We start from the raw sequence: 112,605 nt of genomic DNA, 5'->3' as shown, positions 1-112,605 counted from the left end.
GGCTTCTGCATGCTTGATTTTTATTCTTCAGGACAATTTGGCGGCTGCAGGTTGCTCAACAAGGAAACTCAGCTCGGTCCTTCTTGCAGAAAGTGTAGCTATTTTGGAAACCCTCCTCTCTGCTGTGTGAGACAAGGATTAAGGAAGACTTACCATGATTTTTGAGGGACACTCTTTGTGATTGTCTTCTGCTTTTTGATGAAGTCTCAGTTGTCATATGTGATTTTTTGTCTCGAGAATATAGCAGGAAAGCTCTGTTTTTGCTAGGCGTGAGGGTGAGTCTTGTACATGGGCTGCTGACTCACCCAGTTATCAGGACTTGGTTGACCATTTTGTACTCTTATGAGTAGTTCATAATATAATGCTTACTCAAAAGTAAAAACAGTATGTGATGGTATGCAGGAAGCGCACAACCTCTCATGTCAGTCGCATACAGTCATGCGAGCAAGCTTTTGAATGTTATATATATATATATATATATATATATATATATATATATATATATATATATATATATATATATATATATGAATTCTTAAAAAGAAGTGCCTCTCATCTTTAAAATTTCTAATAATTTTTTTCCTAATACCTATAATACCCCTAACAGCCTATCACTTTTCCTCCAATTTTCTTATGGGTCAGTTTGTAAGGTGAATTAATCAAGTTATAATATTTTTATATCATGTTATAGTGTTTTTAGTAATACTAGAATAACAGTAATTAATATAAAAAATATTATATTTTTATAAAATTTATATAGAAATATTATATTTCTATAGTATTATATTTTTATATTATTATTAAAAAAATACTATGATATAATATAAAGATAATATAAATATATCGATCCATAAGAAAAGGAAGAAAACTAATTTATAAAAGAGTGAGTAGGTGACTAATTTATATATTGGACAAGCAGAGAGCATTTCTTGAGAAAAATAAAAAAAGAGTATTTTTCTAAAATTCACTGTTATATATTCGTTCTAACGAATATATCATCTTATATTTAATCTTCTTAGCTTACATGAGCTGATTAATAGCTGAAAAACATTAATTAAAAATAATATTTTGATTTGAAAAATATTAAACAATTGGATGGAAGTAAATTTTTTGATTTTGTAATGATAAATATATTATTGTCAGAAATTTGCTAGAATGTATATATGAAGACTCCGAGGAGAAGACCGCTTCCGGGACTGCACCATGCTGTATCGTCTTCATCCACCCAGGCGCATCAAAGTACGTGTCGACTGTTAAGGTTCGTGCGAGCCGGTTCAGTAGAGTCAGTCCTGTACGCGATCCTACGCATCCCTGTCGATGTTAAGCGGGTTACCGCCCGCCATGGCCACGCTCTCTGCGCTCGCATGTGAAGCAGTCAAAAAGTAAAAGACGAAGGCATCAGTAACTTTAGGAATTTAGAGCGACGCTCTCTCTCTCTCTTCTTTGGAACCTCTCCCCCCCCCCCCCCGTGTTGTCTTAATCAAGTGAGATGGTGTTTGTGGCGTCAGAAACGTCCCCTCCGTTCGCAGCACAACAACATCTCGTTGTTCTCGCCCGCAATCGAGTGCTGCGCCAGCATGAACAGCAGACGTGTGTTAGTGTGCATACAAATAAACGGATTGTTTTCTTCATTTGCAGAGAAGATGGGCACCGATCTGCTATCGACTCTGTAGGTGTAATGGGCGAAAGTGTGGGCTAACATGTCAATCCAAACCTGGAAATGACCGATCATGATACCAAGGAAAGCATTCCCACTCCCTTCTTGACGTTCCTCCTCCTTCCGACATATATAGCTCGAAAGGACACAGATTTCTAGCCCACCAACTCTTCTTCTCCCTTTTGTTTCTTACGAAGGTGTTGGGATCGATGGCCATTCATGTCTGAGAAGCTGTGTAGTGGTTGTGTGTGAAGAACATGAAACATGAGGGTGGAAGAGGGACTCTTAGATCAGGAACAAGGCAACGTTCAAGTTGATTGGTTGGAGATGCCATAGAGAGAGAGAGAGAGAGAGAGAGAGAGAGAGGTGTAAAGTGAATAATAGAAATGGAATATTACGGTCAGACTCCCTTTTATCGTCTTGTCCACATCCACCATCCTTTTCCCCCACAATACCCTAATGCTGCACTCACTCTCTCTCTTTCTATCTCCTGGAACGATGAGGGATTCCATGAAAAGAGAAGGCGATAACATCACCTCCTATTCTCTAAGAAGCCACATGGGGGCGAATCGGTGCACAAGGCTGCGGGAGCAACATCACCTCTTGTTACCGCTGCTGCTCCCCAGTCTGTCACCATTCTTACCTTCGCTGCATCTGCAAGCAAGCATAATCCATCCTCTCTCTTTGGAATAATATATTGCTCGTCAAATCCTCTCCTTCGCTTTCTCCCTCATCACTTCACGCCCTGCGTTTGTTTCCTGGCAGCTGACACGCCTGACGTACCTCCTCAGACCATGGCGTCCAGCTGAGTACATGATCCCACCTGCATGGCACCGGACAGATCAACCAATAAGCGTGCATGGCAGATGGGGCTGATGAGAAACAGCTGGTGGCAACCAGTTAATCCTCCATGTCCTCCCCTTCCCGTATCACGGCCTGGCATGCATACCTTGCCATCGACCGATATTTTTAGGGTCTTACTCTCTGTTTCTATGCCATCCATTCTCTGTATTTGGCCTCGACGATGTCCACCAAGTTCCAAGACGCAATGCCTCCCCCTCAGCGTTATCACTTCAATCCTTCGGCTTTTCCACGACGATAATGCACGCTCTGAGCTAGAAAACAAAGTGAGATACGGCGGTACACTCGGGAGCATGAGGGCATGATAACAAGAGCTTCACTTTCATCATCCTGCTGACTTGGTCACATATACGTCCAACCAACCTAAATAGCGGCACTTCTGACCTCAACTGTGCTCCGTTGCTACAAGATTTCTATACGAGGCGGTCAAAAAAGAGTCGTTACGTCGGTGAGGTGCGCTCAAGTAACACATTTTTTTACCCTCATATAATTTTTTTACCCTATAAAAGGTAGAATTACCGATCACCACACCTTAGCTTCCAATCATTTATGGAATTATGAATACTATAAATGGTAGCCCAATCAATTCAGAATATATAATAGACGGTAGCATTATCTGTACATATATGTAATAGTAGATTTATTGTGGTCTCCTGTTTTAGTTCTTGTCAGGGGGGTCATTTCTTGTGGGCACGACGGTGCGGCTTGTGGGTTCAACGAGGGGTGTGAGTGAAATGGTAAAAGCTATTGGGAGGAATCACTAAGTGGGGAGGGCGGCCTAAGTGAGGGATTGGTGGTGGTGTTTAGGGCTGGGCTTTGGCTGCCGGGATGGATGTGGCCGGCAGCCACCGGAAGCAAGGGAGGGGGCACTTCAATCGGCGGTGACAAGGGAGCTCGTGGAACGAGAGAGAGGGGGGAACAGGGAGAGTCGTCACGAAGCTCTCATGGTCTTAAGCCCGAGTTGAAGAGGAAGAGAGAAGAAGGGGGAGACGAGTAGGCGGAGGAGCCGTTGTGGAGATCTGGCGGCGGAAAAGCCGGTGGACATGGATTTCGACGACCATGATGAGGGGGATGAGGAGATAGGCTTGCCGGTGGGGTCGAGTTACGACACAGTGATGGAGAATTTGGGTGGAGGAGGAGGAGAAGGAGGAGGAGCTAAGATGAGCGAAGGAGGGGAGTCGGTGGCGGCGACGGCCGGTGTGGCGGTGGGAGGTTCAGGACACCGGAAGGCGCACGGTGGCGGAAGCGGAGGAGGAGTGAGGTACAGGGAATGCTTGAAGAACCACGCTGTGGGGATCGGGGGGCATGCGGTGGACGGATGCAGGGAGTTCATGGCGGCGGGGGAGGAGGGGACTCTCGATGCCCTCAGCTGCGCGGCCTGTGGGTGCCACCGCAACTTTCACCGGAAGGACTCGGGGGGAAGCGGCGCCGGGGGAGGAGCCGCCGGTGGTGGTGGTGCAATGGAGGTCACCGGGTACCATCCTCAGTTCTCGCCCTATTACAGGACGCTGACGGGGTATCTGCACCACCCCCCCTACCCGCCGGCCACATTTGCGCAGCAGCATAGGCCGTCGCCGCTGGCGCTGCCCTCGACGTCGGGGGTTGGAGGGCACAGCAGGGAAGACCACGACGACGTGTCGAACCCGACGATGGGAGGCGGCGGAGGAGGCACGCGGGCCTCGGGATCGGGGGTGAGGAAGAGGTTTCGGACCAAGTTCACGCAAGAGCAGAAGGAGAAGATGCTGGCCTTCGCGGAGCGGCTGGGTTGGCGGATCCAGAAGCACGACGAGGCGGCGGTGCAGCAGTTCTGCGAGGAGACCTGCATCAAGCGGCACGTCCTCAAGGTGTGGATGCACAACAACAAGCACACCCTCGGTAAGAAACCCTAGAGCTTCCTTCTTTTCTCCAACCACTCCACACCATGACTTGTCGATCTTATTAGAGAATCGAGTTAGGGACTTCTTCTTTCTTTGGTTTATTCCTTTATGTCCCGCTAGCTAGCAGTTCTTATTTTTATCTTCTTCGTCGATTTATCTGCGTAGTGCTGTTGACTGCTGTTCCAGCTCCTTTGCGATGATTGTTGAATGGGGTGGTGGAGAAGTAAGATTGTTTGGTTTTGATCAATGTAGCTTTACTATGGAGAAGAATGTGAGTTCAGCAATAACACATGCTGGAACAGCAAGGAATAGAGGTGATCAGCTAGGAGAATGAGAGGGAGTGGAAAGAGATGCCCATAGTGTTACTGTTGGATTCATTCTCCAAGCTTATCTTCTTCTCCCTTGTGCTGATCTATTAACAACGACAAAGGGCGGACAGTACCAGTAGTTTTATGATCCCCCTTTAAACTGACTTAACCATGTTTTCCTTTTCCTGCATCCATAATACTGTAATGTAAGAATGAGAAGTTGCTGCAGTGGGGTGTATTCATGGAGAACGAATTGAATGAAGAGCCGCAGGAAATGTATTCCTTTACTCCCCCCTCGTCTTTAGTGGTTTAGCGTTCAGAGGCCGCCTCAGCCTTTCTGGTTTTACTCGCTGCCATTACTGTACAGTTCTACTCTCTCTCTCTCTCTCGCTCTCTCTCTCTCAGAGATGAGGTTCTTTACACCGTCAGGCGTTGGCAGCCACGAGCTGCAGCTCGCTTGCATTTATTACGAGTACAGTATCGCCTTCTGATGCAATGCATGGTCTGATTCCTCGCCATTAACGCACACAGGTGTTTGTTGTTGGGAGGAGGCTCAGCATTTGTCGCCCTCCCACCGATTCCAAACCAAGTCCCACAGTACCACAGCACTGATGCATGTAGAGCTCATGCCGCATCTGCTTCTTCGTCTCTACCAAACAAAACGAAAAGAAAAGATCCAATATTTCTTGTGACCTTCGACAAGGATACTGCTTCGTCTTTTCGATCACTCTTGCCATCTTTTTACCATTTCTTTCTTTTGTTCAAGTTGGTCGAAGACCAAAAGAATTGAGAGAGAGAGAGAGAGAGAGAGAGAGAGAGAGAGAGAGAGAGAGGGGTGTGATCTCTGGGAGATTCGAAGAGTACAGCTTAGTGGGAAGCATGGGGCCGTTGAAGGTGATGCGGCTTCTACCATGGGGATATGATGAGTTATTAATGGAACTGGTGCATGTCGTCGGCGTTGGCACATTCCTGGGCCCATGCCGAACCCATCGCCCAGAGTAGAGCAGGAGAGGATGATGAGCTTATGGATCCGAGGCACTGGACCAGTAGCGATGGACCACACCCGCAGAGACGTAGGACACGGGAAGAAAAGAAGACCTCTGATCTGGCCTTTCATGGATTTGCCTGTGCCCCGCCTCCCAAGATCTGGACGCAGCTCTCCGATGACCTACACCATTAGCTCCGGGCGGAGCTAATGGTGATGCGGTTTCATACAAACACGAAGGCCATGTCGAGGATGCAAAACGCGTTGCGCAACTGCGGGATGTACTTGTGACAGACATGTTGATCCTTATCATATGACCAAGAAGTGATATCAAGTCGAGAATGCAGAATGCATTCTGCAGCTTCTGCAGGCAGTACTTACGACAGACACACTGATGCTTTTCATATGACAAAGGAGATGAAGAATGCAGGATGAGTTCTGCAATACAAGGGTGCAGCGATAGATGGCAGGGTCAATTTGCGGTCCCATGTACATACCTTTCAGATTGAGCATGATGTTCCAACTGACATGAAGCATGCATACTTTTCATTGTTCTTCTCCTCACAACCAAGTCCAACCAGAAGTTAAAAGCTTGATTAGAGGAGCAACACATTATTTTTTCATTTGGCATGATCATTAATGATTGCTTTATACTGCAAACATAATTATATTAAAAAACTTGGACATGAAAATTGAGATCCTCCACCCATGTCACTATCATTAATACCCATTTGCAACACTCAAGTCAATCACTCCTAACATTATTACTTTGTTTGAGTAAAAAATAATTTAAAATATAAATATCTAAATATCCCATTAACTTCTACATTAACAATATTTTCATATATATATACACACACAAATATAAATATCTATATATATATATATATATATATATATATATACATACATGCACACGCGCGCGCACACACACATATATATATTTGATCTGTATAGATCAGATTATTTTCATCAGGGAAAAAAAAAAAATCAATTATGCCTTGGTTCTAATGTCATTTAACACAAAGAGTGAGAGAATTTTTATCCAAATAGAAAAAAGAGGCAGCCCAAATTAAAAATAATTATGAAGGACATCATCTGATAAAAATAAATAATAATTTTGTAGTAAATTATATATAGAAATATAATTTTGCTTTATATTTTTACCCAACTATCAAATATAAATTGAAAAGAAATAATCCTTATAGTTAATTTTTGGCTAAAAATTAACTTATAGTAAGGTATGGTATTTTTGACCTATATCAAAAGAAGGGAAACTGGTTGAGATGTCAAACATGATGGCCTACAACCTATTCCAAACACATTTCTTATGTTAATATCAAATCGTGTCCCTCCTTAGGTCCATTGGTTTATATACAATAATTTAATGAAAAGGTGTGGTTGCCTTTATGCGACGTCAAAAACATAATTTTACCAATCAAATCAAGATAGAATAATATATAACTTGTCACACATCCTTTTTTGTTTCATGTGAAGCCTACAAACTTTGAGACATGTGATAAATGTAATATATCCTAATCGTCCTATTATCGGGGATGTCTCAAACACAGTGCATAGCTAAATCACAAGCATCCTAATTGATGCACACCTCAGGTGACTCCGTTAAATAAAATTAAGGGTATATGACCGATACAGTAAGAGTCAACAAGGGGAAAAAAATATAAGAACACAAGAGACAAAAGAATGGACATATCAAGGTTTTCCGATTTGATTAAAGTAGAGCTCAGATATACTCAGATGCTGCTGATGTAGCAAACAATGTCCTCGTGATTGATGCACTTTGGAGATAAAGAAGAATCATTTAATAAAGGGGCTTTACATGTCTATCCATTTAAGCTCAGAAATATCCTATATATATATATATATATGTATATTTGTCCGATTAATATTCATAAGAAAAACTCAGATTAACCATGCTCTATTATAGTTAATATTAATTAGTTTGAATTAAAAATATTTAAATATATTAAATTATTATATAATATTATTTAGAGTTATATATTAAAATAATTATAAATTATTAAATATTATAAAAATATAACATAAGGATACTTATATGCCATGTCACTATCTTGTCATTATAACATAAGGACACTTATATGTAATGTCATCATCTTACTATCTCAATACATTAGCCAAAATATTTGTGTGATCAATGTGGCATCATAATTATAACAATTCATACGATTTATGTAACGTTCAATATTTATATAAAACTATTTCTCATTAGAGAATCAGTTATAAAGACTTTCAAGTATATTGATTTATGGAAAACTCTTTAAGACTTTTGAATGGCTAATTATATTTCTTACTAATGTAAGAAATCATTATAATTTTTGAGGGATAGGAAACTGATTCAACTATATGTCCATTAAATAAATGATTAACTTCACAACCTAATCAAACTTTTGCTTTAAGACTATGTACATCAAGTTTTTAGGTTTGATCATAAAATATATGCCAAACTTAGATTTAGAGATACAAATATCAACGCTACTTATTTTGAAAGGATATATGTATGCGTGTAATCTTGGCCTCATAATGGCGGTGGCCATTGTCTTATTGTCAGCATAATGCATGTAGGTCAGAGGAGGGGGGCTCAACCCAAAGCAATGCATATGTGGAGGAGTTTGAGGCAACGTGGCATCACCATCATCCACCAGTCTTCTTCACATCCCCCATTCCCTTAACCAAAGGTGGGTTGAGGTTTTTCTTTTATATTAATTTTTTTTTCTTTTTATTCATTGGAATTAATAATACTTAATCTTCAAAAAAAATCACTGATTAAAAGTAGATTAAATCCCCTAAAAAGGATGCCTGTAGTTATTTCATCTATACACTGCTCAATTAAACTTTGCTGTAGAACACATTGTCCAATCAATGTCGAAGGAAAAGTATATAGCATATTTAACATGCATGTATTTATATAATTTCTCAATAATATATATGTGCATTTTAAATATGAAATTTGTCTGGCATTCGAACTGTTTCATACTCTGCCCACCAACAGTACATTGATCGAAAGCTCATTTCATTTCTTGGTGTCATAACTTTTTGCTGCTATATTGTTCACATCACCAGACCTTCATGGATCAGTATAATTGTCCTGACGGCATGAACTTTTACTGCCAAACGTCAATTTTGTTGGAGGGATGCACAACGCAGCAGCTCTGCAAAAGACAGTCAAATTATGATCCTTTGTAGTCAACTTCATCGTGCCATTATGTTGTGGGCCCCACGCTGGTCCCATCTCAATGGGAAGGGCTTGGACCCAAGCATGGTCAACCTGAAAGGAGATCTGGCAAAGCCTCACCCAAGAGAGGGGGAGATAGAGAAGCGTTACGTGGACACTCATCCGTGGTGTGTCAAATCACGAGGGGATCCACAACACTTGCCTCTCAAAAAATGGGCGATGTGAGAGGTTCCTGATTCCCACCATCATAGTAGTTTCCATTAGAACATGGATGTTTCATCTGCATCAACTGTCTCGAACTTACAGAGAGAATGTGCAGGCTGTTTCCACGCATTGAGCCGTGTCGTAAGAGAGTGATAGAACAAATCTACATTCTGCAGACAGAAAAGTTTCCCTGTTACATGGATGAACAGAAAATGAGGGGTATTGGAGGGGTAGATCCACCACTGCAGATGCAAGAAAAGTGACCCGCCATTGGTAGAAACAAACAGGAAAAAAAGCTACAGAAAGACATAGCTGAAAGATTGAGATTGGTGAAGTAAACACAGCCATATATCCTTTGATCAGAAACAAAAATAGTTTACAATCCATGGAAGCAAGCAAAAATACATGAGAGAGTGCCCATGATCCTACAGCCTCGACAAGTCCAGATAACACCAAACATCCCATGTGATATCATTCTCCACTCCTTCATCAGCACCAAGGTATATCTGGCCTCCCTCCCCTTCGCTCTCTCTCTCTCTGGTGAACTCAGCTGTAACTTCTGCTCTGTGGGTAGCCTCTCTTGCGCTTAATCTTCATCTCTGTAAGTCTTCATGAGCTCAGCTGAAGAGTGTTCTCATCCTTTATGAGGTTGAAGCTGGTCTCTCCGCTTCGTGCTTAGCCCCTCACTTCTGAAGGTCTAAACTTTGTTGTGGCTCGGATCTTTGGTATCTTGTTCTTCGGTAAGTTTCATCTCCAATCTTTTTCCCGGCAATTGTTCCAAGGTTATTGGCTAACTCTGGGCCGCCTCCTGCTGGTCTCTCGTTCTCAGCCCGACCATGTGGGAATCCGAGAGCGACGGCCGTGGCGGAGGGAGAGACCTTGAGCCTGACAAGCACGACGGCCTCAAGACCGATGGCTTCGAGCGCAGAGACCAGTCCTGGTACCTCTTGTACTTCGTTTCAGTAGCCTCTCGCGGTTGCTCCTTCAGTAGATCTCGTGAACTCCATGATTCGACCAACGTAATGACAAAAAGCCCATATGAAAATTCTGTACAGGTTTGTTTCCAGTGATATCCCCAGTGATTTGCTGGTTAAAGTGGGAGGTGTCAGCTTCCACCTGCACAAGGTTGTTCCCTTTCCTTTGTTATTTACTTGTAGTCTTGCATGTGTTCTGTATCCTCAACAAGATTCTTGCGGTGTTCGTAAGTATGCAATGACTTGACTAAGAATCTGCTTTGTTCTACTTCGATTCTCAAGTATCCTTTGCTCTCAAGGAGTGGAAGAATGAACAGGATCATATACGAGTCATCCCGGGAATCAGAACCAAGCCTGGTGGAATTGGATGATCTCCCGGGAGGCCCGGAAGCATTCGAACTGGCGGCCAAGTTTTGTTACGGCATAGCGGTGGATCTGACGGCCTCCAACATCTCCGGGCTGCGCTGCGCCGCGGAGTACCTGGAGATGACAGAGGACTTGGAGGAGGGCAACTTGATCTTCAAAACAGAAGCCTTCCTCAGCTACGTCGTCTTGTCCTCTTGGCGAGACTCGATCGTGGTGCTGAAGAGCTGCGAGAGCCTCTCGCCGTGGGCAGAGAACCTCCAGATCGTGCGACGGTGCAGCGAGTCCATCGCCTGGAAGGCCTGCGCCAACCCGAGAGGCATTCGGTGGGCGTACACCGGGAGGCCTGCGCGAGCTTCCAGCCCCAGGTGGAATGGTGACTCCAAGGAATCCAGCCCGAGCCGGAGCCAGCCGGTCCCCCCGGACTGGTGGTTCGAGGACGTGTCGATTCTCCGGATCGATCACTTCGTGCGAGTGGTCACTGCCATCAAGGTGAAGGGGATGAGGTTCGAGCTGATCGGAGCCGCGATCATGCACTACGCATCGAAGTGGTTGCCGGGGCTGACGAAAGAAGGGGCGCAGGGGGGCGAGGAGCCGTGGAGTCACCAAGGAGGACTGCATCTGATCGTCGCAGGAAGTGGCAGCAAGGATGACTTGTCGAGCGGTCAGATCCGAGAGCAGCGCATGGTGATCGAAAGCCTCATAAGCATAATTCCACCGCAGAAGGACTGCGTCACCTGCAGCTTCCTCCTCCGGTTGCTCAGACTAGCGAACATGCTGAAGGTGGCACCTGCGCTGGTGACGGAACTGGAGAAGCGAGTCGGCATGCAGCTGGAGCAGGCGACTCTGCCGGACCTTCTCATCCCTTCCTTCCATAAGAGCGAGACGCTGTACGATGTGGATTTGGTTCAGAGGCTGCTTGAGCACTTCCTGGTTCAAGAGCAAACAGAGTCTTCCAGCCCAGGTAGGGAGCCATACCCAGATAAGCACAGTTATGAGGCCAATCAAAGAGCCAGCGGACCCAATGCCAAGACCCGAGTTGCAAGACTGCTCGATAGCTATCTCACAGAGGTCTCCAGGGACAGGAACCTCTCGCTGACCAAGTTTCAGGTTCTGGCAGAAGCATTGCCGGAGTCCACCAGGACATGCGACGACGGGCTCTATCGAGCAGTCGACTCTTATCTCAAGGTATGAACCCTGAAACTGATATCTAACTCACTGCAATCAACATTTGCAATCTCCTCCATCGATGAGTTCATCTCTTGATTTGTCTGACCATGATATCAATTAGGCACACCCGGCGCTGACCGAGCACGAGAGGAAGAGGCTGTGCCGCGTGATGGACTGCCAGAAGCTGTCCATCGACGCCTGCATGCACGCGGCGCAGAACGAGCGCCTGCCGCTGCGGGTGGTGGTGCAGGTGCTCTTCTCCGAGCAAGTCAAGATAAGCAACGCCATCGCGAGCTCGTCGCTGAAGGAGGCGGTGGAGTCGCACTACCAGCCCGTGATCTCGGCACGGAGACAGCTACTGGAAGGGACGCCCCAGTCGTTCCAGGAAGGATGGGCGGCCGCCAAGAAGGACATCAACACGCTCAAGTTCGAGCTGGAAAGCATGAAGGCCAAGTACCTGGAGCTCCAGAACGACATGGACAACCTGCAGAGGCAGTTCGAGAAGATGTCGTCGACGAAGCCCAGCAAGCAGTCGTCGTCGCCGTGGAGCACCGGGTGGAAGAAACTGAGCAAGCTGACCAAGATGACCAGCGAGGCGAACGAGATCGGGGCTCCCATGCCGGGCACCGCAGCAACGGAGGCGACAAAGAAGGGACCAAGGAGATGGAGGAATTCAATCTCGTGAGTGGCTCCGGCATGACGATGAGCACGCGCAGCAGAGTGCCTTCCTTTCCTCTCTTCTTCCTGTTTGTGCCAGAACAGAGTCCAGAGTAGATGTTGAGGTGGTAGACAAAGCTTGGCTTTGCAGATGTTGTAATGCTGCATGCATGTAATAATGATGTTCATTATTCTGAATTTGTCTTGCAAATCAAAAGGAGAAGTAATGGATGAGTGCAATGAGAAGATGAGAGGTTCTAAGTCAGATTAGTCTGTGCATGAAACATCAGAGAAGGGATACAAGAAATTGACAGATAAATAGGCACTTAATGGTCCAAAATTGTAATGGGAAGAATTAACTTTTCTGAACAGACTACAAATGCGATGGTGCTCAAAATCGTCATGAAGAGGAAGAGAAGAAGAAATTGTTTATACTTTGCTGAAGACTCTGATGCAATAACTCAAAAATATAAATATAGAGAATTAATTAGTAAAACTGGTTCTTATTAACATAGTATTTCGATATATTGATCTCGATATCATGCTCTCTGAATTAATCGGCATAGATCTTTAAGATTTAAGATTTTTTCTTCTGTTCAATTTTTCTCTCTGATTTCTTAAAAGACTCTTTGATATCTCGAAACCCATTGGTTTTCATATGATATTATTAATATCCTCTAATTAATCTAGAAAAAAAAAATGATATTTGTAATCTTATTATTTTATAGTAAAAGATTGATCTAGTTTGTGAGTAATTTTTTTTTCTTTATGATTTGCTTAATATTCAATTACTAATTTGATTAGCCTATATTATTAGATTATTTATAATATATTCAGTATTAAATTATATATTATTTAATTATATAAAAAATTCTAATATTTATCGTTTTTATAGATTCAAAACTTTATATCTAATCTTTCACTAATATTTTATAGAGAGGCAAATTAAGCGCTTACGAGAGAGAGAGAGAGAGAGAGAGAGAGAAGAGGTGATTAGATTGTGTATGACAGGGTAATAAAGGCCCGGGAGACTTTTGAGATTATTGGGTAATTAGAGATTATCTCGTATAGTTAACTATGATTAGTATATTGATCCATATACTTTAAAAAGTAGTATTACAGTTCATATACTTATGAAGATAAAATATTTAATTCTAATTATCCATATATCGTTAACTTCGTCGATGAAAAAAATCGAACATGCAATAAAAATCACAAATAAAAATGATAAAAATATAATTTTATTATTTTTAAAATATAAATTTTATATAAACTTTACTAATTTTCTCTTTTTCTCTTTTCAAACTGCTCGTATACCGTATCTCACCTTCCTACTCGCCTGACACACCCTATCTCACTTTCTTGCTCGCGAGTGTAGCTTGCTACACTCGCTTGCCCATTGCGCTAGCTTTCTAGTCGTTGCAAGCGGATGAGCGAGTGCAACGAGCGAGAGGTGGGTGAGATGGTGTGGCAGGCGAGTAGAAAGGCACGATTGACTACGGGCGAGCAGTTTGGAATTATGATCAAGCAGTTTGGAAAGATAATGAAATTATATTTTTATCCCTTCTATTCATATTTTTTATATGTACGATTTTTTTCCGTTGACGAAGTTAACGTATAAAAAAAATTAGGGTTAAATGTTTCACCTTCGTAAATATAGGAACCTCGATATTATTTTTTAAATATATAAATTAGGATGCTAATCATAACTATAGTGGGTACACATTATCCCTGATGAACAATTGTATTGATGTGACCTTTTGTCTAACAAGATGGTCATCATTATAAATTAAAAAAATTAAATAGTTGTAAGGATTTAGCACGCCGACAATTGAGCATCATAACACTATCAGTTTGACATATGCTTGGAGCGACTTTTTCATGTTCGACAGACGATTTCATATAATTATTTATTAAAAAATAATTTTTATTGACTTTAAATAATTATTAAAGCTTATTATAAATTATTTTTGGCACACTACTTTTTAACTTTCCATTTATGGAATCCTCCCAACTCCTTGTCTTCTTAGTACCAACTTAAGATCAGTGGGGCCCGGCCCATATGTAGTTTTTATTTGAATAGACCAAATTAGCTCCAAATCATTGACATCTCCTATAATTAAAAATAATGATGTCTAACCTAAAATGAGTTTTCCAAAATATGATTTATAATTGAATAAAAGTGATACCAAGAATTGAGTTGATGAGAGTTTCTGTCTCTCTTATCCTCTAACTAAAGATCTAAAAATAGAGTGTGAAATAGTAAAACAAGGTTGAAGAAAATAAATGCCTTATGAATGCAAGTCAATCACAAGCATATTAATTAATGATTTAATCTTCCAAAATTGAATCATAAGGAGCAAATCGGGCTCAATGAGACTTAATTGATGATGTTAGAATGGTTGGTTCACATATTCCTCCAGTAACTTTCAACTTCTCAAGACCTAAGCACAAAGGCAATTCAATTCTATAGAGCTTTAATTTGATGAGAAGATACATGATTTAAATAGAAAAAGGGATAAAGTTGGTAAACATGAGACCATAAATACATGACATAGATATGAAATCATATGTATATAAGCACATCATTAAAACACCTTTAGCATAAAAGATGGTGTTTACTTAATGTGAAGTCATACTTTGAATGAGCTAGACATTAATTTACGAGTAGAAGTTTTATGGTCTACAATAACTTCACATAATTTCTCTTGGTTATCTTATTTAATGATGATGTATGAACAACTAAATTTCTTTTACTTATTGGCATTTCAATCAAGAGCATAAATTAGTGGTGAAGATATATAGAACTCTCCTATTTCATCGATTCTATTAGCAAGAAGTAAATCTATGCCTTGTAAATAGCCAATTCAGAATTCTCAAATGATGTACTAGCAGTGCATCAAAGATGCAGTCATCGATTTTCCCGATAGGCCACAAATTACCGCGAGCAAACATATTAATGACGAGGAACGCATTTTTGCTATGCTGCTAATACTTTGGAGAAATGGAAGGAACATGTATCATACGTGCAAACTCTGATACTTTACACTTCAATTCTTCACCTCATGTAGCGTAATGACCTATGTACTTTTTTTTAATTTTTTTTGATGATGATGATGATGGATTGGTGTATTTCTCACTTTTAATTGTTCATCGTAAACTTATTATCGTAGGTCTAATAAATCGTGCATTGGGTCTCATTGTATATAGGAAAGTTGTTATTGTTTAAATCATATGAGTATAAGAAATCATCCTTAGTATCGAAGTAGATTAATGAAAAAAAGAAGTATCATTCTTTTCTCAAAAAAAAAAGAAAAAGAAAAAAGTCTTAATAATTATAGTATGATTGGCCGATCAATTGGTCACACAAAATATATCTTAAAGATTCTATCAATTAAGTAGTGATCAAGCAACAACACATTTTTTGTATATCATAGAAATGATAATCGTTAAGTTAGATTCAATTCGGATCTTCCTTACATCATAAAATGTAATCATGATAATCTGGCCTCATCATTAGCTAGGATTGTTGCAACTGTTCTATGTAAAATCTTATTAGGAGAGGAGACAATCTGATTAAAAATTATATCATTCCTTGCACGTTAGATCCATGAATGGCTAATAGCAATCAAAGCCTGAAAATTTTGACCACCCAAACTACTATCATCGAGCCATTTATCATCCACCCAATCTACAAAGAAGCAAAAATTCGCTTGGATTCAAAGAGATACCATATGGAAACAATGAAAGAACATTTAAAAAAATAAATGATCAATTGATTCCACAATAAAATCATAAAAGGGATATGAATGAGTACTACAAATATAAATCAAGACAAAAGACTTGAAAAAAAAAGAAGATGAGTTGATAGTGTAAAAGTTTTTTATAAAATATTTTAATTCGAGATAATACTGAGAGCTACCACAAACAATGTCGTCAATCCGTCTTAGTGTCATTCATTCAACCTTAGCAGAAATGAAAAACATATACAGATTTGGTAGAACATATTCCCTTATTATTAATTATTATACGATTATAGAAAAAATTTGATATCTCAAATAGGATCCATAAAGAATCTAATAAATCAACATTTCATCATCGATTTATAAGAAAATTAGAAACTACAAAAGAATCATCCAAAGCTTGCATATTACAAAAAATGGGTTTCAAAGCAATCCAAACCATCTCTCAAATATTCAAGTGTAAGAAGAAATAAGCATCGACTCTAACTTTATTTAGAACAATACTGAATCTCTCATGGGGAAACAAGCTCATATCTAGCCTTGACCACATTAACTCAAATTGCATCACCATTAGGAAGGTATAGAGAAACCTTGAAGAAAAACTTTCATATGATGTAAATTCTTAACCCCAAGACCCCATCAAACTTAGGGAGAGTAATAATGTCCCAAAAAATAAACAAAGACCCCTATAATTACCACTATTAGCCTAAAGAAAATTTCTAGTTTAACGATGCTATTAAGAATGATATTGGACATACAGGTCACATTTAAAGAATGAAGAGGCACAACATTAAGAATTAAATTAATCAAAATAACCCTCCTAGGAAATCATACCAAAGATTGAGTTTGCAAGCACAGGTTCAACTAGGGTATTAATGGACCAGATCAGAATATATCTAACAAGAGTACACAAATACTTAAAAAAGAAAGTTTGTCATCTTTGATATTAAACAAGTTGTAAAATTTTCTTTCTTAAATCCTCCCAAGCATTACGATGGAAGAATATCTTATACTTAGACATAATAATACGTTGATTAGTTAACAAATCATAAGACTTCAAAACCTATATAATAATAAGATAAGATTTTCTTTTAGCCCTAAAACAAAACAAGATGTTAGCGAGTGATAAATTTTAGAAAAATAATAAAATAGAAAGAAATGAATTTTTTTATTATTATAATAATCATGTAGACGAAGGGATAATCGTTGGACTACAAAGGATATATAGGTAGGGCGAGAGGGGATCCCTTAATAAATATTTCTTTGATCATAGAAAGAAAAAAATATGTGTATCATTAATTAATCTAGCATGCAAAAGAAAGAAATATAAGCTTTAATCTAATGAATAAATTTAGGAGAAAAATTAGTCAAATATAATATTTAAAGAATCATCTTTCAAGATAATATGTCATGAGTCTTCTTCAAATCAATCTTAATAAGGATATAAGGATTCTTACTCTTAGAATTATAGAAAGAGTTAACGATCTAACCAAATTGTTATCATAAATAAATCTACTAGAGGGAGTTGATTATTCCTTAGAGATGAGGGAGCATAGAAGACCCTTAAGCATATTAGTTAAAATCTTAATCAAAATTCTATAATTGATATAATACAAAGAATTTGATAAAAAAAAATTAATTTCAATAGGGTGTTTATATTTTAAAATAAATACAAGTCTTTGTCCATTCAGGAAGAAGGAGAGCATCAGATTGAAAAGTATAATAAAATATGATGCTCCATTAAGAGTAATAAAATTCTACAATGAGGTCTTGGGCTTTATGCAGCAAGAGCATCTCAAAATCTCTCATCTACTAAAGGAGCAGATAAGGTCAAGATGCTCTAAGGAGGAAACACCCCCACCAACCGAGATTAGCCAATCAAAAGTGAGTGAGTTCAAAAGATTGAACTCTTCTATTTAGAGCTGATAGTAAAAATCTATAAATTATTTGTTGACATCCTTAATGTCCAAAATAAATATATTGTTAAATTTAAGATAATGAATAAAATTAGCTCTTCTAGTCGAAACAACGGTAAGATAATAATCTTAGCATTAAGATCACCTTTAGATTTAGCTTTAAGCCATAATCTAAGATTAATTTATCTGATAAGAATAGAAAATTTATTATACAAACAAGAAAGTTGGATATACTCATAATCATATAAAATAGGATTTAGCTTCCATTTGGGTAGAGGCAAGATTCTCTTCTAGGCTCCCAAGATAGTATTTATTTCAAAATGACAAAGAACCCCTTAAGTTTTTAGATGTATCATTATTAATCTAAGAATAAGATATAATAGTATGAAGTTGAAGTTAGGAGCATAGTAAGTTTCCAAAGTGCATTTCGAATTGGAAGAGACACTTGCGTAAACACCAATAAACACATAGGGGGAGGGGAGCATGGATGGAAATCACCATAAACAGAGTTGTAGCAAGCAAAACAATTCCTCCCGAAGCTCCAACAATCGATAAAGTACTAGATTACCAATCTCGGTTTGATAGTTATGGAAGCACGATGATGGATACCTAAGACCTCCTCCCCAGTGTCAGCCAAAGCAGGTGAGACAACTTGTCCGAGGATGGAGGAACACCACAATTTAAACCACAACTTGTTCATCACGAAGGCCAACTTGTACATCATTAATGTTGGGCATGCTGTCCAAAACCATATCAAGAGATGTATCATGATTTCAATTTTCTATTCCAATTCGGACGGTTCCCTTTGGGGTTCCGATTTAAATCATTAATTTTTATTTTTATTAATTTAAATTAAATATAATTTAGAAAAGTAAAAATTATCGATTCAATTTGAAATTGATAAACCGATTGGATTTGATTTGAAAATCGATAAACCCTTCGATCGGCTCAGCTTCAATTTTAATCGAATTTAATTTGAACCCCAACTATGATAAGAGCTACGAGGAAGGCTCAACATTAATATCATGAGATTTTTCTAAGGTAGATTGTGCAGGTATCAAAACATTTAAACGATGCTGACTAACTTGCACATATCTTTAGTACTAAGCACGATTTTCGAAAACCGCAAGGAAAGCTCAGTAGCATTAATGGCTTTTTCGGGAAGCGTTGCAGCATTAATGGCTATCCTTACGCTTATAAAAATAAAATATTTAATCTTAAATTTTCATATTGTCACATGCACAAATGAAAAAAAAATAAAAATATATTTTTATTATCTTTTAAATTATTAATTTTATATAAAATTTTCGTCTTGATCGATTTCCTCCTCCTCTCCTCTATCCACCCAGCTCAATCGCGCCAAATAGGTGCCACGAGCAAGTAGAGGAGGAGAGTAGGTATAATTCGTGGAGTTGTTAGAGTACAAAGTGATAGACTTCAAGGTGGGGCTTTACAACGATGATCATGGCAATGGCAAGCCCTTCGACGGGGTGCTAGGATCCTAGTGCATGCATTCTCGCCAGAGAGTGGTCATTTGCACCTGGATGCAATGGAGTGGTAAGCGGTGGACTTTGGGACGGAGGAGTTATAGGTAGCGTGAACCTATCAATGGATGAGCGGGTGCGGCATGCATCCTTATACTTAGTTCTTATACTTTAAAATATATATTTTAAAAAATAGCATTTGAGTCCTTATACATGTGAAAATAAAATATTTAGTCTCAATTCTCCTTACGTCATTAGCTTCGTCGATGAAAAAAAAGCGCACATGTCGTCACGTGTAAAAGGACAAATGAAAAAGGTAAAAATATAATTTTATTATCTTTTAAATTATTAATTTTATATAAACTTTTCGTCTTGATCAATTTCCTCCTCTCCTCCTCTTTCTAACCAGCTCGCTTGCAATGAGCAGGTGCAACGGGCGAGGAGGCATGCAAGCGCGGCGGGCAATGAGCGAGCAGAGGAGGGGAGGAGGTGTAATTCATGGAGTTGATGGAGTACAAAGTGGCGGACTTCAAGGTGGGGTTTTATAGCGGTGACCACGATGATGGCAAGCCCTTCCACAAGGTGTTGAGGATCTTGGTCCACGCATTCTCGTCGGAGAGTGGTAGTCTGCACCTAGACGCGACGGAGTTATGGGCGGTGGGTACTTGACTTCGGGAAGGAGGAGTTACATGTGGCGATGGACCTATCGATGGATGAGCAGGTGCGGCGTGCGAGCAAATGAGGGAAGGAGGTGCAGTTCATGGAGTCGATAGAATATGAAGTTGCAGACGTCAAGATGGGGTTTTACAGTAGTAATCACGATGACGACGAGCCCTTTAGTGGGGTTTTGGGGATCCTGGCCCATGCATTCTCGTCGTAAAGTAATAGTCTACACTTGGACGTAGTAGAGCAGTGGGTGGTGGACTTCGGGAAGGAGGAGTTAAAAGTGGCAATCGACCTATCAATGGATGAGTGGGTGTGGTAAGCGATAGGTAGAGGAGGGGACAAAAAAATCGATTAAAACAAGAAGTTTATATAAAATTAATAATTTAAAAGATAATAAAATTATATTTTAATCTATTTTATTCGTGTCCTTTTTATAAGTGATAACACATGTAATTTTTTTCGTGGATAAAATTAACAACATAAGGAGAATCAAGATTAAATGTATCAGTTTCATAAATATAAGGATCTCAATGCTACTTTTTAAAGTATAGAGACTGTGATATTAATCATAGTTAACTATATAAGATAATTTGTAATTACCCCTGGGTAGGGGTTTCCCTAGCACTTGGGACCTCCGACCTACCATCATCAATGCTTCATCCCTCTACCTATTTTGCGAGGCATTCAGGCAGCTTGTGACCCACTCGACCATAGTGGAAATAGATAGAAAGCAGATTCTCATGTGATTGCCCTAGTTGCCTCCAAAGAACGAGAGAAGCCACCTAGAGTAGACATAGAGATAGGGACTATAGCAATAAGTTGAGTGGAAGCGAGGGACACAACGATCGACCTAGGAGAAAAGAATGATAGAAAGGGCTGAATAGTCATCGCTTGGGGAGAAATGAGACCAGAAGGATTAAAAGAGGGAGCAAAGGCCGCAGGAATGAGTGATAGATTATCTAATTATATTCTAATTATGATAGAATTCTTTATACGATAATCGAACTCTCCTAATTATTCAACCTTTACTCTCATTTATAAATATACATAACTTCTTGGGGATTATATATATAATATATTAAGATGTGAATGAATTACATGATTGAGAATTTATAGATTTTTTTATATCTTTTTATCTTTAAATCTATTATTTATAGTAATCGTAAATTGATAAGAAGAGAGGAGAAAGTAAGTCTAGTTCTCTTTATAGATTAGCATTACTATATATTTCAGATCTGACGATGATGTACTTACATATTAGATAAATATTTTTTGGATAATATTTAAAAGGTATGCATTATAATATTTAAATATATTATTATTTGATTTTAGATTTTGATATTAATTTTTTTTTATAAAATAATAATATATCATAATTTTTATTTTTATAATTGGATCACTGCAGTATAGGGTGACATCCTCTCTTATCGGTCATCTTTATCTCTATTTTTATGAAATATTATATATATATAAATATAAAATCTAATAATCATAGATACTACACTTGCCTTCCAATTGAAACACATCCAACCAAAATTATGATCAAATTGATGACATTGATGGGTGCAATTATTAGAGGAGTGTTACATCCGATCAAAAGGTGGGTAGTTGAGATGGATACATAATGAGAGGAGTGTTACATCCAATCAAAAGGTGGGTAGTTGAGATGGATACATCATGGGTCCAATTATGTCGATTAAATTTGACATGAGAGATGGTATCATATTAGAATTGTCAATTACAGGTAATTTTATTTTGTACGCATGATTAGAAGTTAGTATTACGACATATATATATGCATTGCAATTATTGTTGATCATACAATATATCCCTATTTTTAACCTCCATTAGAAACACTCATATTAAAAGAATAAAATACATTTAATATTCATAATAATATGCAAGATGTAAAAGCTTTTAATGTCAATTTTATTCTCAGCTAAAATAGTCCATGGTATATGCATTGAAATTATTGTCGATCATGGAGCTAATTAAGTTATTTTGTTGGAGCAACCATTTCCGTATTCCTCTAAATTGTTTGGAGTCGAAGCAAAAGAAAATTAATGATGCGGAAATGATATAAAGTTATGGCCTCGTTTTAGGACGATGTTAACGAATTGACTTTAATTGCTACAGTATGTCGATTTGTCATATGAATTCTACATATGTTGCTGGGTCAACACGTTGTGTGTCCCTCATGGCAGAAAGAAGAAGAAGAAGATGATGACGATAAGGAGCAGACGTCGGTAACGAAGACCTTATCATGATTTGTTTTCCTTCACATGGGAAACGAGGTGAGTTTAATTTCTATGATCACGTGAAAGATTGATATCTCCTCGTTTTCTGCGTGCTGATAACTCTATTTTGCTGGTTTCAGATGAGGTTGAAGCCTCCCAAGATGGTGTGAAGCATGTACTTGATCTAAATAATGTCTTCTGCCACACCTCCAAGCCTCCTCCTATATAAAGGCACCAACATGAGAGGGAACTCAGAGATCCAGCAAAGCCAATCACATCCTTCCTTCACTTTGAGTACTTTGTCTGCAACTCCCTTCGCCACGCCTCTTCTTCTTCTTGCTTGAGGTTAATGGCTCAGACCCAACCAAATGGCAGCCAGCACTACCATCACCATCACCACCATCATCACCACCACCTGCAGCCCTGCGAGGGGAAGCTGATCACAGTCCTCAGCATAGATGGAGGAGGTGTTAGAGGCCTCATTCCAGGAACCGTCCTCGCCTTTCTTGAGTCAAAGCTGCAGGTAATCTCGAGTGCACGGTAACCAAAACCAAATCCGATTCTTTTCTTGGACGATGAGCTGATCTGTGAGAGTGCAGGAACTCGATGGACCAGACGCGAGGATCGCAGACTACTTCGACGTGATCACAGGGACGAGCACAGGAGGATTGCTCAGCGCCATGATCACTTCTCCAGATGAGAACAAACGCCCCCTCTTCTCAGCAAACCAAGTCATCGACTTCTATCTTGAGAACAGCCCAAAGATCTTTCCTCAAGGGTGAGTGCGCTCTCTCCATCGATCCATGTAGTCGAGTACTTGAATCTGGAATCCGCTTGCAGGAGTGGAATGTTCAGCTCGTTGACGAAGCTGGTAAGCGCGATCCGGGGGCCGAAGTATGATGGCAAGTTTCTCCACTCCAAAGTCAAGCAGTTGCTCACCGAAACAAAGCTAAGTGAGACCTTAACCAACGTAATAATCCCAACGTTCGACATCAAGCTTCTTCAGCCCGTCATCTTCTCATCCTTTGAGGTGCTTCTCTCTCTCTCTCTCTCTCTCTGTGGAATCAAAGAAGGAACTGCAAGCATAACTTGGTTCTCTTCTCGTACTAATCTTCATGCCCTGTTGTCTTTTAGGCAAGACACTCACCTCTGAAGAACGCTCATCTCGCCGACATCTGCATAAGTACGTCGGCGGCACCAACGTACCTGCCGGCGCACTACTTTGAGACGACGGACTCCGACGGAAAATCTCACAGCTACAACCTCATCGACGGCGGCATCGCCGCGAACAATCCGGTAAACAAGCAAGCCATCGTCATCGTCATCATCATCATACTTGCGTCGTGGCCGTTCTCATGTCGAACGCTATATCGGCATATTTCTGTGTGGTTCAGACATTGGTGGCCATGAGCCAGATCAAGAAGGAGATCGCATTGACGAACAAGAACTTCGCTAATTTCAAGTCGATTGACTACCACAAGTTCATAATCATCTCGATCGGGACCGGCTCAGCTAAGGTGGAGCAGAAGTTTAGCGCACACTTGGCATCCAAATGGGGAGTTCTGCAATGGTTATATCACGGCGGTTCCAACCCTTTGATCGACAGCTTCTTCCAAGGAAGCGCCGATGTGGTGGACATCCACATGTCTTCTCTGTTCCAGTCACTGAACTGCGAGAAGAACTATCTGAGGATACAGGTAACTTTTTGGCTTCTCTAACCTCGCTCCCATGGGCATCACGAACCATACACGCTTCGTGCTTGCAGGATGACACACTGATGGGTGAGAGATCATCGGTGGATGTTTCGACGAAGGAGAACCTGCTTGAGCTGGTACAGATTGGGAAGAATCTGCTGAACAAGAAGGTATCCAGGGTAAACCTGGAGACGGGCATCTTCCAGGAGATCGATGGAGAGGGGACGAACGCAGACGCGCTCACCCAGCTTGCCAAAAGACTCTCTCGAGAACGCCAACTCAGGAAAGCCACCGTGGCTGCCAAATGAGATCCAAGTCTCCACGGTGTCTGTTCCTTCCTGTGTTTTAGAAGCCTTGAATTGTTTGTGCTAAGGAAGAATGTAGTCGTCGTAGCTTCTAATGGTTCGTTGGTAGAAAGTGAGTAGTCCTCTATGTGTGGGTTGATGTGTACTTTTAATAAGAGGATTTATTCGTTCTTAATTGTTCCTTTAATTAGACAAATATTTTTGTGATTGTTATTTTTTATGGTAATTTATCGAAAAAAAAACCCTAGTAATGAGTTTTTTTTTTTTAAGTTTTAAGCCAAATATCTTTAATAAAATTATAAAAAAATGATGATAATTTTTTGATTAAATTTGATTTATTTTTTAACTAAATCAAATTTTTTTTTAGATGAACCGAATTAGATTGGTTCAACTAAGTCCTAACTATTTAATTTAATTTAATTGAACCTAAGATTATCTATTGATTTTTTAAAATTACCATATCCCCTTCAGCTCCACTCCTTCTCATCCTTCCCCACCACCACCACCACCTCCTCCCACTCTACCTTCATAGCTCCTTCTTCCCCTCCTCCCCCTACTTGATCTTCGTTACCGCCTCCCCGTCCCCAATCTCATCCTCTTCCCACTCTATCTCTAATATCAATCTCCTCCTCCTCCCACTTTGTCATCTCCTCTTCCTTTCTCGTTAGCTTATTCTTTCTCCTTCTCATCCTCCTCCCATTCCACCTCCGCCTCCTCATCCTCCCACTCTACCTCCATGGCCACCTCCTACTCCCACTCCTCTCTCTCTCCCTCGTCTGCTTCCCTCCTCCCTCCTCTTTTTCCTTCTACTCCTTCAATTGCTAGCTCCCTCTCCTTCTCCTTTGCCTCCTCATCACAGTTTATATTTTTTTACACAAAAGGGAAATGAAAAATATATGATTTTATTCAAGTTCCTACTTACTAACTATTAACTATCAAAGACTTTACCTCTAAGATAACTGATATTATTAAAAACTTTATAGAGCGTGATTATTAACCCTTGACATATTATCACAAATGCATCTTATATGTTCTCAACCTAAGTGAGTCTAATAAAATATTTATCGGATAAGATTTTAAATCCATTGAAAGGTAAATTTAACTGAGTTCTATCAGACCAATGACTCAATAATTCAAGGCTTTAATTTGCATAACTACACTCCATTTACCAAACTATGTTCATTTTTCGTCGGTGTTGGGAACGGATTAAGACACAACATTCCGGAGCTCCTTTTCTTGTGAAGAGAATCTTAAAATAGTAACTCAAACCAATGTGGATGTGACTTGTCAGAGTTGAAATCTATCATTCACCCTTTTGTTTTGTAGCTTCCACATGGGCGGCTAAAGTTGGGTGGTCCTGACACTAATCCTTGGACAAAACATGATGCAGATTCCTTTAGAAAAGAACTACAATATAATAAAATGTAGGCAATGTGATCATTGGCCCCAATTTGGAACAAAAGGAATCTACCTGATGTCACGAAGTTTGTAGTGATACAAATCCTGTTCACAAGGATGTTTGCTGCAAGCCTGTAAGTTCTACATAACAAAAATAACAATGCATGCTACATTGCTAGGCTTACTTTGTCAATTTCCATATTAATCTATTGATATTTGAAATCAGAAACAAACATAGCTTCAGACTTAAGAATTGAGTTATCAATTCAAGACGGCAGAAAAGATGAAACGCTTAAACAGATTAGCAAAATCAACAGCGGAGATTTCAACAAACAGATGATTACCTCAAAGCTGCTGCAAGACTGCAACTCTAGGACTGTGAATGAGTTTCTAATTCAGCCTAAAACACAAGACAAAGTCTCCACAGTTCATTTTTTAACATACAAAAAGATATATGTTGGAAGATTATGATTTATAAACTCAAGCGAGACACCATAAGTTTATCATACACAATCTTACCTAGTCAGCTCTACACAAAATGTAATGTCATCAATATGGTTTACACACAATTTTTCTCAACGTTCTTCCCTCAAAAAGAATGAAGAGTATAAAAGACAATTTTGGTAGCAAAAGATCAGAATTATTTTGTTGAGTATTGTGTTGCGTGATTCACATGGTATTGACAAAAAGACGAAAAAGATACCAAATTATGAACCATTAAATAAAACTTTATCTCATCCGGTGGGGTCAGGACTTCGTTTGCAACCAACAAACCAACATACATTCAATGAGCTATTTAATCTTAAACCACAACTTCACCATATTAAACTCAAGTTGGCTACTGCAAAACTACATAGTGTCTCATTGAACTATTTTGAATGAATTAAGCAGAATCAGATACAAATTAAGAAAATGAAAATCAGATTGGAGAAAGCAAGCCCGTGAGAAGAATTTGGCATCAAAGTTACGTTAGAGCATAAACAACCACTGATGCTTGTAGATCCCGGTCCACTTTAAAATGGGCATGGAAGAATCTTTTAATCTGCAAGCATCACACAAGTTAGGAAAGGTGTGCCAAATGGAAAAACAAGCTAATCTTGCATTAGAATTATGTGTATATCTACTGTCACTGTGAGCGAGACACATAAGGTACAATTATGAAGTTCCTTTTTCTTTAGTTTCTACAAGTCCATAATATTTTGTATGCTACTATACAATATCCATCTCATAGCTTATATGTTCAATGAATTATTTGCAGAAAGGTAGTATGCCATGATACTACCAGTTCAGATGACACTTTTAACTCCTAATGTTGATGAATTGAATCTAATGGTGACTTTAGTGATCAGAATGATTGGTTGACATAAGCAGAACTTACTGTGAACATTTGTTTATACATGTGCCATATAATATATAAGCTGGTTAAGTAAAGAAAGACATAGGAAAAAACTCAAGTCAATCATGCACTTGGTACGAGTAAGAAAGCATTTACATAAAAAAAATGGCATTTGTAACAAAGAAAACATGTTTCATGAAACAAAAAGATCTCTTTTTTCATATTTGAACCACAATAAAACAATTTCATCATGAAATGATCTAATGCATCAAATCAAGGTCAAAACATCAAAAGTAGCATGATATGATGATAATAAAATGTATCATTATGAAAAGAAGGGATTTAAATATGTCACATTTTAATGGATCATCAATGGTGTAATTCCAAACTGACAGAAGTAATATACACTTTCTGAGAGAAAAAAAGGATGATATTAAATTTTTTGAGAGAAGATAGCTTGAATATTTGAAATTCACCATAAAGTACAGTTAAAAAAATTCATTTGGCTACGCATGGAAGATGGTGTTTCCATCAAATAACTCAAATTTTGAAAAAAAATTGCAGTGAAAATCTTAAACTAGTATTTTGCTCTCAATTAAAGTTTAAGCAGCACATTAGTGTACAAATGTCGAGGATACATGCAAGTTGACTTCATGAAGAAAACTATGAGAACCATAGACGCAATGATGTGAGAACTTAAAGCACAGTAGGCCATGCATTTCTACTAACACCTTAAAATTTAATCTCTAAGAGTGTCATATTAACTGGATACAATTTGATCTAGGAAATAGGTGATTCATAAGAATTAGCAATAACATGTGATAATTGTTTGACATCAGTTCCTGAACACGCAGGTTCCGGTGCTAACAGGATCAAAGTCTTAGAACCCAAAAAAAAGAATATCCACTAATTTCAGCAAATATTAGGTATTTTAATTGTTTATTCTGTTCCAGCACATAATCTCTTCTGATTGATAGACAAACATTGGCAGCAATAGTTTATTTATTTATTATAATTGAACAGGATCCAAAAAGTAAGCCATTATTCAGTTATTATTTTTCTGAAATTTTGTAGCTTTACCTCATCAAAGGAATACGAGATAAGAAGTTCACGGAGTTGTTTTTCTTCAGAACTGAATAATACTATGTGACTGGGTAATGATGAATTCGTGAACATGGACATGACAAAGCCAAGTGGATCTATCATAAAACGATCTGACTCATCCAATATCCCTTTAGTGTCACTGGATAATCAAAATTCAAATATATTGTCAGAGTATGAAAAAGTGACATGGAAGGAAAATATGCCAAGGAAAAAAAATACTAGACAAAATCTTGAAAAGTCACCTTGGCGTGCAGTCCAAAAACCGCATTGGCAGGTCATGGTGTAGAGTGGAGTAATAAGGTGTGGAGTGGCAGGGCATTAGAAATAAAATACTCCTCACTTTTCCTTTATGGGCTTCTTTTGATAGATAAATCATCACATCTTCACTTCCTCTCTGGCTGGGCAAGACGAATTTATAAGAATAATGTAATATAAGTTTAAAACCCAATCCTAACTGATTCAGAAACCACATTCCTAAAAGCATCCTTAAGAAATCAAAATATTTCTTTTTCATTAGCCCTTATTGCAAGATAGAACATAGATAACAACAGGAGTTATTTTAAAAGAATTTAAAAAGCTTGAATACCTGATGAATTGAACTCATATATAATGCCATTGGAACATTAGTTGCAACAAGGAACAACACAGCCAGTTGCACTCTCGATGGACACTTATTGCCAGGTCGGGATTTTCTTCTTTTCATATCCAGAAGATCCGGTTTTGACATCACTGATAATGAATAGCCAGAGAATATCAAAGCTATTGGCAGCACTGGAAGCACAAACCTGTGACACCAAAAATTATCTAACAGACAGATCAGAAAAGCAACTTCTGGATAAAAATACATCTAATTGCTACATAACAAATTATAAGAATAATAAAAGTACCTGAACTCTTTGTGGCCGAGCACACTATAAATCCCTAAGACCCAAGCAATTAGACCTGAAATACTCCACTCTTTTGATTTAAGTATGCCTATTACAGCATATGGTAGAAAGGTTAAAAGCATGGACGGAAATCCTTGGGTGAAATACCAATGCCATGGATGGGTGCCATAGTAGTCCCCTCCAGAAGAAAAAAAATTGAACCTAAGAAAATTAAGAGGCACAATGGTGAAGGATCCATACATCCACCAATCCAACAAGCATGACATGGCAAGCACTAGAATCCTGTAAAACATTGTGATATTAATATCGGAGGAAGGTGACATTAATTTATAAAGAGCTATCCATAATATTGGGATGTGCATATTTGACAAGCCACATTACAGAAAAGAAAGAACTACCAATGACCTTTCAAAAATAGGACATAGTGGACATATCCCTCAAAATCATGACTATATATATATATATACATACATATATATATATATATACATACATACATATATATATATAAATACATATATACATACATACATATATAAATACATATATACATACATACATATACGTACATATACATACATACACATACATATATATACACATATATATATATACACACACACACATATATATATGTATATATATACATATATATATGTATATGTGCATGTGTGTGTGTGTGTGTATCCCTCTGAAATGTGAAATTTAACAAATGTGTCCCTATTGTTTGCCTACAACCATGAAATAGAGCCATACTGACAAGCTCAGTTAAGCAAAATGAGGGAAAATCACAATAAAATAATAAAATTTTTCCTTGATTTAATTTCTTTTGAAGATTATTTCTCAAAAGGTAACAAAATTCTCCATCAATTGGTAGAACCCCAATCATAGTAAACCAATGTTCCAGGGCATAAGTGTAGACTAAAAGATGTGATAACTGACTCATTAATTTGGTGAGTCACTGGCCCAAGATACTTAAAGCCAAAGTAACAATAATAGGTCCATTTATCCCTATGAACCAACTTGATTCTTTTATCATTTTATTGTGGAACTAAACGATAAGTGGATTGAGATTCTCATCAAAACTCAAACATAGTCCACCATTATATTGCACATGAGTTGCAGTATAATCGTGGTTCCATGCTATGATATGTTAACTAGTCTCATTCATGGGTAGTCCTTTCTTACTTGGTTTTCTCATCGTGCTCAGCATTGGATTTGCACTAATATCAATTGTTATGATATAGCTTCATAGAATAACTGACTTACTAACTTGATAAACTTGAAGCACTATCCCAAAATGCTTAAGCTCTAGTAGACCTATCTAGTCATATAAACCAACTCAATTGTCCTCTGATATGAGACTAAATTTAGGATGTCACTGATAAGTCTTTTAAGAGAATGTTACACCAACTATAGCTCTCTAGGGCATCTTTTAAAAATTTCAGGTTTCAAGGGGAATTGAAAAGAACAGCAAGATTTACATATGAAGGATCCTACTTTATAAGAGCTATGTATGTAAATTTCCCCAAGGAAAAAAAGTAAGAGTTATGATTAGCTTGTCATACCTCAGGTAAGGAAGCTACAATACTATGATCATACATCATCTAATATCCACAAGTTACAACCTTTCCAACAATATGGTTTAACCACAAACAAGATTTTTCAACTTGACAGTACACAAGAAAGTTTATTGGTTTGTTACATTCTTTTTTGGTCGAATTCATGCACATATTGAAGTATTTGCCCAAAACAGAGCTCTCTACCTCATCAAAAAGTATAACTTTACGCTTATTGTATTGGCCATAAAAGATTGAGTACAGTATCCTATTATGTTATTTATTTTAAATTGAAAAATAGAAAAGAAGCTAAAGAGGTATAAGGAAAAAAATGCAAAAACCTTCAAGGTGAATAATAAGCAGAGTTAAAGCATGCTTATCAAAGAATTTTCCCTTTCAGCACTTGTCAGTCTGCCTTTCAGGTTCTCTTGGTAAAAACACCATATAAGCAATCATAATAAAAAGCAGGTTTTTAAGATTCTGATGACAATTCTAGTTAGTTGCTATAAAGGTTACATTGTCGATTCTTTACCTTTCAAACTTATCTTTGCACAACACTATAAAGAACTTGTCCATGATTCAGAAATTGCTTTTATTAACAGAAAAATTATTACCTACCCTATGGGAACTACCTCAAAAAAGAGGAAGTGCAATCTGGACTGCGTCCTAATCAGATACAGCACACCGACGTACAACCATGTGATAGCACTAGTAGGCCGAACTGCACATGCCAGTGCTGCTATGAACAAACCCAGCTTTCTTGACGCCACAGAAAGTTGCTTTGAGGAACCACTTGAAGCGAGCCAATAGAATAATCCCACTACAGTTAACACTGTCTCCAAGCTATTTGACAATGTCCGTGTAATACAGAAGAACATAAACCAATTCATCAATTGACAAAAGAGCTATTCAGCGGAGTCAAGGAAATCATTATCACAAGTAGCAGCAGGTTATTTTGTAGTATCATTATGATTCCCATGAAGATGAGTTTCAAGTCATAAAAAATGAGAAGGATACTGCCCATCTTGCTACATGCTCATCAAAGATCAGTTTTGAGAGCTTGTACATGTACACATCTCCAATGGATGCAAACAAGGACTGCAGCAGCCGTGGAGCCTTCGCCTGTCAACAGATTAGAAAAAATGAAACAGAGATTATAGATTTCTTATAGCTCTAAAAGAGAACAAAAATACTGCAATCCCAAGCAAAGTTAAGCAGACGTAAATGAATTATCATAGAAAATCTGCATTTTCCCTTTCATCATTCAAGTAGACATATATGCATTATCATAGAAAATACTGCAACCCCAAACAATTCTTCCAACCACCAACACAATCAAACATGCTTTGAAGGGAGCAACCATAGATAGAATGATCTCGGGGAAGAGGGAGACGACCAGAAGAATTCAGTTAAAAGTGTACGAGTAGTTGATTACCATGAACCAGGGGGTGTCCAAGCGAAGGAAACCCAAGACTTTATAGAGGAGAGCGAAGACCAAAGGATGGAGGTAGCTGCGAATTCCTTTCTTCCACTCCCAGGTGAGATGACCATACCTAATCACCATCACCGAACCAACCTAGGCGAATTAAGGGCAGTGGAAAGAAGATTGAAATCCCTATCAAGAAAGAGATCCAGGGTTTCTGACCCAAAGACGACGCGGTGGGCAACCTCGAGCGACTGCCAGTGCTCGTCCGGGTTGAAGTAGGTCTGGATCAGCAGCGCATTGACGGCTCGGAAGGCAAGCGCAGCCGCCCAGATCCTCTTCTCCGACCACCACGGCGTACCCTTGGCAGCAACAGATTTACCCGAAGAAGAAGAGATCTTGTCCTCCTCCTCCTTTTCCTCCGGCCGTTGCCGGCGTCTTGGTGTTGGTCGCCCATGGTCGCTCATTTCTTGGAGGAAAGCACCGATCGGCGAGGAGGCGTAGGCAAAAAATGTCCAAGGGTTTATAGTGGTACAATATTATAGGATTTGTTGCGTCAAAAAATGATATGACAAAAATGTCCCCTACTCTGCTCCATTGCCGCCGTTCTTCTGCTTCCATCTCCACCCCCGGAACTCTCTTCACCCTCTTCTCCTCCGATCGGAATCCTCGTCACGGAGCTTCCGATCCCTCTACGGCGTCTTCCTCACCATCTTCAAGAACCTCCGTCGCCGCCGCTGCCGCCTCCGCACTCCCTCTTCTCCGCCGTCACTCGCCGCGTCCACCACCGGTACGTCACCCTCCCGGTCGCCCCCGACGGCCTCCTCTCCACCTTCCGGCCTCGGCGGGTGAGGAAAAATCTTGCGATTAGCTACCTGATTTATTTACCTCCATTCTAGCTAAAGATAAATGAAATTGATGACCAAATAAGCTGAAATCGATGTTTTGATTTCTTTGTGTGCGAGCAGCAATGATTGATGCAGAGTTATAAGAGATTCTTGAGTTCTTCTTGATCCAAGTAATGCAATTTAGCTAAGTTTTTAAGTTGAAACATGTCTTGATATCTTGGTTAAATAAGTCATTAGTGAGAAAGTAAGTGTGTAGCGAGATCTTTTGAACAGATAGATGTATTGTGTACTTCGAAGGTGTCCAAATCACAGCTACAGAGATTCTTGAGTTGTTCTTGATCCGATAAATGAAAACTTTATCTGGAATGGTGTCTAGATGCTTGTATTAATATCGAAACTGTGGGGAAAAGTTTTATGATATCTGTTGGAATTCTTCTTTGCTGAGAGTCTCAGAAACAAGTAGATGAAACCAGAATTCATGTCTTTCTCTCATGGAGGTGGGAGACAAATTGCTCTATGGAATCATTATGAGTTGATTCCACTGAGACTGATAATAAGAGAACTAAATGGAATGACAAAAGTGATAAGTATATGAGATTTTGAGGAAATCTCTTTATTCTGTTGAGCGAAATCCTCGTTGAGGAAAATTCTCCCTTTATAAAAGGAAGAGGATATATTAATAACAATCAACTACTTCTATAACTTGTTTATCTATTTATTTTCTAACATGGTATCAGAGCAGTTCCTCCTTGGCGACAGCATCGTGTGTTAGCCAAGCGACCACAGTAACACGTTGCAGAAATCTCATCTACTTATCAAAAAGAACCATGTATTGTTCTCTGAATTCTTCAATGCAAATATCATCCATAAGTATGCAAGCATGATGACTTACTAAGACTTGATCCAGTGAAGGTTCATGGATGCATCTGACATTGACCTCGGAAGCCTAGAGGTGGTGTGCAGGCTCAGCCACTTGGAGATGCTTCATGTATCCATCTGGCCTCATTGCAGTCCAATTGATCATCCTTTGCCACAGTATTGAAGGCACTCGCAGGACCACCCACTTTGAAGAGGGGACCTGACTACCCATTGTGTGTGATCATTATTTCAAAGGTATCTCCAACAGTTGCGACTGATGCCTTTGAAATGTTATTCTCCACTATAATTTTGACTTTTTTACTTTCATCAATCTAATTCAGAATGTGCATCTCCTACATGCAAATGAAAGGGTATGAAACATGGAAAGCTGAGAAAAGCAGAAAGAGTAGTAGTGCAGAACAAGAGGTCATCAGTGCAGAGCCTGAAAAATCTATGCAACTTCATATTCTTTCGTGTCTTTAGAATGACATTCATTCCATGAAAGAGATATGGTTGTCATGGTTTCCCTTCTACACTGGAAAATGTGAGATTTATCATCTCTATGATGCTGGAATACTCCCTTCCATGACAGAGAATTGTGTGCTGCATGTTTCCCATGTATTTGTCCTCCTTGAAATGAACTCCATCATTGCAATCATTTGCCATGGTCCCCGTGAGTGCATCATGGTACATGCTTTACAAGGCAATTCTGAGGATCTCAATCCCTGTTCTTGTCACCAGCCCAACATGTTGCTGACATTTCTTTTTAGGTAGAATAAGCAAACAATGGTCTTTAATGGCCTGAAAGCATCAACAACTGGCCAACCATGCCACCGAATAAGATGGCTCAACGCAATGTTTGCTCAGGGACAGCATCCTTCTCCGAATTGCAACCTTGATAGATCGATGCTGCGATCCAGATTGCCCAATTCTTGGAACTAGCAAACCATAATTCTCCTAATTTAACCTCAACACTCTGTAATATTATGCTGAATACAATCATTACCACAAGACGAAGAAGATCAGAGTCACATTCAACAAATGAGCCACAACACAAAACATGTGCACTCGAAAAAGACACGACTCGTCACTGACAACCATATGCTCGACCCTCTTCTCCCCTTCACACACCTATTCAATGGCCACAGCCCAGCAATGATTGATGCAGAGATTCCTAGAATCCTTCCGGGCTACGTATACAAGTCAGTGAATCGAAGTCAAGCTCTCAGGTCCATCTCCTGCGCCCATGCGCCCTTCTCTTGGACGTGAATGTGCCAGTAGGTCTGTGCCACTGCATCTGGATCCAGGGACGCTGTCTCTTGCCCTCCTTTTGATGATCCATGGATTCTGCAAGGAGTTAGCACAGATGAGCCATGGCTTAAGTAGCTTCTCCTGTGCAGGAACCACTGACCTTGGTGCACCGACCACCCCATCGATGATTACATGCGCGATGTGGATGCCAGATGATTGGAACTCTCTTGCGAGGCACTGCGCCAATCCCCTCAGAGCAAACTTCCCACAACCTGCAGCATCATTATCGGCATCACAGAGGAGTACATACAAAGGATAGAGATGTAGTGGACAAACAGTCTTTACTTAGTTCACAGTAGCCTGCAAAGCCACGAATGGACGCCGAAGAACCAGTGAAGATTATGGTGCCTCGACCCCTCTCCAGCATCCCGGGAATCACCTGCAACACAGATCAAACTTTGCCGTGCATGATGGAGGTAGAAGCATGGATGAGCTGTTGGTGCACGCTCACCTGCTGGGCGCAGTGGAAAGCCCCGACGGCGGACTCCGCGAGGGAGCGCACGAAGGACTCGACGGCGACGTCGGTGAATCTCGTGGGCTGGCACGTCGCGTGGGGCGCCTCGCATGCCGTGTAGGCGAGCACCTCGACGGAGCCGAGCGAGAGCACGCCCTCGAAGGCCTCGCGCACCGACTTGGGGTCCGCGCAGTCGATGCGGATGGCGAACACCTGGGCCTTGGCTTCCCGGGCGATCTCGTCGGCCAACCAAGATAGTTTACCTGCAGAGAGAGATGAAGATGAGGGAGAAGCACAAGGTCGTGCGGAAGAGAGGAGGAAGGCTCGCTTGCCGAGATCCCGGGCGAGAATGGCGACGGAGTAGCCCTCATGAGCAAACTTCCTGGCGACGGAGCGGCCGAGCCTGGGGCCGACGCCGACGATGGCGGCGATGCCTCTTGGGGAAGCTGAGCTTGACATCGGCCGCATATTAGTTGGCTGACATGAGGAGGAAGCTTCACGCTTATGCTTGCGCAGGAGAGATGGGGAGAGGTGACGGATCAGCTGTCTGTGGAGACATGAATATATAGGCAAATTGCACCTATCTATTTATATACATCATTATGATTGATTAACCATTTGATTATCGATTGGAACTTTAAATGAATTAATACCTTTCAAAACATTATATTATAAGAACAATATAAATAACTGTGTTTATTTTTAACTCAAATTAACCAATATTATGAATTAATACCTTTCAAAACATTATATTATAAGAACAATATAAATAACTGTGTTTATTTTTAACTCAAATTAACCAATATTAATCAATACGAAGATATTGAAACCCATCTGTTTATATGAATTGTTCAGAGAAGAGACACGTATGACTCACGTGTGCCGCTCTTGGTGTCGTGGTGGCCCATCGAGTCGGTGTCTACTTTACCTGAGTGTTGGTTGGTCGGAAAGGAAGAGCAATCAGGAATAAAGGATGTGACGCAGCCCAGATGCGATCTAATCGACTAGATTTCGGTCGAATCGAGTCACTCAACCTTATCCCGATCCCACAACCGCGATGAACTTTTGCTACAGTTGATTTAGGGAGAGCTGCATGAGAGTGTGCTCATTGTTCAGCCCCATGCATTTTGGTTTGAGAACAAGTGGTTCAGCTTCCGCAGGCATACGCGGTCTGCTGTGCAAGCATCTCTTCTCTCTTGCATGGGACCAGACTTTGTTTGCATGCATGCAAAAAAATGATGAGAACCCTAATCAGAATTGCCACCAGAATCTAGATTTGACACTTCAGTGTAGAATGATCAGAAAGAAAAATATTGAATCAAGTGGATGGGATACAGCTTAATCTTTAATGACATCTACACACAACTGATTGATTAAATATCATTTAATATAAAAGACTAAAAATCTCAGTTTTGGATACAAAAGCTCATCTTATCTCTCAAGATTATGAAACATGTAAATTGTGGGAAAGAAAAATGAGAGAGAAACACATAGGAAAAGTGGAAGAGCAGAGGAAGAGATGTTCTTTCTTTGCAAGGCAATAGAAGCTAACAGCATTCAAGGACTGTGATCTATACTTAGACGAATCTTCAGTGAACAAGAGCCACAAGGAATGAGAACTGAAGCTGGCTTTGAATCAACAGATAAATGCACACTCTCCATATCCAATAAAATGCCCATCTCTCTGAGCTCCAATGAGGTGATTGAGAAATAGTCACCACATCTACATTCGTAGAAGAGCTCCTGCAGATCACCGACGGTCTTAACAGACATATCCCCCAATTCAACTTCATTGGCCGGAATCTCCAGTTCCAGCCTCGAAGCTTGCAACTCCTTGTTATAGTTTGCCCTAGACTTGGAATCCGAAAGGACTTCCCATGCCTTCTGCACCTCTAGGAAATCTAGCTCATGATGATCCCTAGATGCATCATATTTCTTGTGCAGCTTATCAGGATGAGAATTTAGAAGGGCGGATTTGTAACTTACTTTGATCTCATCATAACTCGCATCTTCTTTGACTGACAAGACCTCATAATATGTCTTTTGGAAGAAGATTTTGCCGGTAAGAGACATGGCTAAAGCTTATTCTACAAACCTAACAGTGCATACAGAAAAAGGATTTATCACAATGAATGACATGAAAACCTAAATACATGATATAAATCAGGATAATAAATGTGAATATAAATCAGCATAATCAATGTGATAGTAAAATAAATTATTTAACAAACTCCCATAGTAAACATCTAGTAAAAAAGTTATAAGTTGGTTTCATGGGGGTTAGCAGTGTTCTTCATCATGTTCACTATAGAATCTTTTGAAAATTCTTGGTTGTCAGGATTAAACAGAGGTCTCATCCAAAATAAAAGAAAACAGATGGTAGAAGGGAAGGAAACAAACAAATACGGAGAAAGAAAAAAATGACATCACCAAAATGGAATGTGGTATGCTTACAATCCAAATGGAAGTAGATTTCAACAATCCATAAACAAATATTATGAGTCAGTTTGTCAACTCCAACTGCTCATAAGTAGCTCATAATCATCTTGAAAATCTTAAAAATGCATAATATAACCTAAGTTCCAGCCATGTCAATCTTGCATACAATATATACATGTTTCATGTCTTCCAACAGAAACTAACCCCAAGTTTGAGCAATGACAATCTTGCTTATTTATATCAAAGTTTCATGCGGCTGAATTGAGGCAAACAAGTGTGATTAGTTTTCAGTCAAAACATTGGACATCTCAAAAAGATCAACAAGCCTAAAGACGAGTTTAAAACCAATCATCAAGCTCAAGTTCAAAAAAATCCTAGCTAGTAAACTAGTCTAAAGCAGACTTCATAATGCAGCACAACATACGAGAACCAAGTGGTGAAGAATGACCATGTTTGGCCAGCCCCACATTCCAAGAATCGTTTACTCATCTATAGGTCCTTAATTTGATCTAACTGGCTATGAAACTACCAAGTTAAAGACTTAACTAAGACAAAGATCTAAATGGCCGCTTCACGTCTGCATCATTTGCTTACACTGGAGCAGTTCATAGGCTAAAGTAGCTTATGTAGGACTGTTGCAACAACAAAGATATTCCACAAAATCAGAATGTAATAAACAAGGTCACAATAAAACAGCTCCATTTCTACGTTCAAACAAGCCTCAAGAAAAATTGGCTATTCTCATCCGAACCACCATATGTTCAAATATTCAAACATGTATGTTTCTAAGTATCAGTATCAATACACAAACATTTCTTTCAAGAGTGACCAAGATTACCGCCTAAGCGCCTGGGCTATCGCCTGGACTGCATTCATACAATTACTATGTCAGTTGTTTGGGGATCCCCAGCTTTACAGCGCAAGGGTTCAGAAACATGATTCATGATCAGCCACCCACTAAGAAAAGATCAAGAAAAAGTTTAGAAAGGCCAATTTTTGGGCAAATTAGCGCACAGAACTGCGGCTCGGTGCATGGACGTGTCGAATATTTAGAACCGTGAAAGGGCTTCTACTCGGCCGCTCCAAATCGCCGGCCAAAACCCATCTTTTTCAACTAATTCCGGCATCCAATATATCAAAGAAAGCCGAAAAAGATAAGATGTAAACCGTAGAATGCAAGACACCCACGGCGGGTTATTGCTCGCTCATGCCAACTACTCACCAACCCGTTCCGCCTCGCCTCCGCCTCCGCCGCCGCCACAGCACGAAAGCCGCCCGGGCGACGGTTGGTTGATTACCGGGAACGGAAAACACTAGGGCAACAACGGCATCAACGGGTGCGTTGGGGCGTACACTAACCGTTTGTTACATGGGTTAACGGGTCCAGACCCGTTAACCCATCATTTAATAAAACCTCAACAGTTGGCTCGCCACAAATCACATGTACGTCCTTACTATTCTGTGTTCTTCATATTTGCCCCTTCAAATTAAAATAAAATACGAATAAATATTACACTTAGGAAACCCAAAAACATGCATCTCTCCCTTCCCATAGATTATTAGATATTACAGCATAGATATTAAAAAACTTTAATCGACAATACTACCTGATAAGACATGTTTTGCCCCCAGGACACGTCACAGCTGATGCCACACGTCACGTCAGAACTCATACCCCCAAGACACTGTTCGACATGCTTGGTTCCAGTAATCTCGGGACGACAACGCCCCGCACGTCGAACCAGCATCCGTATTGATGTCGTACTGTGTCCATCACGTCAATCCGTGTACGACCGATCCTCTCACGATAGTATAAAGACCTTTATCCCGACCTCCAAAAAGAGGAAAAAAAAAGGAGAGACTACTGATTTGCTCGTCGGAAGGGCCAAAGTCGGGGATCACCCGACGAAGGCCATTTTTACAGGAAGGCAGCAACCTCATGAGTCACAGACTGACGCCCCCGTGGTGAGTCATCGACCAACCCACCCCCCGACTCGAGGATCTAGTCGGCTTCAACAACCAGCTCAACTGACAGGAGGCTCCCAACATCGATCCATGAACCAAGCCGTGCTGACTATCAACCACAACACATTCGTTCCCCAACACTACCCTTTAAAATCATTAAAGTACATTTGGACTCAAAGAATATAACCCTATTGGTCAGTAAAATTAATTTCTCATAGATTCACACAAAGTAGGCTGATGAGTGGATAGATGTGAAGGTTGATATATTAAAATATGAGATAAATGGATAGAATAGCATGACCTGTTGAGGATCCTACTGAATCAAGGAAGAGGACATAATGGACCCAACTTGGAACCCTGCACCAGCTTTTAGATGATTGCAGGTCTAGAATTGCCTCCATAACGATCAAATCCACAGCTTACTCCCAGATCAAAATGTGTTACCGTGAAACCAAACAAATCTGTATCAAGCAGGAAGATGGAATACTCAAGAGAGGTTTACAGCTCTCTCAATTGTTGGCCAATATTGTACCTCGATAAAGCTATGACATAAATATTCAATCACAAGTACCTTCTGGAACATTTAAATTAGCTATCATCTATGTTCTTCATTGATAACTCAGTAGTTTGCAACTCGAGAAGAATTTAGTTGAGCTAAAAATCAAGTTCTCTCAAAGCAATTAGATGCCTCTCTCAAATGTAGAAGCGACATAAAGAATACTATAGATAGATAGATAGATAGATTGGTAGATATATTATGTCATAGAAAAATGGTGGCAGCAGGATGAAATTGTCAGACGGTTTAGATGACATGGTGAATGCAGGCAGCCAATGTTGCTATCTTGCCATATAGATCTGAAACATTTCCTTTTCTGGGTATTAGTGCAGCATTAAGGAAGGAGATGGTGCTAGTTATGCACCCACAACACCTGACATCCATGGCACGACTATGGGTGCATTGGGGTGTTTCTTCCTGTAAGATTTGGAATACTTATCTTTGAAGTTCAACCGAGGTTTTTCGGCCTGCATTCAAAGAGACCAAATAAGCAACTTGAGATTAGGAAACAGGAAGATTTGCATGTCGGTAAAGACATAAATCTTAGCAAAAAAAGGAACCAGTAACATGTCAAATTGATTAAGCATTTAGAACCTTCCACCAATATATAGTTTCTTCCTAGCTGCACCTGTAACAAATAGGCAACAACACCTAACTACAAGATTACAGTTGTTTCCATTGAAATGGCAGCAGAGCGTCCATTAGTGAAAGAAAAAAATAGTAGGTTTTCCGAAATTAAACAAGGGACATTTGATATAAGTACAAATTATTTGGCAAAGACAAGGAAAAGTCAGAGCGAAAATTTCAATCAAATTTAGCTAGCGTGGTTATACAGACACCAAAAACCACGGAAAATAATAGAAAACAAAAATGGCAGTAATATCTACAGGCTCTGCATAACAAGGGTTTTTACAACATAACGAGTGAGAATAGTCATTTTGAATATACTGATCAAACATTCTTAAATATTAGGTCTATTCCATTTATGAATAGAAAAAACCTGTAATATCCTCAACTAGTCCAACATAGGATGTGAGCAGCAATTGGACAACATAGATGTATGCATTCCCAAAGAACAACTTATGAGTAGCACTCGGAAACAAAATTTACTTGGTTCAGGCTTTAATCTCAATAAATATGATATTAAAGGTATTAACCATCTATATGGTGTCGACCACAATGGAATTACTGCCTGACCTCACAAATTGAAAGGGAACTATTGGGCAACGCAACTGCTGTGGGTTTGAAGGAGAGGAATGTGTTAAAAGCCAGTTACTTGTGCATGAGATATGGGATGCCATGTGGATGGTGTATAAACCATTAACCACCAGCAAAGGGAAATAATTTTGGAGACACCATATAGTTTTGAGCATAAACCTGTACAAATATCAGATCAACTCTATGGCCCTAGATAGGATGATATGCGTCAACAAAGGGTTCACCTTGTATATAGCAAGATGGGAAATTCCTTGAGATCACAAGAAAAATTAGTCAGTTTTGATTAGGATGTAAAACTTTGGAGTGGAGGAAATTGACATCCTAATAGTCACATTGGAACAAGTTTTGAATGGTTTGGTACAACAGACCCAACTGACTGATTAACCAATAAATTGGATATAAAAGTTTTGAATCATATGGCTAAGGACCATTTTATAAAAGTTATTAGGATAGTAGGAACTAAGATTGCAATGTAAATTCTGCTTTGCTCATCCTCATTAAGCAATTGACATATGCCATTTTATAAAGTAAGCCATAAAAATTTCAGTCACCAGTTTATCGTGTCAAATTTTGACAGGATTCTTGTGTTGGTTTTCTCTCATATTTCCTATTTTGTGATTCTGATTCCTTGTCCTAACAAGAAATGCGAAAAGGTGACACGAATCTGCATTTCACTAGAGGAAGAATCTTAAATTCAGCAGCAAATTAATATGGCTAATATAAAAGGTAATCATGCTAAAATAAATAAAACAGAACCTGCTTCAGCCAGCACTCCTGATGTTTGTGTTCATATATATCTGGTGAATAGCACCCAAACTCTGACGGGCAGTAAACCCATATATTGCACTTCTTTTCCCCTGGCTTTGGATGTTTGGCCTGATCTAAGCAAGCCTGACAACAATCAGCAGCGCTGTCTTTATGGTGGGTAAGCCCCCATCTAACAGCAGCTCCATCATAATCAGTATGAAGCTCAGCATGGCATTCAGGAGGCAGTGGTCGACCAGGAATTATCTCCTCTGCAGAAGGGTGCATTAAGAGGCTTTTAAAAATAAAACAAGGCAGCGGTAAATTGAAAGCAGCAGAAAACAAATATGAGCTCATCAAATTTGTAATATTTATTTACAGAGCAAAAGTAGATGCCTGACAGAGTTGAATCATTGAAGATAATATGGAAAGATAATAAGACTATAGACTCCAGCTGGCCAATATAGTTACCAAGATCCTGCTCATCTTTAGGTTTATCATTGTGTTCAGTGTGAATAACATCAGCTGGAATCCAGAGCCCAATTCCTTCCAAGAGCATAAGCCAATTAGACTCCAACACTCTTTTCAACATCTCTGCAAAACCATGGTCACATTTTGAAAAAAATATAGAACAGTATATTAAAATTCATAATTATCCAACAGAGGCAACATACTTGCTTCCTGGTAAGAGATGCTTGAATCTATATTTGATTTTGAAGTTGTCACCCTTCTAACTTCTTCTAGTTTCTCAATTCGCCATAAGTCCACTGTTTCTGCTCAGAATAGGTGACATATTAAATTACAAATGCATCACAGTTGCAACAAGTAGACAAGCAGATGTAGCACATCAAAATTTCATATTCCCATGTTGTTCAGGCTACAGCAATGTCAACAGTTATCCATTCTTGTCTCGTATTCCTATTCTAATACAACTCTAGAAGAAATGTAATCCATATGCAATATCTTTGCACGCAAAATCAGCCAGCCGGCTAACACATACAATTGACTCCATGATATAATTAAACGTCAAAATACTCAAACATACAACTGGTTAATTTGAAATCTTCTATTGATAGAAAGGATATGGTTTAAGTAATGTGGATACCAAGGAAAAACATTATGTGGATTAAGTTTTAAGTTCCTTGAGAAGCTTGATGTTATGTATTTATATTAGGTTGACAGTAATAACGTGCTTGTTATACTCGGCAAAAGCATAACACTCTAATCTAGCAAATATCTGCTAAGCAGTGGTAGAAGTTAGAATAAAATTGATAGCTAGAGGTGATTCAGATACCTAGTCATTTTCACAAGACCACTATCATCCATCATTGTGATAATAACTGTATCCAAACCTTGGTTTTTGTGAATGCAGTACAAGTAAGAAGTCAAGCAGGATTATCGAGGCTATATCGAGTTATGTAATAATCATAGGAAGAATGTGATGGAGGAACCAGATTGGTCAATACTTCCAAGGGTGAGTACAGAGTCTCAAGCTTCACTTATCTGGCATATCACTTGGAATAAGCAAGGAGATAGCTACATTTATATGCAGTACAGCTTGGTACATTTATATTCAATAAGGCCTCCCCAAACGGTCTAGTGGACTGATATTATAACCCAACAAGTAATATAAGGCTTACATGCTCTATCTTCCATTTAATTTTGATCCCAAAGGGAGGACTATAGATGGACTACCTACAAGCAATAAACTTCAAGATTTTGGGCATATCAAATAGGCTTAAAATTAGTATGGTGATTGTGATGACAAACTAATATATGGTCACAGATTGTCTTGAGCATATTCTGGAGTTGCTACATTACATTAATGTTGTTTAGACTTGGATGCTTAAGCTGCTAGAAGGTTACTCTTAAGAAATCAAGTGCATGGAGACCTAATTGGATTGATCATATAACTAAAGAGATTCTTAGACATATTGTTTATCTCAGGAAGGACTGGTTGCTTTGTGTGGAATTCAGTAATCATATAGCCCAGTTGGATTGGTGGAAAAGGAAAACCTTGTTCTAGGTCTAGAGGGCTCCTGTGATCATTCATTCCTTTGTGTATTCCTAGCTGTTTAGCAATCACACTCAGATTTCAAATGTCACACTTGATCAAATTATAAAATATATAGGATCTATCTTTGGGAAATAAATGGTGAACATGAAGGACCTCCATTTAATTGGATGGAGACAAGTTAAATTTTGCCATATGGTCAACATTTTTATCCACAATTATGATAATTGTAATCATAACCTATCAATTATGGTTGCACAAGCAACTGTGTCATTTATCAATAATTTCATATTCATTTACCAAATAAATTAGTTCTTTCCAGACTTTAAAAAAAAGTATAGATGATTGAATAGCAAAAAGTGAAAATAGTTTAAATTTATAGGAATCTGATATAAAATTCTGAAACCCTAATTGACATGTTGGTGAGTTATCTTGATATCCTAGTGAAGTAGTTGGACAAACAAATTTTTTTTGTACTTCTATTATTCTATCCTTCTCCTTTTTATCTCTCTTTACCATTCTCTTTTTCTAAATAAAAACACTTGACATACTTTATGCTGAAATGGCATCTGCATGGTGTGCATTGGTGTAATAAACTATGAGAGGCTGCCAGCCGTTAGCCGACACAGGTTGTGTTGAAGAGACTCTAAAACTTGTTTAGTTATTGGTACCATCTTTACTGCAGAAATATGTTCACTTGCAAGGTCATCAGAAAGATTCTTAGTAGGCTAGGCAGATGCATTACCCAGGGCAAGGATCCTTGGGTTGTTGATATGCTCTTAACTAAATATTATACTTGGGTTGGTACAAATGAATCAGTTAATTTGTTTGGTACATAGGGTTAGGATATTTTGATCATCCTAACTCATCAGCTATGCATTTAATTATTTTGAGACCAAAGCGGTAAAGAACATGAAAGTTCAAAAATTCTGTTATTGTACAGTGTTCTCATTATTTGAGATTTTATGGAATAAATCTTCTGGACTCCAATATGGACTCTATATTTAGGTTGTGTTCTATGAAAATGAATAAAAGTTATGTGATTGCATTCCCATGGTTTCTTGGGTAGTGTACCAAGAATTGACATAACATGAATAGATATGGAGAACTAAGACCACAGTTACAAGCGCCGCAGGACAGTCCCAGTAAATATGCCAAAAAGCAAAACTGAAGTTATAGCCTATTTGGATGCTGATTAAAACCTTTACATGGACAAAGTAATGCTTGGAAAACTATGAAATATGCCAAAAAGCAAAACTGAAGTTATAGCCTATTTGGATGCTGATTAAAACCTTTCCATGGACAAAGTAATGCTTGGAAAACAATGTGAAAAGCAGACTGCACAAAGCTTTATGTGTGTTCATGCAAAGAAGTATTCATATATGCTGGCTAAGGGAATTCAGATCAACATCTTGTTGTAGCTTAATAAGATGACTTATATTAACTAAAGTAGATGAGATAGTTTTTGGAGTCGTCAACACCTGCGAAAGCCAAATCTTTGATCCTACACACAGTGCAGATATAGAACAGATGAAAGGACTTCGTTGTTTTCGTAAAATCCAATGGAGTTTCACAGTGAGAATTTACAATGAAGGACCTAAACATATAAAGTTAGATCTTGATCAAAATCTAAGACTGAAGTGGAATACGATGCTTCAAAATGCAAACAATCAATTGCTCAAGGTTATGTTTTTTTTTGGTTCACTTGACCATTAAATTCTCTATTTTGATGAACAAATAACCAAATCAAGATGTTCACGAGAAAAAGATTTGACCCAATCAAATGAAAGGATCACCCACCTCGTTGTTTTGTCACATTGGTGTCGACATTGTCACCTTGCAGCCTCTGCAGAATCTCATTCGCCAGCTTCTGCTTCACATTTTGCGGCAAATTCAATCCCCTCTTCTGTTCTCTGGACAACTCCTTACTCAGTTTCCTCACCTATTCTCACCCACAAAACAGGCCAATCAAAGACCCAAACCCAAAAACTGAGACAAAGGCGATAAATTGCACCAACGCGCTTACCGCTCTAACGAGCTCCACAGACTCCGCTTCTCTTCGCACCCTAATCGATTCTTCTATCCTCTCAACCTGATCCACTAGAAAATTTCCATAAAGCAGCAGAAGTAGCGATTAGCCAAATGCAAAGAAGCCCCAAAACAAATCGGCCTCTCGAACTACCAAACGGTTTAAGCGAGAAAGGAGCCATCTTTGTACCGGAAAAAAAATTCCCGTTGAACCCATACGAGGGAAAGAGGAAGAACGAGGTGTCGAAAGATCGGAGCACGACGAGCGCCGCGACGAGGTTGACACAGCAAGCCACGACGGTGATCCGCTTAAAAGAGCAGCAGCCAGACTTGCCGCGGCCCCTCCCCCACCCTCGCCATCCTTCCACCTTCGCCTTCACCGCCCTCATGACATCGTATCTTCGCTGCCCTCCTCGGCAGGTTCCGAGCGTCGGTCGATCAGATCCTATTCCCGCCAATGGAGAGGGATCTGGGAACAATGGGAGGTGCGGAGTAAGGACGGCGGCGGTGACGGGACCGCAGTGGGCCTTATTGTCGTCGTCGGAAGAAGCTCGCGAGCAGTTCGCGCTTTGCTTTTAGACCGTCGAACGGAGGCCCGGCTTTGGACGTGCGACCGACGGAAAATAGAGTTCCTACGCAGCGGTGAGCGTGGTGGCCGAAATGTGCTCCGGGAAATATAAATCAGCTGCTTGGAGTCAGACACGATCTACCTCCATCCCATCCATAGGAGGTCCTTCCTGGCGGGTCCCAGGGTACCGTATTGAGAAACTGTGATTTGTGTTTCACTCGTGTGCAGGAAATCCTGGACCCGACCTGGCCCGATGAGGGGTTTCTTGACACCGCTTCCGATAATGAGGCGGGTAGGATGAGCTGCCCGAGACATGAATCCGTCTCCTTTATTTTGGGACAAAGAATTATACAAAATTACTTATTCATCTAAATTTCAGTTTCATATATATATATATATATAGTCATTATGGTTTATTTATCATGGTATCAGGCTATCGGCCTTGTTAGAGCCATTGTAGATGGGCCCACCAAAAGTTATGTCTTGGATTTGATATTGGACTTGGGGTTGACTTAAACTTCTGTCTCTTGGAATTTGTAGATGGCCCCACCAGTTCAAGCTTTCGCTGCCAATCAATAGCCGCGGCGTGTCTCCAAATGCTGGCACTCGTCCTCCCTTCCCTGTAGAAGATCCCCAGCATATCCATCCCTCCCCGTCCTCTCCCTCCGTCTCTCTGCTTGAGAAGGTAAGGCCGTAACAAAGGACGGACAGAGAAGAAAGAGTGATATCGCCGCATCGATTTATGCGGCAATAACTTACAAGAGGAAGAGGATAAGCGACTCCCCCCATCGCCATGACCTCTATCTCGGCTTCCTCTCCGCCTCCCCCTCATCTCCTCCGCCGTAGCAGTGCCTGTGCCCGCCCCTCCTCCTCGTTCCGGCTTATCCCCTTCCCGCCCCTCCCCGCCCCACTCCCCCTCGCTTGCGTCGCCAGCTCCGAGGGAGGGAAGGTCAAGAGCCATGCCGCCGACAAAGATCCGACCCTACTCAGACGACCCTTGACCTCCTCCCCCTCGCCGGAAAATGGCCGGGACTCCACCTTTGACTCGCCCGCGGAGGCCCGGGGAAGAAACGGGCGGCGAAAGGACGAGGAGTGGGTGGACTGGGAGGATTTGATCTTGCAGGACACCGTGCCCCTGGTCGGATTTGTCAGGATGATCCTCCACTCTGGAAAGTAGGTGAATGGATATTCCGACTTAGATTATTTAGACTGGATTTCAGAAGCCTATCACCTGGTTGAATTAATGTTGACCTTCATTTTACTTAACCAATTCCGTGTTCGCACTAGGATTAGGATTTAGTGAATCAGCAGAATGGATGCGTTTCACGCTTCATTCTTCTGCTAAAATGGTTCTCAAACAGATGCAGCAGAAAATTAGGCTTTTGTGTATCGAGGAATGGAACTAATGAGATGTATATATCCACTGGGATATGTTCTATTTATCTATTCTGACACCGCTCTGTTCTCAACTTCTCAGTTGGTAGACCCGAAAATGTTCTAATCTAGGATTGTGGCATCACACCAAATTTGTGTTTTATTTTACTTGTTTATAGTATGACCAAGCAAAGAATGGTTTTAGGATGATTAGGCCCTGTCGTCGAGTCATGGATCAAATTCTCTTTTGCAAGATGCATATTGAAATTTGAGAAGAAAAAGGATCAATTTGTCAACACCTGAAAATTAAGAAAGGAGATGTGGATGCTAAATCTAGTGAGGTAGACATCAAAGTGGAAACAGATTATGGCACTATGAAAAAATATGAATTCATTAGTTTTGATTAAAAACCTACTTATAGGAATTGGCTATACATTATGAATTTCATAACAAACTTATTTTAGACCTACATACCAGGAACTGGCTGCAACCTGAGTTCGATAACCTCCATGACAGTTTAGAATTGTTAATAATTTACTTGGAGAAATTAGTACACAATTAACCATGAGATTGTATGTCAAGCTATAAACATTAATTTTGACCAAAATTGGTGCCTATTATATGGATACTATGCTGATTCTGTGGATCTGGTAATTTCAGTTCTACCTAACCCACACAAAGCCTGCAAGTTGTGTATTGAGGTTACAATTTTGACATGAGATGGTCATATTATAGGGACAACTTTGAGTTGACATGTTTTATCAAATTGGTCTTTTTTGGATAGTTGAAAATTTTTGGTCAAGCAAATTTATTAAGGAATATGTTTCAACACAAATTAGTACCTAATTTTGTAGTTAAAATTTGTCTTTACCTACCAAATTCAACCATTTCTGTGCCACTAGAATTTCATCAAAGAATTCAAGTCATAGCCATAGATACTTGATCATCTACCAGGTAAGATTGGATCCAAATTGTGTTCTCTTTTTTATTGTGGAAAACAATTTTATCTGTAGCGGTTTTGACCCTTTATTACCCTTATAAAGATGGCCTTATTTTTGAACCCTGGCCTCGTAGTTACAAAAATTAAAATGTAAAGGTGCATTTCCAAGCCAACCTGCTTCTCACTCTCTCTCATGCTACTGAAAAGAGAAAATATCCAACCAAAAATAATCTCAATAAATTGCACCATTGATGCACATTGAATTCCAATTTTTGCTAGGGTTGTTTTGTTTAGAAATAAATATCAATAGTTTGTCATCCCATATTTCTCCCTCTCTTATCTCTTCGGGTTTTGCTTGCTTATCTTAATTGTGTCCCCTGAATCTTGTGAGTTTTTTCATTGGCTTTTATGCTAAAAATCTATGTATATTTTCTTCTTAAAAATACCTTCTGATAATTGAATCAAGGCCTCATGCATGGATGAACAGTTCTGCCACTAGAAATTAGGATTAGAGACTATGGGAATTCATCTTTTATTCATGAGTGTGAAGGAAAAGTCGGTTTCTGGCAATGGAACTAAAATATATTATAGTGTAAATAGACATTAAGTGGTGTTATCCCATGCTTAAAAGAGGGATTATAACAGAAGCATTTGATATTATAGTGCTCCCAAAGATGTCATCCCGAGTTTTGACACTAGTTAACTGATCAGTCTCCACAAATGATAGATCATTAAGATCATCTCTGTGCATCCATTAAATTACTGTATATTTATATCTAGAAGCTGCAAAATTAACGAACTTGGACCTCAGAAAGCATTTCTTTACCTAACTAGCAGAGGAATACTGTATTCTCAGAGATAATAATTTGATGAACTACAAAATTGTAGTATTAATTGAACATTTAGTACAAAAAATATTTAATGTCACATGAAATTTTGTGATCTTAAATGTCCATATTATAATATGAATTATTATAGTGCAATCAAGAGATGGTATTACAGTTGCAGACAAAACTTGTTTAGTTTGAAGTTCTTGATTTACAAATTTTCTTTGCAGATATGAGAGTGGTGACAGACTCAGTCCAGAACATGAGAAGGCGATTCTAGAAAGGTTGCTTCCGTACCATCCAGAGTTTGAAAAGAAGATAGGATGCGGAATTGATTATATCACGGTACGTACCAATGGTTGTCATCTTTCAGTTAAGTCTCATTTATGTATTGTGATATTAATTTTGGTTAGTACATAATTTGTATAAAGGTTGATGCATTTGCTATATTGTCTTCATAATTGTTTCTCCGTTAATGATATGAGGACCTATATTTCATCAAGATATTTGATGCTTTATATTATCTACTTCAAGGATTTCCTTACCACATACTGCTGCTGAGCTGACAGGACAAACTGGTACTGCTGCCTGTCGGTATGCTCTGGAACGTCCTTGTTCTGACACAACCATGATAGGAGGAGGGGAGAAAAAGAAAAAGAGAGGAGGGAGGGAAAACCATAGGAAAGAAAGAAAAGAAACACATGTTCATCAACACATACAATATACCCATCTGTTTACATCTGATGGTATTCCTTGTCATTGGCAGTGGAGCCTTGGTCACTGGTAATGGAAGCACTCAATAACCAGTTGGGTTTCTGTTCATCTGCCTTCACTTGAGCCAAAGCTTAAATCTAGCATTGGAACAATAGGGCCCAACCAGCGTTCCTTTGTCAATCTTGATTGGTACACGATGAACCGGAAACTTACTTTCTCCTGTAAGGTAAACCAGTCTTTAATCCATGACTAGTACATACTAGGTGGTATATATAAAATGTAGTAAAACAGGACTCGAATGGCACTTGTACTTTTTGAACTTAAAATGGAACCCTTAACTGCTGATGCATTATGTGTGTAATACTGTTTATCCCACAATGTTCTAGGAAATTAAATACTTTATGTATTTCATTGATGGGCTATCTTCAGTTTTATCTTGCATGGATCTTAATTATTATTTTTACAATGATGTGCCATAGCACAGAGTGTATCCATTTGATAAATGAAAAACACATTCTCTTGAACCTAGGTTGGTGAGAACCAGTCAGCATTTGTTTAAAGTTCCTATGTTATTACAGACATGGTTTGACCAAAGCTGAAACAATTAATTTCTAATTTTATCTTTGTTCAAGCCTTAGCAATACCAGTTCAAACTGCTTTGCCAAAATTTATACCAAAAGTCATGCTATAGAAAAGGGATAAATAAGAAAGAAATCAATAAAATTTAACTGGTGAGCAATTTGAAGTATTTAGTGTTTCTGGAGATTCCTTTATGCATGCTTGAGAGTTGCTACTGAAACAATCAATTTGCGATAATTGTTTGAAATGTTTAAAGATAAAAAATTTCATGTTATACATCAACATTACTTGTATAATCCTTCTCAAGACTTTTTAGAGAAATTCTTGTGAAAATTCAAAGAACCAAAGAAATGACAAACTTATAGGATAGAGCATGCCAAGCATATAACGGCTCCAAGTTTAGGCAGAACTTTAGAAATTATCCTCTTTTTTTTAATTTGACATATAAAATAATGTGGAGTCTATGCTGAAATTGGGAAATTATCCAATTTCAACTCATTCCCCATTAAAAACTTAAAGCCTCTCTTTACTGTTTCAATAACTGGGTTTGCCCTGAGATGTTTGAAATAATATATGGAGAAAAGAGTTGCTGGAATGTAGAATTTGTAATTGGTTTTCCTGTTACGAACTAACTCTTTTTTTTTTGTATCTATGATACAAGCTGTAATGTTCCAACTATTTGTGATCATCTACATGGAACTTTTTCCTGCCATTGAGCTTGTCTTCCTTGTATCTAATTATTGGATAATGTGGGAAAGGAAACCTTTGATGATTTGTTTAGAAAAAGAACATGTATATGAAGATATATTTAAATCCCATATTTATAGATCTAAAAATTAGCCCAAAAAGTAGCAACTACAAAGAGAATAAATCCACATACCTGATATATATATAATAGAATTAAAAGGCAATTCTCCTCCCTTTTCCCACATAAGAGAGTTAGAAACTAAACTTCACAACTGAACACCTACCATCTTTCATGCAAAAATCCAAAGATACAAAAACAAAACCCTAAATCATCTCATCATAGCCCTAGAAATACCTTCACTGTGGCCACCGACAGCACAACCGCCGCCACCATTTGAATTTGAATGATTTAGCAAGATAATTTCATTCTATCTTTTTGCAAAATTTCACACAGAAATAGTTATAATTGAGATCCAGACGTTGATATGTAGTTCATGATGCACTGAAAGCTTCAACTTGTGCTAACAATGATATACTTTCTTTCATTGCTGCTCTACTTCTTAAATGCCATTATAGAGTGAAATGAGAATATATAAAATTGTTGAAAGTTCAGCCATGTTGTATGGATTGAAAAATTGGATAGTTAAGATGCTACATATTTAAAAAAAATTAGTGTCGTTAAGATGAGGATGATGAGATGGATCTGTGAGGTTCCTGTAAAGTCAAAATTAGCACGTTTACATTTATGAACAATTAGGGGAATCGAAGTTGAGCATGAATTTAGGTGAAATTACTCGGATGCAATGGATAATGAGCATGAAGTTGTGGTAAAGGAAGAAATAAGAAAACTTTATCTTAAATGTCTTTTATTTATTGTCATGTAAAATTGCCTGTGATATACTAATTGTTACTTCTAAACTGCATCTTGTTACCATGCAGTGACATTGTGGTGAAACATCAGGATGTAAGTTTCGAAACTTGTTAAGATATGTTCATAGAGAATCATTTTTTCACACACGTCAAGTCATGAATCTCAATATATTTTATGAATATATGGAGACCCACAAGTGATGCTTTTACTAAGTGTGTTCAAGCATTACATCTTAATCCTATATAAACTAAAAAAGACAGATAGGTTCTGCATAGAGTTCATGAGATCAATCTAAATTGTACATCATCAATATAATGTTCGAAAAGCATAGAATGACTAGCTCTCACATAACCATCAATAATGCATATAGAGCTTCAAGTGCACCAAAATATCTAAATTTTGGTCCTTTTACTATTTCTAAGATAATATAAGTAAGGTCTCAAATCTGAACCGTACTGATCGGTGCAGAAGCGGTTCACCTAGTACCAGTTTGGAAACATATAGCTAGATTTTGGTATAATACCACGCATTTCCATTTTTTATTATTTTATTTAATGATATTGAAAAGTTTAAGTCAGTATATTGCCCAATATACTGTTATTGTACTGGTCCAGCATGTCACTGATATCAGTATTGGACCTAGATATAAATCCATGAACCTAATAATCATAATTATTGTCCACACATTCTTATCTTGGCACCATAGTGTAGCTTAAAGTTGAAAACACTGAGACATTTGACAACAATTTCTGATTAGCTGCCTTGGAATTTCAAAGTTGGGAAACACCATGAAATATTCAACAATGTTTTACAGTTAGCTTTCCTTGTAAGCAAGCACCAAATTCTATGCTGGGAAAATATAGAGAAGAGTTGGTGGCAGGTGGGAGGATTCACATTTTAGATTGTTAAGCTTTTGCATCATAGGAGAAAAATACAAATACATTTTAGATTGCATGAGAGTAGATCTAGAATAAGAAACTTGGCAAGCTTTGGTGTCCAGTAATTTTAGAAGTGTTCAAATTACCTACAGAACCAATTGAATGGGACACTTATGCTCCTTTAAAATATAAGACATTCAACTGAACTTGATGATCTAAAAATGTTTGAAGATGTCAATGGCTTGTAAACTGCATGTTCTTGTTTTCTATTTGTGATGGGGTACATTATTTTCTGTGTCATTTAGATCTTAAGTACTTACTCATGTTGTGAGCTGAAAGCAGTTGAGAATCGCTGTACACTTTATAAACTGACTTTTTTTATCTTAAGTAGTAGTAATCACTAACCATACACCTGGATCTTGTGTTCTGAGATCAGTGTTTGTTGATTAAGCTCTTTATTTCTTTTGATAGATAGGGTTTCATCCAGATTTTGAAAACTCTCGCTGTTTGTTCATCGTACGGAAGGATGGGGAGTTGGAAGATTTCTCATATTGGAAGTGCATAAAAGGTTTTATAAGGAAGAATTATCCGCTGTACGCAGATACCTTCATCCTGAGGCATTTCCGAAAGCGTAAATATAATGAATAAAGTAAAGGAAGCTTTTCCTCTGCATGTCAATCTTAATACGCCTGATGTATTTCAAAGTTCTTTACTGTAGTGATTCGTGTATCTAATTGTCTTCACCGGCAAATATTTTAATTTTTTCTTTTATTCTGGTTGAAATATTGCCCATTTAGTAAGTAGTTAATTTGTGGCATGATAATCCTTAAACTAGCATCACAAGTCTGATTAATGGCATCTGCCAGCAGTGAAATGTTTTCTAGCTTGTACGTGTGTATACGCACGTGCGCATGTGCATAAGAGTGCATGTACGTGTGGTGGGCGTGTGTGCAGGTTTGTGCGTGTGGGTGATAGGGTTGCCATCGGTTGGGATGGCTCCAAAACTCTCCATCTTTGTATGCTATTATGACGATGGCCTCAAAACACGCACGCTCGTGCACGTGCGCGTGTATGTGTATGTGCATGTGTGCGGTCGCCCGTGCACGCGTGCGTACGTTCTACATAAGATAGGGATTAGAGAGAAATGGTTAACACGATTGGCTCCAAACTCTCCTTTCTTCCAATTCATGGCGACTGCAGCAAGGAAGCTCGACGACACATTAAGTATACAGTATATCATTAGAGTAGCAGAATCGAGTTGAATGGCTGGGAGGAGGTAAACAACTGTTGACTGAATCAGTGGTACGAGTCTATCGGTCATGAAATGCATATAAGACACAAAAGAAAAGAAAATATAACAGGCAAATTAAAGTATTCCACCCCAAAATTCCAGCAAACATCATTTGGCAGCATAATTCGTTTGCAAGATCTGAGTTACTGCAATTAAAAGGATGGAATATCACCCACCATAAATAGATCACTCGTTTGCCAAAACTAAGGAATTTGATGTGATCTAATGGAGAAGCATTAACAAGAAATTGGTACTGCCATAAGAATTTTCTTGCATGTGAATGATCTATTATTTTCATAGGTTGAAGAAAGGTTTGCAATATCACTCTCTACAATTTGATATGAATAATAATTTATCAATCCAGGTATATGGATGTTAAACCCGATACAAGACTTATACCGAGTAGTTTGTATTTATTTTTTATTAATTTTAGATTTTTAAAAATTAGTATACATGATATACTGATACGGACTGATACCGTGCCGGTCTGAGTCGAAACCATTATACTTTCGGTACGCGAATTTGCAAACCTAGTTTTGATGAACCAAAATCTGCTTCATCATATTATGAAGCAATATATAGGTACAATGTCTTGAGATTGCATAACACCTCAAGTTGCTGTGAGAAAAAGAAAGATTAAACAAATTGTAGAAATCTCAAGTTCAATTGAGCTCATGGATGCCATTTTTACCATTTAGGCACCATAATTTCATATTGTCGGAATTAACAAATCAATGATGTCAATATTCTGCGAAAAAAAAGTCCCTGAACCAAAATAGAGAACATCCCTTGAAGTACTTTCAATTTCTTAAAAAGAATTGCACAACAGAGTACATCATCAAAGATAACCTAGATGAGTTTCTTCTTCCGAAAATAACTCTTCAGGTGCCACGACTGCAAGATGGAGACTACAATGCAAACACCAAGGGACAGAATACTAAACAATGCAACCCTTGCATTGGTCCTCTCGCTCACTTCCCTCATCAGTGCTTCCCTGAAAGCAGAAGAACATAATTGAAAATTAATCTGTGGTCAGATTGAAGGTTATCACATGGTTGCATGGTGTCTTTTAACAACAAACCACCTCCTTTTGAACTACCTGGACTTGAGATAAAGCAGGTTCACATGAATTGCTTGCACTTCTGCTTCTAGTTTTGTCAGCTCCAGCTCTACGCCCTAAAGTTAGAGAACTCATATCGTAATTGTCACAAGTGGAATGCATCTAATATTGGAACTGGACATCCTACTTTAGGAAGGATGAGGCTGTTTTAAGTTGTCAATGCTCACCTCAATCTTATCCTTTTTGGCAACCGAATCCCAGTCCTTTGCTGCAATTCCTATCTTCCAGTCAAGGCTAACACTTAAACCTACATCACTGTTGCCACTATCTATCCAGAAACATGCCACGTAGCTGCCAGCCTCAGTAGTTGTGAACGCAAATTGACCTGCTGAAACATGCTCTTGGTTGTGAAGTGTGTTCCCATATGGAGATGTAACCTGCAAATACATAACATACAATCAATATAGCAATAATCAATCCTAGAAATTCCATATATGCCTCCCTTAATCTCAAACATCCTGTTTATGTAATTTAGGTACATCAATGGGGGTTGATGAGTTCAGACCTGCAAAAGAGGTGGGATCTAGTGATGTTATTGGTCCTAGTAAAAAGAATATTAAGACATCATTTTTCATGAGTTTGAATACCACTTAACTTCTTGTGACTGAAGATAGGAGCCTAATATTTTATTCATTTTTTTCATGTCACCTTCTTTACTATATCACGATAAAAGTGGGAGTCACAGCTAAACTCAGCCCCAACTCATGTCACCTTCCTCTGGTCAAATCAAGCTTTAACCACATTAAACTCTGAGGTGCAGGTGTCTCACTAGTCGCAGATAAGATGAAGATACATTTGATACTTGACAAGCCATTGGAATGCTCAGAAAATGACAAAATTAACTGATAGCCTGAGGTCACACAACAAGATTCCAGAAGGCTAAAATTTTCAGTTTGTTGTAGATTCTTTCATGGGATTGTATGGGGTTCATAGGGTATATCATGATCTATTAATGGCTCGATGTCATCGCTGGATACATTCTTTGGTGGCACAAGCTGATCAATGCTCTTGCTTGTTGAATTCCTCAGAAATTGTGGCATGGCGGTAGGATTGTGGTGATTTTGATCTTGCCTCCCCATCACTGAATGATTCTTTCTACACAGATATTGGCGATTTTCATGTATATTCAAGTTTAGGCGTGCTCATTGATAATTAAGCCCTAAACAGGGACACCTCTGCCATCCGTATGAAAGGAGGAATGCACTGGCAAACATGGGTTGAATGCTTCTCTTGCTCTTTTGATCTAATTCAAACCATCATTCAGCACTTTTACCATCTGCAACTGCTCGGAAAGGATTGCTGCTACAATAATCTTTCTCCTTATACCCAAGCATCAATACATAGCATAAGAACAACATTTCCTTCTACTGGAAACTTGCCAAACTTTACCCCCCTCAATCATAAGCAGATATGCAATTCCACCCATCCATTCCATAATTACCAATGGCTTGCAGCTTTAACAGATCAACAAAACAATAAACGAGGGCATAAAATCTTGACGCGAACATGAGATCGAAGGATTAAACTTCATCGATCGATCATGTTTCCGATCAAGAACCAAAAGTAAGGGCCGGTCACAGAGATTAAGAAAAGATCTAAAATTTAAGGGTCTGGGGGCGAGCGTAGGCGCACCTTTGCGGCGATGGTTTGGCGGGCGATGTCGTCGCCGTCGGAGGCGACGGCGTAGTTAGCGAGCACCACCACGTTGGGTTGTATCTCCTCCGACACGCACTTGGTGCCCGAGGCGGGCAGGTTCAGCCACACAGCGGCTGCTCCCGGCGCCAACAGCAGAGGCCACAGGAGAAGCGGCACCACGGCGAGCCGCAGGATCACCACCCCGCCCCCACTCATCTCGACGATTCCCCACTTCGGGACCTCTCTAAGTCTTCACAAGTCGCACCCTCGTCTTTCTCCTGCCTTCGAACCCAATAAATGGTCCATAGACAGACTGTTAATTGTTAATAGGTCTCTCTCTCTCTCTCTCTCTCTCTCTCTCTCTCTATATATATATATATATATATATATATATAGTGTATGTATGCTGATTGTATGATGCATGCACCAGATTACTAAATATATGACAATTCCATTTATATTCCTAATAAGATGGTAATTTTGATTAGTTGACTATTATGAAATTGATTTTTCACGACCAACATTAATATTCTTTTACAAAATAATGCACATGCATATTCTCTCTGTATAAAATTTTTTGAGATTTCTAACAAATAAAAACAACACGCTGGCGTGAATTATGATCATCAATTCAACACGATAGAATTAACTCAAGAAATTCGTTTGAAGTGAAGTGTGATCGAAAAGATTGATTTTCGAAAACCTAACAAGCGATGAAACTCATCTAATAATGATCCAAACTCAAAAGTCTTCCATATTCAAGAGAAATTTGATTATTCAATCTTTGATCGGATGATTCTTTCAAAAAAAAAATTATGAATATGTTCAAGAAGACCTTCAATACTTAAGTTAATAAATCAAACGAAAAAAATTTGAGACATTTGAATAAGTTTCGAGAGTTTAAAATTATAATGTACTCAAAAAAATCATTTTCATAGCATTCATGGTGATATAATCATCATGAATTAAAGAAGTTAAATAATGTATGAAAAAAATATTCTCGTTAGAAATTATGGTGATATAACACACATAATTGGCACATCATTATTTTTGAACTGGTTGGGTTACACATGTTGAGTCATAAACAACAATATATAATCTCATCTTAAGCACTTGAAGATTGTTGTATGCAGTAAAAATGATCAAAGATACATTCATATCTGATGGGTGTATCAAACATAGGGGATGCCTAATTTGGTTAAGACATTTTCTCTGGTTAAGATATACTGAACATTTGAAATACTAATGCATTGGACACATATATGGCATCATTTCTCGCTTAGCTAAGAAGAAATATCATATGTTTTAATTCTTATGTCCTTGGCAGATGCATCATATGTGGTGATATCTTTTCGATTAGGATGCATCAAATATACAGTGAATGTTTAGGTGCATAGATCATATGTGGCTTATTGTTTATGTCTTCGATGGACATTTCTCATGTAGGAGGAAGATATTTTATCCGAATAAGACATATTAAACATTTTGATATTTATGTTTTGAATGGATGCATCATGCATGCATAGGAGTAATCTTATACAATTAGAACACATAAAATATTTTGATATTTATATCTTCGATGGATACATCATATGTAGTATGTTATGTTTCAGACCCATCAAAATATTTATATACGAGATTAATTACCGCACTGCTAATCACTGTCCAAGAATCAAACCATTTGCTAAAGAAATTTGAGAGACTTCATATCTCAAGAATTTGGTGGAGCCCCCACCTCACTAACTTTGTAGATTAAGTCCATCTCTATCTAATGCTGAATGAATCAACCATGAGGTATTCTTTGGCATCACGTAACTCTCGAGTAATATATATGACACACCCCATCTTCTCCAAACAAGTCACATTGGATTGGCCATCCGGTGACATGAGACATGGCGAAAGATGACCAGACATGATGAACACATACCAAAGATATAGGGATCTTATCTATTCGAGTGAACTTTATAGATACATTTGACCTATCATATTTTAATGACATTGTGAATAATCAGTGACAGACAATACATACAAACAAACAAACACATTATTTCCTGTAAACAAAGAGTTCAAAGATACAATGTAAAGAAACTTTTCACAGCAGACACGATCACTAGTTTTATGTTGCAGAAGCAGAAGAAGAAGAAGAAGAAGATAAGATGGAAATGGGACGATGATATGCAAGCTTGGAAATTAGACCAGTAATTATCATTGCAAGACTAATCAACCTTCCTATAAGCACTACAAACCTCTGACCGAAGCATCCAAGTCAATCGAAGAGTTTAGGTGGGGAAGCACCACTTCAATATTTCATTGATATCATCATTATCTTTGGTCAATTGTCACTCGACACGTAAAGTGCAATATTTCTTCGATAATTTTTTTTATTTCATGTAGGATATGAAGTTCGAAATCTTTTTCACCTATCTCAGTGATTCAAATGTCACAATAATCGTACCGAGTATGTAACCTATCTTGAGGGAATTGTTTAAAGAGATGTCAAACCTACTCATAGTAACACTAACAATCACAGTATTTGTTCTCTCACTTTCGATATGAAATTATTTAAGACACCATGAATACTTGATGATATGATGCCCTATAAAAATATGAGAGTCTTAAGTACATAGGCATAAAAAAGTTATAATGGATAGCAGTATCTCAATGCAAGCATATTACTTGTCAATTGCACACACTTTAATACATAGCATAGCATAGCATGTAATCTCCTCATGTCCATTTGATGTCATATTAAACTAAGTTTAGTACATAGTGACCAATCTGAGTCAGAATTGCACCATGCACGATCGAGTTAATATTTCAAATAAAGCATGCAATTGCGGCACCTGTTTGTAGTGCCAAATTGATTTTGTACCTTTCTTCGAATAGATGCATGCTTATCATTTTCAAAAGCACTTCCATTGAAATCATCCAACTTCCATATCTGAGTTGATCTTATGGGTTTAATTGACCAAAAGTGAGCAGCCTTATCATAACCAGTCCCCATTAGGAGGACCTCGTAAACAATGGTTTATCCATGTGCATTATCCTCCTTGTAAATTGATCAGAATCTAGTTGATATGATTAATCCAATATATATATATAGAAGAATCGGAGTTGTAGGAGGAGGATTAGGTTAGTGATATGGTCAATTTCGGTCACCACCACCTCTAATGTGACGAAGATGATACAATACAACTTGTTTTATGATTGTGTTTTGAAGATAAAAAGAAGTTTATACGATACGAGAGTTAAAGATTCGAAAAACTTCTCTCGAGAATAGAAAATACTCATATTTTCAATTCTTTTGTGTAAAAACTACATTTCGATCGGCTTAAAATGAAAATATATAGTGATTTAATGAAAAAAATATTTTCTTTACGTATCATCCAAGACTTTATGTATCGAGTCTCGATTAATCAAAAATAATTATCATATCGATCCGATCCATTGCACCTTATACCAAAAATTTAAACTCTTAGGAAATTGGTAAATATGATAATTTGGTGAAAATAATGACAAATTTTATATCATATACAGTTGTAAAAGGTGAGGGAACGCAGAGGAGAGGAGGAGGAGCTCAGTGGGAAAAGACGTGGCCTCACATATTGGAACGTCCAACACTATCACCTCTCCTTCGTCGGCCCTCTCCTCCTATAAAGCTATAAAGCTTTGCCCTCCATGGTTAAGCCTTCTTAACATTTCCAACTCTTGAGAGCTCTCCTCCTCCTTTGTCAAGAGCTAGCAAACCACGAGAAGGGATGCAAGAGAAGGAGGAGAAGAAGAAGAGAAGGAAGGTGAAGAAGGGATGGCTGACTGTGACAGTAGGGACGGAAGTCGAAGCAGGTGGATTCCGGCGGTTTGTCATCCCCATCTCTTACCTCTACCATCCCCTCTTCACCGGGCTTCTCGACTCGGCTCGCGACACTTATGGCTTCCCCTCCTCGGGACCCCTCGCGCTGCCGTGCTCCGTCGACGACTTCCTCCATCTCCGGTGGCTCATCGAGAGAGAGACGCAGCCCTCCGTTTCAGCTCTTACCGGCAGAATGAGAGACAGACTGATTGGCTGTCTCTCACTCTCTCATGGTCTTTGTTTGTAACCACACATTGCAAACATAGTTAAAATTCTTTCTTTTTTTTTGTTGATTTTATATTAGGAGTAAGATTTTCTTTTTCTTTTTACTTTCACAGTTAATGAATTCATAATATTATATTGGTGTTTGATTGTTCCAATTTTGATCTATATAATAATTCTATGAAATAAATATTTGTTATTATTTATTGATGACATTATAAGTTAAACACATTCAAATTCTAATTTTTCCTCATGCATAATTCAAAACAGCATTGCATTTTTGCTAAAACAAAAGTAGTAAATAACATATAATAGCAATAATAAATTTGTAATGTCTCAATTATTTAGGGTTTTTATATATTATCTATCTCTCATTATACCACTAATAATAATTATTCTTCCTTCTATCTCGCATTAAACGATTCCTCCTTATTTTATTATGTATGTAATTTACACCTAATTATTCACAAAAAAATGATAAGTAGTTTAATTGGTAAAGATTTTATCAAAATCACTATATATTATTATGAAATAAGATCCGTCTTCACTACTTACCCTTTGTACAAAAAATTATTCGTGAACGAAAAAAAAATAAATAATACATTTCATTGATTTATGGAAAGAAAATTGTTTCTTTCATGGATATAATTTGTCACCATCTGAAAGCATAGCCCAAGCAATCACATCTGATCAATGTAGAATGTCAACTTGAAGTATGAGATCGACATGAAATGGTGGCAATCTTTGCTTGCAAAAAGCATGGGGGTGGCAACACCTTTTTCCCACATCTCACTTTCCTTACCAATGCCACGAAAGGCGCATTTAACTGAGACAGAGATGCTTAAGCAGTGTAAAGAACAACTTTCCTTTTGATCTGTGGGAATAACTAAAGCGAATTGATCCAAATCAGAGGATAAGTTTGAGAGCTATCAAACAGAATAAAATCGAGAGCAGTGTGATATGCAGGAAAAGTGAAATGAAGTGACAATTTATATTGAGATTTGAACTCAGTGCAAAAAGAAATTTAGATTGTCTAAGAATATTTTGGTTAATGTTTTTATGACAATTGGAGGAAACTGAGTGTTTGCTATGCAAATGAAGATGCATCAAATATCTTACATAAATCAAAGTAGAAAATTGAAGTAGCAAATTATCACTATTTAAATCTCGATCTCCATAGAAATTATGTTATGCTTTCATTAACAAAACCATAAGTTCCAATATTTTTGGGTGGAATAAACTCATAGGTTGAACATTAAATTATGTTGGTACTAAATTAGGTACATATCCTTATACATTGATTGTTCCATTTACTCCTCTAAAATTTATATATATACCCTACTAAACTAATTGTTCCAAATTAGTTTTATAATCTTTTAAACGATGGTTAATATCATTTTTATCTCACTCTTAAGGGTATTAAACTTTGTCATAGTCAATATCTTTTTCGACGCTAAGGTACAATTCACTTATTTGTATATATCCTTCATATTATAGCTTGATTTACTTAATCTTTTTTTATTCATTCAGATCAAATTTTGTCCATCTGATACCATCTTAGAAATTCACTAACAATAAATTGAAGTCAATTTGGTAAAGATTATCATATATCAAATCAATATAGTATTATCATCTTAGCTTTTTTTTATCTCACATAAATATTTTTTTTAAAAATATTGTATGAAATTTTTTTAAGAGTAAGTGATGAAAAGTCTTTACTAATTAAATTAATTGATATCTTTAAAAATATATTAAATGAAATGAAGATGAATTATAATACTGCTCAAATGATCTTAATCCAACCACAAGTAATAAAGTAGAAATGGGCCTGTAATAAGATCTGAATGATAATTTACTTCCTTAGCATTCCCTAAGCAAGTGTACCTTCAAGAAGAAACCATTAAACAAAAGACAACAAGACTTCATTTGGAATGCGAAGGTTTCGTGTTGTAGCCTATCAACTGGCAGCTGTTGGACAATCCAATCTACTACTCAGAAAAAATGTAGTATAGAGTACACTGTTGGCTTCTTTTATAATGTTATGACTTCAAGAAGAAACTCCATATAGTATAATTTTATGGCTCCAAGGAGCAACTCCCAACAATACTATGTGAACTCTACATGTTGTAGGTCGCCCTGGAGATTCATATAGTACTCTTCTGGTTGAGTTTAATGGTGGTGAGAGGCAATGGGAAGAGAATGGAGGTGGTCTTCTTGGTCACCATCTCCAGGCTGATCTCAGAAGCAATCTGTCTTGGGATTACACCACAGTATCGCCGAGGAGATACCAAATTATTCTACTAAAAATCTCATTTCAGTGCCTCCTAGAGACAGCTGAGCTACTGTTCTTGAATCTTGCAAGAGTTGACCACAGTTGGAGTTGGTGAACCTCTGGTCTGTAACGTATTTTATCCACTAAAAATAATATCATTGAAGTTATATTTATATTTCATGGTTTTAGATAATGTATATTTCTCTTTTTCTTATTGTTATGAGATAAATTAAAGATGTCAAGATCTATCTATTTAGTCAACCTACTTTATTTTAGGGCTCTTGTAATATGCAAGTTCTAGAAAAGAGTGGAGCAATATAATTTATATTTCTGACATATATTTTATTTATATTTAAGATATAAAAGAGTGGAGCATTTTGTCCATTACAATACATGGTCTAAATTTATGTCGCCAAGTGAGGGGATAATTAATGCCTGGTTTTATAGTCAATATAAAGAGTCATAATTGCTTCGGATCTGCATTATGCTCTGCCATGCGCCAAATCGAAGTGGCACAGAGTGCATGTCATGAGATCATGGTGAGAGATTCTCATGGTGGGCTGCTGAAGCCATGGTTTGTCTTCGCTTGAGGTGATGACAAGGGCTTCAGTCCTCAAAATTCCTTGGCGTTGACCGTAGCTCGCACCAAAGCCGGAGAGGCTTAAAAGATGTTTCCGCTTGACTCAGGCTGTGCATCGATCCTTGTCAGTTGGATCCATCATTGTTTAGCTGCATAGAAAGTTAGGCAGCGTGTGAGAGAGACTTTCTAGCTTCCTTCTTCTAACCCTGCGATACGCTGTGAACATTGACTCGGTTGCCTCGGTAGCATCAGTTAGAGAAAGAGAGGGTGCCGTGCGGCATCAACTACAAGAAGATAATGTCGTCGAAGAGGGAGAGGATAATGCACATAGATCTCTCCTTGGAGACTGCAGATGATGAGGTTAGAGCACTAGAAGAAGCTGAAGATGGTGGTGATCGAGAAGAAGAGGAGGAAGAAAAAGAAGAAGGTGAAGTAGCCATTTCCAATGAAGACAAGGAAGCAAATAAACATCAAGAGGAGATCCAAACGGAGGAAAAGGAACAAAGTTATGAGAAGACCACGGCAGAAGATGTGATCAAAGATGAGGTTGTAACTCCTACTTTTTGTTTGTGTTCATCCTTTTTGTTGCGAGTGTTAGGATTTTGACTTGCGAAGATGTTGCAGTTGTGCGTGTTACAAGCCGAGATGGAACGCATGAAAGAAGAGAACAGGATGCTTGAAGAGGCCATCGATCGCACCATGAAGGATTATTATGATCTACAGATAAAATTTGCAGACATCCAGCAAGAGGACCAACCAAAAGTAATCTTTCTGTCACCAAAGTCTTCTTCCGTTCATCTAAAAATGGATGATTCAACCCTTCTGTGATCTGATACGCTCAGGAGCATCAGGTTTTCCTTTCGCTTGGAAGACAGAGCTCTGGTGAGATCAAGCAGGCTAAGGTAGCTGATCGAGGCAGTGGCTTGGCAGATGACGAGGAGCTGTGCTTGTCTTTGAGTCTCCAAACCCATGTTGATCCACATCAAAGAGACGACGCAAGAGAGGAGAAAGGGAAGGGTCTGAAAAGCTGGGCCGCCGGCGAATTGACCACCATCACAAGTCAAAGCATCAATCCAGCCACCAGAAAAACTAGGGTTTCGGTCAGAGCAAGATGCCAAGGGCCTCCCGTAAGTCCCATTTGACAGCCGAGGCTTTTGCATGACATGCACTCATTTATGCTCATGCACTCGTGGTAATTCCTATAGATGAATGATGGATGCCAATGGAGGAAGTATGGGCAGAAGGTGGCGAAGGGGAATCCATGCCCCAGAGCTTACTATCGATGCACCGTCGCGCCGGGATGCCCGGTGAGGAAGCAGGTAGCAGAACTAAATCCAGTCTTAATGCTGATTACCTCAGAGAAGATGATGAGGATTTCCACAACCTCACAGTGGTAGCTCGCTTTACTTTGTATCGAGCAGGTGCAGCGATGCCTGGAGGACATGTCGATACTTGTGACGACCTACGAAGGCACACACAACCATCCCCTACCGGTCGGCGCGACTGCCATGGCTTCCACAACAGCAGCATCAGCTAATTCCTTATCTTCCTCGCCATTATCGTACCTGAACCCTTACCTGGCAAACCCTTCTCCACAGCTATCAACCATGCGCAGCTTCACAAGCTCTGCCGGCTACTCCGGCATCTTTGGTGGGAGGCAACAACTTGATATCTTAGGACCCCATCATCAAGCAACCAGCAGTGCTGCTGGTGGAGGTTCTTGGATATCCACTGGTCATGGAGTCTGGAATGGTGAGGATGAGAAGTCATTAGCAGAACAAGTTGGTGTCATTGCTTCGACCCATAGATGACCTTTGGAGTTGCAGAAGCCATTAGCTCATTCATCAACGAGTACAAGTAGTAGCAACAAGGAGTTGGCATTGTTATGGTCAGTGATTTGAGCTTAATCTTATGGGCAAGAGGCATAAATGATTGCCTTGTCAATAGGTTCTGCAGTGTTTGTTCACTGCTGATGAAACTTTTCTCCCTTTAGTTTTGCTTTGTTTTGTCATGATTTGCTTGTGATAACAAAACAATGAAACACACTTAGAAGATCTTCATTGTGAAAGGACAGTTCGAGTCACATCAATGAATGATTAAAAGAGAACAATCATTAACTTTTTACCTCAAATTAAAAAAAACAAATAACAATGAATAAGAAAAAAAATAAATATTAGAATTAAACTTGTTAATTCTGATATTATGAATAATATTATATCAAGAGGTAAAATATATTAAAAGTTCTATAAAAGAATAGATCAAATTGATTATTGATTTTTGAAAGAAGAAAATATATTTATATTAAATATAATGAATAGAATGTATGTATAGGGATTATATAAACCTCATCTATTAGATTATGAAAGGATGAAAGGTATAGAGTTTTGAAGTTGCAGTGAGTTTTCTTTATTAAAACAAAAAAATATTTTACCATATACTTATTCTTCCTTATGTAATAGATTTCCAACCTTACGTAATAGATTTCCAATAAAGTGAATTGATAATGTTATATTAGAAAAAGTATGAAATCAAGAGTCGATTATTTAAAAAAATTTTAAGTATTATATTTGTCAAGATACCAAAAGAAAAGATAACAAAGCTTAAGAATAAAGGTTAGAAATGAATCATGTTATGTTAAGAATAGTAGTTACAAACTCTACGATCCTATTACAAACAAAGTTATAATATCAAAAGATATTAAATTTGATGAATAACAGATTTGGAACTGAAAAAGGTGATGATTAAAAACTATAATTTCATAAGAGAATGATATAATACAAATAAGCACAAAAGAGTATTTGCCTGAATCGTCATATAGATCGATTATGTCATATGATTTAAGAAGTCCAGTTCTAAAAAGGACAAGAACGATTCAGGAGTTATATTATGTGACTCAAAAAATTAATACTAATAATGATGAACTTATTTTATTTTATTTTTTTGTAGGATATGATCCATTAACATTCGAAGAAAGAAAAAATGATATATAAAAGCTCATTATATTTTAAGAAGCCACCAAGTGATCGATATTAAATGAATCTTCAAAATATAAAAAATTCACAAGAGGAGATGGAGAAATTCATGGCCTGATTGGTTATAAAGGGATACAAATAATAGTATAAGATTGATTATAAATAAATATTTACCCTAATAACTTAATTAGAGATAATAAGATTATTTATTTATCTAGTAGCTTAAATAAAATTAAAAAATTTATAAATGATTATCAAATCAGTATTTCTTAATAGATTTCTTGAACAAAAGATATATTTTTAACAACCCCTTGGTTTTATTATCCATGAAAAAAAAAATAAGGTATATAAATTTAAAAAAGCTTTTTATGGGCTTAAATAAGCCTCAAGATCATAGAATTCTCATATAGATGTTTATTTTAGTTAAAATAATTTTTCTAAATGTCTAAATATGTTCTCTATATAAAATTTAATTCTAATGGAGATATCATATTTGTATGCATGTATATAGATTTGATTTTTACAAGTAATAATCTCTCCATAATTAAAGATTTTAAATGAAAGAATTTAAGAAGACTGACTTGGGCCTAAAGAATTATTTTCTTGGTATCGAAGTTATATAAGATAATGAAAAAAAATTCATCTCAAAAAAATATTATGCAAAAAAAATTTAAAATAAATTATTTATAGAAGATTATCACCCTACTAATATATCTGTAGAATATGACATTAAGTTGACGAAGGAAGGTGAGGTAAATCAATTAATTAAATTTATTGTAAATGTCTAATTGAATGTTTAAGATATTTAACATGCACTCTATGTTATTTGAAATTGGTTTAATAAGTAGATATATGGAAGCTCTTAAGATGTCTCATTTAAATATTACCAAAAATATTTTATGATATATTAAAGAGACAATTGACTATGGTATAGTATATTCATCATCTTAAAATTTGAAACTCATTGAATATTGTGACGGTGATTAGATGGAAAACTACAACAATCAAAAGAGTACAACCATATTTGTATTTTATCTTGATAGAATTGCATTCCTATGATCTAAAAAAAAAAACATATTATTGCTCTAGAAAGTTGTAAAACAAAATATATATAGCAATATCTTCTTTTGTGTTTGTCATGTAACATGACAACTCCAAAAATTATCATACAAGAAGTCAACATAGATATATGTTGATAAGTCAACTATAGCCTTAGCTAACAATCTAGTTTAGGATTGAAGCATATTGATATAAAATTATATTTAATAAGAAATTATATCAAAAATAAAAAAGCAGAATTACTTCATGTCAAGACAAGTGAATAAGTAGCTAATATACTTACCAAGCCTCTCGAATTTAAAGTATTTTAATAATTTTGAAAGAAGTTTGACATTTTAGATAGAATAAGTTTAAAGAGAGAATGTTAGAATTAAACTTGTCTAAGAGGTGAAACATATTAAAAGCCCTATAGAAGATTAAACTAAATTGATTATTTGTTCTTAAAGAAGAAAAGAGATTTTGGAGAAAAAAACTCATATTAAATATAATGAATATAATATATCCAGGGAAACTATGTATAACCATGTGTTTTGACACTGTAGTAAGTGTCATGAAACAAAGAATACTTTGTCTTGTCCTTATTCTTTCTTATGTAGTAGCTCTTATTCTTCTCCCTGTCTATTTCAAGAATGAATGATAGCTCTAATCTATCATGCATGATTGGGTTGTGAAGTATTTTTAAATTGTTGAAACCAATGTTTATTAGACAAAAATCTTAATACGAAAAATGCTTCTTTATGAAGGGAAAATAAAAATAAAAATCAAGATATGAAAAAATACTTTGAATTATCTGTATTTCTTTCTAATGAATCCAAATAAAATGAAAGAAAATATTATGAAAATATTTTAAAATTTATGTTAGAGTATATATAATAGGATTTACGTTTGATTCAAGATTAACTAAAAGATGCTTATAATTGATCTCATATAATAAAAATTTTAAATTTTTTATGAACATAAAAAAGATATATCTTATTATATAAATCCTTTATCGATTTTTTGATATACTCTATTATATTGATCTATAATATTTTTCTCTAGGTTTTGAGATCCTCACTCCCCCAACATAATGATGTTGATGATATTGGTTTTTTTTTTTCTTGAGATTGGTCCTTCTTCACTATTTATATGATAGGAAGTAGGAAGTCAAAGAAAGTTGGAGAAAACACCATTTGAAATCATTTTGAAAATACAATTATATACTCAAGTAATCAACCTGAGTTTTGATACCGTAAATATTATAAAATATTTATCAACTAAGTTACAAATATTTGTTATATAAGATTTTTTTTTTTCAGAACATATTATGGAAGAAGGAACTTTCCTTCTTCCTATTTTCCTATTTTCCTATTTAACACTATCTCTACTCTTTGGAGAGATTAGAGATAGTGTTAAAGAATATTTCTTGTGACGCTATTTACCTATTTTCCTTTATTCAAAACATTTTTGCATATCTTCTACCATACTATCCATAATTGCTAGTGCAATGTGATTATTCAGCAAAATTCAAGCCTCACACTGACCTGATGAAAACCAACATTCTTTATCAGAGATCAAATCAGTGGAACAATACTTGTTCGAATTTTGTAATCATAATAAACATCAGTTCATCAAGTTCTCTGATACTACATATCACCAAATTGAAACCATGTTCTTTTGCCATCGAATCAATAAATCAAGTCAGCCTTACTGGTTTCAGAATCTGCTTCCAGAACTGTCATCGAATCATACATCAGTAAATAAGATCACTGTTGCCTACATGTTACATCAAATCTAATAAATACGTTCGGTTGCATCACAAGCCAAATATGCTTCCAGAATATACCTGATTCATGTGTCCGTGGTCACATTACACTATTAATGACTCCAGCAGTCATGCGATCTTTGGACAGCGGAAGAAATCTGCAGATGCAAATAGTGGGAACAAATCAATTGCATAGTACGAACAAATCAGATTGAAGCATTTTGTCAACACTTCTGGCATATTTGGTTTTGTCCTCGTAAGGCTGGATTGTTCAACACTTCAAGATGTTGTCCCGTGAAGGTGAGTGACTCTTGAATATCTTCAGTTAAGATCTCAACAAAAGGTACAAGTCTTCCCATATGTTATTTGAATTTTGATGACACATTTATTGATAACCTAATCCATTAATTTCACATCAGGTACCAGTCCTGTTAGTAGTTAGTATATGAGCTGCCATCCATCCATCCCTAAGGAACAATTGTTTATATGCATCATCGTGAATCTTTATCCACCGGAGATTTTGATCCTCGATTTGATTAGTCCTGCATCCAATGTAGACGTTAGTATGGGTTCATAATCACATTCCAAGAATATAGTTTGAAAATATGTTTAGTATCAGGAAACTTTTCATAGGGAAAAAATTTAATGAAGCTTTAAGTTTAGCATTTGATAAGTTCAAAATTTAAAATGTTTTACACTTGCAAACTAACCTCTCAAATCTTCATATATGCACACACATCTTAGAAATGCTGGATGTAAATTCATATTAGTCCTTACAGTAAGTCTATTCCTCACTTCCATATGTTCTCTCTCAACCAATATGAGTGAGTTTAGAAATATGTTTACATTTTTAATACGTATTTGAAAAAATAAATATGAATGAATGTGCAATTGTGAGATGCCTTGAATGTTTGGTAAACAATAAATGAAAATTACCTCTTAAATGTGCATGATGTAAGTGTTGTTTAGTAAAATTATATTTCAAAAGTCCATTAAATATCATGTGACAAATTTACCCTTATAGCATTTTTAATATATATTCAAAAGTGAACACATATTTTTATTTAAATAAATAAATAAAATGAATGTAAGAAATATTATAAAAAAATTCATATGATCCAGATATATAATAAATAAATAAATATAATCATATAAATAAATATAAAATAATCTTTAAAAATAAATTAATAAACATTTATCACATAAAAGACATAAATCATGTTGGTTTCTCACTAAATTATGTCATGACATTAAGATACAAGTGCCCAGCGACTCAACGAAGCATGCGGCGCGACGGACTTGTGAGAGAAAGAGTCAACTGAAATCAAGAGAAGAGAAGAGGAACGAGGGTTAGAGTTTCTATTATATAATGACAATCTTGTGATTTTAGATAATGTTATAAGGAATTTTGAGAAATTTGAAAAATTTTATTAGCATCGGACAAATGCTGAAATACTAACACTACTCTAAGATAGCATCAGCATTTGAACATTTGCACTACAGCATCTAAACCAAATGTAATTTGAAAAAAATTATCAAATACCAATTCACATTTGACATGTGCAATGTGACCCTCAATGCACATTTCAAATGTATTACCAAACACACCCTACTTCCCTCACCTGAATCCCGTTCCATCTGCTTCTCTCCCATTGCCAAATCATAGTACGCAAAGTTCACTAGAGTTCGACAAATAATGGAAGACTTATGTGACCAGCATTTAGAATTTCAAGGTTGTATATTAAAATCCAACAATTAGATATATGACATCGAATATACAAACCCAATAATTAGACTAGAAGTGGGAGTGGATTAGCAAGTTACTGATATGGTGGTTTCTCAAAAGAATTAAAACAATGACCTACTATATGAAACATTCTATTTGCTTGATAATACAAGAATATAAAACAAAAGATCAACATATTGTTAGACCCAAGTCATTCAAAAACAAGATATTACTTGATGGTGAGAAACATATCTGTTTTTCTTTTAGGTCAGAAGTATCCAAAGAATTTTAAAATCTGGCTATTATAACTAATACCCCAACAAAAGATTAAATATCAGTAGATGTCAGTAGTGAAATCTTAAATATCTTATAATTTTCTTTATAACATCTTCATCAAGGATTAAAGTATTAAATATCTTATATTTTTCAGTATAACCTCTTCATCAAGGATCAGAATACCACTGTCAATTGTGTTTGACCAGTGTTTTACATAATAAAAACAAAAGCCTTTTGCCAAATGATCTTTGCATTTTGATCATTCTAAATAGAATTTACTGGTAGATGCCAAAACCACAAAAAGAACAATTAGTAAAGCACTTATGATAAGTAATATGAATTGACCAAAACACAAACTCAGTTAAGGTCATCATAGCAAGTCAATTTATATCACCACAACTAAATGGAAACAAAGGAAAACTATAATACATGGTACACCAAAGAGAAATCAACACAACATTTACCTGATGGTCTAAAACCAAATATGGGTTTTCTTCATAATGGTTTACTTATATTCTGCTGATACAGCATTTATGTGACATCAAATTTACTGCTGTATATTCATTTGACTTCAGCTTTGATGATTAACTACTATCACTATCTACTGCTGGGGTGCTGTTCCTCTGCGAAACTGAATCAACAACTATAGTTCATTCGCAAGTTCCTCTAGTATCCTCACCAAACGACATACACCAATCAGTTTTCTGCTGCATTAGCCTAAAGTCTAAATTGAGACAACACAGATACTAGTTGCACGCATCCCTGCTGTTATCGCATTTCGGTCATTAGTAATCGGTCTCTATGTCTCGAAAGTTCTGACAGTCAAAAAAAATTTTGAGCGGTTTGATTTGGTTTAGTCATTAAGTTTGTTCCTTATTTTGGTGAATTGCTGGATGCCATTGCATTTCTCTAAGTGTTTGACATTTTGAAACTTGTTTTCCTTCCAAAACTTTTTCTTGCTCAAATTTCCCTTGTTAGAATGTTGCAATTTATTTTTTTCATCAACATATATACCAATTTAAATGCAGATGAAAGAAAACAATCATTCTGATGGAAAAGATAGCACATGGACTATGAAGTTCGAAGCTTCGAACGGAATACCTGATCAGTTAGACAATGTCACAAATAGGTGAACTCCTCGATGATGGATGTGCGTGAGGAACAAGGTGAGGGAGGGGGTCTTGATGGGTGACTCAAGGTTTTGTCCCTAGAAGCGGTGATGGCGACGGCCATGAGGGTGTCGAGCTTGCACTACTGTGGTCAGCGCGTTGAAGTCCTCGCAAAAGGCCATCTGGTACTGCTCGAGGCCGGGCACCGCTGGACGGCACCGTCAGAGGGAACATGGCAAGGGACCACGTCCTTGAGCGTCGCCATCGGCGGCGAAGTGGGAAGACATCCGCGCCTGTTCGCGGAATGTGTCGGAGATGGATCACCGGAAACCAAGAATTGCAACGTCAGGGCAGAGAAAGGGATGGGGCGCGAGTGGTCTGGCCCGGCCCGTTACATTGATATAGCGGATCGCCACACAGATGGCCCGACTTCATAACGGATCGAGTCCGCCAAACCCAGAAAACCTAGAAATCCGCTAAGCACGACCCGCTTCCGTTCTGTTAAGACACTACTGAACCGTTGATTGGTCAACTAGTCAATGATAGAAACAATTAGATTGCATGGCCTGAAGACTCAAATATAAAGGTTTCTACAATAATTCCATGCTAAATCATTTTAATCAGTGTCACTTCATCAAACTTTTCTATGAGTGTTCTCTATTCTATTTCTCACTTCCTCTCTTCTCCATTTCTCCTTTGTCTATTTTGTAATTTGCTGTAATAAGCTTGATGTAATCACCATATACATGAAACTGTAGATTGCATGTCCAGGATCTCACTTGTGATGAAAGGATAACAAATTAGTGTCACATAAATTGTGGATTGCCTGTCCATCAGTGTTATTTCATCTTGACTTTATAATCTTTTATACACTGCTCAAAGTTTGAGTTGATATCGGAATTTGGTTCAGCATTATGTTTTTTTATGGGTACTTTAAGAATTCAATTTTCATTTGCACTGACTGCACACTTCTCTCTCATCTTTTCTCCATCTCTTCTTGGAGTTCATGTTGTAGTCTTGGCCTCATCAATTGGATGGCCACTGACCACTGCCATTTGTCACCCTCCATCATGTGGCCTTCAAACCAAATCTGTGTCCTCAGCTTTTCTGAAACTTTGCTGCATTCCACGAAACCTTAACCAAGGAAGGAGGAGGAGAACAGACTATTATTATAAGGGTATGCATGGCAAGCACAGCGGAAGCAAGTACAACAGCAGCAGCCACCACGAGGGTTGCCAAACAAGGTATAGGCACCTCTTGGCCGCATCATCACTGTCCGCGTCTACAACCTGTGTTTGATGCAACCTGTGAACTCTCATGTCACCTGCAGATGTTATCCATCCAAGACACCCTCTTCCCAAAGAACTCCTCCATGACACACTTGTGTTTGGTCTCAACCACAGATTCCTTCCCTCCTTGCGGAACTCATTTCTTGGTGTTGCAGCTGCATGGATCTAAGTACAAACGACAACATATGGCTTGAAACTTGTCACCCACCACTAACCACAGCTTCTTTAGTGTGCATAAGATTCTCTCTCTCCTTTGTTTAATCTCGAGGACAGTCGATGATGTCGACATGCTACTGGTGATGCACAGGATAGTTCCATAGCACTAGAAGTTGCAGGTTCTGAGAGAAAGCACCCTTGCTATACTTAACTGGTAGACACAACCTTGATACTGACGTTGTTGGCCATGCTCGTTTCTTATTGCCAGTGAGTGTAATCCTATCTTATTGGCTTTGAATTGGCGTGCCAAGAATGCCCCTGCTCGTGTCGAAAACTAGGGTTTTGGCACGTGGGTTGATGATGACAAGAGATCAAATTTCACTGAAGACTTGGGTTTGTGTTGATCAGTCTCTTAAGAAACCAAAATATTTCGATCGATTATAAGGAATACTTAGGTTTTGATATCATTTGTCACAAATTTGATGGAACAACTAAAGTTAAGATGTTTAAGATGAAGTTAATAATAATATACCCATTAGACTTTTACAAGTTAATTTTAATCTTATAGACTTTCGATGTGAAACTAATCGAGATAATATAATTTTTTAATTAAATTTATAATCTTAATCCTTTAAGTAATTTAAATATGATCGATGCTCCTAAAATACTTATCAATATTATTCTTCAATTGTTCAGACCAAATATGTGATTTGAGTATTTCATAAAATTTAAAGAAATTATAAAAGATCTGAATCGCTAGTTGAAATTTTCTAGTAAACCCAAAATATAAGACCCAATTTTGAGATTAAATATCAATACATCTATTGCCACGTGAGATATATGGTCATAACCATACAATGATTTTTGTTATAGTTAGATCAGTTCAGCTATCATGTCACTTATAAATTAAAATTAGAAAATATAAATGACTCCGATAATAGAGAAAATATTGATCCTTCTTCAAAGATAAATGATTGGAATAAATCATGTTTTTGGATCAAACTTCTCTTTTAGGGACAGTACAGTTAGTCGTTAGCCTGTCATTTTCTTCCTGATAGATTATGTTCACATGACACAGTCACTATTTGATATCCAAGGCTCCACTGCAAAACTTTTACTGATCACTGAGAAGATCCATGATTTGTTTATTGACAACCCTACATGTTATAGATTATGATAAAACAAATCATTAATCGATGTTTTGTTTCGTGCTTTCGACTCATGGATCCTATTTTGGATTCCTTGATTGAGATTGCTCATGGGGAAGAATCATTCAAGAGGAGTCAACAAAATTGTTTTGGTTTTATATCAAGCCATAACTCAAGAAAAAGTCCAAAATCATTATGATGATAGGTGAAATTGCTAAACCATATATAGCTCACCATGATGTAAAAACCAGTTAGTTCATGAAGCATAATTACAAGAAGGGAGGGATATCACAAGAACTTGAGTCCATAGATTGAGTCGAAGATGCTTCTATCTAAATTGGGCAAATCAGATGTATATATGACTTCAATCAAAAAAGTATACTTAAACAAAGTCGTAAGAGAACAATCTTACCATGATACAGATGTTTGAATCTTAATATATCTTTCCTTCATGATAAGCTACACGTATTCGTTTTTAGATAAGGTAGGTCTTAAGGCACATATTCTTTTGGAAATTTAGCAAGTTGAGGAAGTCATTCAAGTCAAAGAGATAATGAAGGCCTTATCTTTTAGAGGCATTTGTTTATTCATTTCTCTATTTTGTGAGATGTGTTCTTGCTACATATAGAAAGGCATAATCTCAGCCAAATCTCTTGTATTACTTTTGTTGCATCTCCACATCACTAGGGTGATACGTGTGACGTATCTATCAAGCTTTCACAAGCTGGCATCTTTGACTTAGCACCATGTTAAGATCACATCCATGTACTCTTCTCCACCTACAAAGGCTAATATCCAATTCTCATCATCATTTTACTATTGCCGCTTGTTAGTGTAGTGATTCAAAGTTCCACTTTCATACTTATCAATCTTGAAAACAACTGTGCTTCTTATAATCCCATGTTTCCTCATCGAGTGTGTGCAGCACTCCATTCAAATGGTCGAAGCTACTAATTGAAATCCCTCAGTTCACAAGCAAAAGCTTCTTTCTTCACCAAGTGAGGAAGAAAGAAGGGTCATGATAGGTTGTTCAAAGGACCATATGAGCATAGTACTAATGCTTATGCCCTAAACGCTGAAGTTTACCATCAAAGATTGTGATAGAGTTGAAGGTTACAAGTTCAAGAACAGGTCCATTGACTGCGTACAGTACTGCATATAGTTTCGAGCTGTTGCTTTAAGGTTTATGCGGCGTCACATCAAGAGATAACCCTCCCTTCATCCCTAGGAAGGGTCACACTGTGAGGGGGACGGAGGGGGGGCTATCGAGTCAGTGACACACCAACCGACGGCAACAAAGACCATTGGCTACTCACGGAGAGCGGCACCAGCACGTAGGAGCAGGTGTCAGCGATCCATGCGGCGGGCGGTGGGAGCTACCGAAGTATGCGTTTAGCCTGTTTTGCCATCGCTTCTGCAGTTGGTCTCTCTGTGAGACCGCCACCAGCAGCGTTTTCTTTCGGTTTCTGTGCTCAAGAAGCAGTCATGAACTCATAATCATTATTATTATTCTCTCTCTATCTCTTTAGTCCTCTCATGTTAGAAAAATTCTACTAGACAAAGATATCTCGAGTAAGATTGATCGGAGCTAATATATATGAGATAGATATCGAGTCATCTAAATTTTGAATTGTAACAAAGAGAACTTTTGGAAGCAAAAATTGGTGTGGATTTGATTGGAACAGTTCAAAAACAATAAACTATGTGGTTTTGTGTTTTACTTCTACTGACAAGAATTGAGCGAGCACAAGAGTAATGACAAAAGCACAAGCGGGTTTACCGTCTCCTCCCCCTCCTTTCCGTTCCGGGTATAAAATAAGACATCAAAAGAGAGGGGACTGATATAAAGAAGATCCAACCTGCACCAGATAGACATAAGAAACTCTCGGCACCAAGAAAGAAAAGCTTACCTTCCTTGCTAAAGTTTAAGGTTTCTCCTCCACAGATCTCGTGCTGCAGCCGCCTGTTTTTTCCCTTTCCTGGTAACCTGCTGCTCTTAGCTGGTTGTTTGGTAGTGACTGTCGCCAGATCTGCAGATCAGCTAGCTGAGATAGAGTCGTGAGGAGGAGGCATGGTGAGAGGGAAGATTGTAATCAGGAGGATCGACAACTCCACTAGTCGGCAGGTCACCTTCTCGAAACGCAGAAACGGGCTGATGAAGAAAGCCAAGGAGCTCGCCATCCTCTGTGATGCGGAGGTCGGCCTGGTTATCTTCTCCAGCACCGGCCGGCTCTACGATTTCGCCAGCACCAGGTTGTATGACTCTTGTTCCATCTTTGTCAGTGCTGGTTATGAGATTTGTGGGCTTCTTTCTTTCTTTTCTTCTTTGTTTCTTGAATGGAAGATGAATATTGATGGGTTGAACGGATGCATAAATCTAAAGGGTAGAAAAAGTGTGGCACATCAGACAGATCTCCTTTTTTGTATGTTTTTTCTGACTTTTATGATGTTGCAAGAATGATCTTGATTGATTCCCTCGTTCGTTCCTCTTTCCTCCTCCCTCCTTCCATTCCATGCCTCTCTCTATCATTCTACCATCTACTCGTTCATCCATCTATCTATCCACCTCCATATCTGTGCTTGTTGTTGAATTGTGGCTGCTATTTTCATATACCCTTGGAATGGATCGAGTTGTTCCCTTCTTTTGTTTCCTCGGAAGCACTACATTATGACAAGTACGAGGAACACGAAGAACAATCCCATTCTATGGTTGTGTTTGATGGCCCTACCAAATCTCATGAATGCTGTGAATCCCTACGGATGTTTCCTCTCCAAGATCAGAAAGTGAAGCTGCACATGGAGTACCTTGATGTCCTCCGACCAATGAATGTGGTTCCTTAGATTTACTGTCAGCTGATCAGTGATTGCTGAACAAAACATGATCTAAAGTAGATCTTGACATCATGCGAGGCCATGATGAAGGCATTCACATGCATGCATCAGATGTTTCCTCTTAGGTTTTTGCAGTAAACTGCTTGAATCATCTTTAATATCAGCTGTGGAGATTGCTTGAGCAAAGACAAGGGATTTCTTTACCTTGGGTACCATAATTTCTAGTGTTAGAATTAGGAAGCTTGCAAATGCCTTTGCCTATTTATATTTTCTACTAATTAGAAGGAAAAAAGGGGAATTAATTTCAATTTTTTCCTCTTTGAGATAAACATATTATTTTAGCAGTAATTATTCTTGCCATACTCAATCATACTTGTATTTGAGCTAGAAAAAATAGAACTTTTAGTTTGATAACTTGCTACACATAGCTAAGGCTGTCTTTTACAAGATCATAAATCCATAATAACTAAAAAATTCTTTTGCATAGTATGCTATATCGATCGAATATGTCCGTAGCATAGCTAATGTTTTAATTTTTTTTTGCTCAACATCTCAATACAATTATAAAAACAGTTTAAGCATATTTAAATCGTTATAACTCATGTTCGATTTTCAGCATGAAGTCTCTGATAGAACGATACAAAAAGGCCAAAGAGGACCATCATTTTTCTATGACTGCAACTTCGGAGGTTAAGGTATATGCTAAACTTAGCGCGAGCTTATATATGAATTCATTTTTTATAAACACCTTCGATTAATGTTCGCAACATTGGTTCCATACTATCTATCTATGTGGGAGATGCATAAAGAAGATTAGGTATCATATTTTTTCATAAATATTCATGAGATCTGCAAAAACTTAGATACTTAGAAGTTTTTTTCTTTTACCGATCTCACTGCTTAAGTATTAGGGGGTATATGGTTGCAATTTTTCATAAGGTGAAATATTAGGAAGCATATTAATGAATCTCAAGGAAGAATTAATTCCCAAATAACATTGTTTTAAGTACTTTGTTGTTAAAGAAAAAATAAACATAATGTTCATATTATGATTTTTTTGAGAAAATTTATGTTCTTAAATCCTTAGAAAATTGTCTGCTTCTGATTTTTTTTCGGAACGTAAATGAGGTCACAAGCACACAGTTTGTGAGCAAGAGTCAAGATCTAGGAAGAACTTAAAGAAAACTAGAACAAGAACATGTTCTTCATTTCATTTTTCTAAACCTCAAATGTGATACATTTAAGTGTTTCCTTTTTCACCAATAAGCCTTTTCCCATAAGAGTTTGCTATTTCTTAGTATCACATGCATGACATAAAGAGGGAAAAGAAAAAGATTGGCTATCCCTTGTAGATAAAGAGAGAGGACAAAATAATAGAATGGAAATGCAAGGTATCAAAAATATATATCCAAAGAAATTAATGCAGAGGATATCTTAGCATTCATCCAACAAAAAGACCACTTTAGATTTCGATTTCAAAATGAAATTGCTCTTACATCCATAAATAGATCACTGAACAAGAAATAACACATGAATATTCTCTAGAAAACAATTATGCTTAATCTCTCGTATCATTTGTATGTTGATACTTTATGTCGATAAGCCGGAGCATAATCCCTTAAACACTGTTTTAATCCTTGTAGAATTAGAAGTGTCGACCATTTCAGAAATAAAATTCATGGAATTTTAAATAATCTCACCATACTTCAATGAAATGCTATTCTCCTACCATGAACTGGATAAAAGTAACTGTGGAAACTTTCTTGATGCTTAACTTGATAGGCATTTTGACATAAGTTTCTTGATTGTTTAAAGACCTATAGACATGACTTAATGACATGGTGTGATCTATTTCATGCATCAAGCAGTTTATATTATTTTTGCATATAATTTGTAGATTTTTAATAATTTGGTTCTTTTTTTCTAGTTGGTAGCGTATATTGAAAAAATTAATTAGTTAAGAAAGAGTTTTGTTAGGTAAGTGTCTAACATCGATCGAATTAATTGCTTTGTGATCGCAAGTTTTGGCAAAGAGAGGTAGCAAGCTTGAGGCAGCAACTACGTAACTTGCAAGATAATCACAGGTATCCTCGTTTTACTTCACTTTACACACTCAAATGAAACCATGATTGCTCGAAAGCCCTAGAACTTCTCTAATAAAATTTCTTCAGTTTTCTTTAGATATTTCCTTAATTTTGAGCAACACCATCAATATATATTGTTTATGTTAGTCCAATTAATACTATTATTACAAATTAATTGTTCCTTAACCAAGCTATAACAAATGAGTGAAAGTTAATTAGAAACAAATGTCTTCTTTTAACAATATGTCATATACAAAGTATTATAGAATTATAAAATCCATAGAACGAAGTATAAACAAGTAAACAGGAACAGCATCTACAAAAGAAGGAAATTAATGATATGAAAATACAATTTTAAAAGACACAAAATATGAAGTTTCTGCTAATTTGCTGTGTGTCCATAAAATAATATTTGCACACTGAGGTCTCTTTCATTAATGTGTGAGTTCTGGAAAATTTCAACCGCATTTTGAATGGAATAGACTCCAAAACCATCAGATAAAAATGCAGGATTCTTTGGAAAAAATTCATGTCTTCATCATCATGGATGATAGACATCAACACCTTCCTTGTTGTGTAAGATTAGCTTTGGTTCTCTTTGTCACAATTGACATCTTAAGATTTGCTACAAAATAGTTATGTTGGTGGTGCATCAAATCTATATCATTTGTCAATAATTACTGGCCAACATCGAGCAGCAATTACTGTCCAATGGAAGACCATGTAATGTAAATGTTTGCCATGTTTGCAACCAAGAAATTGTTCTTGTTGATCATTCAGTAGTCGACTCACACACTATACCTCCTTGCCACAACATACGTAATATTTGGTTGATCAGAATACACACGTCTCTAGTAGAAGAGCACATAGTACATGTTTGCCAACATCTGCAGGCACTTGATGGGAGAAGAGCTCTCTGGCCTTAGCATCAAGGACCTACAGGACTTGGAGAAACAACTAGAGATGAGTCTTCACGTTGTCCGAACGAAGAAGGTCTCAGTTACCTTTCAACAATGAGTTTCTCCTTTCTTGTTCAGCATTCCTGGTGCAATGAATTGTTATTTTGCAGGACCAACTGTTGACAGATCAAATTCAGGAGCTTAAATGGAAGGTTCTGCCAATGGCAACCCTAATCATTCTGCTCTAAGCCTTACCTGCACCAAAAGTTGCTAATCGTTCTGTGGTCACACTGCAGGCAAATCTTATTTACCAAGAGAATGCGGAGCTTCATAAGAAGGTAACCCTCCTTAGTGAAGAAAACATGGAACTACACGAGAAGGTAGAACTTAGAAAGCTCATTTCGATCCGAAGTCTTTCCGGTGTATGTTGTCTCACACAAGCTAAGAATTCCAATCTTCTACATCAGGTGAAAGCAACAAGGGGTGAGATCGGTGACAGTGGAGACTCAGCTGTTCCATATGGTTGTCTTAGTATCAGAGAGGAAGCAGATGCACCGAATCATCTCCAGTTAAGTAGGCCACTAGAGCAAGCAAATGGAGTACAAATTGGAGCACCACAGCTACGGTAACTTCTCTTTCCTACAGTGGAACTTCATAGGTATCAAATGCTAGGTTTACTATAGAATGCTTAACCCTATTTATCACAGCCTTGGATTGCACTAAGAAGATCTCAAAGCTTCAACAGCATCATCTCCTGATGTGGTGTACTGAGAGGAGCTTCAAGGAGAATTATATATATATATATGTATATCATGTGATTTAACTAAAACCAATTGTTGTTCATTAGTTCTTCACTATGAAGTTATGAATACTATTGATCCAGTTGATAAGTTTAGCAATTTCTAAGATTGTTTTTCGACGTGCCTAAACCGACGAATCGCAGTTTAGTTCGAGATAACGCAAGAAACTACAACAGACAAAGAGATGAAATTTAATGTATAACAGCTAGTCGAGGAAGTAAAATTCTCTCAAATCTCCAATACAATGAAAATAAAATTCATGTATCGTTCCCAGTCTTCATGTGAGAGTGGTTTGGTTTCTCCATGTAGATCGCATGAAGTTATGCATACCGACCTAAGGAGTGTTGAGAGTTGACTTGTTGCGACAAGGAAAGAGAGATTCTACTGCTGTTGTCGAAGGAGAAAAGAGCTGAGGAAATTATTTGTGTTTTGGGTCAAGAAAAATTCACGAGCGAAACATGTTCTGATCCAATCCAATCTGAGGCCTCAGAAGCCAATATAATATCTCACCCTTTAATACAGGCCTTTAAAAGTCAAATTCATTGACTAGAATTGAGAGTCATGTATGATCCAATTAATCTTAAAGATGTTTGTTTGCTATGAAACATCATCCTATCAAATTTTATACCTAAAGCATTTAGTATGGATATGGTGATGATGCCTTAAATCTTGTTTGATGAAATCTTGAAGCTATCAATTAGTTTGACAGGTAAAATTCTTATTTGATTCCTTTGAAAAATAAGATAAAATGGAATTAGAAAAAGGTGAAGGATAAGTCACTCAACAAGCCACAGTTATCACACAATTCCTCCTCCACCCATAATTTCATGATAGGAAAGCGACCAATCATTGGAGGCCTATCTGCCACTTGTCGGTCGCGTAGTGGCCAGGAGGCGGGCGACAAGATCTTTGGTGTTGCAATTGAGGTGGAGGAAAACAAGGAAAAGATAAGGAATCGGTAAATAGCCGGAGGAGAGAGGAGAAGAGAGAGAGAGAGAGAGAGGAGTCGCCGGAAGTCAAGAGCAGCAGAGCAGAAAGGTAGGCAGCTGCCGAGATTACATTCATTCCGGAGAGCTATGGCGGCGTTCGCAGCTTCTTCTCCGGCGGCGACGGCGGTGCTAGGCGGAGCTCGCCTCTCCTCCTCCAGCTCGGCCGCTCTCCGGACCCCTGTCCTCCACCTCCCGCCGCCGCCTCGCCGTCACTTCTCTACCCATCCCCTCCCTCTTTCTTGCGGTATCCTATCTTCCATCAACACTCGCTTTAATCTTCTCTCTCTATCATGCCAATTTCACTGCCAAGTTCGAATTTTTGAGAGATTTGTAGCTTCCATCTCCTCCATTGTTGTTAGGTTCCCTTACTCGCATTGTAGAATAAGAACAGGGAAACAAGTGTCCCATTTCTAACACTCACATCAGATTTAGATTCATCGACTGATTAACATTCTCACTGGCAGATGCTGCCAGATTCTCCTCACTCCGGGTGAAAGCATCTTCTTCCTCGGAGGAGTCATCTGGCTCTGTTCAAACTGATGAGCTCCTGGCGGACTTGAAGGAGAAAGTATGTCTCAACATTCTTTTAAGTCATGTCATCGTCTCCTAAATGCTCCAACTGATAACATTGCAATGACAGTGGGATTCCATCGAGAACAAGTCTACAGTCTTCTTGTACGGGGGAGGTGCACTCCTTGCAGTGTGGCTATCTGCCGTCGTCATCGGCGCTGTCAACTCGGTTCCTCTGGTAGACGCTGTCAACAAGTCCATTGGTGTTGTTTTGAGCAATTGTGATAGGAATACTGATGTTATAATGTCTTTTTGTATTCAATCAAATTGAGACAAAAATGTTACCTACTTGCAGCTTCCAAAGATCATGGAGTTGGTGGGACTTGGATACACTGGCTGGTTTGTGTATCGCTACCTACTCTACAAGGTGAGGCTTAAGATCCAAATGATCTCATCGATGTTCTTGATCGACTCAAAACTTCCTTCATTAGATTTTTCTATTTCAGTCAGCATTAATGACTTGATGATCACAACTAGTAGAGATTTTTAAGACAGAAATAGATTCTTTCTAAAACAAAATAGTCATGGGAATCATTTATAGCAGCTGAAGTTTGAAGAATGCACATTATCTCAACTATGATGCATATCTACTTGTTTATCATCATCCTTTTCCTGAGAAGCTTCGCTTGTCATTCACAGGACAGCAGAAAAGAGTTAGCAACTGACATTGAAGCTTTGAAGAAGAAGATTGCTGGAACAGGCGAATAACTACTGCATGGAGTTGGCTGGCAAATGTGAGGTTGCTCTTGATGAACTGTATAAGACACTATTATATGCCATATTTATCAGTGTTTAATGTTATTTCTTGGATCGAGAGTGTTCATCATTGTAATGCCAATAACTACTTGGGATTAGAAATTTTTCTTCTGAAAAAAATGTTATTTTTTTCCGATTATTTCCTCAAACTTCTGCCGGAAGATTATGACAGAGTGCAAGAGTTCTTAGTTCATATAATGGAGGAGCACAATTAAAGATTCCAAGCTAGAAAAGGTGAGGGTGAGCCCAAATGGTGGGTTAAATTAGCCCCAAATCACTGGCCCAATCTTAATCCAAATCTCTTTCGAGCTTGAATCGAACCTCACTAGCCCGATCGTCTTTGGCAGCAATGTACGGACGATAATGTACAATCATGCCTTACGATACGTGCAAACAATAGATTGTCGTCTTCGACGGCTGGATGACTCTTTCTGGTCTGTGCTTATGACTTCATCTCACACCTTCTTCCTCCCCAAGCAAAGCAAAACAAATATAAACCCTTGATCGAAATCAATTCGAATCCATTAGGGTTTTGTATCGCCGCCGTCTCCAAAATCCCCATTCTTCTTCGTCCTCTTCCGAGAGCAGAAGAGGAAGATGGCCGCGGTGTCGTTCCTGACAAACGTGGCGCGGGTGGCGATCGGGCTGGGGACGGGCGCCACGCTGATGAACGCGTCGCTCTACACGGTGGACGGTGGTGAGCGGGCCGTGCTCTTCGACCGGTTCCGCGGTGTGCTCCCGGAGACGGTGGGCGAGGGCACCCACTTCCTCGTCCCCTGGCTGCAGAAGCCCTTCATTTTCGACATCCGCACCCGCCCCCACACCTTCGCCTCCAACTCCGGCACCAAGGACCTGCAGATGGTCAACCTCACCCTCCGCCTCCTTTCCCGCCCGGACGTCGCCCACCTTCCCACCATCTTCACCTCCCTCGGTACCGAGTACGACGAGAAGGTCCTCCCATCCATTGGCAACGAGGTCCTCAAGTCCGTCGTCGCCCAGTTCAACGCCGATCAGCTGCTCACCGAGCGTCCCCACGTCTCCGCCCTCGTCCGGGATGCCCTCATTCGCCGCGCGCGTGACTTCCATATCGTTCTCGATGACGTCGCCATCACCCACCTCTCCTACGGCGTCGAGTTCTCCAGCGCCGTCGAGAAGAAGCAGGTTGCACAGCAGGAGGCCGAGCGCTCCAAATTTCTCGTCGCCCGCGCCGAGCAGGAGCGACGCGCCGCAGTCATCCGCGCTGAAGGTGAGAGCGAGGCCGCCAAGCTCATCTCCGACGCCACGTCTGCTGCCGGTACTGGCCTCCTCGAGCTTCGCCGGATCGAGGCCGCTCGCGAGATCGCCACCACCCTCTCAAAATCGCCCAACGTCGTCTACCTCCCCGGAGGGAACAACATGCTCCTTGGTATCAACCCTGCCGGCATGGTACAAGGCCGGTGAACCTAGGGATTCCTCTCCCCTGTTCTCTTCCCTCACCTTCCTTATCCTTCATGAAGGTTTTACTTCTTCATTGATCTTGAACTTGCTCATAGGAATGTTTGATGAGGAGTGTTTTGGTTCTGAAGTCCAATGATGTTTCCAATTCAATAATGCTTCATACTTGGTTCGTTTGGACCTTTATTCTGCTTCATTGGGTTGACAAACTGTGATGCTTAGCTTTAAAAACAATGTGCTTTGTGTTCTACCTTGCTGCATATAACAGTCTTCATGTACCTCTTATGCTCTCATTTGTGCTCTTTGAGTACCTTCAAGTTTCGTTATCCATGTTGCCAAAGTTTTTGAATCTTCATGATGACATCTTATACATGGCTCTTTTCTGTTAGTTTAAGATTAGTCTATTTACTTTTGTTTTTGTGAGGATGTAACCCCTGAAATCCGTGTCTAATTAATTGCTTTGTTATGTTTATGATTGTCTATATGCATTGGATATTTTATGAAGTTCTAGTCATATTCAAAATGCTTGTTCGATATTTCTTTCTTGGTTTTCAGTAGCAATATTTTGTATGCATATACGTTGATGATTAACTATCTTTGGTACTATCTATTTTTTTATTATTTACCAACTAAACCTTCTGGAAATTGTCTTTAGGTTTCCCTTCCTGTCAAGTTTAGTGAAGAGGAGGTATTAGTGAAACATGACTGCATTAGCAATGTGTTAAGAGAGGGTATGCATTGGAAAATTATTTAGGGACATGAAGCTCAATCAAGGGTATTCACCTTGCATGCAAACGATTTCACTTCTATATGTTGGAGAATTACCATAAAAGGTTTTTTTAATACTGAAAAACAAATTTATTAGTAATCAAGGGCACATAAAATAAGCTCCTCAGCTCTTCAACACCTTAATTTGCTTTCCAGTTTTTGAACTGCTTTACTGTCTGATTATGGAGAAACAAACAAATATAGACATGAAGGAATTTTATTCAACAAGAAGATAGCTGATGTCTATTATCATGGGTTATCATGCCACGATACAGGCAAGACATATTGTACACATGGTTAGGTGATTAATTTGGTACGTTTTCTGTTTCATACCAATTGCAAGTTTGGTTTCCAGCTTCACAGTTTCTAGAAATAAGCATGTCAGTAAGCCTTGGAAGATTAATTCTAGTCTCGCTTGGAGGATTCTGGAGACTGTTTGTTGCATCATCTCTATTGGAAAGGTGCTGATTTTGATTTGCATCATGCCGTTGTCTTAATGATTTTGTTGGAGCCTGTTTCTACCTGCTAGCATATTCTTTCTTTTTTTTTTATGGTGTTTCATATGACAACAGTCTTGGCAACCAGATGATTGATAATTTATTGAAACCTGGGTTTCAAAGTAGTTTATGCTATTATCTTGTCAATACATTGTGAGAAGCTTGTTTTATTCCTAGACCAGGTTTTGGAAGGAAAAAAAAAAGATAGAAAGATGATACAACATTGATATTTTCTAGCTTCAATGTCTCGATTTATTTTCTGCACTAGACACTTTTGGAGAAGAAATTGAACTAGCTGGATTTCGTCATAATTTTTTTAACAAAGGAAAAAAAGGACTTTCATATTCAGTTGATAGGAAGCTGATACAACGTTGATTGGATTAACTGATTGCAATTGATTTTGCCATGACATGTTTTTTCTCAGATCTAATGGACTTGTTTACTTGCCTTTGATTATGGACAATTGAGTTATTTTACATAGTCAGAAAAATCATATACCAGTTGGCTTGTTGCTAAACTAGGAAATAAATTAAATTTAATCTGGTTTTCCAAAGTTGTTCTGGAGTTTCATATTGATATCTTCCTGGTTAGATACATTTGGAAGAAATGATATTAGCATGACTCGTTGGTTTATGCTGTGGAGGGAGATTATATGATATAGAAATTAATCAAATATTATACTGACTGACACCCATGGAAAAAATTTGTTTATCTTCAGTTTACTGAAAGTTGAAATTCATATAAATGCTAAGCCAAAGCATTTTATGTTTGGTACCTTGTTACAAGCATCGAGTTTCTTAGAGTTGGATAAAAAGATATAGAATGTGTCATTATTGAGGTATAATCTTAATAGAATTTTGTGGTTTTGACAAAAAAAAGGTATTTCAATTGAATAGTAAAAGAGGCATGTAGTCTTTAATTAGTATCCAAGTCTTACTTTCATAAATACTATGACAACATATACAGAAAAGTGGATTCAATTTTAGGGTACATGAAGTTTTTTTTGGAAATGGTCCTATAACTAGAATAATAGTGCAAGTTCTAGCAACTGATGCTTTGTTCCATTGTCCTTGCAACGGACTTCTATAGTTGATTGATAAACTTAAAATTGCCTGTTAGATTTCAGGTCAAGTATTTGCATGCCTGTATGGTGCATAATTTTCTCTCTCAACCTACAGGACCTTTTAGGTGAAATTCTTACAATCTGTCTTGCCCATATCATCATGCCTCCAGTAATCCTCCAGCATGTATGGTATTTACATGGTATCTATGACATGAAATATCGGGAACCAAAGTTGTGACCAGCCCTAATATAAAAGAAATGCTGTGATATGATCTCGAGTTTGTTGTACTCACATCCTAAGATAGCTGTGCAAGCTTTATGCAATGTTATTTATACTGAGCAAAGTGTTCTAAGATCAGAATGAGCTGTATGCTTCCTGTCAATATCTCTTGAAATGGTATAGTTAGAATGTTTGTGGCATACAAACAAATTAGACAGTTATAGTTTTAGATGGCTTACTCATGACCTGTCTATGCTTCTTGTTTAGAATATTAGCTTGTATAGCTTTTTTTAGGTTTTAGTTGTCATAGTTACCTCCATTAACTATGATTTGCTATATGTTTGAATTAAATAAGTCTTTTAAGCAATTAGAACAAGTCGTGCTTATTGATAAGATGGTTTATGTAATCATTGTCATTTGGCCTGTTATTCCAATGATGATGAAGGTATATTAGTCATGTTTGTTGACTGTTGTGAACTAGTTTAGTGTTACAACACCAATCTTTTCCAGCTACTGATCTTTGTTTCAAAAGCATTCAAATCTTTGTTTATATTTCTGGTGATCTTTTTTTCCTTCTTGTACTATTAATGCTAGATTGGTCTTTTTAATGTATAGCAATATTAATTAGGACATCTCATCTTATTAGACACAAATTTTTGGCTTAGTTTGGGAATTAGAAATCTACAAAAGGTTTAATAGATTAACTATGAACAGGTTAATGTAGCAAAATATTGCTTGAGAACCATGTTGAAAATAATTTAGACATAGAACATGGTTAATTTTTAGAAATTAGAAGTGGCATTAGGAGTATTTGCTAACCATGCAAATTTGGAAGTAATAAAATTATTTATTGGGTTAATTACATATTATCGCTTGTAGTTAGATCTATTTAGCATATCGTTTCATAGACTTAAAAAATTTATATTAAAATTTTTATAGTTTTGAAAGTAAAATATTTAGTTTCATTTATCCTAACATCATCGGTTTTATCGATGGAAGATATAACACGTGACAGTATGTGCATGAAGGATACCAAAACGATGAGCTATAAGGTAATTTAAATGGTGGTGACGGATGATGACATCATGGGTGGTTGTGATGGTGGTCAGTAATAATGATGCAGTGGTCAACCTTATCAATGTCGATCCAAACATCGACGACGAGGAGAAAAAAGAGGCAAAGTGATGAAGCATTTGCGTCGACACCGGAGGAAGAAGAGGAGGGAGCATTTGTGTCAGCGTCGCACCGTTTTGTCTCCTCTTCCTCTAGCATCGTGTTGCATATGCGTCAATGTCGCACTCAAATCCTCATACGATCGTTTCATCCAATGCATGATGGATTCGAGGAAAGAACGATGGGTGGCGAGGAGGGAGAGGTCGCGAGTGAGCTTGGCGAAGAGGCACACTTGCTTCAAGCTCTCGAGGTTTAGCTAGCGTGCGAATGACACATATGCCCTAGCCACAATGACGTTGTTGTCGACCTACTTTCGGATCAGCTTTGCTCGTGATCGAAGGGGATCCAATCATATGATGAGAACTGATTATCACACAAAATGAAGGCCTGAAGAGAATAGATCCGACGGCGGGAGTGACAACAAACCCTCATCCTCCTTCTTGCTCACCTTCGACTCACGTGGTGGTGGGGGAGAGTATTAAAAAAATGGCGGCGACAAATACGATAAAGCGAGACAACGAAGAAACGATGGATCGTCACATTGCTATTAGCCTTCGGATTGGGAATCGCCATTTATGCTAGGGTTTCGAGATCGATCGATCGTATCCACTCTACCTCACTTGCCTCCTCTTCCTCATCTCTTTTTGTCGTCGGTAACGCAGATGCCTCACTTGCCTCATCTTTCTCTTTTGGCGTTGGCTCAAATGCCTTACCTCCCTCCTCTTCCTCTCAAATGCCTTACCTCCCTCCTCTTCCTCCTTCGACATCGATGTAGATGTCTCATTGCTTTTCCTCTCGTTTCTCCTCGTCATCAATGTTTGGATCAACATCGATAAGGTTGACAATCACATTGTTGTCATCAACCACCCATGGCATTAACATTTACCATCATCATTAAAATTATATTTTTGTCTATTGTTTTCATATCATTCATGTATGTGTTGTCATATCTACTATATATTTTATCGGTAAAACTGACGACATTAGAATAAATAAGGTTAAATATTTTAATTTCATAACTATAGATATTTTAATATAATTTTTTTAAGTGTACTAGGATACTAAAGAGGTCTAATTATATGGGCTAATATATATATATATATATATATATATATATAATTAGCCCTTGTTTATTAGTGTAAGTGTCATATTATTTTAGAGTTTAACAAGATAATTTCGTGTCATTTTACATAAGAAACAAAAGCCTCGTGTTGTAAACACGCTAAAACTTTTTTTATTTTTTTTACATAATCACACTAGTCAAGTTTCTATAACTTTTTTGTTCTCAGATTTTAGTATATTTCACAAGTATTTGTTAGATTATTTAGAGTTTCTATTGTAGCTGGAATTCGCGGCGAACATCTCTCTATGTTAGAGGCTGAAGCCCTGTTTCTTAACTTGAAATTCAATTATTGTTATTCTGGTGCATAAATTTTAGAAATTAGATGAGCTGATCCTAAATGGACTTTACGGTTTTGTGGTTGTGTTGTAGATCAGATGAGATTGGAACAGAGACTCAACCATGTCAAATAATCGTGACTAGAAAAGAAACTTCCATTTCAGGTGTGTGAGACTCTACCCGTTGGAGGAGGCTTCCACTGACATACATTAAGGTTGGTCCACAACTTATCAAGATCTCTTTATATGTAACTCTGCTCCACTTAAAACTAGTACTCAAATACCAAATGACTAACAGCAGGCAGCTTTAGAATCTGATTTCCAAGAAGCAGTGTATCGATAAAGATTAAAGGTGCTATATTGGATCTAATTCTATTTCTGCTCTGCCAATGCTCCATAGTAATGATAGGCAGCATCTTCATGGGTGTGTGTGTGTGTTATATCATCTTACCAAGGAGACTTGTGGCCCTTCAGAAAGAGAAAGGGCCGTAAGATGATTTGTCGGGGCAACGATAACATCTTTTATAAGGTTTTCTTTGAAGTCGTTGCAGTGCACGAGGATCCCACGGTGCATGGCCTGAAAAGAACCAATGTGCACGTTCGAAATGCGAAGAGCCATAGGTTTCGAGCTGATGTCCACTTCGACGACTGATATGATCTCAAGATAACATCGTTAAAAAGAAGCATAGAGAAATGACATGAAGAAGCAACTGAGGGATACAGCCCAGTATTAGTGTTTGTTTGATCGAATTGGTCGAAACCGATAAGTGCTGGTGTACCGGTCCGATTGATGTCGTATGAAGACAATGTGTCCTAACCCATAGCTTATAAACGGGGGTTAGTTATAGATTATTTTTTAGTTAGTTATTTTTAGCATTATGGTTTTTTATTTTAAAAAATTATATTGATATTTTTATAGTTTCGTAAAATGAAACATCTAAATTATTTACTCTAATAAAAAGATATTTTTAACATTCTAGTTGATGGTGACGGACAACATTAGTAGTGGTAGACGACGATACTACTGGGAGCTTTGGATTGTTGCGAATGAAAAGAACGACATCAGAATCACTCTACATCTACTTCAACATCGATATAGTTGTCGAGCTGTGAAAAGGTCGCTCGACATCTGTATCGACCAACGCAAATATGAAAGATAATCCATGAACACTTTGTATGTATAAATTTTAAAAATATTATATATAATATTTATAATTTTTTTGGTTAAATATTATAATTATGTACATGTATCAAAAATATTATATAAAGGATAATAAGATGATATCTTGAGATGGAACACCAAGATCAATCAAATATCCCTAAACATATAAAAGTAATATAATGTCAAATAATAAAATTAATATTTTACAATTTTAATTATTAAGACATCGACTACTCTTATCTATATAAAATAGTAAAAAAATATTATTGATATTAAATAATCTCTTCTGCAGTATATAATATATCAATAACTTTTTGTCATCACCATTCAATTTCCCATGTTAAAATATACAAGATTGATGAATTTATGAAAAAGTCTGCAAGAACAGCCAAATTAAGATGATAAGACAATAGAATCACAATATTGTGAGATTATTGACCATGTTGTAGAATCGAGAGACAGGGAACAATAAGATTCCCCAACAGAGTGCCCTGATTATCACAACCATAAGTGCCAAATAAACAGGTGCAGTTTACACTTCAACTAAGAACATGAAATTGTTGACAAGACAGTCCCACAGCTAGGAGAAGAGCAGGTTTGCACTGTTGCACCGTTCATTGTTTCCCGATTATGGTGGTCTCCGCGATCATGGAGGTGACAACATATGGATCCATGTTTGAAGCTGGCCTCCGGTCCTCAAAGTAACCTGGACAGATGGAATTACACACCCATCACCACAAAGTTTAACACCATGATTTACTTAGTAAAGTTGATGCAGGAAATACTAGGAATCTAAGTTGAAAGAAAGACGAAGCAGCTCTCAGAGAAAAGAAATTTGACCTCTGCCATTTTTCTCCGTCTCACGACCCACTCGAATGGAAGCACCACGATTAGCGACTCCCTGCCAATCAGAATAAGCAATCATGAGAAAAATCGTTTCCTTCGAATAAGGAGTCCTCCAAGACCGTTTGTTATAATTCAGACAATCATCACATACCCATAGGAAGGTGTTAATATCAGCAGTCTCATGTCGACCAGTAAGGCGGCGCTCATTTCCTTCTCCATATGCGGCAATGTGCTCCTTGTGCCTCTTGCCAAGCTTTTCAATGGCACTCTTAATGACTTCATATCCTCCGTCGTTTCTCATGGATTTGGTACTGAGAGCAACATATCAAACGCAAATTAGATACCACCACAAAAACATGAAAACACTAAATAAGTAGTTGTTGACTTGATTGCACAAAAATATGAAAAATACTGACAGGTACTTGGTGATCTGATTGCAAGACAACAACTAGAAAGGAGGTAATAATGTTTTATTACCTGTAATTTGTGTGGGCACCAGCACCATTCCAGTCTCCCTAATAGAAGAAACACAGCAACAACAAATAATAATAATTTCAATATCAAGCAGCACAATTTGGCATTGCCTGTATGTATTAGGAAAAAATTGCAGAATGACAACTAATTTGACATGTAATAAGCTAATGAGAATGTAAATTTAGACCTGGATCGGCTTTGGGTCAAAAGAGAGTACTACTCCTGCTATCTCAGTGATTCTCTGTTGAAAAATTTAGTTTGGTTAGACATGCCAATCATGGGTTCTCACACGGCAAGTTTTTTTTTTTTTAACATGAAATCTATATGATGAGATTTCCAGTACGATGTAATTACCTCAAGAATGTAACGTGCAACCCATAGTTCATCACCAGCTGAAATACCAACAGCAGGTCCAACTTGAAACTCCCACTAGAAATCACAGAAAGCAGTTGTTCATTTCAAGTAGGACAAAGAGCAAAACTCCCAGTTATTGAAATAAACAAAAGCTGTTACCTGTCCTGGCATGACTTCCCCATTGATACCACTGATATTGATGCCAGCATAAAGACAGGCTTTGTAGTGAGCATCAACTATGTCACGGCCAAAGGCTTTATCTGCACCAGCAGAACAGTAATATGGGCCCTGAAATGAAACTTAAATGGATTAGATCTAACTGAAAATGTTGTAGTCTAAGTTCATGATTCAATTCTCAAGAAAAAATGATTTGGTAAAAGCAACTTGACAAAGTCAAGCAGAGTAGAAATCATTATGCTATCAGCCCAAATAGATCACCAAAGTAATGCTACTAATGAACAAAACAAATAGGCATGCATCATTTTTCCATTTCATGATCTCAATTGAGATCCTTTGCATACTTTTCTAGCATTTTCTAGATGAGAAGGAGTATATGATGACTCAATTTGTTCGAATAGAATGAGTAGCATTCGTCCCAACTGTTTTGATTATTATTTTCTTTTGCAGTCTTCAATTTCATAGAATAGACATCAAACTTTAAGAAAAAGTTAGAAAAAAAAAAGATAACGGGAGTTGTTTAACATCCTGATGTTTAACAACCTAACAGAAATAGGTTGTTAGATACCAAAAAAAGAATCAAAATGTACAAGAAGGTCACAATATATCTATCTTTGGGCAACAATAATTGCATTATTAAAAGATGAAAGCAAATAAGAAAAAGGTCTATCATGCCAACACCAATGAGTCTAATTAAAGATATTACCTGAGGACCAGGAAAACCACCAACAGGCCACCCAAGAGGCCATTTGACATCCTTTTGCAAGAGGGTGTACTCCTGCTCAATTCCATACCTGAATAGAAAAATAAAAAGCGATGAACCAATAATAAAGATCCATTACATCAGAGGAAGACAAGTTTGAGATAGACAAATAATGAAATTTAGGAACACACCATGGCACTTCAGCAACAACATCAGGATGGCTAAAAATCTTAGCAGCATTGTGCCTTTTGTTAGTGGGGATTGGCTCTCCGGCTGGGGTATAACAGTCACACATAACCTACAAGCCAACAAAATAAGAATGTGGAGTTCGATTTACAAATATTTATTTACTTATATGATCATCCCCCTAGGTTATAAGATGGAAAGATAATACCAAACATAACAGCAAAGCATGATAATAGTAGCAATATTCAAATATTATTAGCTACAGTATCCAGAGGGGTACCGGCCAAAACATTATACCCCTTGCAAATATTATGTCGTAGTTTTCACAAGTAAAATTATTTCACAAAACCAACAAAAGAAATATATGATAACATGATAAATGAAATAATACTAATACAGACAACCTTCATTCATAACTCTGAGCACATGGTAACTAATTGTCACATCAAATATAATGGCTTAGATTCATTGCTTAATGGGTTACAACTGAATGTGGCATTCAGATTTAGTTATAATGCCTGAGATATTGACCTAGTTTTAGTAATTTTTACTTTATTGAAATGGTATTTTACTAAAACAGAGAGATTTCATATTTTAGAGTGTCATTTTTCTTTCTTTCTTCCACTCATGAAGATAAAAGGCCATGTCAATGCATCTTGGCCGAAACAGCAAGCAGATGATGTTTATGTACATCAAGTTAACATGCTGGCTTGGAGTAATTTTAATTCTTTCAAAATTCACGGAAAGCATTAGCTAAATGGGATTGTATTGGAGAATTTATGCATAACCAGCATTAACCAATTTGTTGATTTTATCCCTATGTAAACTATACAACAAATATTGTTTATTAATAATGTAAAGTATATACTACATGAGTTCAATTTTCCAAAAGAAAACTTCAATAAGACTGTGATATTTAACTTGTTTATAAATGAACATTATTTAATAGCTATGAGTTGATCAATTCAAATTCAAGCTAAGCAAATATAAAGAATTAAATTAACACAACAGAAATCTAAAATAGCAGCATTGGTGACATCTCCATGTGTTGTTAATGGAATTAACACAACCAATGCTTTCATAAAATTGTTATGTAAGTTATTCAACTAAAGAACTTGTTAAACTTGCATTGATACATATACTAGGCACGAATATGGATAGGATAAATATGACAAATGCTGAGTCCAGTTGATGCTGGATGATATACGAAGAATATACTTACAAGAATGTTATTTCCCCTCCTGAATGGATCCTTAAAAATGGCTTGAGGACTACACAATAGATGAAATATACAAATGTTATCCACAGGGAAACAAACAAAGCCAAAACAGAAAAGCAATCATAAAAAACGAATACCATAAATGTAAAGAAGATGAAACACTTACTACACGATCACTTCACTGTCGTCACCCGGAGCTTGACCTGTGCTTGAACCATCATAGTTCCAGGTGGGTAGCTTCGAAGGATCGCTGACAGGACCTGGGAGAGTCTGCAATAAGAAACGATGAGTGCTTCGATCAGAACAGACGGGATGATCAGCTTAGTATAATTAAGAAACCAAATTGGCAGGTTTAAATGATATCAAAGTAAAAGATAAAGAATCCAAGTCTTACCCTAGCCTTGCTTCTTATATCCAAACCCGATCCTCCAATCCTAAGTACATGGTAGGCATATTAAGTGTCACATAGTAAAAGTCGAATCAACAGACTAAAATCACAAGGATAAAAAACTCTAACGAGGTCTCATAAGGCCAAATCAATCCCCAGAGCAAAAGGATTAAGGCCAAATCAATCCCCAGAGCAAAAGGATTAAGACCAAATCAGCTAAATGTTAGAGAGATCAAACCAGCAAAAGAGACAGAGATCAACCTCCGATTTTGATCTCAGGATACATAAAACCAGAAAAGTTTAGTCAACACTTAAGTCGAACTCAACTTAAAAAGGATGAATCAAGGACAATAACAGTTTAAAGTAGAAAAAGAGTAAAGATCGAGAAGGCCGAAGTGCAATAGATGGAACAATCCACAAGTCCTATGAGGTCTCAACTGCGATCGAACTATGAAGCGTCTCCAGAGAGAAAAACGGGGCAAAAATGATTATTACATCGAATAACAACAAAAAACGAACGATCTATACATCATAATAAACCTTACAACTGTCATGATTATAAATCAGAATAAAACATCAAAAAGAGAAGACCATGTGAAATCTACGGAAAACAACGACAACAACGACAAAAAGATCCGACACACTAGGAAGAAACTAGACACCACACGAAACGTGAAATCACATGTTTTCAACATTGATACATAGAAGAACCCACGAAAAAGGATCTTTCCTTTGCCAGGATAAATCGATCATAGTACAGTTCCACATGACTACCACACCAAAGAAAAAGAGATCTAAGAAAAAAGAACAAAACTACGCACACGCAAGTCCTCAAACAACCAAAAGATGTTCCCCAACGGATCTCAGCCGAGGCCCAACATAGACCACAACTAAAATCTGCAAAGAAGTAGGAACCATGGCGCCAAGGACCAAAAGAAAGCCAAGACGGAGCAGTCTTTCCGCCGGAACTCCCAACAAAACCCAGAAAATAGCAGTCAGAACAGGGGGTAAAGAAGAAAAAGGGAGGAACTCACCATATGTACTCGGCGATGATCTTTTCGGTCGTCTCGGAGAGGTTAAGGTTGACGAGATCGGTAAGCGAAGCCATGGCTGAGGCAGAACTCTCACTTCCCCGATCTGAGGCACAACCGACACAGACGGAGAAGAGCGATGGGAAGAAGGGAGGATGGCAAGAGCCATTTATATGCAAATGTGGGTGGCGCTCCACTTGGTGTGGACTCTATTTTGTTAGGAAATATATAATTACTTTACAAAATTAAATATATATATATATATATATCAATTATTTTCATTGTTAGTATAAATTTTAAGTTTTTTTTTATTTTGGCATACTTCTTTAAATAAAGTAAATTAAGTAAACCATGATTACAAATGACTGTCTTACATTTTATGGATGCATGTTAATGTATTTATATAAATAGTAATTGTTATTGTTCAAGGTAAATTTTAGAAAAATATAATAAATAAAAACAAAACTCTAAGTCACTTTTTTGTTGTCAAGGCACTATAAAAAGATGAAATTTGAGGTGATGAGGGGTTAAGTTAGGAAGGAAAACAGATGGTATTGTGAGATAATGGAATTAAATTGGTGTGTTAAATCAGATATTTCATATATTGGAGTATATTTGGGTTTCCTTATAAATCATAGAACAATAGGATTGTACCCTTTTGGTGCAAAAGAAGTTAATGTACTCCATGAACTAATGAGGTGTATATATGATATATATAAAAAAAATTGTTTAACATGCAATTGCCCCTAAAACCAAATAGAATGATGGAGTTGTGATATTTAAGAAATCAAATTTGATTGGTGTAATTTTATTTTTTTTTGTAAGAAAATAGACATTTTGGCAAGTCAATGGAAGGGTTGGTGGCCTCCTTTTATTGTGTTCCAAGTATATGTTTGGACTTTGGGGACAAGGGTTTGGTTCCACCTAACCCCAACTTATGGTATGACTAGTGATTGGTCCAATTTGCCCTTGACTCTTAGATGAATTGGGAAAAAATAGAGAGGATTGAAAACTTTCAATTAATATAAATATCTTTCTCATTAATATAATAAAAATTTGTGAAATAATTAATATTCTAAGACATCTTATTAGAAATTATAATAAAAATTTAAACACTTTTAATTTAAGTATTTTTTATATTATTAAGATTTTATGATTTTATTATTGTTGTATCTCTCAAATTAGTGATAATATGTCAACCTAACATTTACTTCAATAGCTGCCAAGTGCAACTAATCTTTGTGCACCTTCAAGCAACACAGGCATTCCCACCTAATGGTCAATCCAATTTGTGATTAGTATAATTATGAGGATTTAATGATCAATCCAAGTAGTGATCATCCAAAGCTATAAAATATCCATGAATCAAATGTGTTTTCATGATCAACCTTCATCACAAGGACTGTATATCCAATGTTAAAACCTTTTTCTTATACTAAATCAATTTTGGAGGAATTAATGGAATTAACAAGGGTATATCGGTCAACTCAAAAGAACAAGTCAGTCAAACTCCGAGTCTGCCGTGGGAAAAGTGGTACCAACCAACGCAAGGCCGTCCACCGGCTCGGCCGGTCAAAAGGGCAGCCCAACGTCGTTGTCACGTCACGTAGCCCCGGTCTTGCCGGTCGCCCCTGCAATGCTGTGGGTCCGCGCCGCCTCGCGGGCCCAGAGGTGGGACCTGCTCGGCCTTCGTATATTGTATGGGAGCTTTGGAATCTCAGACGGCGGCCTCAGATCCCGTCCCTACGTTCCCTCCTAAGCAGAGGTCGACAGAGGTATCTTTGTCTTCTTCCCAAGGCTGACTGCCGCATTCAATGGTTTGGACCTCTTGGCCTTGGAATCAGATCACAAGGACGGAAAAATAAAGGGGGATGATGTGACTCTTCGCCGGTTCTGATGGAGTAGCTTCTCCGATGGTGCCCAAGGCCAATTGGGTGCGTTCGAGCTGTCAAGCTTTTCTTTTCCTAAAGCTGTCAACTTGACTGAGAGCATGCACTCATCTGCCAACCTACTCCCTGAGGTTGGCCATGAAATTGGCCAATCTCAGTCAACTCGTTGATCTGAATATTCCTTTTTTCTGTCATTAAAAAAATGTTCGACACAGCTTGAATCTTCTCAAAGAAAACTGAAAACAAGCCATGATGAAACAAATACATCAGCAATGAAGAGAAGGAAAAAACAAATGATTAGCATCCACTTAATTTCTCTCTCTCATTTTTTCTTTTTGTCTCAATAAGTGAACCTTTACTTGGGAGACTATATCTCAATTTGATTTCTATATAATCTACATATATATTATTATTGTTTATTGGGAAAGGTAAAGCCTAAGAAGATTTTACTAGGAAATATAGATAAAGTATTTGAATACTTTTTATCTATCTAAGAATATTTTTTCATGTAGAATCAATGACTAGAAAAGATTCAGATGATGGACAGGTTGGGCTTCATGACTTTGGAAATGTCAACGACATATGAATTAAGCAATGTGAGACACAAAACCATCTCTCAATTTTGTCATTTAAGTTAATGAGTTTACTATTTTATATGTTCTTGCTTTTGACTTGAGCTAAGAAGAGGATATTTTAAATCACTTTCTATTGCACATATTTTCTATATCATTTTGATTTCAAAGACGTCTCTTCTCTTACATCCAATCATTCATTTCTCTTTTGTGATTTTAGCATTATAGCAATTGTTTTTGGGGCATTAGAATCATTGAATACTAACCACATACTTGTGAAGCATCTTCTTCAGGAATTAAACTGGCAACTTACTGTTGAGGAAAGGGAAGCATGAAGACATCCGGATCTTGCAAGTTTTCCATCAACATCACAGCTACAATCTCTCACTTCAGCAGCAGCAGTCACTTTCTTGATTCACTTCAATTTATTATCTTCGGTAGCTTTGCAAAAGAGAAAACAAAAACAACATAGTCAGGTGCTTCTGATCACTCATGATCAGAAAGAATGTCTGAGTCATGAAATATTTTTTAGATAGGCAAACACTTGATAATGTTAGAAGAAGTTTTAAGGGAATCATTTGTGATGAAACCATCCCTAACCTACTAACAATGTTCATCTCATATTTGATGGAACAGATAGGATTTTTGTGATGGTTTCTTTCACTCCCATGACTCATCCTGCTCCTCCTTTGTGAGGCAGAATCTCTAACTTTGATTCCCTGTTGGATTTTCTGGGAAGCACTTTCTAGCTTCACCTAAATATTATCTGCAACTTGGACAAGACAAGTATGTGAAACATGGGGGAATGTGTGCACATGAAATCTTGCAGTATATGAGTTGTGTTTAGTAGATCATGTATTTGTTATATGTTAACTCACATACTTCCATATGTCAATCTGAGCACCACTTACCAATAAAGAATCATTTTTTTAATAAAATTAAATATATATTATCTATTATAATTAGTTAATCTTAATATTTCGATCATTATATCAAAGTTACATTGAAATCTTTATACTTACGAAAATTAAATATTTAATTTTTATTACTATAATAAACTTATTATTTATTTTTAATCACGTAAAATCATCTTTTTAATCATATAGACTAACTTTCGTAAATATAAAAATCTTAATATAATTTTTAAAAATATAAGTATCAAAATATTAAAGATAACTTAATTACATGGTGTAATCTCATTAAATAATTTTTCATTGTTCCAGTAAGTCTAAAATAATCATTTTCAGATAAATTAAGTTACTTTGAGTTCATTTTACATTTGAGTAGAGGTTCAAAATTATCTGTATTTTAAGAATTCTTTTAAGCTAATAAACCCTAAAGCCTGTTGATAACCATGGATCAAAGGTCTTGGCGTCGATTGTAATCCGGTTTGGTTGGGTTCAATTTCATGAGAGGCGAACCGAACCGGTTCGACGACCGGAGCAGCGGGTCGTCGGCGGAAGAAGCGGTCGTTATGCGCGCCTCTTGGCGACGCGCGCCAAACGGGCTTCCTACCGTCCCATCTCGCGCCAGCTCTCCCCCTTCTTTCGACGCCACATCCCATCCCTTAAAACACACGCATTAAGAGATGCGACGGAGGAAGAAGCTAGCGAGATTGCGAGGTCTCTCGAGTACGAGGTAGAGGCCGTTCCTTCGTCTGGTCTGCCTGTTCTCTTCTCCGGTGGTAAAACCTCTGACTCGTGTAGGATCCTTTGAGAACTTTGGTGATCACTGCTTTCTCGTTCTTCTAGTTCTCCGTCTCCCTGTCAGAGATAGAAGATGGCAGATGGTGAGGACATTCAGCCCCTCGTGTGCGACAATGGAACTGGAATGGTCAAGGTACGGCTACAAGACCTGCTCTCGATGTCGATGATATATGATTCATCGTTTGCGTTTGTATTTCTAGGCTGGTTTTGCTGGAGATGATGCCCCGAGAGCTGTCTTCCCTAGCATCGTGGGTCGACCACGCCACACCGGCGTGATGGTAGGCATGGGGCAGAAGGACGCGTACGTGGGAGACGAAGCTCAATCCAAGCGAGGCATTCTGACGCTCAAGTACCCGATCGAGCACGGCATCGTGAGCAACTGGGACGACATGGAGAAGATTTGGCACCACACCTTCTACAACGAGCTCCGCGTCGCCCCCGAAGAACACCCCATTCTGCTCACCGAGGCGCCTCTCAACCCCAAGGCGAATCGTGAGAAGATGACTCAGATCATGTTCGAGACCTTCAACGCTCCCGCGATGTATGTCGCCATCCAGGCTGTCCTCTCTCTTTATGCTAGTGGTCGAACGACAGGTAACCCTACCCATCCACCTCGATCGATCATTCTCCGATGAAGCCATGAAATGAACCAGAATGCTGCATCGTCTAAAGTAATTTGCTGGAACACTATTATGTTGGTATGCGTAGGCATTGTGCTCGACTCCGGCGACGGTGTCAGCCACACGGTTCCTATCTACGAAGGCTACGCACTCCCGCACGCGATTCTTCGCCTCGACCTGGCGGGCCGCGACCTCACCGACGCTCTCATGAAGATCCTGACGGAGCGCGGCTACTCCTTCACCACCACGGCGGAGCGTGAAATCGTCCGTGACATCAAGGAGAAGCTGGCCTACATCGCTCTCGACTACGAGCAGGAGCTGGAGATGGCGAAGACCAGCTCGTCGGTGGAGAAGAACTACGAGCTGCCGGACGGGCAGGTGATCACCATCGGCGCCGAGCGGTTCCGCTGCCCGGAAGTCCTCTTCCAGCCGTCCATGATCGGGATGGAAGCTGCAGGCATACACGAGACCACCTACAACTCCATCATGAAGTGCGATGTGGACATCAGGAAGGATTTGTATGGCAACATCGTGCTGAGCGGAGGATCCACCATGTTCCCAGGCATTGCTGACAGGATGAGCAAGGAGATCACGGCGCTGGCGCCAAGCAGCATGAAGATTAAGGTGGTTGCTCCCCCTGAGAGGAAGTACAGTGTTTGGATTGGAGGCTCCATTTTGGCATCCCTCAGCACCTTCCAACAGGTAAATTCTCAGACTCATCTCGATACATGTACGAAATATGCATTGATCCTGACGAGCTATTGTCGTTCATGGCAGATGTGGATTGCAAAAGCAGAGTACGACGAGTCTGGTCCATCGATCGTGCACAGGAAATGCTTCTAAGATCACCAACACTGGGAATGGTAGAAGAATAAGGTGAGATCATCAACACGACTGGCTTGAGAGAGTAGGCTCAGTTATCTCCAAATGGATTTCACCTGAATGGTGGTATGGACACTGATGAGGGCTGCTGTTCTTCCTCAACCAAGTATTGCTTCGGTGTTTTGTGCTTTGTTCCTCTTAATTCTTACTTCAATTCTGTACTTGATGGAAGGTCGAGAATTCCGAACCAGATGTGATTTTTGAGTATCTTGTTACCTTGCTATTTATGCTCAATAAGTGTATTTTGCCGTCAGAAATATAAATTGCTTCCATTTTTCCATTTGGATTTGATTATTGCTCTATTTGTGAGGCTAATTACATATTACTCTTATAATTAACTATTTTTAGTATTCTGATTCGTACACTTTAAAAAGTTATATTAGGATTCATATATTTACGAAAGCAATGCAAGATTAAAATGATAATTTTATAAAAATAAAAATAAAAAAAAGTTTTATTGAAGTAAGGAGTGTTTTACTTTCGTAATTATATAAATCTCAATATAATTTTTAAAAATACAGAAATCAAATGTTAAATACAAAAATCAGCTAAATGTAACTAATTACAAGAAGTAATCTATAATTAAATTTTCATCATGTATATATAAAAACAGAACCAAATTAAACAATTAGATTTCCACCGATACAACGATTACATATTTTATGTTATATAAACATAAAATCAAGTATATGGATGTAATCAAATATAAATAATTGAAACTTATGAGTTTATTATTGTTTTTTACTGTAGTATAAGATCTCTCAATAACTTTAAAATAAAAAATATATATTATATTATATAAGTGATTTATATATTTATCTCTCCATATTTAAATTTAACATATGCATCCTTGAATGTCACCGTGATTAGTCTTAATTGGTTACAATAGTGTTAGAAACTCTAAATAACATAACATTGGTATCCCTTTAAATTTTATTATAATTATAAGAATATTAAGGGTATTCTTTTGGTGCTAATAATGTTTCTAATTCAAACTAGTTAATATGAATACAATATGATTAATTGGTGAAAAAAATGCATGTCAAATGATCTTAATATTTGAAAGGATCCATATATAAAAACCTCAATTAGGGCAAATCTACATGTATATTCCTTTAAAATAATTTGGTATATAAATTATAGTATATATGATATTTTGAAGCAAATAACTTGACAGTTTAATGGAATCAATGTTACATAATCTTATCAGAGAACTCTCATATTATTCATCATTAAATAATTAACTTATTCAATAAAATTTATTTATTTTTATTTTTTATCTATCTAAAATTTATAATCTCTCATTTCGTATTTATAAATGTTATCACCATAACCCAATTAGCATGGAGAGGTGTACTCCTTAATAGTGAATAAATAGATATTAATTTGATTAGAGATTAAGAAGCACCTCAAGACGAGGGGAAAACAAGAGGCTGTGACGGCATTAGGAGACTCCCCTCTCGGTAATATACATGGATTAGTTGATTAGGGGCTTAATAAACAACTAGAGGAAGAAAGATTAAGAAAACCAAAGATTGTAATACATGTAATTAGATTAAAATAGACGAGGACAGATCAGACGGATGAGATTGCCAATCCCGCTGGGCCCATAACGTGGACGGCCAGATGTTATCCGGAGAGCGGGAAGTGGAGTGCCCGAAATGGCCCCGCCCTTCCTTCCCACAATGAGCCTCATCTTCGAACACCACCCACTCCATCGTGATCACTGTCCCGAAATGCCCCTCCGACTTCTTCCCCTGCACTTCCCGCTCTGGCCTTCCTCCTCCGTTCCCCGCCACTGCCACCGCCGCTGCCTCCTCGTCGCCTCCGGTAGTGCCGCCGAGCACCAGCCGCTCGAGGTCGTCCATGTCCTTCTCCGGGATACCCTCCACGGGAGGGAGCTCCGCTGCGTTGAGCACGCGCAGGGCGCGGCAGAGATCGAAGTAGGACGACAGCTGGGAGTTCTGTGCCGCTGCCCGCTTCAGGATACGCATCCCCACCCGCCCCCGCCGTCTCCTCGCTTCCGTCGCCGCTCCGTATTGATCGGGGCCTAGAATGCCGACCAGGAATTGGGCGATGCCGCTGCAGATGCTGCTGTAGACCTCGAAGATTTCGATGACGACGCAATCCATGGCCTCGAGGACGAGGCTCACCTCCATGCCGTCAGCGTAGGGCCGGATCTGCATCAAGAGGTCTAGGAGGACCTGGAGGCGCTCCAGCTGCTCGAGGTCGTCGTCTTGGTCGCCTGCGCCTGAAGCGGCCTGGGAGGGGGAGGGGGAGGGGGAGGCAGAGCCGGTGAGGGCGGAGAAGAAGGATCGGCGGTCGACGAAGCGGTAGTAGGCGCGGACAAACGCAGAGAAGCCGGGGGAGGTGGAGGAGCGGCCGCGGAAGTCGGAGAGGTCGAAGGGTAGGCGACCGACGTGGGCAGAGGGCGACGCGTCGTCGGAGCAGAGGAGTAGGCCGTGGGCGAGGAGGAGGCACTTGAGGGCGACGATCCACGAGCGGGTGCGGGAGGCGCGACTGGCCACGGACCACATGAGCGGCGGCAGGAGCGACGAGGGGGCGCCGCGGGCCCACGTGAAGACGCGCCCTGCGCTCTTGTAATCCACCGACCGGTCGTCATGGCTGGTCGCCCGTATCACCGCCGCTTCCACCTCGGGGCTGCGCCGGTGCAGGTGGTGGCGGTGGCGTGCGCCCCCCATCCTGGTCACGTAGATGCTCCACCTGTCCTTGGCGGTCGCCGTGGCGCGGCGCCACCACTGCCTCGGCGACGCCATGGGGTGGGTGGCGCTACACAATAGGTGGCACCTCTCCCGACGTGGGAGAGAAGAACTAATGGGTTGGCATCGACTTCTCCCTCCTCATTTTGGTCAGCATATTTGGGACGTAGGAAGAGGAGGGAAGAGAAGCAATGTGCGTGGCAGGAAAGAATAGATTTAAAGGAGAAAAGAGCGGAAGGAAAAGGTGGAGAAAGAATGGCCAACCTATGGAGAGGCCAAATTGGATGTGATATTGGCTGGATTAATGGCTAAAGAAATAAGAATGCTTCAATTTCTGTGTACATAATTTGGTCGAACTCCACAAACTGCCGGAATTCCTGCCGCGATTGCAGGTTGATTTGACGTAAGTCTCGTTTCCAAGTACGCCTTTCAAATCTGAGTTCTTACGTTTTTTCCCTTAAATTAAAAGATATTTTTATTTCTTAAAAATAATTTCTATTATATTAAATAGTATACAAAAAGAGATATGCTATTTTGAGACATTCAAATAGATGGATATGTATTTTTATTTTATTTGTTTTGGTGATGCAATCATGCATGCTTTGAAAGTGTTCAAAATATGTTGGATGAGATCTTAAATTTTAAATTTTGTAATTATAAAAATATACGAGATTTCGTACTTAATTTTTTAATATATAGGTTTAGTGAACTATCTATCATTTGGTATATAGTTAGGACTTTAAATGATATTAATAATAAAAAAATATTAAGAATAATTAAATTTAGCTCTTTCATTAGTTAGCATCAATTACTATTGGATGTTAATGAAAGGGGTATATGCCAAAGATCTTACTATTTGAAATATATATATATATATATATATACTAAAATTTTTAAGGATAAATATACTAATTTTAAACTTGTTAATATGTGGCTTTCGTGCACAATGATACATTGTCATTATAAAGTAGTTCATAGAAGATATCGCATCCCTACTACTACTACTTGATTACGGATTCCAAATCAACTTGGGATGCATTATAATAATGATCGATTCTCTATCTCATATATCTATGATATTATTCCCTCGCTCCGATAGCTCTGTATCCTACCAAGATTTGCTTTCTTAATTAGATCATGCACGCAAGTATCTATAGTTTGTCTCTTCAAGATGAGTTGGCCTAAGCTTCATGATGCTTGCAAGATTTCCTTGGTTAAGAAAATCTCGATCAAGCTCGATAAGATGTCCCTTTCTTGTTCCTTATTTTCGAGTCTCAAATCGTTTATAGTCGTCTAAACCAGAAGGAATACACCAACTTTAAGAGAATGTCATCAAGGAGTGTTTCAATCTTATCATAACATATTATTTCATGAGCTATACATGTCGATAGAAAAATGATTCTACGTCACTATCTAAACATAATCTTTGAATGTGCTCTAAATATCAAGATATAGATAATGTGTATCGATCATTTTACTCGAAACTCAACATGTTTTAGATCATATGAATAAGAATCATTTAAATTGATTTGTTCTTGTGTTCTAATCCGATCCAACATTTGCTTTAGTGTTTACCACACCCTTTATGGATATAATTATTCTTTAATATTTACTAGACAACAACACTATATTTTATATCTTAATCATTTGGAAATCGGTTGCATTACATAGTAAATTGGATGTACTTAAAATCATAGTTATCATCAGTAGCAAATCGAAAAGCAAGCTCACACTGATCAGATCGATGGATCAACTCGTCATACTACATATTTAATTAAAAAAAAATTCGAAATATATAACAATAATTCAAATCTAATTGGCCCGATCAATTCATTCTGTATTTCTTTTTATATAAATGATCAAATAAATGAATCGATTGATGATGATTTTTCGGTTCAACCATTCAGTCCAATGTGATTTCTGATAATTATGCTTCAACCTAGTTAACTCACCATTCTGTAAATTCTTCTCTCTCTCTCTCTCTCTCTCTCTGACTTCCCAGTAATTTGTTCTACCAAAACTATAGTAAGTTTTGTCACAGTTGCACCCACACATTGCCAAAATCTTGAAACTAGCAAGACTAAGCTGTTCTCGAGTTCTTAGATATTTAGCCCGACCTAAACGCAGCCTATCGCCAATCCACTCTTAGGAAATGGCTGTGATTACATCTTCCAAAGCCATCGAATTGGCACTTGAAATTTTATTGGCTGCATTCCTCAACCAGTTTTGACTGGGTAGTTCCCAAGGCAGCAGTTCTTCTGTCCTGATTCAAGAAGAGTCAAAGTCCTTGTCGATGCCATCCACTGTACCAAAAGGCTGATGAGACAAAGAAAGATGGAGCAAAACAAAGCAAAAGGCCCGCCAGGCTAAGCATCGCTGCACGTACCCAAATGTACACACCACTGCCAAGCTCGAACTCACACGAGGCCGTCACCCACAGTGAGAGTCAGGTGGGGAATAAAAAGGTGTGAAAGGAGCGAAAGCAAGATGCACAGTTCATTGAAAGCGAGAGTGAGTGAGTGAGTGAGTGAGGTTTTAATGCTGCAGAGTAGAGCACATTTCCCGAGGAAAAAGGAGCCTCTCGCTGTAGGTTTTGCCTGTTCTTGTTCCTGCAGCACAATTAGCTTCACTTAAAGTCTCGGGGGGAAAAGATGCTTTCCTCTCTCTCTCTCTCTCTCTCTCTACGCTGTTGTTGAGTCCACTTTTTGCAGAGATCTGCATGCATGACCGCAGGAAGGAGAGAGAGAGAGAGAACAGAGTATGGCACTGAATACCATGGCATTGAGTTTTTAATCGCGACTGATGTCCGTGTTTGATACTGTGCTTGGATGCCACAGGGTGAGGTTGTCCGCTTGAAATGCAGGAGGGACGGAGACAACGATGACATGTACCGCAGCTACTTAGCCTCTGACCCTTCACAGCAACTCACTCACCACTCGTCTCCCTTTGGACTATAGCGTCTGAGAAGTGCCATCGCTGAAACTTGCAGTGTGCATCTTTTGGCTCTCCACTTTTATCGACCTCCACTGTCTTCTATCTTTTATTTGTTCTTGCACTCCGTCTGCAGCGTTTCACCGTTCATCTTAAGAAGCTGCTGTCGCCAATCCAGTGTGAGGAGGAGGTGGAGAGAGAGAGAGAGAAAACAGAAGGGGAGCACATGTCTTCCATCAAACTCCTTACCTTAATCTCAAACCTCGAGCAAACATGACGACTTAAACGTACTTAACGTTTGTTTTATGGTAGTATATGTTTGAGAGTTGGCATGAGACGATTATATATATCCCTCTCAGCTTAATCATCACAAGAAATACATCATTAACCATAGCACACTTGCATGTTGTACAGTGCGACTCTTGACATGCACATTGAACACGGAAGGAAAAAGGATCATTGGAATCCGGATAGAACTATGGAGCTACGATTTTGAGATCTTGTCTCGATGCTTACGGTCATCGTGCTCCTCTTCTCCCTCGGTCACCACCGACGACATGTAGCTCACGACAAACGAGTTGTCCTCGGACGCCATTGCGGGGTTCGCCCGGAGCTGCTGCTTGCAAGCGTAGCAAGTAATCTGCAGTGCTGTCGTTGAGTCCACCTGCTGCACGGCGCGCTCCCTGATGGCATGAGCTCGATCCAGCTCCAGTTGTGCTTGTCGCCTGATCCGTTTGGCGTTCTCGAACTCTTGCTCGGCTAGTTCGTGCTGTCTCCTCGCTTGCCGTCTCGCCTCGTCCGCCAGCGCCTTCTCGGCCATGGCCAGCTTTATGTGCTCCATCGTATCGTCTTTGAGACGAGCGGCAGCGCGTTGTGGATCATTGGAAGGCGGGTGATCGGCAGCAGGCCCGATCGAGAGCTGCAGTTTCGTGATCTTGACCTCTTCGGCGATGGGATGCATCGCAGGGGAGGGGAGGGTGGTCTGCGGATCACCGGATGGAGGTAGTAGCTGCAGCTCTACGCCCTGAGTGCGATATCGATCAGGTTTCGACGATGGAGGTTGATCCGGCCGGCGAATGAAGACGGCAGCTGGAGTCGGCGTTCTTAAGCCGGGCCACATTGTGGGGCCGGTGTTGGTGTTGCTCGACGGACTTGAACTTGAGGCCGTCGTAGACAGGCATGCCGTCGGCTGCCGTGTCTGGATCTCTGCCGGAGCTCGGCCGGCGGTGCACGTATCTTGATGCTCGATGAAGCTCTCCACCCTGTGCCCATCGAAGCAGAGAAAGAGAGAGACAGAGAAAAGCTGTACGTTACAACGGATGTAGAAATTCACATTTCGAGCCTCGAATCATGGATCTGAGAAGCATGTAAAGAAGAACGCCAAGAACACAAGAAGATAGAGGAGGATCTAAAAGTCTCCGAAAACAGAGACCAGCAGGAAAGCAACGAATGTGGAGCGGCGATGGGAATTGCGTGCTGCGTTCGATCTAATTCAGAAATCCCGTAAGGATACGAGTGATCGATCGAATTATTATGATGCTGATGAATATGAGGAAGCAAAGTTATGGGCGTACCTGGAGAAGACGCGGCCGCAGTCGCAGGAGTGGCCGCGGGTGCCGCAGGTCTTGAGATGGGCCTTGTAGTCGGACTGCACCGCGTAGGCTTTGGAGCACCTGGCGCACACCCACTGCCGGTGGCTGCTGTGCTTGCGACGGAAGTGCTTCTTGATCCCGACCAGGTCGCCGAGGGCGTGGCACGGGTCGTGGTGCAGGCACGTCGGCTCCGGGCACACGAACACCCGCTTCCGCACCTCCGCCGCCTCCCGCCGCAGCAGTTTCCACGGTACCTTGTGCCGCCGCCGGTGCATCTGCAGATTCTGGTCCCTCTGGAACCCCTGGTTGCAGATCTCGCACACGTACCGGTCCGACTCCAGTAGCGTCCTCGGCGACAGCGACACCACCTCCGCGTCCGGGTCTAGTGATCACCACCGGAATCAGCAACACAATCGAGAAGACATGGCTTCGAATCGAGTTATACCTGGAGTGCCTGCCGGCCTTCGCTTCCTCTTGGTGCTAGTGGCATTGCTCGGCGAAGTGAATGGTTGCGTAGTGGCCGCTGGAATGGTGGTGCCACCGCCAGCAGCAGCATCAGCAGCAGGAGGGGCAGCAGCAGCAGCAGATGATGGAGAGCCTAACATCTTTCAATCTCTCAGTTGGGACTTGAAGCCTATAAATATGATCTCCTCGTTTCCACTGTGACTTGAATTGTACCAAATGGTTCTCCTTCAGGAAAACAAGACCTCATACACTGTGTCACATATATAGCACTCCTCGAGGAAGAAGAAGAAAAGGTCTATATATCTCAAAACTCTTTTGTTGTGTCTGCTTGGAGTTCACTGGAACGACATAAGAAGACAGCCTTGTCACAGCTATAGCTTTCTCAGCTTTTCTTGAGGTTTCATGGGTGAGCTACTGCGAAGGGGGTGTTCCTGTGATTGGTGTTGGAATTGTCTTGTAATGTGAGGATTCTATCAATACTTCTACTAAATAAACGTTTTCAGAATAGAGAGAGAGAGAGAGAGAGAGAGAGAGAAGCTAAGTTGCAGAAGCTTTAAGGCCACCACAAGAAGGCCAATTGGGACACAGAACAGACATCCCCACAAAGAAACAAAAGCGCTCATAATTCCATCACTACTTCCTTCAGTATAAATTGCATGCATTAATGCTGTCCTGTCTCCAAATACACGTGACCACCCCCCCTCTCTCTCTCTCTCTCTCTCACACACACACACACACACAAACACACACACAATATTGTAAGATGTACGAGAAGACTGTACTGCCACTGCTACTGCTGTCTCTAATAATATGAACAATACGTACGGCTGGCTGTATGTAAAGGAGTATTTTGTTGATGCC

The 112,605-nt window shown here is 38.5% G+C and overlaps 17 protein-coding genes and 2 long non-coding RNA genes across 40 annotated transcripts; 10 read left to right on the top strand and 9 right to left on the bottom strand.

Annotated features, from left to right (window-relative positions):
- The first annotated feature begins 3,235 nt into the window (after positions 1 to 3,235).
- Positions 3,236 to 6,215, top strand: LOC135627882 (zinc-finger homeodomain protein 2-like). Of its 5 annotated transcripts, none has more exons than XM_065134307.1 (2): positions 3,236 to 4,393; positions 5,235 to 6,215. In XM_065134307.1, exons 1-2 carry the CDS (start codon positions 3,562 to 3,564, stop codon positions 5,393 to 5,395), a joined length of 993 nt encoding a protein of 330 aa, XP_064990379.1. In that variant the 5' UTR covers positions 3,236 to 3,561; the 3' UTR covers positions 5,396 to 6,215. The 5 variants fall into 5 exon arrangements, with proteins under 5 accessions (XP_064990379.1, XP_064990416.1, XP_064990400.1 ...); XM_065134344.1 differs by lacking the exon at positions 5,235 to 6,215 and adding an exon at positions 4,582 to 4,990 and having other exon boundaries at positions 3,242 to 4,393; XM_065134328.1 differs by lacking the exon at positions 5,235 to 6,215 and adding an exon at positions 4,648 to 4,990 and having other exon boundaries at positions 3,243 to 4,393.
- A 3,319-nt stretch (positions 6,216 to 9,534) lies between these two features.
- Positions 9,535 to 12,468, top strand: LOC135584565 (root phototropism protein 3-like). Of its 6 annotated transcripts, none has more exons than XM_065134279.1 (6): positions 9,535 to 9,672; positions 9,762 to 9,846; positions 9,936 to 10,046; positions 10,162 to 10,231; positions 10,363 to 11,631; positions 11,735 to 12,468. In XM_065134279.1, the coding sequence occupies exons 3-6, from the start codon at positions 9,943 to 9,945 to the stop codon at positions 12,296 to 12,298; spliced, it is 2,007 nt and encodes a 668-aa protein (XP_064990351.1). In that variant the 5' UTR covers positions 9,535 to 9,672; positions 9,762 to 9,846; positions 9,936 to 9,942; the 3' UTR covers positions 12,299 to 12,468. The 6 variants fall into 6 exon arrangements, with proteins under 6 accessions (XP_064990351.1, XP_064990366.1, XP_064990344.1 ...); XM_065134294.1 differs by having other exon boundaries at positions 9,588 to 9,606; XM_065134272.1 differs by having other exon boundaries at positions 9,588 to 9,606; positions 9,755 to 9,846.
- A 10,056-nt stretch (positions 12,469 to 22,524) lies between these two features.
- Positions 22,525 to 24,490, top strand: LOC135627853 (patatin-like protein 2). The gene is made up of 6 exons (XM_065134239.1): positions 22,525 to 22,839; positions 22,916 to 23,094; positions 23,157 to 23,346; positions 23,451 to 23,612; positions 23,711 to 24,013; positions 24,082 to 24,490. Exons 1-6 carry the CDS (start codon positions 22,666 to 22,668, stop codon positions 24,316 to 24,318), a joined length of 1,245 nt encoding a protein of 414 aa, XP_064990311.1. The 5' UTR covers positions 22,525 to 22,665; the 3' UTR covers positions 24,319 to 24,490.
- Positions 24,491 to 26,410: 1,920 nt separating this feature from the next.
- Positions 26,411 to 32,841, bottom strand: LOC103979293 (mannosyltransferase APTG1). 3 transcript variants are annotated; one of them, XM_065134221.1, is made up of 10 exons: positions 32,611 to 32,841; positions 32,245 to 32,491; positions 32,035 to 32,152; positions 31,617 to 31,721; positions 31,218 to 31,504; positions 29,041 to 29,322; positions 28,740 to 28,938; positions 28,396 to 28,547; positions 28,130 to 28,292; positions 26,411 to 26,755 (listed from the first exon to the last, which is right to left on the bottom strand). In XM_065134221.1, exons 1-10 carry the CDS (start codon positions 32,618 to 32,620, stop codon positions 26,678 to 26,680), a joined length of 1,641 nt encoding a protein of 546 aa, XP_064990293.1. In that variant the 5' UTR covers positions 32,621 to 32,841; the 3' UTR covers positions 26,411 to 26,677. The 3 variants fall into 3 exon arrangements, with proteins under 3 accessions (XP_064990293.1, XP_009393657.2, XP_009393656.2); XM_009395382.3 differs by having other exon boundaries at positions 29,041 to 29,241; XM_009395381.3 differs by lacking the exon at positions 32,611 to 32,841 and having other exon boundaries at positions 32,245 to 32,588.
- Positions 32,842 to 33,048: 207 nt separating this feature from the next.
- LOC135627861 (uncharacterized) lies at positions 33,049 to 34,397 on the top strand. Its single transcript, XR_010492721.1, has 3 exons — positions 33,049 to 33,699; positions 33,778 to 33,983; positions 34,070 to 34,397. It is a non-coding gene; the product is annotated as an uncharacterized LOC135627861 (long non-coding RNA).
- Positions 34,398 to 34,680: 283 nt separating this feature from the next.
- On the bottom strand, positions 34,681 to 36,055 carry LOC103979294 (uncharacterized). The gene is made up of 5 exons (XM_009395383.3): positions 35,826 to 36,055; positions 35,491 to 35,756; positions 35,325 to 35,418; positions 35,140 to 35,251; positions 34,681 to 35,075 (listed from the first exon to the last, which is right to left on the bottom strand). Exons 1-5 carry the CDS (start codon positions 35,959 to 35,961, stop codon positions 34,946 to 34,948), a joined length of 738 nt encoding a protein of 245 aa, XP_009393658.1. The 5' UTR covers positions 35,962 to 36,055; the 3' UTR covers positions 34,681 to 34,945.
- An 807-nt stretch (positions 36,056 to 36,862) lies between these two features.
- LOC135627836 (uncharacterized) lies at positions 36,863 to 39,305 on the bottom strand. 3 transcript variants are annotated; one of them, XM_065134209.1, is made up of 2 exons: positions 39,121 to 39,305; positions 36,863 to 37,588 (listed from the first exon to the last, which is right to left on the bottom strand). In XM_065134209.1, the coding sequence occupies exon 2, from the start codon at positions 37,564 to 37,566 to the stop codon at positions 37,051 to 37,053; it is 516 nt and encodes a 171-aa protein (XP_064990281.1). In that variant the 5' UTR covers positions 37,567 to 37,588; positions 39,121 to 39,305; the 3' UTR covers positions 36,863 to 37,050. The 3 variants fall into 3 exon arrangements, with proteins under 3 accessions (XP_064990281.1, XP_064990276.1, XP_064990269.1); XM_065134204.1 differs by having other exon boundaries at positions 39,100 to 39,304; XM_065134197.1 differs by having other exon boundaries at positions 39,155 to 39,302.
- A 1,321-nt stretch (positions 39,306 to 40,626) lies between these two features.
- Positions 40,627 to 47,065, bottom strand: LOC135627827 (uncharacterized). Of its 3 annotated transcripts, none has more exons than XM_065134174.1 (7): positions 46,648 to 47,065; positions 46,456 to 46,529; positions 46,230 to 46,371; positions 43,090 to 43,188; positions 42,887 to 43,009; positions 42,428 to 42,687; positions 40,627 to 40,920 (listed from the first exon to the last, which is right to left on the bottom strand). In XM_065134174.1, exons 1-7 carry the CDS (start codon positions 46,844 to 46,846, stop codon positions 40,810 to 40,812), a joined length of 1,008 nt encoding a protein of 335 aa, XP_064990246.1. In that variant the 5' UTR covers positions 46,847 to 47,065; the 3' UTR covers positions 40,627 to 40,809. The 3 variants fall into 3 exon arrangements, with proteins under 3 accessions (XP_064990246.1, XP_064990253.1, XP_064990261.1); XM_065134181.1 differs by having other exon boundaries at positions 43,090 to 43,182; XM_065134189.1 differs by having other exon boundaries at positions 46,456 to 46,521; positions 46,648 to 46,826.
- Positions 47,066 to 47,656: 591 nt separating this feature from the next.
- On the top strand, positions 47,657 to 54,678 carry LOC103979297 (protein DCL, chloroplastic). Of its 2 annotated transcripts, none has more exons than XM_009395390.3 (3): positions 47,657 to 48,198; positions 50,397 to 50,511; positions 54,371 to 54,678. In XM_009395390.3, exons 1-3 carry the CDS (start codon positions 47,819 to 47,821, stop codon positions 54,458 to 54,460), a joined length of 585 nt encoding a protein of 194 aa, XP_009393665.2. In that variant the 5' UTR covers positions 47,657 to 47,818; the 3' UTR covers positions 54,461 to 54,678. The 2 variants fall into 2 exon arrangements, with proteins under 2 accessions (XP_009393665.2, XP_009393664.2); XM_009395389.3 differs by having other exon boundaries at positions 47,659 to 48,198; positions 54,367 to 54,678.
- Positions 54,679 to 55,952: 1,274 nt separating this feature from the next.
- LOC135637622 (transmembrane emp24 domain-containing protein p24delta3-like) lies at positions 55,953 to 58,274 on the bottom strand. Its single transcript, XM_065150280.1, has 4 exons — positions 57,939 to 58,274; positions 56,474 to 56,683; positions 56,286 to 56,362; positions 55,953 to 56,180 (listed from the first exon to the last, which is right to left on the bottom strand). Exons 1-4 carry the CDS (start codon positions 58,155 to 58,157, stop codon positions 56,036 to 56,038), a joined length of 651 nt encoding a protein of 216 aa, XP_065006352.1. The 5' UTR covers positions 58,158 to 58,274; the 3' UTR covers positions 55,953 to 56,035.
- Positions 58,275 to 65,081: 6,807 nt separating this feature from the next.
- Positions 65,082 to 66,901, top strand: LOC103979299 (probable WRKY transcription factor 9). 2 transcript variants are annotated; one of them, XM_018823384.2, is made up of 5 exons: positions 65,082 to 65,411; positions 65,490 to 65,627; positions 65,717 to 65,992; positions 66,071 to 66,184; positions 66,287 to 66,823. In XM_018823384.2, exons 1-5 carry the CDS (start codon positions 65,163 to 65,165, stop codon positions 66,674 to 66,676), a joined length of 1,167 nt encoding a protein of 388 aa, XP_018678929.2. In that variant the 5' UTR covers positions 65,082 to 65,162; the 3' UTR covers positions 66,677 to 66,823. The 2 variants fall into 2 exon arrangements, with proteins under 2 accessions (XP_018678929.2, XP_009393667.2); XM_009395392.3 differs by having other exon boundaries at positions 65,085 to 65,411; positions 65,708 to 65,992; positions 66,287 to 66,901.
- Positions 66,902 to 70,582: 3,681 nt separating this feature from the next.
- LOC135637617 (uncharacterized) lies at positions 70,583 to 74,109 on the bottom strand. The gene is made up of 2 exons (XR_010496334.1): positions 73,744 to 74,109; positions 70,583 to 71,182 (listed from the first exon to the last, which is right to left on the bottom strand). It is a non-coding gene; the product is annotated as an uncharacterized LOC135637617 (long non-coding RNA).
- Positions 74,110 to 78,184: 4,075 nt separating this feature from the next.
- Positions 78,185 to 83,058, top strand: LOC103979300 (MADS-box transcription factor 23). 3 transcript variants are annotated; one of them, XM_065134156.1, is made up of 9 exons: positions 78,185 to 78,274; positions 78,381 to 78,597; positions 79,793 to 79,871; positions 81,199 to 81,260; positions 82,154 to 82,253; positions 82,330 to 82,371; positions 82,456 to 82,539; positions 82,627 to 82,784; positions 82,867 to 83,058. In XM_065134156.1, the coding sequence occupies exons 2-9, from the start codon at positions 78,416 to 78,418 to the stop codon at positions 82,880 to 82,882; spliced, it is 723 nt and encodes a 240-aa protein (XP_064990228.1). In that variant the 5' UTR covers positions 78,185 to 78,274; positions 78,381 to 78,415; the 3' UTR covers positions 82,883 to 83,058. The 3 variants fall into 3 exon arrangements, with proteins under 3 accessions (XP_064990228.1, XP_018678549.1, XP_064990214.1); XM_018823004.2 differs by having other exon boundaries at positions 78,381 to 78,600; XM_065134142.1 differs by having other exon boundaries at positions 78,192 to 78,274; positions 78,360 to 78,600.
- Positions 83,059 to 83,911: 853 nt separating this feature from the next.
- Positions 83,912 to 85,407, top strand: LOC135627803 (protein CURVATURE THYLAKOID 1A, chloroplastic-like). The gene is made up of 5 exons (XM_065134131.1): positions 83,912 to 84,192; positions 84,413 to 84,516; positions 84,589 to 84,696; positions 84,814 to 84,885; positions 85,158 to 85,407. Exons 1-5 carry the CDS (start codon positions 84,036 to 84,038, stop codon positions 85,224 to 85,226), a joined length of 510 nt encoding a protein of 169 aa, XP_064990203.1. The 5' UTR covers positions 83,912 to 84,035; the 3' UTR covers positions 85,227 to 85,407.
- Positions 85,408 to 85,758: 351 nt separating this feature from the next.
- Positions 85,759 to 86,904, top strand: LOC135627799 (prohibitin-3, mitochondrial-like). Its single transcript, XM_065134119.1, has one exon. The coding sequence runs from the start codon at positions 85,872 to 85,874 to the stop codon at positions 86,712 to 86,714; it is 843 nt and encodes a 280-aa protein (XP_064990191.1). The 5' UTR covers positions 85,759 to 85,871; the 3' UTR covers positions 86,715 to 86,904.
- A 6,478-nt stretch (positions 86,905 to 93,382) lies between these two features.
- On the bottom strand, positions 93,383 to 98,529 carry LOC103979305 (glutamine synthetase nodule isozyme). Its single transcript, XM_009395398.3, has 13 exons — positions 98,371 to 98,529; positions 97,343 to 97,382; positions 97,115 to 97,218; positions 96,952 to 97,000; positions 95,735 to 95,841; positions 95,547 to 95,634; positions 94,823 to 94,951; positions 94,664 to 94,738; positions 94,497 to 94,550; positions 94,313 to 94,350; positions 93,987 to 94,146; positions 93,830 to 93,890; positions 93,383 to 93,695 (listed from the first exon to the last, which is right to left on the bottom strand). Exons 1-13 carry the CDS (start codon positions 98,442 to 98,444, stop codon positions 93,604 to 93,606), a joined length of 1,071 nt encoding a protein of 356 aa, XP_009393673.2. The 5' UTR covers positions 98,445 to 98,529; the 3' UTR covers positions 93,383 to 93,603.
- A 3,841-nt stretch (positions 98,530 to 102,370) lies between these two features.
- LOC103979306 (actin-like) lies at positions 102,371 to 104,316 on the top strand. Of its 3 annotated transcripts, none has more exons than XM_009395399.3 (5): positions 102,371 to 102,512; positions 102,580 to 102,667; positions 102,735 to 103,128; positions 103,243 to 103,856; positions 103,932 to 104,316. In XM_009395399.3, the coding sequence occupies exons 2-5, from the start codon at positions 102,608 to 102,610 to the stop codon at positions 103,995 to 103,997; spliced, it is 1,134 nt and encodes a 377-aa protein (XP_009393674.1). In that variant the 5' UTR covers positions 102,371 to 102,512; positions 102,580 to 102,607; the 3' UTR covers positions 103,998 to 104,316. The 3 variants fall into 3 exon arrangements, with proteins under 3 accessions (XP_009393674.1, XP_018678642.1, XP_065006323.1); XM_018823097.2 differs by having other exon boundaries at positions 102,403 to 102,466; XM_065150251.1 differs by having other exon boundaries at positions 102,435 to 102,466; positions 102,535 to 102,667.
- Positions 104,317 to 105,444: 1,128 nt separating this feature from the next.
- On the bottom strand, positions 105,445 to 106,986 carry LOC103979307 (putative clathrin assembly protein At1g25240). Its single transcript, XM_009395400.3, has one exon. The coding sequence runs from the start codon at positions 106,811 to 106,813 to the stop codon at positions 105,587 to 105,589; it is 1,227 nt and encodes a 408-aa protein (XP_009393675.2). The 5' UTR covers positions 106,814 to 106,986; the 3' UTR covers positions 105,445 to 105,586.
- A 3,061-nt stretch (positions 106,987 to 110,047) lies between these two features.
- Positions 110,048 to 112,248, bottom strand: LOC135627790 (zinc finger protein SHOOT GRAVITROPISM 5-like). The gene is made up of 3 exons (XM_065134099.1): positions 111,725 to 112,248; positions 111,262 to 111,661; positions 110,048 to 110,949 (listed from the first exon to the last, which is right to left on the bottom strand). The coding sequence occupies exons 1-3, from the start codon at positions 111,882 to 111,884 to the stop codon at positions 110,172 to 110,174; spliced, it is 1,338 nt and encodes a 445-aa protein (XP_064990171.1). The 5' UTR covers positions 111,885 to 112,248; the 3' UTR covers positions 110,048 to 110,171.
- Between the last annotated feature and the right edge of the window lie 357 nt (positions 112,249 to 112,605).

This window comes from Musa acuminata, chromosome BXJ1-3 (genome assembly GCF_036884655.1).
Source record: "Musa acuminata AAA Group cultivar baxijiao chromosome BXJ1-3, Cavendish_Baxijiao_AAA, whole genome shotgun sequence".
Lineage (NCBI taxonomy): Eukaryota > Viridiplantae > Streptophyta > Magnoliopsida > Zingiberales > Musaceae > Musa > Musa acuminata.
Note: the sequence above shows the minus strand (reverse complement) of the source record. Positions and strands in the feature narration are given on the sequence as shown.

Coding starts and splice junctions, on each gene's coding strand:
- LOC135627882 (XM_065134307.1), top strand. CDS start 3,562: ATGGATTTCGACGACCATGATGAGGGGGATGAGGAGATAGGCTTGCCG. Junction 4,394..5,234: donor CAACAACAAGCACACCCTCG/GTAAGAAACCCT, acceptor TAACGCACACAG/GTGTTTGTTGTTGGGAGGAG.
- LOC135584565 (XM_065134279.1), top strand. CDS start 9,943: ATGTGGGAATCCGAGAGCGACGGCCGTGGCGGAGGGAGAGACCTTGAG. Junction 10,232..10,362: donor TCAGCTTCCACCTGCACAAG/GTTGTTCCCTTT, acceptor TCGATTCTCAAG/TATCCTTTGCTCTCAAGGAG. Junction 11,632..11,734: donor CAGTCGACTCTTATCTCAAG/GTATGAACCCTG, acceptor GATATCAATTAG/GCACACCCGGCGCTGACCGA.
- LOC135627853 (XM_065134239.1), top strand. CDS start 22,666: ATGGCTCAGACCCAACCAAATGGCAGCCAGCACTACCATCACCATCAC. Junction 23,095..23,156: donor CCAAAGATCTTTCCTCAAGG/GTGAGTGCGCTC, acceptor ATCCGCTTGCAG/GAGTGGAATGTTCAGCTCGT. Junction 23,613..23,710: donor GCATCGCCGCGAACAATCCG/GTAAACAAGCAA, acceptor TGTGTGGTTCAG/ACATTGGTGGCCATGAGCCA.
- LOC103979293 (XM_065134221.1), bottom strand. Junction 29,323..31,217: donor TTTGAGGTAGTTCCCATAGG/GTAGGTAATAAT, acceptor AATGTTTTACAG/GATTCTAGTGCTTGCCATGT. Junction 28,939..29,040: donor CTCGGCCACAAAGAGTTCAG/GTACTTTTATTA, acceptor TTGGTGTCACAG/GTTTGTGCTTCCAGTGCTGC.
- LOC103979294 (XM_009395383.3), bottom strand. CDS start 35,961: ATGCGGCCGATGTCAAGCTCAGCTTCCCCAAGAGGCATCGCCGCCATC. Junction 35,757..35,825: donor CATTCTCGCCCGGGATCTCG/GCAAGCGAGCCT, acceptor CTCTCTCTGCAG/GTAAACTATCTTGGTTGGCC. Junction 35,252..35,324: donor TGCAGGCTACTGTGAACTAA/GTAAAGACTGTT, acceptor ATGATGCTGCAG/GTTGTGGGAAGTTTGCTCTG.
- LOC135627836 (XM_065134209.1), bottom strand. CDS start 37,566: ATGTCTCTTACCGGCAAAATCTTCTTCCAAAAGACATATTATGAGGTC.
- LOC135627827 (XM_065134174.1), bottom strand. CDS start 46,846: ATGAGGGCGGTGAAGGCGAAGGTGGAAGGATGGCGAGGGTGGGGGAGG. Junction 46,372..46,455: donor CTGTGGAGCTCGTTAGAGCG/GTAAGCGCGTTG, acceptor GGGTGAGAATAG/GTGAGGAAACTGAGTAAGGA. Junction 43,010..43,089: donor CATCTCTTACCAGGAAGCAA/GTATGTTGCCTC, acceptor ATGGTTTTGCAG/AGATGTTGAAAAGAGTGTTG.
- LOC103979297 (XM_009395389.3), top strand. CDS start 47,819: ATGACCTCTATCTCGGCTTCCTCTCCGCCTCCCCCTCATCTCCTCCGC. Junction 48,199..50,396: donor ATGATCCTCCACTCTGGAAA/GTAGGTGAATGG, acceptor TTTTCTTTGCAG/ATATGAGAGTGGTGACAGAC. Junction 50,512..54,366: donor GCGGAATTGATTATATCACG/GTACGTACCAAT, acceptor TTCTTTTGATAG/ATAGGGTTTCATCCAGATTT.
- LOC135637622 (XM_065150280.1), bottom strand. CDS start 58,157: ATGAGTGGGGGCGGGGTGGTGATCCTGCGGCTCGCCGTGGTGCCGCTT. Junction 56,684..57,938: donor GCCAAACCATCGCCGCAAAG/GTGCGCCTACGC, acceptor ATGTATTTGCAG/GTTACATCTCCATATGGGAA. Junction 56,363..56,473: donor CCAAAAAGGATAAGATTGAG/GTGAGCATTGAC, acceptor CTCTAACTTTAG/GGCGTAGAGCTGGAGCTGAC.
- LOC103979299 (XM_009395392.3), top strand. CDS start 65,163: ATGTCGTCGAAGAGGGAGAGGATAATGCACATAGATCTCTCCTTGGAG. Junction 65,628..65,707: donor AGCAAGAGGACCAACCAAAA/GTAATCTTTCTG, acceptor TGATACGCTCAG/GAGCATCAGGTTTTCCTTTC. Junction 65,993..66,070: donor CAAGATGCCAAGGGCCTCCC/GTAAGTCCCATT, acceptor TAATTCCTATAG/ATGAATGATGGATGCCAATG.
- LOC103979300 (XM_018823004.2), top strand. CDS start 78,416: ATGGTGAGAGGGAAGATTGTAATCAGGAGGATCGACAACTCCACTAGT. Junction 79,872..81,198: donor CTGCAACTTCGGAGGTTAAG/GTATATGCTAAA, acceptor TGTGATCGCAAG/TTTTGGCAAAGAGAGGTAGC. Junction 81,261..82,153: donor AACTTGCAAGATAATCACAG/GTATCCTCGTTT, acceptor CAACATCTGCAG/GCACTTGATGGGAGAAGAGC.
- LOC135627803 (XM_065134131.1), top strand. CDS start 84,036: ATGGCGGCGTTCGCAGCTTCTTCTCCGGCGGCGACGGCGGTGCTAGGC. Junction 84,517..84,588: donor TGGCGGACTTGAAGGAGAAA/GTATGTCTCAAC, acceptor TTGCAATGACAG/TGGGATTCCATCGAGAACAA. Junction 84,886..85,157: donor ATCGCTACCTACTCTACAAG/GTGAGGCTTAAG, acceptor TGTCATTCACAG/GACAGCAGAAAAGAGTTAGC.
- LOC135627799 (XM_065134119.1), top strand. CDS start 85,872: ATGGCCGCGGTGTCGTTCCTGACAAACGTGGCGCGGGTGGCGATCGGG.
- LOC103979305 (XM_009395398.3), bottom strand. CDS start 98,444: ATGGCTTCGCTTACCGATCTCGTCAACCTTAACCTCTCCGAGACGACC. Junction 95,635..95,734: donor GTTGTTGCTGAAGTGCCATG/GTGTGTTCCTAA, acceptor TTTTCTATTCAG/GTATGGAATTGAGCAGGAGT. Junction 94,551..94,663: donor TTGCACGTTACATTCTTGAG/GTAATTACATCG, acceptor ATTTTTCAACAG/AGAATCACTGAGATAGCAGG.
- LOC103979306 (XM_009395399.3), top strand. CDS start 102,608: ATGGCAGATGGTGAGGACATTCAGCCCCTCGTGTGCGACAATGGAACT. Junction 102,668..102,734: donor ATGGAACTGGAATGGTCAAG/GTACGGCTACAA, acceptor TTGTATTTCTAG/GCTGGTTTTGCTGGAGATGA. Junction 103,857..103,931: donor CCCTCAGCACCTTCCAACAG/GTAAATTCTCAG, acceptor CGTTCATGGCAG/ATGTGGATTGCAAAAGCAGA.
- LOC103979307 (XM_009395400.3), bottom strand. CDS start 106,813: ATGGCGTCGCCGAGGCAGTGGTGGCGCCGCGCCACGGCGACCGCCAAG.
- LOC135627790 (XM_065134099.1), bottom strand. CDS start 111,884: ATGTTAGGCTCTCCATCATCTGCTGCTGCTGCTGCCCCTCCTGCTGCT. Junction 111,662..111,724: donor AAGGCCGGCAGGCACTCCAG/GTATAACTCGAT, acceptor GGTGATCACTAG/ACCCGGACGCGGAGGTGGTG. Junction 110,950..111,261: donor TGCGGCCGCGTCTTCTCCAG/GTACGCCCATAA, acceptor CGATGGGCACAG/GGTGGAGAGCTTCATCGAGC.